Source organism: Anarhichas minor, unplaced genomic scaffold, assembly GCF_050575085.1.
Source record: "Anarhichas minor isolate MPS153535 unplaced genomic scaffold, ASM5057508v1 ptg000004l, whole genome shotgun sequence".
Classification (NCBI taxonomy): domain Eukaryota; kingdom Metazoa; phylum Chordata; class Actinopteri; order Perciformes; family Anarhichadidae; genus Anarhichas; species Anarhichas minor.
The window spans coordinates 15447655-15575930 of record NW_027466450.1 but is presented as its reverse complement, the minus strand read 5'-3'; the positions used below and the strand labels follow the sequence as shown (position 1 = coordinate 15575930).

Genomic DNA, 128276 nt, shown 5'->3' with positions numbered 1-128276 from the left:
AAGTGACGTTTTGGCCGATAGCCATCTCGGCTCCGCCTGTGCCAGGGGTTCAAAAGGAGGCAAGCATAGGGTGTCCAGTACCAAGGGTAGGTCCCATGCAGGGGCCTTCGGTGCGCTCGGGGACGCAATTGCAGAGCCCCTTTATAGGAAGAGGGACACCAGTATGTGGCTCTCTACTGTGTCATTGTCGACCTTAGTATGCTGCCCCGAAATATCGGCCACGTATACTCCAAGGGTAGAGGGAGACCGGCCCTTATCTAGGAGGGACTGTAGAAACTCAAGTACAGCAGGCACGGGGCATTGTACTGGGACCTAGTTCTGAACCGCACACCAGTCAGAAAACAGCTTCCACCTGTTTGCGTACTGTAGACGGGTAGATCGCGCCCTCGCATTCAGAATAGTCAGTCTGACTGGTTCTATGCAGCCACTGAGCATCCGGTCAGGCCCTCACGCGGCCAGACCCATAGTTGAAGGCAGCAGGGATTGGGATGCCAAATCCGACCTTCTAGTTGCAACAGGAGGTCCCTCCTGTCCGGGAAGAACTCTGACAAGCGTTGGCAAGATCAGAGGGAATGGTGGAAAGGTATAAAGAAGATCCTCTGGCCACGTGTGAGCCATGGCATCTTGACCCAGAGGACTGGTCCTCTCCATCAGGGAGAACCAGTCGGGGCAGTGGGTCGACATCCCGTCTGGATGCAGCCGCCACTCTCCCGGTGGAGGCTTGTGACGGGACAGGAAATCCACAACCTGGTTCCGTTCTCCTGGTGGGCACATTGCCCGAAGGCTCGTCAGGCGAGGGGCCGCCCAAGTCAGAAGGGCACGGTGATATCTGTAGCAACGTCTGCAGATCTGGTGCCCCCTTGATGGTTTATGTGAAAACACAGCAGAGGTGTTGTCCAACCGGACAAGCACATGCTTTCCCTTCAAATATGGCAGGAAGTGTTTGAGCGCTAGCTCTAGAACATTGACATGCCCATGCGGTCTTTGAGCAGACAACAGCCCCCAAGCAGTCCTGTTCTGCCACACTACATCTCACCTTGAGAGACAGGCATCTGTTGTGGCAATCTCCTGGCGGAATGGAACTGAGCCCATGGGGACACTGTTTGCCAAATATGCACTCTCCCTCCATGGGGTTAGAGTGAGTAGGCACTGTTTTGATACTATTATTGCCCTGTGTCTGTGCCACTTGGCATCCAAGTGAAGGCTGTTCAGCCATCTGCAAACCCAAGGGAACGACAATTGAGGCAGCTGTCAGTTTACCCAATAGGCGGAGAAAAGGATGTAGGGCAACCGTCCGCCCCCTCGGAAGGGGGAGAGGTTGTGGGGGATGTCGTCCACACGCTGGGGCGACAGACAGGCCCTCATAGAGCCACATTAATGAAGGTTATGCTCTGGAAAGGGCTCAGGTAGCTCCTCTCCATGTTCACCTTGAGGCCCCACCGGTCCACGTGAGAGAAGGCGAGCAATATCCTGTGCCGCCTGAAGCCAGGATGGCGCACAGGTCAGCCAATCGTCTAAGTACGGCAGTATTTTTACGCCCTGTGATTGCAAGGGGAAAGGACAGCAGTAACGCACCTTGTGAACACCTGTGGGGAGAAGGGAGAGTCCGAATGGGAGCACCCTGGACTGAAAGTGACGGCCTTAAAAGGCGAAACGAAGAAACTGCCTGTGTTGATGCACAATGGGAACATGGGAATAGGCGTTGACAGACGTAAACCACTCTCCCTTGGAAACAGCACGAAGGGCGTCTGCAGTGCTCAACATGTGAAATGGCAACATCTTTGGAAATTTGTTGAGTCCCCTCAGATCTAGGACTGGGTGCAGTCCGCTGCCTGTCTTCTTTACAAGAAAGTCAGTTGAGTAGAACCCCCGGGCTCTTGTGACAGGGGGTCCACCATCTCGATTGCGCCCTTGGCCGGGAGCACAGCTAACACCTGGCCGGGATTTTGCCGGATTGATGATGCACAATGGGGTCATTTTTGACCCGGCTGAAGGCTGGGGGGGGGGGGGGGGGGGCATGGCTGAATAGGAGCCATACAGGTCCTACAGCCGGGAGAGTTAAACATGGCCGCGATTCTGGAGGAACCCTTGTCCCGCTAGTTGATGAGGAATTCTAAGTCAGTCTGAGCGGGAGCGCTCTGCTGTATGTTGAGAGAACAGGCAGGGGGCAGTCAGAGGGGAATGATCTCTTAGGACACTTTCTTCACTAGGACAGTCGCTGCAGATATTGATGTCCCACCATTTAGCTTGAGCGAGAGCACTCTGCCACTGTGGAAACAGGCCAAAGAACAGTCCTTACAGTGAGAAGGGAGCGAGGACACTCTCTTTACTAGGATAGTCGCTGCAGATATTGGTGTCCCACCAATTAGCTTGAGCGAGGACACTCTGCTAACTGTGATAGCCGTAATGTTACAAAATCAATGGACACAATCCCATTATTAACTTAGTCTAGTTAGCGTCCCACCAGGTTAGCCTGAGCGAGGACACTCTGCCAACTGTGACAGCCGTAATGCGTAAAAGCATAAATGGACACAACATCAATGTCGATTTAGTCTAACTAGTATCTCACCGAGTTAGCCTGAGCGAGGACACTCTGCTAACTGTGAAATCCGTCAGGTGTAAAAATAGAAATCAGTGGACACAATGTCAATGTCGATCTAGTCGAACTAGTATTTCATCAAGTTAGCCTGAGCGGGAACACTCTGCTAACTGTGATAGCTGTAATGTTACAAAACAAATGGACACAATGTTAATGTCGATCTAGTCTAACTAGCATCTCACCAAGTTAACCTGAGCAGGACACTCTGCTCACTGTGAAGGGCGGCCGACAGCATATATTCTACGCTCTTGTTAGCACGCCACTCGATTAGCTAGAGCGGAAGCGCTCTGCCAACCGTGGAAAACGAACAACGGTTATGGAAAACAATATTAATCGATCTCACCGATTGCTGTCTTCACGACTTAGGTGGCCCTTATCAGACTGGTGAATGACCGATGATAGGAGCGTCCACCAGTCCAGGGCTCTCGTGTCGCCGTTCCCTCCTAAGAGGGACAGCTTGTCGCAGCCTTTGGAGGGCGAGAGATCCGCAACTCCGACCGGTGGTCACAAGGCTACCGCAACAAACTCTAGTATGTCTTGATCGTAGACACATATTTGTTTAAGCTTATGCTACCATGGTAGGTAGCCTGCGTAGCGAGAAGATAAAAAAGGACTGAACTCAGAATGACACTGGAACTTATAGATGACAGGGTTCATCCGAGGTCACAGGTGACTTTGTTGATATAAAGACTCGACCTGTGCATGCGCGAGACAGAAGATATCCAGTGTTAAGCACTGCCTCTGGCGGTCAGTAAGGATGAAATAGAACTATTATTATTATTATAATTCTCGATATTATTATTAATAATTTGTCTTTGTGTCACTTAGATTTTTGCCAAAACTATAACAAAAAAATCCAAAAGGAATCAATAGTTAATCTGGTTCAACTTGCTCTGAATGTATTTCATCATCAAATCACTCTTGGTTTTTTTCGGTCATGGGAATAGTGGGAGGAGTGAGATACTATCGGCTTCATGACTGAGAACTTGGGTCACAAAGCTGCCAGAGCTCAGCAGCCTCTCGCCTACTTTTCTCTCTCTGATGATGGAGACACTGGAAGGAGCTGAACTTTGCTTTCCACAACTACTCAACACCTCCTGCAAGAAGCCAGTGCAGCATCGTGCTGAGAGCATATTCCTTGACGTCCTTCTGTCTTGCATGTCTTTGCTCACTGTGGCTCTCAACCTGCTGGTCATCATCTCTATCTCCCACTTCAGGCATAAAGCAAAACCTACAAACATATCGTAGAATATTGTTCACCTCAATATCAAGCACTTCATTTTACAAGAGTTGGGACAATAGATATATTGTTACATTAACGCAGTTTATGAAAATAACTTTTTGAAATGAGATGTTTAAACAATAGTAGTACCATAATAGTACTTTTACTACTATAATTGTTAACTGTGTGAATACATTAAGGATATTAATGTTGGAATCTAAGCTGCTGCATGCTGTCTAACCTGCTCCTCTTCTACAGACACACAGAGTTTACAAAACTGGTACATTTACTGCATCTGTTGTTCATTAGGTTATCTTGGCTATTTTCATTTATTTTTTTATTTGCATATGAACACATATATAAAAAATCAGTAAGCATTTCAAAAAGTGTTTGAACATTAAGCAGGAGAGGTTAGAAGTCAAAAAGGGTCTCATGAAAACCTCCCATGTTAGATATCATAGTCATACTTAAAAAAAAGTTTCAAAAATAATCAGTGTTGCGGAAATTGATAGAAATGTACAAACTTTATGTTTACAAGTTAAGACACAAGGAGCCATAAGTGCTATCAATCTCTGCTTATTTGAAAAATACTACTACATGTTCTATATAGATTGTATTTGGTCATATTTAATCCATTTGACTATTCATATTTTTACAGATTACAATGTTCTCATGACTTCTACAATTGCTGCAGATAATAATATGTTCAGTGATGTTATTCTTCCTCTCCAGGCAGCTCCACAGCCCCACCAACCTCCTCCTCCTCTCCCTGGCTGTCTCAGACTTCCTCGTCGGCCTCCTGCTGATGCCGTTTCAAATCCTCCTTTTAGGGGGCTGCTGGTTTTTGGGGAACACGATATGTGGACTGTTTTACTACGCCTCTTTCATCCTTACATCTGCCTCAGTAGGAAACATGGTGCTCATATCGGTTGACCGATATGTGGCCATTTGCGACCCTTTGTGTTACCCCACCAAAGTGACTCAGAAAAGAGTTAAAATCTGCATTTGCCTGTGTTGGATTTGTTCTGTTCTCTATAATGGTTTGATGCAGATAGAACTCCTGACACAACCAGATATATATAATTCCTGCTATGGAGAATGTGTGGTTGTAATCGACTTCATAACAGGAGCTGTTGATGTGTCGATGACCTTTGTAGGCCCCATTTCTGTCATCATAGTTCTGTACATGAGAGTGTTTGTGGTGGCTGTGTCTCAGGCTCGAGCCATGAGGTCTCATATTGCAGCTGTTACACTCCGGGGTTCTGTTACAGTTACCGCTAAGAAATCTGAGAGAAAAGCAGCCAGGACTCTTGGCGTTGTTGTGGTTGTGTTTCTAATATGTTTCTGTCCTTACTTTTATCCGTCTTTTGCGAGCCAGGAGACGTCAAGCAGTGTGACGTTTTCAATTTTTGGGGTCTGGCTACTTTATTGTAACTCCTGTCTAAATCCAATGGTATATGCTTTTTTCTACCCCTGGTTTAGGAGATCTATTAAACTCATTGTCACACTTCAGATACTGCAGCGTGACTCCTGTGATGCCAACATAATGTAGATATGGATGTAGAGTGAATAATATGATGGAAAAGTTTGTTGCTGCTACTTCAACAGCCAACTAAGTGCTGATGGAACAAAGGACAAAATATGAAAAAGAGTTTCAAGAGTCGGCTCTTCATGATATGTTTTAGCTCAGAATTTTTGTCGAGGTGTTGTAACTGGTAAATAAAGAGCAGATTTATCCAGCTTTAGAGACTTTTTTTTTTTTTTACAAATGTCATCGGGTGACTGAATTCAACAACCATTCATCATCATTTAATCATTTATTCTGAGTATGTAAACTAACAAACAGTATATGATAGTTTACATTTTTTTTCTCTTTCTGTTGTTGAAGTTGCTTCAACAAGACTGGTACTTTATATTTTACTTATTATTTAAGTGAATCATTTGCATCTTGCAAACAGAGAGAAATCAAGCAAAGTGATATGGGTAAACACATAAATAATGCAAAATTGGAAATGCGATGCACTGCAATGACAATAAAGTATACAACTTTGCAATGATTGTGTTATTTTTTCCTTTATTGAAATAATTATTACCTAATGATTATTGACAGGTTATAAGATAATTTTCTGTGGCGAAAAGTATCAAAAGCTCTGATGCCAATTTGCAGACAAGTTAAGTTATCAGAATTAGAAATATGTGTATTCTTCACAAACAATCATTAAACCAGATGATTCTTTGTTTGTTTGATCTTGAAGTAAATTTAATTACATGCATTCACCCAACTCTGTAACATGTCTATTTTATTGATAATATGATTTGTCATAATGTGCTACGCAACAATAAGCCCATAGGAAACTGGGCAGTATGTAAATGTGTCACAAGCAGCAGATGTTAATAGACACAACGCGACACATTCACGCTTCCAGTGCAGGCACAATGTTGTATTCTATGAACATAGTCGTTTTCCCCATATTTCATTTAAGTGTTGTGACTTTAAGTCGCTTTAATTCAGCGTATTGACAACAACAAGGAAATTGATTTCTCCTTCAGAGAACAATGTTTTGTCTCCCCATCACTGACATTCTCTTCCATATGTCAGATGTTTTTATCTGTTACTTTAACTGATTGCTGGAGTGTGATAGCTACAACATGAGAAAGCCTGGGACATGATGACGATAATATATAGGGCCAAATACGGTTCCAACAAGGGCAACATATCTTTTAACATAATTAATTACAGCTACACACTCTCCATAATAGCAATGATATTTGTCTGTTTGTTATCAAAAGATCCCCAAGTATCCAACTGCAGTGAAAAGCAGAAAATATCCAACACAGACAAATACAGAGATCGGCTCTTTTCAGAGTGGCTTTGATGAACACAGGATCACAAAAAGCAACGGAGTGGTCAACTGATATGATCACCCTGTTTCCTTCTTTAGCCCCAACAGCCTGAACACCTAAAAAGCAAATCACAGCACAGGCCTCCCAATATCAACAGCTAAAGTCGGAGCGGTCAATAGTGCTCACTTTCTCACTTTATCTCCCGCCAATAGTAGATCTAGACAAAAATAATGATTAAAACGACTCTCTCTTTCTCTTTCACATAAGGAAATTAATGGATTGGGAGGCACTTTTCTTCTTGTAAAGTAACACCAGCCACCTGCATATTGACCAAACAATCAACCAACTCACCAGAAGGCGAAGAAACTACAATCGATCACTATAATACAACTGATCTTACATTTCACATCAGTTAAAGTAACTGTGATTGTGTTCATGTTTAAGTATTTTAATCACATATATGTCAGTTGGCATATAAATAGGTCAGGGATGAATATTGATAGCAGACATTTTAATAGACACCAAGATTAATTATGATTATAATACAATTAAAAGACAACAGGTTTTCACTTGATCTTCACCTAGATGTATTTGCACAAGAACACAATCTATCCCCTTTCATAAAGAACGTCTCAGTTTAAAGTCAACGTTTAAACTATACTATAGTATGTTTGCATCACAGGAGCCAGGCTTCAGAATCTGAAGTGTCAGGATGAGTTTAATGGATTTTCTGAACCAGGGGTAGAAAAAGGCATAGATGACAGGGTTCAAACAGGAGTTAAAATGTGCCAGCCAGATCTCAAATGCAGCAGAAGAAGCATCGATTGAAGTGTCTTCGCCTGCCAGAGTGGGGTAATAGTAGGGGCAGAAACAAAACAAAAAGACAACGATAACAAAACCAAGAGTTCTGGCTGCTTTCATCTCTTTTTTTTTCACAGTTACGGCTCCTGATCGTTGGGTTGTTGCAGCTGCAACATGAGACCGCATGGCTCGAGCCTGAGACACAGCCACCACAAATACTTTCAGATACAGAATTATAATGACAAGAATGGGTATAATAAAAGTGAAAACAAGGTCAACCACTCCTGCAGTATAATTAATGACAACCACACACTCCCCAAAACAGGAGTTAGACCTGCCTGGTCTTTCCAGGTGATCATGTAGAAGGAAAATCCTAAAGATAACACACCAAATCCAACACAACCAAACGCAGTTCTGTGCTCTTGTCTTGGTGACTTTGGTGGTGTAATGCAGTGGGTCGCAAATAGCTATATAGCGGTCAACTGATATGAGCACCATATTGGCTACTGATGCAGATGTAATAATGTAGTCTACAAGATAATACAGCGTGCACAGAATGTCACCGAGAAACCAGCAGGCCTCTATGTAGATTATTTCAACCGGCATCAGCAGGAGGCCCACAAGGAGGTCTGAGACAGCCAGAGAGAGGATGAGGAGGTTGGTGGGGCTGTGGAGCTGCCTGGAGAGGAAGAATGTCATCACTACACATACTGTATTCATATAGCCATTACAAAAAACGTCATACAGTTCTTTAGATGTATTGTAGTAATGTGTCCGAATGGAAAAAAACGTTATTTTTATCACACATTTTTTTTGTAAATCATTGTTAAACAACCACAACATAGCTCTCGTGTGTTGACTTTCATATTCCAGATCAAAACAATTTCCTCTTGTTGGTCAAGGTGTTTGTATAAATTATAGCATTTTAGATTATTAGATGAACCTGAAGTGGGAGATGGAGATGATGACCAGCAGGTTAAGAGCGACAGTGATCAGAGAGATGGATGAAAGCAGAGCATAAATCAGCATGGTCTCAGTGTGTGGATGTGTGGGCGTCTTGCAGGAGGAGTTTAGCTGTGGGAAGCAGAGATCAGCTCCTCGCAGGGTCTCCATCGTCAGAAAAGAGAAGCCGCTGAAGCGGGGCAGCTTTCTGACCAGAACTCTCTGGATGCACTGCTCTTTTATCACTTCCCCTCTTCTGCACGCTGGTGTTTTCATATAGCTGGGGACTGATGTCCCTCGTCCCTCAATGTTGACATCATACCATTATTTTCTCCTTATATCTATGTCTCTACAGTTAATTCATCAAAAAATATGTATCAGTTTCTTGGCCCTGGAGGCAGAAATCGATAACAACCTGAACATTGCACACATATTACAGATATTTACCAACCAAAACAATGAGGTGAGAGACACTAAAATGCTCTGTAGAGTGGAGGGGATGCAGAGTCCGGTGAGCATTCTCTGTGGGTCTACAATCTACACATTCCGCATAGTAATTTGATCAATTGTTCAAATCAAAAAAATATTTAATGATGTGGTTATGATTGGTTCCCAAAATGATGTTTGTAGTTGTGAGAACAGGAACCGGTTGGACAAAGAATAGGAACTGATGGTCCAACTTCCCCCCTTTAAAGTCCACTTGTTTTTCTTGCCCCCATGTGAGGATGTGGGGGCTAGAAAGTCTTCCTGTGTTGCTGCCGGGCTGAATAACTTTCTCAACCATGGGGCCATGTTAGACTGCTGCCTGGGTGTAGCTCGCAGACTGAAATCATTTAAGAGTTAATCTCCCTGGATCAACTCATATCTTATCAGCCTTTTCAAACAAAGGGATAAAGCCTGGGCCAAATTTCGCTTGAAGCCCACAGATATTTGAGGAACTTAAGCGAGACCAAAACAAAGAATGCAAAATCAGACTACCATTACTACTATCTCAGGATTTTTCATAACCCTGGACAGATTTGGATTCAAATAAACCGTATTCTCAATAAAACTAAAAAAAGCGTTATAAACCAGATACCAGTTAATCATTTATTTATTTCTGATCCTTTGCTTATTTCCCATACCTTTAATGAATATCTATCCTCTATTTGTGGTTTCCAATACTTTAATTCCTATGGAACGGCTGCCTCCTCAAACTTGACCTCTAATTGTGCATTTTCCTTTATAAAAATCTTGCCTACTGATATTCACCATGATATGTCGAAGTTAAAAGTTAGAAGTTGTTCAACTTGCTGCTCATGTATTATTCTATCCTCTTGCAGATGTATTGAATTTGTCTCCATCTGCTGTTCAATTGGAAAAGTGTCAGAGTTACCCTCTTTTCAAAGGTGGAGATTTATCTGATGTGAATAATTATCGACCGAGCTCTATTATTTGTACTATTGCTAAAATCTTTGAGAAACTCTGGTTTAACTTTTCCACCCCCGTGGCTCTTCTAAAATTCACTAATGATGTAAGATAAGATAATAATCCTTTATCATCCTTTATTAGTCCCGCAGTGGGGACATTCACAGGATTACAGCAGCATAGTGGATCGTGCAGACAAGAGATATGGTAAAAAAAACATGTATCAAAAAGTATCATAAATAAGTAATAAGCAGTAAAGGATATTAACTAACAAAAAATCCACAGTAACCACATCTAGAGAGAGTCTAATTGGGTGAAAGTGAACAAACTTCTGAACATTGACAAAACTAAAAGTAGTGTGTTTGGCTCTAGGATGCTTAGTGGGGAGCCACAGCGTTGGATGATCAATTGTCGTGGACTGAGCAAATTGACGGCATTGTGACTAAAATGGGAAGGGGCATAGCAACGGCTAGAAAGGGCTCCACTTATTTAACATCCTCTATTATCTGTCAGGTATTACAAACCGTGGCCTTTTATCACCTGCAATACTGTCCAGCCGTATGGTCAGCGGAAGCAAAGAAAGACGTAAATAAACGAGTTCAAAACTGAGCTGCCAGATATATGCACTCTCGCCCGTCATGGTTCTCAGTTGAAATTGAACTCCCCTATAGCCTTCTCCTGTTTTTCAGAATTGTAGTATTTAATTAGACACCTGAATATTTCTTCAACCAAGTAAAAAAACACATGCAACAGACATAACCATCACACAAGGAATGCTAGCTCAGGTCACTTGATACCTTCAACCTCCAAGAACAAACCTCCTTAAACGCACAGTTATCTATCAAGAATACCTTGGAACTCACTACCTCCTCATATAACTTATAGGTAACAAACTGTCATTTAAAAAACCATTAAGGCTCACCTAAGGCACCTCTACACTACATTGGCTTTGTAGACTGATCCTTCTTTGAAGAAGTTATGGATGCATAATGTATATGGTTAGTTCTGATTCTATGAATCTTGGTGTCTGTCTGTACTTCGTATCTGACTGTACTGTTTAAACTGTATGTTTTACCTCATGTTTTATATGTATTATGTTTTGTCCTTTCTGTGGAACCCAAGAAGATTTGCGGCCGCCAAGGCGTCAGCCAATGGGGATCCAGTTAATAAAATGTAGCTGGAGTGTAAAATTCCTTGTAACTCCAACTTGGAAATACAACTCAGAGGCTAAACATTTGTTTCCCACTAAGTTTGTCATAATAAAAGTGTGAGCGAGCATGTGAGCACTAGTTTACATTAATGGGTACTTTTACCAATAAGGACAAGTCATCTTGGAACCAAACTGACCTGAATTATAATAATATTGCATTTTCTGTGATGTGCGTGATGAAATCCTGTAGATGAAGATCATATGATGTGTTCATGTGTCGAGGTTGCATCACAAAAGTTTAGTCATGAGAGAAGAAATGATCAACAACAACCTGTTAACTTTGAATTGTCTATTTAGCAATGATTGCATCATGTGCTGATGTTAGAGCTTGCTGTAGAGTTTGTTTCGTCTCACAGTAACACCTCTGATTGCACTGATGTCAGCGTGTGACACTAATGAAAGTAGGTGTGAAAATTGTCTTCACCAGAGAGGTACACAGCGACAGTTAATGGGCTACAGGCTGAGAGCTGTTCAGCCCAGTGGGTCTTCATAACAATATGTGTGTGTGTGTGTGTTACGTCCATAACAACGAGACCAAACTCTGAAGTTGTGTACAGTGGACAGATATTTACCAAACTTGAACAAACACGCATAAGCATATGGACATGACATTGCAGCCATCACAAATACTCTCATATGCAGAACTATGATGACAGTAAACGATATATTAAAGTTGATAACTAGATCAACAGGCCCTGTAAGGTTGACTAAACATTCACCATAGAAGGAATTATGCTCACTGTACTGCAGGAATAATCACACTGCTGCAAGGATACTCACTGTACTGTACTACACACAGTACTGCAGGGATACTCACTGTATTGTACTACACACAGTACTGCAGGGATACTCACTGTACGTACTACACACAGTACTGCAGGGATACTCACTGTACTGTACTACACACAGTACTGCAGGGATATCTGCAGTGAAACATGCTCCCTCAAAGCTAATACCATCACACAAAAAGGTCACACAAAATACTTAATAAATGCTTTATAAGGCATAAATAGTCGTCAGTTTAGATGAGGTCACATAAAACACTTTACTAACGAGTAGTAACTACCTTAATAAATCATGAATTAATCATGAATTGCAGTATTAATATGCGTTTGTAAAGCATATATTAACATAGTCCCTAACCATTATATATATAAATGCATGAATAATGTACATCTAAATAAGTTATTAATCATTTACTAACACTTTATAAATTATCTTATTAATCATCTACAACTCCTTAATAATTGGTTTGTAAAATATATAATACTTCATTTACAAATGGGGAATCCATCATTTATAAAGGATGAAAACACAATAATGAAACACATAACAGACGGGCTTATTTATCAAGAATAAAACATTTACAACTGTTGTTATGAACTGCATACTAATGAATTATTAATGTAGGAACAATGCTTTATAAATGATGAATTAAGTGTTTACTCATACTTAACTAATGCTTCATAGTGTGTAGTTATTATAAAATGCTACCGTTTTGTTTTGTTAAGGTTATTCTTTAAATAAATGTGTCTGGTCTGCTGTTTATCTTGCAGCCTTTGAGCTGGGTTGTAACACACACGTAAGCATGCATGTGGACATGACATTGCCTCATTTCCTATTCCTTGATTAAGAGCTTAAAACTATTTTTATCATGTGAGCATTGATTACATTCAGCTCCGGTGTGGCATCGTAAACCCTTTACGATGCCACACGTAATGCCAATTGAACGTACCAATGGAATAGTTATCAACTTTAATTCAAAGTTCCATACTGTTCGGGTCAAGTTTGACCCGTTTTGACATTTGACAGCAGTAAAAATACCCTAAACGTCATTCTTTTAGCCTGAAAATGTATGACTTTTCCGAAAGTGACCCGAAATACACACAAATTAAAATATTTTAAAATGTTATACTTTTGTACAGGTGCTACAAGTTTTTGTACACTGAGGCTGTTTCGGGTCAAATTTGACCCCTATCTATTGAGATGGATGTTAGATCTATCAGTGTGGGTCAAATCAAGGAAGATGGTGGTTTTAGGGAATCTTGAAACTGTGAAACTGTACAGGCCATGTCTGTGTGTATTTGTTATGGGACAGTGGTGACAGAGTTCAAGGGGGACCTCGACACTGTCACGAGAACTGTCTGTGGTCCAACAAGTTTGGTATACTTTGGACTAGTTCGTTCTGGTCCCTTCTAAAAAGATCGTCGTCGGAAGGGGAAAGCAAGATGGGATCCATGGTGGGAACGAGGTGAGTAAATGTGATTGTGGAAGGAGATCGTAAGTGATTGAATGGTGTTGCAGGCTCTCGGTTGTGGTCTGGAAAGCGAGAGCGGAACGGGAGGAGTGGGTTAGGTGGGTATTGATAGGAATGCCGGAAGGGGCATGGTAGAGATGCGGTCCTGCTCCCAAAATGTTCCGAAGTAGCTTCAATTGTGACGGCTCAATAACAAGTGAAAGTATATAAAAAACAGTGTGAAGCTCTTTTTCAACTGTAATAATTATTGTTAAAGATTATTTACACGTAATCGTCAGCTATGGAGCCTTTGCAGCCAGGTTTCAGCTGACACTTCTGTCATGGGAGGAAATGGAGCTGTCTGAACTTCCTGGTAACTCCAACATGGAACTACGACTCAGAGACTAAACATTTGTTTCCCACTAAGTTTGTCACAATAAAAGTGTGAGCGATATGATGTAAAAGCAGGATTAGGTTTGCACTAGTTTACATTAATGGGTACTTTTACCAATACGGGCAAGTCAACTTGGAACCAAACTGACCTTAGTGACCTAACAGCTGCAACAACCTGTAAACCCATTTCCTACAGTTGTGCTGTGAGCAAATGATCATATTACAAAAGTGATAAGTCCCAGTCACATTATCATGGTTATGAGATTACGAGTGCTGCTCAAACATAAAGGATGTCTTAACAACAAGGATGTTTTTTTGGCCTCTATGGCTTCGTCAGAATCCACATTAAATGTGTTTACCGTCATCAAATGAATAAAGTAATTGCTTTGCTGTTTTTATGTGATGTTATCACATATTTCAGCTGTTTATTGGATTTCTTCATATGAAGCACAGTACATTCTCCTTTTTGTTTCTCAGAATCATAATAATATTGTATTTTCTGTGATGTGCGTGATGAAATCCTTTAGATGAAGATCATATGATGTGTTCATGTGTCGAGGTTGCATCACAAAAGTTTAGTCATGAGAGAAGAAATGATCAACAACAACCTGTTAACTTTGAGTTGTTGGTCTATTTAGCAATGATTGCATCATGTGCTGATGCTAGAGCTTGCTTTAGAGTTTGTTTCATCTCACAGTAACACCTCTGATTGCACTGATGTCAGCGTGTGACACTAATGAAAGCAGGTGTGAAAATTGTCTTTACCAGAGAGGTACACAACGACAGTTAATGGGCTACACGCTGAGAGCTGTTCAGCCCAGTGGGGCTTCATAACAATATGTGTGTGTGTGTGTGTTACGTCCATAACAACGAGACCAAACTTTGAAGTTGTGTACAGTGGACAGATATTTACCAAACTTGAACAAACATGATGATATTGTCTTATTTCCTATTCCTTGATTAAAAGCTTAAAATGATTATTATCATGTGAGCATTGACTATATTCAGCTACGTTGTGGGATCGCGGCCATCACAAATACTCTCATATACACACAGTACTGCAGGGATACTCACTGTACTGTACTACACACAGTACTGCAGGGATACCTGCGGTGAAACATGCTCCCTCAAAGCTAATGCCAGCAAAACATTTTTGTCCAAATTTTGTCCAAACCTGGTCAGAAGAATGAACAAGCCCAGTTAAGTCCTTTTTGGGTTCTAACAATCACAACAAAACTCCACAGAAACATGGTGGGACTTCACCCTCCCTCTCCAAATTGATTAAGTTAATGGTTTTGCTGCTAATAGCCTCTCCAATGCTGTAGCAATTACTTTCACCATCTCAGGGGAATCAACCCTAGAAGCCGAAACAAGACCAAACTAATTTAAGGCTAAAAAAGATTGGTTTGTAAATCTGTTTTTTACAATTACATTGTGCTGGTATGGATTCACAGCAATGATAAGTGATCCTAGACTCTTCATCATCAGCGTCTTGAGCTCGTTGGTCAGCCTGAATCTCCATGGAAGCCTAGGAAGATAACCAAATCCAAGTTGTGGCTAGTTGTTAATTCCTTTATAATACAGACGTGTCTTCTCCAAAACAACAGCCACATGAAAAAATGTAATGAAGGGCCGTTTGTTTGTGGGATTTCTAAGTTCTATGGGTTGTTGGTTCATTTCTATCATCTAGCCATCTGTCAGGACTCAAGCCAAACTTGTCTTCCCTCGTCTTCGATATACTCTTATAACCAATTGAACATAGTGCTGTGTTAGACTTCTTTTTTTTTTTTACATTCGCAGAGCACATAGGCTCTTTTGTCAATGGCTTAATGGTGCTGGCTTCAGCACATTTTGTCTTGGGATACCTGCCCAAATTTGAACCCAAATGACATCAACTCAATCTAGAAGTGTTCCGTTTAGTTTTTGGAGTTTGCCCTTTGCGTGTATGGCATTTCTTTGGAGATAAGTAAACCTCTACTGTAAAAAGAAGAGAATGAGGATGTCAAGCCGTCATGACTGCAAAACTAGGTATATATATATTAGTGCTGGGCAACGATTAAAATATTTAATCGCGATTAATCGCATGGATTTTTTGCGATTAATCGCGATTAATCGCATTGTTATGGCAAAGTTCAATAATGAATTCAAAAGTAGTGTATTGCGCACTTTTATTTTAAAAGTACTGCTATATGAACAAAAGTGCAATAACATTTGGTTTGCAAACACTTTAAACAAATGTTATTTTTAACAGCAGTATTCTGTTTACACAGTAGCAGTTATAATACAGCTATAATGATTCTGATAATAGATATTCAGCCGGTGTTCATAACTTTATCTTCATGTGTGTAAGAGATGCAATTTAAATATACACCTTGAAAACTTTTTTGTTTGTTAAATTCTCAGTAGCGATAACTAAATGATGCTTAATATACATATTACAAACACTTTAAAAACTCGACAATATGTATGTTAATATTGTCACTGTTGTAAATTGTTTGATTGCATGATTTACTTTTATTGTGAAGAGCATGAAAACGGAAGTGCTTTTACTTTGAAGAGACAGGAAGTAGAATGGTACGTGTTCTTGACGCTAACAATATTGATGATACGCCGAAAACCACATGTCAGGTGCAAGAGCGCGTTCTGTTCACTGTAACACTGTAATACTGCAGTTCAGACAGTAAAGTGTTCCGTTCAAACAAGACGTGTCTTGGTCCTCACTAGAAGCTCCACTTCACAACAGTCACGTTTGATCTGTAACGAGACGATCGCGCTCGCGTATGTGTGTGTGTGTTTGTGAGACAAGAGTGAAGGACGGTGACAGAGTGTAGGAGGGGTTCTGGACCCAGGGGGAAGAAGGAAGTGACGCAACACGAACACAGCTGTTCACTGCTTGCTGCCTGGTTCTTGTGTTAAAAATGTCGCTTAATAATAAATAAATAAAAAACTGCGTTAACGCACGATAATATAATTGTCGGCGTTAATTAATTAATGCGTTAACGCGTTAACTTATTATCCACCCTACGAAAGAAAGTTCATTCCAGCAGTATCTGCAATGTCATTTTTCGGCCACTACCCAAAGCTCATGACCGTAGGTGAGGGTCAGAACGTAGATGGACTGATGAATCGAGAGCTTTGCCTTCCGGCTTCATTTGCAATCCCTTGGTTGGCGCCAGGGGCTCAGTTCCAAACCGGAGGGCAGAGAACCATGTCCTCAGACCTGGAGACTCTCATCCCGGCCACCTCACACTGGGTTGCAAACCGTTGACACAATATGCTAATTAAATGTAAAATAATTCATATAATCAGTTTTTCTTCCCCAAGTACTCCAGTCAGTAGTTCTTGTATGCTAGACATGTTGGTAGCGTGAGGGTTCAACACTAAAAGGGACAATGAATGATGTTCTGCATGTCCATTGCATGTGTTCACACTTGCTTGGCTGATCTTGAAGTGTTTCATACTGCTGCTTGTCGTCTTGCAAAGCAGGACTTAATAAATCTGCATTGTTCATGCTATTGCCGTGGGCTTTGCAAAATAACTAGCAAAAAAAGGACCCGATATATGATATGTGATTCATGAGGCTTGTGGTTTTGTTCAATGTATTCAACAGATATTAGGGCCATCATTTACATATAGAATGTAAATAGAAATTGCTTAAAAATTACAGTATACAAAACGGATACAATTAGTTCATAGAAGAAACTCATGTAGTGTGTTGTGAGCAACAGATTAAATAACCACAGTATAGCCTGGGAAAGGAGGAGAGGAACTGGAGACGTTTAAGGCGTTCTTATGTAATGTTTCTAAAGCAGTTGTTAACCTTTTGTTCCCTTTGACAGCACAGGTCATGGATGACTTTCCCCATCCAACCCAGCACTGAGCAAGTCTCTCTTTTTGACAAGTCAGGTGTGATGAGGTTTCATCAGTGTTGTGTAAAAGGAAAAAGGGAGGCTGCAAGTTTGTACACCTCATATGTATTTTAAAAAATGTTTGCAACTGAATAATTTCAAATAAAATCACTGGGCTACGTGTCTGAAAAAATCTAAAATTGTCACCACTGATGACGTCTCGCGCGCTGTTTTTAATGTTTCAGACTACAAGGGAACCATGGTGCTCATATCAGTTCATATAATTTGTATTCCTCTCTATTACTCCACCAAAGTCCCTCAAACAAGAGTTCAATTCTGTGTTTATCTGTGTGCGATATGTTCTGCTCTTTTTAACACTGTACAGTTTAGGAATAACCTGAACCAACCACGCAGGTATAGCAACTGCTTCGGAGAGTGTGCTGTTGATTATGCTGCGGGACTTTACAATGTTATCATCGTTCTGTATATGAGAGTATTTGTGGTGGATGTGTCTCAGGTACGAGCCATGCGGTCTAACCTTGTAGGTGTCACACTCCAGTGTTCAGTGAGTGTAACTGCTAAGAAATCTGAACTGAAGGCAGCCAGGACTTTAGGTTTCTTATTGTCGGGTTTCTGATGTGTTTGTGCCCATATTATTGAGGCAGGTCACTTTAAGTTAAAGACAGTGCTTCAGTGTATTTAAACATAACAATAGAACAACATAGTAACAAAACAGCATTTAATTGACTTCATTTTAATGTGTTACATGTCAACTACAGAATCAAAAAATCTAAAAAACTGTAGTAACTATATTTTGCCCGGCCGTTAAGCCTTTCGAGTTTGCTTCAGTGACTCAGTAACGATAGCAAATCCCTTTCCTCTTCAAATACAGTTACTCATCAGTCTGTCTCTACAGTATTTTAGCATCACAAGAGCCCGGCTGCAGTATCTTGAGGGTGACTATGAGTTTAATAGATTTTCTAAACCAGGGGTAAAAGAAGGCATAGATCACTGGGTTAAGACAGGAGTTGAAAAACAGCAGCCACACTACAAACGTTGAGGATGAACTACTGTCTTCAATAACCTCACCTGTAAGGGATGGAGCGTAATATGGACAGAAACATATCAGAAACACAACCACAACAACACCAAGAGTCCTGGCTGCTTTCATCTCAGATTTCTTAGCAGTTACACCCACTGAACTTTGTTTTGTGACCGCTGCAATGTGGGACCGCATGACTTGAGCCTGAGACACAGCCACCACAAATATTCTCAGATATAGAACTATGATGACAGTAATGGGGCCGATAAAGGTGAAGAAAAAGTCAACAGAGCCTGTGATATGGTTAAGAACAACTACACACTCTCCGTAACAGGAATTATGTGAATCAGGATGTCTCAGAAAGTCCATCAAAATGAGACTATTATAGAGAACAGAGTAAATCCAACACAGACAAACACAGATTTTTGTTTTGTCCAGAGTAACTCTATTGTTATAACGTAGAGGGTCACAAATAGCCAAATAACGATCAATTGATATGAGCACCATATTTCCAACCGAAGAAGAAGTAATGATAAAATTAACAACATAATACAGAGCACACATGAGGTCACCCAGGAACCAGCAAGCCTCTGTTAAAAGGATTTCAACCGGCATCAGCAGGAGGCCCACAAGCAAATCTGAGAGAGCCAGGGAGAGGATGAGGAGGTTGGTGGGGCTGTGGAGCTGCCTGGAGAGGAAGAATATCATTATTCATGAGATCATTATCAAAGTTCGCTTGTCAATGAATGTATTTTGGAGTCCAACATTGCGTATTTGAACACATAATATTTTCAAGTTAGGATTGTTAAAACAAAGATATATATTATCAACTAGAACATTTGAAGGAAGACATGTAATTCATGTAAATTGTCAGAACATATATTGATTCATGCTGAGGGTTAATCTCTGCCTGAAGTGGGAGATGGAGATGATGACCAGCAGATTGAGAGTTGTGGTGAGCAGAGAGATGAAAGACAGCAGAACGAGCATGCCGTCAGACTGAGGCGGCACTGGTTTCCTGCAGGAGTTGTTGAGGAGGAGTGGAAAACAGAAGTCAGCTCCTTCTGGTGCCTTCATTTCCTGAGAGTAGTTATGAGATGCTGCTGAGTTCTCTCTGATAAACAGCTTATTCTTCCCTCCTACTACTGCTATCTCTTCTCTCCAGCAGAGACTAAAACCCCTCACCTCTACGTTGCTATATGCAGTAATCTTCATCGCAGTCTTCATCACTTCCCTCCATCTCTCACTTGGCATATTCTGTCTCCCATTGTTCTTTTTGTCATTAACTGAATAACAACTTTAGCAATCTTGATTATGGTTACCACTACATCCTTGACGGTAAAGTAGATTTGTTGCACATTTTAGACTACTGATTCTAACTTCACCTCTCTGATGGGGAAGGAAACCAGAGCTAGTGCAGGAGGGGGAGTGGTACCAGCTATAGTTTGGTGGGCTCAGCTCTAAGCACAGCCGTGGCTATACGGAGGGTTTTACTGTAGAAATACAGAGGTCCAAAAACTGAGTTTACGAGGGGGCTTCGGGGGCATAACACCCTGAAAACAATTTGATTTCCCGGATCTGAATTTGTGCATGTTAAGATGTTTGAAGAGGTATAAGCTAATTCACACTGTTCCATCTCATCCTTTGTTTTCACCGATTGTCCCTTTCGGTCTCTTGTCTTTCTGCCAACGTGTATTCACTAACAAGGACCACGCCAACAACAATATGAGTTTTTATTTAATAATAATAATAATAATATGAGATTTATTGCGTGATGAGTGATTGTTAGAATTAGGAAGCGGAACGGGTCAAGGTAGAGGGATGAAGGGTAGGGATAGGGGTAGAGGGATGAAGGGGTCGAGGTAGAGGTATGAAAGGGTAGGGGAGAGTAGGGTAGGGATAGGGGTAGGGGAATGCAGGGATGTAAGAGTGTAGGGGAGAAGAAACGAGGAGGGTAGAGAAGGTCGTAGAACGAAGGTTGGGCGAGCGATGGGGGACTGTTGGTGTCTGATTGCTGGCGGGAACTGGAGGAATGGAGACTGTAGAGTGGGGGCCGTCTCTTTGGAAGCTCTGGTTGTGCAGAGTCCCCAAAAATATCCCCAAAAATGACGAACTCGGATGCCGGTGGGCATTTCTGATGTAGGAGAGGTACGCGGGAGAAGACCAGCGACCAAGAATCATAATGATGTGGGCGGGAATTCCTTAACTCGAAGCGGTTGAGGCAACGCCGATGCGGAACAGATTGGTCTGGGTAGACTTGGGGGGTATTCCGGATCTGGCTAAGATATGGTGAAAGTGGTGGTGAATCCGGGACCGTGTGGCCCCTTTTCCTGTGACGAACGGGGGATCCTGCGGGGAAGTTCGACTGGCCGGACTTGAGCTTGGGCTTGGATAGTCGCGGATGGGTTCTTACAGACTTGGGTATGAGTCTTTTCGGAGAGGTAGATGGGCTGGAGTGGACCATATGTGTTGGTCTTGGGGCATTTGGGACGATAGACGACTGTGTCGGGAGGATGGATGTGATATCTGATGTGGTGGCGTCTCGCGACGGATGGTGGTTGGAGTTCGAGGCGGAGAACTCGGAGCAGCGAAGGAAGCCCGCAAGAACGTGGACTGTAATACTTTGTCCATAAAGGGAGACGGATAGCCTGAGCGGAGCGTATGGATGCCAAGGGTGAGGAGGTCCGAAGTGAGAGGCAGACGTTGGGCATAGGGCGTGGTTCGGCATTACGGAGAACTTCGAGTAGCATAGCGACATGTGAGTGGGTAGAGGCAGGGCAAGGAGTTGCGAAGTGAATGGTTGAATGACTGAAGTTTGTGAGGGTGAGGATGTCGAGTGACGGGAATGGAAGGCTGAAGGAGACGTGAAAAGCTTTGAAGCGGTTCCGTCCAGTGAGGTGCGATGAAGTGTTTGAGGGGCGGCGCTGTTGGGGATGCCATCTTGAGAAGCTGAGATTAGGTGTTCCGGTTGCGGGGTCTTAGTCTCCGTATGAACGGCATTGTATTTTAAACGATGTGACCGTCCTTTATTAATGTTGTCTCCGACGGTGCTATTGTCGGAGTAGATGGTAATGGTCTTTTGACCGTTCATACCCTGAAAAATGGCTGCTATGACTAAGGGATACGTTGCGTAGATCGGGAGAAGGAGTGAGGGTTGAGAATTGAGGCGGCCATGCGGCTGAGAACCGCTTGTCACCATGGAGACCGCCAAAACTGAATGGAGGGTGCTGCGTCCGTGAAAAGCTGCATGTCTTCCGGCTTGGTGATGTGTTCGTCGTAGAGGGAGATATCGTTCCGAGAGGAGAGAAACTGGTGTCATAGTTTAGCTTGATTTTGCGTGCTTCGTCAGGTGTGACATGGTCATGGATGACTTTCCCCATCCAACCCAACACTGAGCAAGTCTCTCTTTTTGACAAGTCAGGTGTGATGAGGTTTCATCAGTGTTGTGTAAAAGGAAAAAGGGAGGCTTCAAGTTTGTACACCTCATATGTATTTTCAAAAATGTTTTGTTTTATGCAACTGACTAATTTCAAATAAAATGATTGGGCTACGTGTCTGAAAAAACCTACTATTTATGGAGTCTCATAATGAAGTTATTCATTCAAAATTGTCACTATTTTAATGACGTCCCGTGCGTTGGGTTTTAAGTTTCGGACTACAAGGGAACCATGGTGCTCATGTCAGTTGACCACTATGTGGCTATTTGTATTCCTCTCTATAGGAATAACCTGAACCAACCAGGCAGGTATAGCAACTGCTTCGGAGAGTGTGCTGTTGTTATTAATTATGCTGCGGGACTTTACAATGTCATCATCGTTCTGTATATGAGAGTATTTGTGGTGGATGTGTCTCAGCTGCGAGCCATGCGGTCTAACCTTGTAGATGTCACACTCCAGTGTTCAGTGAGTGTAACTGCTAAGAAATCTGAGCTGAAGACAGTTGAAGGCAGCTTTAGATTTTCTTATTGTCGGGTTTCTGATGTGTTTGTGCCCATATTATTGGGCCAGGTCTCCGTGATCAATGGTTCATCTGCTTCATTTGATATACGTCTGTTCAACTTTAACTCAAGTCTAAACCCTGCAGATCTGTGCCTTTTCTTTTTTTACCCCTGGTTTAGAAAATCTATCAAACTCATACTGCAGACTGACTCCTGTAAGGCCAACAGACTGCATAGCAATGTTGTTAGGGAACAGAAAATGTTCTATGCATATAAATTGTTTGATTCAGTGAACAATATGTCCTAAATATGTGAGGAAACTGCCAAAGTGATATGTTTTGTGTCATGAAATAGTGCTTAACTGAATGAGTCAATCTCCATGATCATCTGCTGTTTAGTTAAATAACAGACAGATATGAAATATTAGTTTAAATGACAAGCAAACATGACATTATGTTTATATATGTCATATTAATATGATTATTATACTTTGAATGAAAGAGTTTAAATATTTATTTTAAAGCATCTTACAGAAATTGACCACATTTTATTGAGTTGATTTAACAGCCTTTATGGGGTTAGCAGCTCAGTCTGACTGTGAAAAGTTATTATTTAAATGATGAAACAATTAACACTGAATATGTGTAAGCAAGACGAACCACATCACTCAAGAACGTATTCTGTCAGACAAATTAGTTGGAGGATGTAAATGAGGAGTTTTATATACAACATTAAAACATTAATGTGTGTTGTTTATTATTGATACCTAATGACTTCACAATCTTATTAAATACTGAATGAATACGTCTTTTTCTAGTTTAGTTTCTGAATAGCATTCTGAGGAAATGGACACAAATCTAAAGAACAGAGATTTCTGCTGTGTTTATTGACATTGTTTTTTACAATTAATTTTTTTTGCAAATATAATAAAACAACATCTTAAAACATTTTGAAAGCTTAATTATTAACAGTTTTGCAACTCTCACATTTATCTTAATACTTTTCTTCACAGTAGAAACGTCTGTATATGATGAGATCAAGCTGGTCCCATCAGCAAAAACATAGAAATAGATCTGTCATACCAAGGGAAAGCTGTAGATACAGGTAAGGAATAACTAAAGGCATGCATAATGTAAAGGTAATCTGAGTGCTCTCACTTTAAGTTAAAGACAGTGCTTCAGTGTATTTAAACATAACAATAGAACAACATAGTAACAAAACGGCATTTAATTGACTTACTTACAGAATCAAAATATCTAAAAAACAGTACTTTCCCTTTTTAACTATATTTTGCCCGGCCGTTAAGCCTTTCGAGTTTGCTTCAGTGACTCAGTAACGACAGCAAATCCCTTTCCTCTTCAAATACAGTTACTCATCAGTCTGTCTCTACAGTATTTTAGCATCACAAGAGCCCGGCTGCAGTATCTTGAGGGTGACTATGAGTTTAATAGATTTTCTAAACCAGGGGTAAAAGAAGGCATAGATCACAGGGTTAAGACAGGAGTTGAAATACAGCAGCCAGACTACAAACGTTGAGGATGAACTACTGTCTTCAATAACCTCACCTGTAAGGGATGGAGAGTAATATGGGCAGAAACATATCAGAAACACAACCACAACAACACCAAGAGTCCTGGCTGCTTTCATCTCAGATTTCTTAGCAGTTACACCCACTGAACTTTTTTGTGTGACCGCTGCAATGTGGGACCGCATGACTTGAGCCTGAGACACAGCCACCACAAATATTCTCAGATATAGAACTATGATGACAGTAATGGGGCCGATAAAGGTGAAGACAAAGTCAACAGATCCTGTGATATGGTTAAGAACAACTACACACTCTCCGTAACAGGAATTATGTGAATCAGGATGTCTCAGAAAGTCCATCAAAATGAGACTATTATAGAGAACAGAGTAAATCCAACACAGACAAACACAGATTTTCGTTTTGTCCAGAGTAACTCTGGCGTTATAACGTAGAGGGTCACAAATAGCCAAATAACGATCAATTGATATGAGCACCATATTTCCAACCGAAGAAGAAGTAATGATAAAATCAACAACATAATACAGAGCACACATGAGGTCACCCAGGAACCAGCAAGTCTCTGTTAAAAGAATTTCAACCGGCATCAGCAGGAGGCCCACGAGCAAATCTGAGAGAGCCAGGGAGAGGATGAGGAGGTTGGTGGGGCTATGGAGCTGCCTGGAGAGGAAGAATATCATTATTCATGATTATCAATGTTAGCTTGTTAGTAACATCAAAGAATGTATTTTGGAGTCCAACATTGTATTTGAACACATACTATTTTCAAGTTAGGATTGTTAAAACAAAGATATATATTATTAACTAGAACATTTGAAGGAAGATATGTAATTCATGTAAATTGTCAGAACATGTATTGATTCATGCTGAGGGTTGATCTCTGCCTGAAGTGGGAGATGGAGATGATGACCAGCAGGTTGAGAGCTGCGGTGAGCAGAGAGATGAAAGACAGCAGAACGAGCATGCCGTCGGACTGAGGCGGCACTGGTTTCCTGCAGGAGTTGTTGAGGAGTAGTGGAAAACAGAAGTCAGCTCCTTCTGGTGCCTCCATTTCCTGAGAGTTATGAGAAGCTGCTGAGTTCTCTCTGATAAACAGCTGATTCATCCCTCCTACTACTGCTATCTCTTCTCTCCAGCAGAGACTAAAACCCCTCGCCTCTACTTTCCTACATGCAGTAATCTTCATCTCAGTCTTCATCACTTCCTGCCATCTCTCACTTGGCATATTCCGTCAATCATTGTTCTTTTTGTCATCAACTGAATAACAACTTTAGCAATCTTGATTATGGTTACCACTACATCCTTGACGGTAAAGTAGATTTGTTGCACATTTTAGACTACTGATTCTAACGTCACCTCTCTGATGGGGAAGGAAACCAGAGCTAGTGCAGGAGGTGGAGTGGTACCAGCTATAGTTTGGTGGGCTTAGCTCTTTTAATGGGTTTTAATGTAGAAATACAGAGGTCCAAAAACTGAGTTGACGAGGGGGCTTCGGGGGCATAACACCCTGAAAACAATTTGATTTCCCTGATCTGAATTTGTGCATGTTAAGATGTTTGAAGAAAATTGGATAACAATAGGTTCAAACCATGTCCGTGGGTATTAGTAGCAATTATCTGTCAAGCAGTAACACATAAGAATCTAGTTAAATGTTGCAATGAATGATCCACAATACAATCTCAAAATACAGAAAAGGCTCAACATGATCACATAACATCTGAAAATGAATATTGACAATGTTTAATTAGAGTGTTCAGGTATAAGCTAATTCACACTGTTCCATCTCACCCTCTGATGTCACCGATTGTCCCTTTCTGTCTCTTGTCTTTCTGCCAACGTGTATTCACTAACAAGGACCACGCCAACAACAATATGAGTTTTTATTTAATAATAATGATAATATGAGATTTATTGCGTGATGAGTGATTGTTAGAATTAGGAAGTGGAAGGGGTCAAGGTAGAGGGATGAAGGGTAGGGATAGGGGTAGAGGGATGAAGGGTCGAGGTAGAGGTATGAAGGGGTAGGGGGGAGTAGGGTAGGGATAGGGGTAGAGGGATGAAGGGGTCGATGTAGAGGTATGAAGGGGTAGGGGGAGGTAGGGATAGGGGTAGAGGGATGAAGGGATGTAAGAGTGTAGGGGAGAAGAAACGAGTAGGGTAGAGAAGGTCGTAGAACGAAGGTTGGGGGAGCGATGGGGGACCGTTGGTGTCCGATTGCTGGCGGGAACTGGGGGAATGGAGACTGTAGAGTGGGGGCCGTCTCTTTGGAAGCTCTGGTTGTGCAGAGTCCCCAAAAATGACGAACTCGGATGCCGGTGGGCATTTCTGATGTAGGAGAAACCGGTTGAGGCGACGCCGATGCGGAAAAGATTGGTCTGAGTAGACTTGGGGGGTATTCCGGATCTGGCTAAGATATGGCGAAAGTGACCGTATGGCCCCTTTTCCTGTGACGAATGGGGGATCCTGCGGGGAAGTTCGGCTGGCCGGAGTTGAGCTTGGGATTGGGTAGTCGCAAATGTGTTCGTACGGACTTGGGTATGAATCTTTTTGGAGAGGTAGATGGGCTGGAGTGGACCATATGTATTGGTCTTGCGGTATTTGGGGCGATAGACGACTGTGTCGGGAGGATGGATGTGATGTCTGATGCGGTGGCGTGTCGCGACGGATGGTGGTTGGAGTTCGAGGCGGTGAACTCGGAGCGGCGAAGGAAGCCCGCAAGAAGGTGGAATTTAATACTTTGTCCATAAAGGGAGATGGATAGCCTGAGCGGAGTGTATGGATGCCACGGGTGAGGCATCCAAGCAGTAATACATGAGAATCAGGTTAAATGTTGCAATGAATGATCCACACTACAATCTCAAAATACAGAAAAGGCAAAAAATGATCACATAACATCTGAAAATGAATATCGAAAATGTTTGATTAGAGTGTTCAGGTATAAGCTAATTCACACTGTTCCATCTTACCCTCTGATGTCCCTTTCTCTGTCTCTTGTCTTTCTGCCAACATGTATTAAAAGGATTTACTAAAACTATGTACACCGTCTTATTTCATCTTTGTGTTTGAGTTTACCTGAATTATAGAAGTATGTCTCAAACAGCCCATGAACGTAAGCAAAATGTGTGTTTTCAAGAACATATCCGAACAATAATACTAATCACACTATAATTATGTGAGGAGTTTGTGTTGTTAAATTGTGCCTATAGATTCCACTGTATAATCCAAATAATATATATTTATGTGGTAATAACACTTTGAATTTGATCAGATTGGTTTGTATTTGTGTTGAACAGCATCATTCTAATCCCATCCTGGGCACGGTGAGCAGTACCTGCTCTTCCCATTTCATCTCCATCACCTTCTTTCTTTCTTTTTCTCTCAGTCTCCTCATCTTGTTCCCCATCTCTTCCTTCCCCAAAGTAAGCACGAAACGAAAGGTGACCGGGATTTTGCATTCACTTCCCCTCAGGAAGTTCCAGCTTGAAGACCTGAGAATTGTAGAATCAGTGACATTTATTGTAATTATTGTATAATATTATTATAACCAGAGTGAAATCTGTGTCCACATTCTTGGAACAAAGTCTAACACATTTTCCATGGATGCAGGGCAATCAGGGTTGTCCCATGTTATCAATTCTGTTTGGGATTTTCATGGATAGGATCTCAAGGTGCAGCCGGAGGGAGAAGAGTGTCCACTTGGTGAACCCAAGAATTGCTTTTCTTCTCTTTGCAGATGACATGGTTCTGTTGGCTCGGATAAGAGGAACAGCTCAGGACATAGAACAGGTCAGAGGCACTGAAGACACCACACAGGAAGACTGCCAGCAGGCTGTCAGTTCAGACAGAACTTCCAGACTCGGCTTGTAGGCTCATTGAGTTACAGGTGAGTCACAGAAACACACGAGGGAGCAAACCTGCTCTCACTCCCTATTTCTCAAATACAGACGCTTGGTCAGTGTTCCTTAGCATCTGATTCCAATGCACACTTTAGCGTCAACCACTGCCTAGGTCACACCACACGACTTAAGCTCTGATTTTCAACTTGCGAACAGTTTTTGGAGCTCCCCAAGAAAAACCCAAGGTAAGAGGTAAATCTCTGTTGGCTCAGCACTTGTACACGGTGCTTGAGGCAGTCAGTTGGCTACAACCAATGCAAGTGCAATACACGGGTTAAAGAGAAACATGACAAAGGGGTCTCTTGTAAACAAAAGGAACTTTGTATTTGTTGCTTTTGCAACACGGACAAAAGTTGTTATGAACCTCGGGTGTTGGATGTCTACACGAATAAACATAACACATAACACATTGACTGATCCACATTGTCAAGATCTGTTTCAAACAGGCTAATAATTGAACACATTGACTACGGCCATGTCACGTTGTTCGGTTAATTCGTTTAGAGTGAAAACCACAACGACTTCTTTATCTTATGCAGGTTCATGGCATAATGGTAACCAAGCTGTACTCTCCCTTCTTCTTGTCCTGGTCACAACTGTTCTAAAAAGGCAACTTTTGCTGTGTTGTGATGTGCCTTGCTGTCCCCCGTTGCAGTGCATGATGGAAATTGTAATTGTTTAGAAAACAAAAGGTAAAAAGAGAAGGTGAAGGTGAAATACAGGGAATAGACCAATGAAGATAGATGAAACAGTAAGTCACTCCCACTAAGAGAAAGTTGTCCCAAGAGTAAAAGAGCAAGGAGGGATATGGAGGAAGAAAAGAGATGAATCAGTTGTATGACGAGCACAGCAGCATCTTGTCTCCTCTTTCTGACAATGAACAGCTTTGAAGAAGTCGAACTTTGCTTTCCAGAACTCCTCAACTCCTCTTGCAGGAAGGCCATGCGTCCTCACTCTGTATCTATGCTCACTTACATTTTACTGTCCTCCATCTCTCTGCTCACTGTCACTCTCAACCTGCTCGTCATCATCTCCATCTCACACTTCAAGTATTCATATGTTTTATTAATTTATAAAACTGGTAACTGTACAGAAAGAAATGATTAATGATATAGAACAAAACAAAACATCAGATCTCAGACTGTAAAGGAAATAGGTTATTGTGTATCAGTCAATGCTTTTATCTCTAAATATAATATCGATATTATATATATATATATATATATAATATAAATTGACGACCAATAATGATAAGCATGTTGTTCTCTTATTTCTTCAGGCAGCTCCACACACCTACAAACCTCCTCCTCCTCTCTCTGGCTGTCTCAGATTTCTTCGTGGGCTTCCTCATCTACTTTCAAATTGTGCTCATAGATGGCTGCTGGTCCTTCGGTGACCTCATGTGTTTTCTGTATCAGTATATAGGATACATCATTACCTCTACCTCAGTAGGAACCATGGTGCTCATATCAGTTGACCGATATGTGGCTATTTGTGAGCCTCTACATTATCCCAACAAAGTCACACAAAAAAGAGTTAAGATCTGTGTTTGTCTGTGTTGGATATGTTCTGCTTTGTTTGACAGTGTGTTGATGAAGGATAACCTGGAACAACCAGGTAGGTATAATTCCTGTTTTGGAGAGTGTGTCATTGTCATTAACTACATTGCTGGACGTGCAGATCTTTTTTTGACTTTTATTGGTCCTGTCACTGTCATCATAGTTCTGTATATGAGAGTATTTGTGGTGGCTGTGTCTCATGCTCATGCCATGCGGTCTCAAACTGCAGCTTTCTCTCTCAAGTGTTCAGTCAGTGTAACTGCTAAAAAATCTGAATTGAAAGCAGCCAGGACTCTTGGTGTTGTTATTGTCGTCTTTCTAGTGTGCCTCTGCCCATATTATTGTGTTTCACTCACAGGCCAGGACACCTTAATCAATGCCTCAACTGCTGCCTTTGTAATATGTCTGTTCCATTTCAACTCCTGTCTTAACCCTGTGATCTATGCCTTTTTCTACCCCTGGTTTAGAAAATGCATCAGGCTCATTGTTACTCTTAAGATACTGCAGCCTGGCTCATGTGAGACCAACATACTGTAGAGAAACACTTCATGGTGGCTGTAATAAGACAGAAAAATGTACTTGGTCATGGTGGTGAGAATTTAGTAACAGATGTAAAAGTCTTGGTACAGTGACCTCTGTATGAACACTATTACATGCAGATCATAAATGTGTCTTTACATTGTGTACTGTTTCAATGCAACACTGAAATCTACTACTACTATACTCCAGAAAATGTGTTGCCTGACTCCTGTAAGGCCAACATATAACAAATAAGTTGAAGGATCTTTGCACTAATATAGAAATACTGATTTCTTTTCTTGGATCCAACAGGTCTTTAGTTATACTGCGTGACTTTAATGCATCTCTCTCTTTCCTGTTTAGAAAAAGGAGCCTGCCAGCATCATGTCAAGGGGCCTTTCACAGATTTTACAAATGGTCTGCAAAAATGTTTTAATTGGTCGACCTTTATATTGATTATCTCTTTCAGGTAGTTGTGAAACTGTGTTCAGCACCTATATAGCACTAAATATTTATAATTTTTGATCTGCCGCTGTTAAAGGACAACCAAAATGTAAACATTTAGCCATAACCACTCTGTATTCTTTTGGGGATCCCAAACACAGAAATGAACTAAATTTAGAACCCAGCCCTCCGAATGGACAGAGATAGTATGCAGCGGACACTTCACTTGTTCAATATTAACAAGATGACTTAGCCAAACTTAGAACAATGTAAATATTGAAGTGGCTGATTTGCAGGTATGTAATGTAAAGAAACAAGTGTAATTTTGTTTGCTTGGTTTCACTGTTAAGTATGACAGGTCGTAATGTGAGTATATAATCAGCAGGTAAAAAGAAAACTGCTTTACAGGCTAGAAAGACAAATTTTTCAATGAGGGACACCTCAACAGTTAATCCTGAAGAAAATAAGCTGTAGAACTTTTGGCCACCGGATGATGGCACATGCATACAAATGGTGGCCTGTAGTGTTTTCCTGTGAACAAACAATAGTAATGTTTACTTACAATGTAAGTTTTTAAATCCTGACAACTTCTGAAATCAGGAGAGAACAAAATACTACTGATTGTCTTAAAGTCTTATGCATTATGAATAAAGACAATGTGATAATGTGATTTAAATGTCAATTGGAGATAATGTTATACAACACTTTCTCACACACAGCCTCCCTCTCCCCCTCCCTCTCTCACAGAAACACACAGATACATCAACTCTGTCTCTCTTTCCCTGTCATACTCTAATCTGCACATCTCTTTATTATAAGTGCAGTTTTGGTCACCTTTGCTCTCCTTTGTCCTGCAGATCAGAAGGCTACCAACTATGCCTTAACTGACCGAACACATTTTAACAGTCCTCGCTCTACAGGAATATCAATCAGATTTCATATTATGTTTGTGTGGTTCTCAAAAGAAGCTATTTCTGTATTTTATTTCATTGGTTACACAATAAACCCGAGCTCAAAGCTCTTTAACGCTGTGTTTACACAGAAATACAGAGGTCCAAAAACTGAGCTTACAGGCGGGTTTGGGGGCATACCCCCAGAAAAAAATGATTTCCCTGATCTAAATATGTACATTTAAGATGTTTGAAAATCATGAAGAAATCTGAAAATAAATGTTGACAATGTTTTTAAAAAGTGTTCAAGTAAAAGCAAATGCACACTACTGTTTTCTCTCCATCTCTGTTTTCACTGCTGGTCCGTTTCTCTGTCACTTTGCCAACGTGTATACAAAGAATTTATTAAAATTATATACGCCTTCTCTATTTCATCTTTGTGCTTGAGTGTGCCTGAATTATAAAAATATGATAATAATAATATATTTTAATTGTATAATGCTTTAAAAGGTATTCAAAGGCACTCTACATGGTAAAGACAGAAACAATAAAAGCAATAACAATATAAAAAGTCAGAGATTACATTATAACAGTAATAAACTGAACAAAAACATACATAACTAGCATCACAGGTTAGAAGCAGATTTAAATAGATGAGTTTTAAGTGCAGTTTTGAAAGTGACGAGGGATGGATCATTTCTGAGGTGCTGGTGAAAAGAGTTCCAGAGGGAGGTGTATCAACGGAGGAGGCCCTGTCCCCCAAGGTCTGATACGTTGACAGAGTAGGGGGGGGGGTAAGGAGGTTGGCGTCAGTGGATCTGATGTTGCGGGTGGGAGTGCATTGGTACAGGAGGTCCGAAAGGTATGAAGGGGCTAGGTTGTGAAGGGCTGAGTCCTCTTTCTCCCTGTACCATGACATCATCTGCTCTGCCTTCCCAGACCACAGGCCCAAGTTGGACGACGACTTTTTGCTGATCCTTGACCTGGCCTTGTTGTTCTTTATATACACATCATGTTATATTTGCATTTGAAGCTGTTGGTCACTTGCAGCAATTCAATCAGGGAACATACTGGGGAACACTAGACCCTAAGTTAAATTGTTGGGTTTTCTCTTCCCCGAATTGTGAGCTTCGGGGCGCACCACCCCATCTGGCCACCACATGCAACCTCACAGCCCCCTTGCCTTTTACCTCAGCTGCTAGTAAACAAAGCCCACCATTGACTGCAGCCTGCCTCTAGTCCCCCACCATGCATCAATCCTAAACCAGCCACCACCCAGCCAACCGAAGGCTGTTCCTCTACCAGGGCGGTAGGATGGTTTGCATAACTCAGACAACCTAGGATGCAACACCTCTAGCTGCTGATTCCTCCATATCCGCCACGGCAGACCAACCTGTCTCCACAATCCAACCAAGCACAGCCCGTGAAAGTATCACAATACCCCAATTAATGTTAATGCTCCTCATACAAGATTTCCCCTTTGGCTTCCACCCAGGTGTGCAGGTTAAGACAGAATCCTCCTAGACATTTAAAAATTTGCAATCAGCCATCTCAGAGCCCAACACAGTCGATAAACCACCGGCCCAGGAAGTCCACGACGCATTAATGATCGGTCAACTCACTACCCCACCTTTCCCAATCAGTCCATTCGGCATAGCTACTAGGAAATATTCAAGGAAGAGAGACTCATCATAGACCTCTCATCACCCCAGGGCTCCACCGTCCCAATCATCAAAAGCCTAATTCCCAGCCCGGACCACTCCATGCAGTACACAGCAATCGATCACGCTCCATCACTCATCTGCCTCACAAGTCAAGGAGCCTGGTAGCCTAAGGTAGACGTCACCAGCGCCTCCAAAGTCCTTCCCACCCACCCTGACTACCGGTACCTCCCCGTTGTCCATAAGAAGGCTCTTTATTACTCTGCCGTGCATCTCCCCTTCGGGTGCAACAGCAGTCAGAAAATGTCCAGTTACTTATCCGAAGTACTCTGCTGGATCCTGACTAACGTCGATGAACTCCCATACGTCATTTATCTCTTAGACGACTTCCTCACTGTCACACTACCTTCCTCAACCCCAGCACACGGTCTACACACTCTGACTTCTGCAATACAGGAACTCAGCATTCCCATTTTATCAGAAAATAATAATAAAGTAAAATAAATGAATAAAATAGAATAAAAATATTTAAATAAAAAACATAAGTCCTAGCGTGTCCTTGGAAATCTTTGGCATCACCCTCGACTCCATCGCACTCCAAGCATCCCTACCTTCCGAGAAAATCAATCGGATCTCATTACTCATCTCAAATTTCCTCCTGGCCCTAAAATGCAACAAATACCAACCCCTTTTGCTACTATATCAACTAAACTAATCTATTCTGCACCATCCGGGAAGGTCGATCTTCCTCGTCACACCTCCTTTCAGTTGCCGCCTCTGTTCCAAGTATCCACGACCACATCACACTCGACGAAGCACACAAACGGAGCTAAAACTGTGGTGCCAGTTCCTCTCCTCTTGGAATGGCATCTCATTCTTTTATGACGACCATATCTGCCCCCTCCATCAGCTTTGGTGGAGGCAAGTGGTTCTCAGCTGAAAGGCCGCCCAAATTCTAATCCCCCACCCCTTCTTCCACCATCTCTGAAAGTATCCTGCAGTCATAGCAGCCATTCTTTGGGAGCATGAATGGTCCAAAAAGACCATCGCAATCTATCCAGACAACAGTGATGTCGTAGCCATCCTTAACAAAGGACGGTCTCATTGTCTCGATATAATGCAGTTCATGCGGAGGCTCACTTTGGTTTCGGCTCAGCACCAGTTCGACATCCGAGCCTCCCGCATCCCAGTTCACAAAACTTGGTTGCCGAAATACTTTCCCGTTTCTTTCAGAAGAAATTCAGACCATTGCCACCAGCCTCCAACCCTCTGTCGTCTCCGGTCCCACCGTTTTCAGCGACCATCTTCAATTGACCCCAACCATATCGTTAAGCTTCTCAGCCACTGGTCTTCCCCCGCATACCTCACATACATCCGTTTTGACAAGAACGATATTGGAAAACGTCCAATCGCACCTGTCTTCATGAAGCTAACTTTTGGGGACTCTGCATAATCAGAGCCTCCAAAGAGTTGGCCCCCACTCCAGAGTCTCAACTCCCTCAGTTCCCACCAGTCATCGGACGTCAGCGGTCCATCATTGCTCTCATCCATCCATCATTCCATGACCCTCATTCCCCTCCTCATTCCATTACCCTACACCTTTTCATTCCATTACCCTACATCCCTTCATCCCACGACCCTCGTGCAACACTTTATATGTCTATGACTTATTGCACATATCTAGCATGCTAAATATCTGGACCTGTTGGGGAGAAAGTTAGCTAAAACCAATGTGAGAGTGAGACACGGGTTCATGAGAAACCTGACGGAGGGTCGAGTGTAACAAAAATAACTTTGTATTTGTTTGATTTGCAACACAGACCAAAGTTGTTGTTGAACCTCAGGTGTTGGATGTCTACATGAATAAACATAACACATAACACTGTGACTGACCACAAAGTAAAGATGTGTTTAAAACAGACTAATATTTGAACATGTGTTCAAGCATGACTACGGCCATGTCATGTTGTTCTGGTCAGTCATTTCGTGTGAAAACCACAACGACTTCTTTATCTCATCCAGGTTCATGGCATAAACTGTACACTCCCTTCTTCTTGTCCTGGTCACAACTGTCCTAAAAAGGCAACGTTGGCTGCGTTGTGATGTGCCTTGCTGTTCCCCATTGCAGAGCATGATGGAACTTGTAATTGTTTAGAAAAAAAAGTAAAAATGAGGAGGGGGAGGTGAAATACAGGGAAAAGCCCAATGAAGGTAGATGAAACAGTAAGGGAGAAGTTTAGTCACTCCCACTAATAGAAAGTTGTCACCAGAGTAAAAGAGCAAGGAGGGATGTGGAGGAAGACAAGAGATGAATCAGTTGTATAACGAGCACAGCAGCATCTTGTCTCCTCTTTCTGACAATGAACAGCCTTGATGAAGCCGAACTTTGCTTTCCAGAACTCCTCAACTCCTCCTGCAGGAAGGCCATGCGTCCTCACTCTGTATCTATGCTCACTTACATTTTACTGTCCTCCATCTCTCTGCTCACTGTGACTCTCAACCTGCTCGTCATCATCTCCATCTCCCACTTCAAGTATTCATTTTTTATTAATTAATAAAACTGGTAACTGTACAGAAAGAAATGATTAATGATATAGAACAAAACAAAATATCAGATCTCAGACTCTAAAGGAAATGTTTTTCAATGCTTTTATCTCTTAATATAATATATATCTATATATAGTATAAATTGACTACCAATAATGATAAGCATGTTGTTCTCTGATTTCTTCAGGCAGCTCCACACACCCACCAACCTCCTCCTCCTCTCTCTAGCTGTCTCCGATTTCTTCGTGGGCTTCCTCATGTTCTTTCAAATTGTGCTCATAGACGGCTGCTGGTCCTTCGGTGACCTCATGTGTATTTTGTATTATGTTCTGGACTTTATTATTATCTCTGCCTCCGAGGGAACCATGGTGCTCATATCAGTTGACCGATATGTGGCTATTTGTGATCCTCTACATTATCCCAACAAAGTCACACAAAAAAGAGTTAAGATCTGTGCTTGTCTGTGTTGGATATGTTCTGCTTTCCTTCACAGTCTGCTGCTGAAGGATAATCTGGAACAACCAGGCAGGTATAATTCCTGCTTTGGAGAGTGTGTCATTGTCATTAACTACATTGCTGGACTTGCAGATCTTTTTTTGTCCTTTATTGGTCCTGTCACTGTCATCATAGTTCTGTATATGAGAGTATTTGTGGTGGCTGTGTCTCATGCTCGTGCCATGCGGTCTCATACTGCAGCTTTCTCTCTCAAGTGTTCAGTGAGTGTAACTGCTAAAAAATCTGAATTGAAAGCAGCCAGGACTCTTGGTGTTGTTATTGTCGTCTTTCTAGTGTGCCTCTGTCCATATTTTTGTGTTGCACTCACAGGCCAGGACACCTTGCTCAATGCCTCAACTGCTGCCTTTGTAATATGTCTGTTCTATTTCAACTCCTGTCTTAACCCTGTGATCTATGCCTTTTTCTACCCCTGGTTTAGAAAATCCATCAGGCTCATTGTTACTCTTAAGATACTGCAGCCTGGCTCATGTGAGACCAACATGCTGTAGAGAAACACTTCATGGTGGCTGTAATAAGACAGAAAAATGTACTTGGTCATGGTGGTGAGAATTTAGTAACAGATGTAAAAGTCTTGGTACAGTGACCTCTGTATGAACACTATTACATGCAGATCATATATGTGTCTTTACATTGTGTACTGTTTCAATGCAACACTGAAATCTACTACTACTCTACTCTAGAAAATGTGTTTTCTGACTCCTGTAAGGCCAACATCAAACAAATAAGTTGAAGAATCTTTGCACTAATATAGAAATACTGATTTCTTTTCTTGGATCCAACAGGTCTTTAGTTATACTGCGTGACTTTAATGCATCTCTCTCTTTTCTCTTTAGAAAAAGGAGCCTGCCAGCATCATGTCAAGGGGCCTTTCAGAGATTTTACAAATGGTCTCCAAAAATGTTTTAATTGGTCGACCTTTATATTGATTATCTCTTTCAGGTAGTTGTGAAACTGTGTTCATCACCTGTACTTACTTTCCTTCAGTTTGGTTAGCCCATACAATGTGGTGGAATGAAATAGTTTCTCGCTTACGCAACTTCACTCCAGTGTACCTTGACTTTGAATATAACACACTAAATATGTATAATGTTTGATCTGTTAAAGGACAACCAAAATGTAAAAAATTTGCCGTAACCACTCTGTATTCTTTTGGGGATCCCAAACAGAAATTAACAGAATTTAGAACCCTGCCATCCGAATGGACAGAGATATGCAGCGGACACATCACTAGTTCAATATTAAAGTTAACAAGATGACTCAGCCAAACTAAGAACAATGTAAAGATTGACGTGGCTGACTTGCAGGTATGTAATGTAAAGGAACAAGTGTAATTGTGTTTGTTTGGTTTCACTGTTAAGTATGACAGGTCGTAATGTGAGTATATAATTGGCAGGTAAAAAGAAAACTGCTTTACAGGCTAGAAAGACACATTTTTCAATGAGGGACACCTCAACAGTTAATCCTGAAGAAAATAAGCTGTAGAACTTTTGGCCACCGGATGATGGCACATGCATTCAAATGGTGGCCTGCAGTGTTTTCTTGAGAACAAACAATAGTAATGTTTACTTAAAATGCAACTTTTTATATCCTCACAACTTCTGAAATCAGGAGAGAACAAAAAAATACTGATTGCTTTGAAGTCTTATTCAATCTATGAATAAAGACTAATATCCTGGTAATGTGATTTAAATGTCCATTGGAGATAATGTTATACAACTCTTTCTCACAAACCTGCCTCCCTCTCCCTCTGTCACAGAAACACACAGATACATTAACTCTGTCTCTCTTTCCCTGTCATACTCTAATCTACACATCTCTTTATTTTAAGTGCAGTTTTGTCACCTTTGCTCTCCTTTGTCCTGCAGACCAGAAGGCTACCAACTTTGCCTTAGCTGACCTAACACACTTTAACACTTTGTTGTTACAACCGAAAATCTACTATGTATTTTTAATTAATTAGTTACACAATAAACCCTAGCTCAAAGCTCTTTAACGCTGTGTTCACACACATAAATATACACAGGTTCAAAAACTCAGTTTACAAGGGCGCTTTGGGGGCAAACCTCTAAAACAAAAGATTTCCCTGTTCTAAATATGTGTATTTAAAATGTTTGAAGAGCAAAACATTGGATGACAAGAGGATCTAAAACCCTGTTAGTAGGTATTACTATAAATGATTTGTCAGTCTGTAATACATGAGAATCAAGTTAAAAGTTTCAATGAATGACACAAACTTTAATATTAAAATATTCACTGGTATAATAAACACTGCTTGTCCCTTTCTGTCACTTGTCTCTCCTGCCAACATGAATACAAATATTTGACTAAAATTACATACACCTTCTCTATTTCATCTTTGTACTCAAGTTTGCCTGAATAAAAAAATATGTCACAAACAGCATATACACATAAGCAAAATGTGTGTTTATAATAACATATATTTATACAATAATACTATATTATTACACTGTAATTATGCTCGGTGTATGTTTTGTTAAATTGAGCTTAACATATATATTTCTGTGGTAACATGATTCTAATCCTATCCTGGTACAGTGAGCAGTACCTGGTGTACCCACTTTCATCTCCATCACCTTCTCTCTTTCTTTTTCTCTTAATCTTCTCATCTTGTCACTCATCTCTTCTCTTTCCAAAGTTGAGATTAGATTGATGGTCATTTTACTTGTGTCTCAGTGAAGAAAGTAAACACATGTGGGCTATAGAGAGGGTGAATTGAAACAAACTAGTGTGCATCACTGGACACTGTTTAATACAGCACAACCACACAGCAGCTATTGGTCAGTTGATGTCTGTCTAGGGATGAATGGCTTTGAACTACAGGCTGTTATCTAACTCATGCTTTTGCATGGATTCAACTGCATGTCCATTATCCTCAAATTGATCGTATAATTAAATAACCACCGAGTTGTGTAAAGATAAGCACAAGATCATCAACTTCAGTACGTCAACACTCACATACACACACATTACGTCACCGAAATCCAAATATGTCTACAGATGATTATCTAAATAACTTCAACTATACAATCGGGTTTGTACTTGATTCCATAGCACCTGCAAAAACCAAAATCGCAGCACGACTTGGCTAAATAATAATACCAGAGGATTAAGTCTGACCTCCAAGACGGACGACATGGTTCTCTTCAGGAAAACTGTGTATTGTGGCCTTGGGGTTAGGAGTATGTCATTGCCCCAAGCAGTGGCTCATTGCCCCAAGCGAGGGAGTTCAAGTATTTCGGGGTCTTGTTCACGATTGAGGGTAAAATGGAGCATGAGATGGACAGACGGTTTGATGTTGTGTACTGAATCGTTGTAGCTAAGAGGGAGCTGAGCCAGAAGGCAGATCTCTCGATTTACAAGTCTGTCTCTGTTCCGAGCCTCAAGTCATGTCATGAGCTTTGGGAAGTGACCGAAAGAATGAGATTGTGGATAAATGGCGCCAAATTGAGCTTCCTTTGTAAGGTGGCAAGGGTCCGTTTTGGAGATAAGATGAGGAGCTCAGACATCCAGAGTGAGCTCGGAGTAGAGCTGCTGCTCCTCAGTTATTATCAGTATTGTCAAGTGTTGCATGTCCAAAAAAAGTCCACTGCTATTATAAAAAAAGAAAGAAAAGAATCTTGGTTCCCTATCTACAAATGTTTAACCTGCAGCTTGAAACCTGAATGTCAAATTTGATCTTTCTGTTGAAAAACAAATTACAAAATTCATTCAATCATGTTTAAGTCCATTGAGGAGCATTTCAAAAATCTGGTCTTTCCACTGTTGACCTGATCTCGAGAAGACTTGTATTTCATCCAGGTTAGATTATTAACAGGCACTGTATTCAGGGTTAATCCTATAAACTATCTCACACCTTTAGCTGCTCGACTTATAACTAATAATAGGTACAAATATCACCTAAGCCCCGTTTTAGCCTCCCTGCACAGGTTACTAGCAGGTTTTAAAATACATTTTAAGATTTCACTTTTTAAAGCAATTCCCGGTTCAGCTCCCAGTTAAATTGCTGAATTGCTGCCACCCTATGAGCAGAGCACAGCCTAAGATCCACAGGCAAGGCTCTGCTGGCTGTACCTAAGTCCCTAAGTAAGCTTTTGCAATCATTGCCCCTCAACTATGGAAGTCCCTGCCTGAAGATCTGAGACTTTCAGAATCAGTGAGATGTCTTAAAAGAATTCCCAAAACGTATTCTTGAAACAATGTCAAACGCGATTTTAGTGGGTGTTGGGCTTCACCCGGGTTGTCTCTTGTTAACCATTCTGTTCGTGATCTTCATGGATAGGATCTCAAGGTGCAGCCGGGGTTAAGAGAGTGTCCACTTTGTTGACCTTGCTTTTCTTCTCTTTGCAGATTATGTGGTTCTGTTGGCTCACATAGGTGGAGCATCTCGGGACATAGAACAAGAGGCCAGAATCACAGAAGGCACTACACAAGAAGACTGCCGGCAGGCTTTAAGGTTCAACAAAACCTCCAGACTCGGCTTGGAGAGGAGAGTCATTGGCAAAACCAAGTTACACGAGAATCACACAAACGGGCAATGAGGGAGCAAACCCGTTCTCACTCCCAATTTCTCAAATACAGACGCTTGGTCAGTGTTCCTCCGCATCTGATACCAATGCACACTTTAGCATCATGTGACACCTGTTTTCAACTACTACACACCACATCACTTCAGCCCTGATTTTCAACTTGTGCACAGTTTTTGGAGCTCCTCAACAAAAACCCAAGGTAAGAGGTAAATCTGTGTTGGCTCAGCACTTGCACACAGTGCTTCATTGCAAAGCGTGAACTGTTTAAAGATGTGAGCCGGGAGGCTCGCCAGGGCATTGCAGACTAATTTCACATATCTAGCATGCTAAGTGTTTAAAACAGGCTAATAGTTCAATATGCGTTAAGCATGATTACGGCCATGTCACGTGGTTCTGGTCAGTCATTTCGTGTGAAAACCACAACGACTTCTTTATCTCATCCAGGTTCATGGCATAAACTGTACACTCCCTTCTTCTTGTCCTGGTCACAACTGTCCTAAAAAGGCAACTTTGGCTGCGTTGTGATGTGCCTTGCTGTTCCCTGTTGCAGAGCATGATGGAACTTGTAATTGTTTAGTAAAAAAAGTAAAAAAGAGAAGGTGGAGGTGAAATACAGGGAATAGACCAATGAAGATAGATTAATTAGTAAGGGAGAAGTTTAGTCACTCCCACTAAGAGAAAGTTGTCACCAGAGGAAAAGAGCAAGGAGGGATGTGGAGGAAGAACAGAGATTATTCAGTTGTATAACGAGCACAGCAGCATCTTGTCTCCTCTTTCTGACAATGAAAAGCTTTGAAGAAGCCAAACTTTGCTTTCCAGAACTCCTCAACTCCTCCTGCAGGAAGACCATGCGTCCTCACTCTGTATCTATGCTCACTTACATTTTACTGTCCTCCATCTCTCTGCTCACTGTGACTCTCAACCTGCTCGTCATCATCTCCATCTCCCACTTCAAGTATTCATATGTTTTATCAATTTATAAAACTGGTAACTGTACAAGAAATGGTTAATGGTATAGAACAAAACAAAACATCAGATCTCAGACTGTAAAGGAAATAGGTTATTGTGTATCAGTCAATGCTTTTATCTCTAAATATAATATCGATATTATATATATATATATATATATATATATAATATAAATTGACGACCAATAATGATAAGCATGTTGTTCTCTTATTTCTTCAGGCAGCTCCACACACCTACAAACCTCCTCCTCCTCTCTCTGGCTGTCTCAGATTTCTTCGTGGGCTTCCTCATCTACTTTCAAATTGTGCTCATAGACGGCTGCTGGTCCTTCGGTGACCTCATGTGTTTTCTGTATCAGTATATAGGATACATCATTACCTCTACCTCAGTAGGAACCATGGTGCTCATATCAGTTGACCGATATGTGGCTATTTGTGAGCCTCTACATTATCCCAACAAAGTCACACAAAAAAGAGTTAAGATCTGTGTTTGTCTGTGTTGGATATGTTCTGCTTTGTTTGACAGTCTGCTGATGAAGGATTACCTGAAACAACCAGGCAGGTATAATTCCTGCTTTGGAGAGTGCGTCTTTGTCATTGACTACATCGCTGGACTGGCAGATATTTTCTTTACTTTTATTGGTCCTGTCACTGTCATCATAGTTCTGTATATGAGAGTATTTGTGGTGGCTGTGTCTCATGCTCGTGCCATGCGGTCTCATACTGCAGCTTTCTCTCTCAAGTGTTCAGTGAGTGTAACTGCTAAAAAATCTGAATTGAAAGCAGCCAGGACTCTTGGTGTTGTCATTGTCGTCTTTCTAATGTGCCTCTGCCCATATTATTGTGTTGCACTCACAGGCCAGGACACCTTGCTCAATACCTCATCTGCTACCTTTGTAATATGTCTGTTCTATTTTAACTCCTGTCTTAACCCTGTGATCTATGCCTTTTTCTACTCCTGGTTTAGAAAATCCATCAGGCTCATTGTTACTCTTAAGATACTGCAGCCTGGCTCATGTGAGACCAACATGCTGTAGAGAAACACTTCATGGTGGCTGTAATAAGACAGAAAAATGTACTTGGTCATGGTGGTGAGAATGTAGTAACAGATGTAAAAGTCTTGGTACAGTGACCTCTGTATGAACACTATTACATGCGGAGCATAAATGTGTCTTTACATTGTGTACTGTTTCAATGCAACACTGAAGCAACTTCAAAATCTAATAATACTATACTTCAGAAAATGTGTTGCCTGACTCCTGTAAGGCCAACGTATAACAAATAAGTTGAAGGATCTTTGGACTTTCTTGGATCCAACAGGTCTTTAGTTATACTGTGTGACTTTAATGCATCTCTCTCTTTTCTCTTTAGAAAAAGGAGCCTGCCAGCATCATGTCAAGGGGCCTTTTACAGATTTTACAAATGGTCTGCAAAAATGTTTTAATTGGTCGACCTTTATATTGATTATCTCTTTCAGATAGTTACTGTGTTCAGCGCATGTACTTACTTTTCCTCAGTTTGGTTAGCCCATACAGTGTGTGAGACGCAATAAAATCAGTTCTCTCTTACACAAGTTTACAAAATCACTCCAATGTACCTTGACTCTGAAAATAACACTAAATATTTATCATTTTTGATCTGCCGCTGTTGGAGGACAACCAAAATGTGAGCCTGCCTCCCTTCCCCCTCCCTCTCTCACAGAAACACACAGATACATTAACTCTGTCTCTCTTTCCCTGTCACACTCTAATCTGCACATCTCTTTATTTTAAGTGCAGTTTTGTCACCTTTGCTCTCCTTTGTCCTGCAGACCAGAAGTCTACCAACTTTGCCTTAGCTGACCGAACACATTTTAACAGTCCTCGCTCTACAGGAATATCAATCAGATTTCATATTATGTTTGTGTGGTTCTCAATATAAGCTATTTCTGTATTTTATTTCATTGGTTACACAATAAACCCGAGCTCAAAGCTCTTTAACGCTGTGTTTACACAGAAATACAGAGGTCCAAAAACTGATTTGGTTTGGGGGCATGCCCCGAGGAAAAAAATTATTTCCCTGATCTAAATATGTGCATTTAAGATGTTTGAAAAGCATGAAGAAATCTGAAAATAAATGTTGACAATGTTTTTAAAAAGTGTTCAAGTAAAAGCAAATGCACACTACTGTTTTCTCTCAATCCCTGTTTTCACTGCTGGTCCGTTTCTCTGTCACTTTGCCAACATGTATACAAAGAATTTATTAAAATTATATACGCCTTCTCTATTTCATCTTTGTGCTTGAGTTTGCCTGAATTATAGAAATATGATAATTATAATATATTTTAATTGTATAGCGCTTTAAAAGGTACTCAAAGGCACTGTACATGGAAAAGACAGAAACAATAAAAGCAATAACAATATAAAAAGTCAGAGAGATTACATTATAACAGTAATAAACTGAACAAAAACATACATAACTAGCATCACAGGTTAGAAGCAGATTTAAATAGATGAGTTTTAAGTGCAGTTTTGAAAGTGACGAGGGATGGATCATTTCTGAGGTGCTGGTGAAAAGAGTTCCAGAGGGAGGTGTATCAACGGAGGAGGCCCTGTCCCCCAAGGTCCGATACGTTAACAGAGTAGGGGGGGTAAGGAGATTGGCGTCAGTGGATCTGATGTTGCGGGTGGGAGTGCGTTGGTGCAGGAGGTCCGAAAGGTATGAAGGGGCTAGGTTATGAAGGGCTGAGTCCTCTTTCTCCCTGTACCATGACATCATCTGCTCTGCCTTCCCAGACCACAGGCCCAAGTTGGACGACTACTTTTTGCTGATCCTTGACCTGGCCTTGTTGTTCTTTATATACACATCATGTTATATTTGCATTCGAAGCTGCTGGTCAGTTGCAGCAGTTCAATCAGGGAACATACTGGGGAACGCTAGACCCTAAGTTAAATCGTTGGGTTTTCTCTTCCCCGAATTGTGAGCTTCGGGGCGCACCACCCCATCTGGCCACCACATGCAACCTCACAGCCCCCTTGCCTTTTACCTCAGCTCCTAGTAAACAAAGCCCACCATTGACTCCAGCCTGCCTCTAGTCCCCCCACCATGCATCAATCCTAAACGAGCCACCACCCAGCCAACCGAAGGCTGTTCCTCTACCAGGGCGGTAGGATGGTTTGCATAACTCAGACGACCTAGGATGCAACACCTCTAGCTGCTGATTCCTCCAAAGCGCCTCCAAAGTCCTTCCCACCCACCCTGACTACCGGTACCTCTCCGTTGTCCTTAGGAAGGCTCTATATTACTCTGCCGTGCATCTCTCTTTCGGGTCCAAGATTAGCCTGAAAATTTCCAGTTACTTATCCGAAGCACTCTGCTGGATCCTGACTAACGTCCATATAATCCCATATGTCATTTATCTCTTTGACGACTTCCTCACTGTCACACTACCTTCCTCAACCAAAGCACACGGTCTACACACTCTGACTTCTGCAATACAGGAACTCAGCATTCCCCATTCATCAGAAAAAAATGTATTAATAAATAAAATAAAATAAATGAATAAAATAGAATTAAAAAATTCAAATAAAAAACATAAGTCCTAGCACGTCCTTGGAAATCCTTGGCATCACCCTCGACTCCGTCGCACTCCAAGCATCCCTGGCTACCGAGAAAATCAATCGGATCTCATTACTCATCGCAAATTTCCTCCTGGCCCTAAAATGCAACAAATACCAACCCCTTTTGCTACTATATCAACAAAACTAATCCATTCCGCACCATCCGGGAAGGTCGATCTTCCTCGTCACACCTCCTTTCAGTCGCCGCCTCCGTTCCAAATATCCACGACCACATCACACTCGACGAAGCACACAAACGGAGCTAAAACTCTGGCGCCAGTTCCTCTCCTCTTGGAATGGCATCTCATTATTTTATTACGACCATATCTGCCCCCTCCATCAGCTTCGGCGGAGACAAGTGGTTCTCAGCTGAAAGGCCGCCCAAATTCTCATCCCCCACCTCTTCTTCCACGATCTATCATTGTTCTTTTTGTCATCAACTGAATAACTACTTTAGGAATCTTGATTATGGTTACCACTACATCCTTGAAAGTAGATTTGTTGCACATTTTAGACTACTGATTCTAACGTCACCTCTCTGATGGGGAAGGAAACCAGAGCTAGTGCAGGAGGGGGAGTGGTACCAGCTATAGTTTGGTGGGCTCAGCTCTAAGCACAGCCGTGGCTATACGGAGGGTTTTAATGTAGAAATACAGAGGTCCAAAAACTGAGTTGACGAGGGGGCTTCGGGGGCATAACACCCTGAAAACAATTTGATTTCCCTGATCTGAATTTGTGCATGTTAAGATGTTTGAAGAAAATTGGATAACAATAGGTTCAAACCATGTCCGTGGGTATTAGTAGCAATTATATGTTAAGCAGTAATACATGAGAATCTAGTTAAATGTTGCAATGAATGAAGATAGATGAAACAGTAAGAGAGAAGTTTAGTCACTCCCACTAAGAGAAAGTTGTCCCAAGAGTAAAAGAGCAAGGAGGGATGTGGAGGAAGAAAAGAGATGAATCAGTTGTATGACGAGCACAGCAGCATCTTGTCTCCAGTTTCTGACAATGACAAGACTTGAAGAAGTCGAACTTTGCTTTCCAGAACTCCTCAACTCCTCCTGCAGGAAGGCCATGCGTCCTCACTCTGTATCTATGCTCACTTACATTTTAATGTCCTCCATCTCTCTGCTCACTGTGACTCTCAACCTGCTCGTCATCATCTCCATCTCCCACTTCAAGTATTCATATGTTTTATCAATTTATAAAACTGGTAACTGTACAAGAAATGGTTAATGGTATAGAACAAAACAAAACATCAGATCTCAGACTGTAAAGGAAATAGGTTATTGTGTATCAGTCAATGCTTTTATCTCTAAATATAATATCTATATTATATATATATATATATATATATATCATATAAATTGACTACCAATAATGATAAGCATGTTGTTCTCTTATTTCTTCAGGCAGCTCCACACACCCACCAACCTCCTCCTCCTCTCTCTGGCCGCCTCAGATTTCTTCGTGGGCTTCCTCATGTGCTTTCAAATTGTGCTCATAGACGGCTGCTGGTTGCTCGGTGACTTCATGTGTATTCTGTATTATGTTCTGGACTATATTATTACCTCTACCTCAGTAGGAACGATGGTGCTCATATCAGTTGACCGATATGTGGCTATTTGTGAGCCTCTACATTATCCCAACAAAGTCACACAAAAAAGAGTTAAGATCTGTGTTTGTCTGTGTTGGATATGTTCTGCTTTGTTTGACAGTCTGCTGATGAAGGATAATCTGGAACAACCAGGCAGGTATAATTCCTGCTTTGGAGAGTGTGTCATTGTCATTAACTACATTGCTGGACGTGCAGATCTTTTTTTAACTTTTATTGGTCCTGTCACTGTCATCATAGTTCTGTATATGAGAGTATTTGTGGTGGTTGTGTCTCATGCTCGTGCCATGCGGTCTCATACTGCAGCTTTCTCTCTCAAGTGTTCAGTGAGTGTAACTGCTAAAAAATCTGAATTGAAAGCAGCCAGGACTCTTGGTGTTGTTATTGTCGTATTTCTAGTCTGCCTCTGCCCATATTATTGTGTTGCACTCACAGGCCAGGACACCTTAATCAATCCCTCATCTGCTGCCTTTGTAATATGTCTGTTCTATTTTAACTCCTGTCTTAACCCTGTGATCTATGCCTTTTTCTACTCCTGGTTTAGAAAATCCATCAGGCTCATTGTTACTCTTAAGATACTGCAGCCTGGCTCATGTGAGACCAACATGCTGTAGAGAAACACTTCATGGTGGCTGTAATAAGACAGAAAAATGTACTTGGTCATGGTGGTGAGAATTTAGTAACAGATGTAAAAGTCTTGGTACAGTGACCTCTGTATGAACACGATTACATGCAGATCATATATGTCTTTATATTGTGTACTGTTTCAATGCAACACTGAAATCTACTACTACTATACTCCAGAAAATGTGTTGCCTGACTCCTGTAAGGTCAACATAAAACAAATAAGTTGAAGGATCTTTGGACTAATATAGAAATACTGATTTCTTTTCTTGGATCCAACAGGTCTTTAGTTATACTGCGTGACTTTAATGCATCTCTCTCTTTCCTGTTTAGAAAAAGGAGCCTGCCAGCATCATGTCAAGGGGCCTTTCACAGATTTTACAAATGGTCTGCAAAAATGTTTTAATTGGTCGACCTTTATATTGATTATCTCTTTCAGGTAGTTGTGAAACTGTGTTCAGCACCTATATAGCACTAAATATTTATAATTTTTGATCTGCCGCTGTTAAAGGACAACCAAAATGTAAACATTTAGCCATAACCACTCTGTATTCTTTTGGGGATCCCAAACACAGAAATTAACTAAATTTAGAACCCAGCCCTCCGAATGGACAGAGATAGTATGCAGCGGACACTTCACTTGTTCAATCTTAACAAGATGACTTAGCCAAACTTAGAACAATGTAAATATTGAAGTGGCTGATTTGCAGGTATGTAATGTAAAGAAACAAGTGTAATTGTGTTTGTTTGGTTTCACTGTTAAGTATGACAGGTCGTAATGTGAGTATATAATCAGCAGGTAAAAAGAAAACTGCTTTACAGGATTGAAAGACAAATTTTTCAATGAGGGACACCTCAACAGTTAATCCTGAAGAAAATAAGCTGTAGAACTTTTGGCCACCGGATGATGGCACATGCATACAAATGGTGGCCTGTAGTGTTTTCCTGTGAACAAACAATAGTAATGTTTACTTAAAATGTAAGTTTTTAAATCCTGACAACTTCTGAAATCAGGAGAGAACAAAATACTACTGATTGCCTTAAAGTCTTATGCATTATGAATAAAGACAATGTGATAATGTGATTTAAATGTCAATTGGAGATAATGTTATACAACACTTTCTCACACACAGCCTCCCTCTCCCCCTCCCTCTCTCACAGAAACACACAGATACATCAACTCTGTCTCTCTTTCCCTGTCATACTCTAATCTGCACATCTCTTTATTATAAGTGCAGTTTTGGTCACCTTTGCTCTCCTTTGTCCTGCAGATCAGAAGGCTACCAACTATGCCTTAGCTGACCGAACACATTTTAACAGTCCTCGCTCTACAGGAATATCAATCAGATTTCATATTATGTTTGTGTGGTTCTCAATAGAAGCTATTTCTGTATTTTATTTCATTGGTTACACAATAAACCCGAGCTCAAAGCTCTTTAACGCTGTGTTTACACAGAAATACAGAGGTCCAAAAACTGAGCTTACAGGCGGGTTTGGGGGCATACCCCCAGAAAAAAATGATTTCCCTGATCTAAATATGTACATTTAAGATGTTTGAAAATCATGAAGAAATCTGAAAATAAATGTTGACAATGTTTTTAAAAAGTGTTCAAGTAAAAGCAAATGCACACTACTGTTTTCTCTCCATCTCTGTTTTCACTGCTGGTCCGTTTCTCTGTCACTTTGCCAACGTGTATACAAAGAATTTACTAAAATTATATACGCCTTCTCTATTTCATCTTTGTGCTTGAGTGTGCCTGAATTATAAAAATATGATAATAATAATATATTTTAATTGTATAATGCTTTGAAAGGTATTCAAAGGCACTCTACATGGTAAAGACAGAAACAATAAAAGCAATAACAATATAAAAAGTCAGAGAGATTACATTATAACAGTAATAAACTGAACAAAAACATACATAACTAGCATCACAGGTTAGAAGCAGATTTAAATAGATGAGTTTTAAGTGCAGTTTTGAAAGTGACGAGGGATGGATCATTTCTGAGGTGCTGGTGAAAAGAGTTCCAGAGGGAGGTGTATCAACGGAGGAGGCCCTGTCCCCCAAGGTCTGATACGTTGACAGAGTAGGGGGGGGTAAGGAGGTTGGCGTCAGTGGATCTGATGTTGCGGGTGGGAGTGCATTGGTACAGGAGGTCCGAAAGGTATGAAGGGGCTAGGTTGTGAAGGGCTGAGTCCTCTTTCTCCCTGTACCATGACATCATCTGCTCTGCCTTCCCAGACCACAGGCCCAAGTTGGACGACTACTTTTTGCTGATCCTTGACCTGGCCTTGTTGTTCTTTATATACACATCATGTTATATTTGCATTTGAAGCTGCTGGTCACTTGCAGCAGTTCAATCAGGGAACATACTGGGGAACACTAGACCCTAAGTTAAATTGTTGGGTTTTCTCTTCCCCGAATTGTGAGCTTCGGGGCGCACCACCCCATCTGGCCACCACATGCAACCTCACAGCCCCCTTGCCTTTTACCTCAGCTGCTAGTAAACAAAGCCCACCATTGACTGCAGCCTGCCTCTAGTCCCCCACCATGCATCAATCCTAAACCAGCCACCACCCAGCCAACCGAAGGCTGTTCCTCTACCAGGGCGGTAGGATGGTTTGCATAACTCAGACAACCTAGGATGCAACACCTCTAGCTGCTGATTCCTCCATATCCGCCACGGCAGACCAACCTGTCTCCACAATCCAACCAAGCACAGCCCGTGAAAGTATCACAATACCCCAATTAACGTTAATGCTCCTCATACAAGATTTCCCCTTTGGCTTCCACCCAGGTGTGCAGGTTAAGACAGAATCCTCCTAGACATTTAAAAATTTGCAATCAGCCATCTCAGAGCCCAACACAGTCGATAAACCACCGGCCCAGGAAGTCCACGACGCATTAATGATCGGTCAACTCACTACCCCACCTTTCCCAATCAGTCCATTCGGCATAGCTACTAGGAAATATTCAAGGAAGAGAGACTCATCATAGACCTCTCATCACCCCAGGGCTCCACCGTCCCAATCATCAAAAGCCTAATTCCCAGCCCGGACCACTCCATGCAGTACACAGCAATCGATCACGCTCCATCACTCATCTGCCTCACAAGTCAAGGAGCCTGGTAGCCTAAGGTAGACGTCACCAGCGCCTCCAAAGTCCTTCCCACCCACCCTGACTAGCGGTACCTCCCCGTTGTCCATAAGAAGGCTTTTTATTACTCTGCCGTGCATCTCCCCTTCGGGTGCAAGAGCAGTCAGAAAATGTCCAGTTACTTATCCGAAGTACTCTGCTGGATCCTGACTAACGTCGATGAACTCCCATACGTCATTTATCTCTTAGACGACTTCCTCACTGTCACACTACCTTCCTCAACCCCAGCACACGGTCTACACACTCTGACTCCTGCAATACAGGAACTCAGCATTCCCATTTTATCAGAAAATAATAATAAAGTAAAATAAATGAATAAAATAGAATAAAAATAATAAAATAAAATAAATGAATAAAATAGAATAAAAATATTTAAATAAAAAACATAAGTCCTAGCGTGTCCTTGGAAATCTTTGGCATCACCCTCGACTCCATCGCACTCCAAGCATCCCTACCTTCCGAGAAAATCAATCGGATCTCATTACTCATCTCAAATTTCCTCCTGGCCCTAAAATGCAACAAATACCAACCCCTTTTGCTACTATATCAACTAAACTAATCTATTCTGCACCATCCAGGAAGGTCGATCTTCCTCGTCACACCTCCTTTCAGTTGCCGCCTCTGTTCCAAGTATCCACGACCACATCACACTCGACGAAGCACACAAACGGAGCTAAAACTGTGGTGCCAGTTCTTCTCCTCTTGGAATGGCATCTCATTCTTTTATGACGACCATATCTGCCCCCTCCATCAACTTTGGTGGAGGCAAGTGGTTCTCAGCTGAAAGGCCGCCCAAATTCTAATCCCCCACCCCTTCTTCCACCATCTCTGAAAGTATCCTGCAGTCATAGCAGCCATTCTTTGGGAGCATGAATGGTCCAAAAAGACCATCGCAATCTATCCAGACAACAGTGATGTCGTAGCCATCCTTAACAAAGGACGGTCTCATTGTCTCGATATAATGCAGTTCATGCGGAGGCTCACTTTGGTTTCGGCTCAGCACCAGTTCGACATCCGAGCCTCCCGCATCCCAGTTCACAAAACTTGGTTGCCGAAATACTTTCCCGTTTCTTTCAGAAGAAATTCAGACCATTGCCACCAGCCTCCAACCCTCTGTCGTCTCCGGTCCCACCGTTTTCAGCGACCATCTTCAATTGACCCCAACCATATCGTTAAGCTTCTCAGCCACTGGTCTTCCCCCGCATACCTCACATACATCCGTTTTGACAAGAACGATATTGGAAAACGTCCAATCGCACCTGTCTTCATGAAGCTAACTTTTGGGGACTCTGCATAATCAGAGCCTCCAAAGAGTTGGCCCCCACTCCAGAGTCTCAACTCCCTCAGTTCCCACCAGTCATCGGACGTCAGCGGTCCATCATTGCTCTCATCCATCCATCATTCCATGACCCTCATTCCCCTCCTCATTCCATTACCCTACACCTTTTCATTCCATTACCCTACATCCCTTCATCCCACGACCCTCGTGCAACACTTTATATGTCTATGACTTATTGCACATATCTAGCATGCTAAATATCTGGACCTGTTGGGGAGAAAGTTAGCTAAAACCAGTGTGAGAGTGAGACACGGGTTCATGAGAAACCTGACGGAGGGTCGAGTGTAACAAAAATAACTTTGTATTTGTTTGATTTGCAACACAGACCAAAGTTGTTGTTGAACCTCAGGTGTTGGATGTCTACATGAATAAACATAACACATAACACCGTGACTGACCACATAGTAAAGATGTGTTTAAAACAGACTAATATTTGAACATGTGTTCAAGCATGACTACGGCCATGTCATGTTGTTCTGGTCAGTCATTTCGTGTGAAAACCACAACGACTTCTTTATCTCATCCAGGTTCATGGCATAAACTGTACACTCCCTTCTTCTTGTCCTGGTCACAACTGTCCTAAAAAGGCAACGTTGGCTGCGTTGTGATGTGCCGTGTTGTTCCCCATTGCAGAGCATGATGGAACTTGTAATTGTTTAGAAAAAAAAGTAAAAATGAGGAGGGGGAGGTGAAATACAGGGAAAAGCCCAATGAAGGTAGATGAAACAGTAAGGGAGAAGTTTAGTCACTCCCACTAATAGAAAGTTGTCACCAGAGTAAAAGAGCAAGGAGGGATGTGGAGGAAGAACAGAGATTATTCAGTTGTATGACGAGCACAGCAGCATCTTGTCTCCTCTTTCTGACAATGAACAGCCTTGATGAAGCCGAACTTTGCTTTCCAGAACTCCTCAACTCCTCCTGCAGGAAGACCATGCGTCCTCACTCTGTATCTATGCTCACTTACATTTTACTGTCCTCCATCTCTCTGCTCACTGTGACTCTCAACCTGCTCGTCATCATCTCCATCTACCACTTCAAGTATTCATTTTTTATTAATTAATAAAACTGGTAACTGTACAGAAAGAAATGATTAATGATATAGAACAAAACAAAATATCAGATCTCAGACTCTAAAGGAAATGTTTTTCAATGCTTTTATCTCTTAATATAATATATATCTATATTTAATATAAATTGACTACCAATAATGATAAGCATGTTGTTCTCTGATTTCTTCAGGCAGCTCCACACACCCACCAACCTCCTCCTCCTCTCTCTAGCTGTCTCCGATTTCTTCGTGGGCTTCCTCATGTTCTTTCAAATTGTGCTCATAGACGGCTGCTGGTCCTTCGGTGACCTCATGTGTATTTTGTATTATGTTCTGGACTTTATTATTATCTCTGCCTCCGAGGGAACCATGGTGCTCATATCAGTTGACCGATATGTGGCTATTTGTGAGCCTCTACATTATCCCAACAAAGTCACACAAAAAAGAGTTAAGATCTGTGTTTGTCTGTGTTGGATATGTTCTGCTTTCCTTCACAGTCTGCTGCTGAAGGATAATCTGGAACAACCAGGCAGGTATAATTCCTGCTTTGGAGAGTGTGTCATTGTCATTAACTACATTGCTGGACTTGCAGATCTTTTTTTGTCCTTTATTGGTCCTGTCACTGTCATCATAGTTCTGTATATGAGAGTATTTGTGGTGGCTGTGTCTCATGCTCGTGCCATGCGGTCTCATACTGCAGCTTTCTCTCTCAAGTGTTCAGTGAGTGTAACTGCTAAAAAATCTGAATTGAAAGCAGCCAGGACTCTTGGTGTTGTTATTGTCGTCTTTCTAGTGTGCCTCTGTCCATATTTTTGTGTTGCACTCACAGGCCAGGACACCTTGCTCAATGCCTCAACTGCTGCCTTTGTAATATGTCTGTTCTATTTCAACTCCTGTCTTAACCCTGTGATCTATGCCTTTTTCTACCCCTGGTTTAGAAAATCCATCAGGCTCATTGTTACTCTTAAGATACTGCAGCCTGGCTCATGTGAGACCAACATGCTGTAGAGAAACACTTCATGGTGGCTGTAATAAGACAGAAAAATGTACTTGGTCATGGTGGTGAGAATTTAGTAACAGATGTAAAAGTCTTGGTACAGTGACCTCTGTATGAACACTATTACATGCAGATCATAAATGTGTCTTTACATTGTGTACTGTTTCAATGCAACACTGAAATCTACTACTACTCTACTCTAGAAAATGTGTTGCCTGACTCCTGTAAGGCCAACATAAAACAAATAAGTTGAAGGATCTTTGGACTAACATAGAAATACTGATTTCTTTTCTTGGATCCAACAGGTCTTTAGTTATACTGCGTGACTTTAATGCATCTCTCTCTTTTCTCTTTAGAAAAAGGAGCCTGCCAGCATCATGTCAAGGGGCCTTTCAGAGATTTTACAAATGGTCTCCAAAAATGTTTTAATTGGTCGACCTTTATATTGATTATCTCTTTCAGGTAGTTGTGAAACTGTGTTCATCACCTGTACTCACTTTCCTTCAGTTTGGTTAGCCCATACAATGTGGTGGAATGAAATAGTTTCTCGCTTACGCAACTTCACTCCAGTGTACCTTGACTTTGAATATAACACACTAAATATGTATAATGTTTGATCTGTTAAAGGACAACCAAAATGTAAAAAATTTGCCGTTACCACTCTGTATTCTTTTGGGGATCCCAAACAGAAATTAACAGAATTTAGAACCCTGCCATCCGAATGGACAGAGATATGCAGCGGACACATCACTAGTTCAATATTAAAGTTAACAAGATGACTCAGCCAAACTAAGAACAATGTAAAGATTGACGTGGCTGACTTGCAGGTATGTAATGTAAAGGAACAAGTGTAATTGTGTTTGTTTGGTTTCACTGTTAAGTATGACAGGTCGTAATGTGAGTATATAATTGGCAGGTAAAAAGAAAACTGCTTTACAGGCTAGAAAGACACATTTTTCAATGAGGGACACCTCAACAGTTAATCCTGAAGAAAATAAGCTGTAGAACTTTTGGCCACCGGATGATGGCACATGCATTCAAATGGTGGCCTGCAGTGTTTTCTTGAGAACAAACAATAGTAATGTTTACTTAAAATGCAACTTTTTATATCCTCACAACTTCTGAAATCAGGAGAGAACAAAAAAATACTGATTGCTTTGAAGTCTTATTCAATCTATGAATAAAGACTAATATCCTGGTAATGTGATTTAAATGTCCATTGGAGATAATGTTATACAACTCTTTCTCACAAACCTGCCTCCCTCTCCCTCTGTCACAGAAACACACAGATACATTAACTCTGTCTCTCTTTCCCTGTCATACTCTAATCTACACATCTCTTTATTTTAAGTGCAGTTTTGTCACCTTTGCTCTCCTTTGTCCTGCAGACCAGAAGGCTACCAACTTTGCCTTAGCTGACCTAACACACTTTAACACTTTGTTGTTACAACCGAAAATCTACTATGTATTTTTAATTAATTAGTTACACAATAAACCCTAGCTCAAAGCTCTTTAACGCTGTGTTCACACACATAAATATACACAGGTTCAAAAACTCAGTTTACAAGGGCGCTTTGGGGGCAAACCTCCAAAACAAAAGATTTCCCTGTTCTAAATATGTGTATTTAAAATGTTTGAAGAGCAAAACATTGGATGACAAGAGGATCTAAAACCCTGTTAGTAGGTATTACTATAAATGATTTGTCAGTCTGTAATACATGAGAATCAAGTTAAAAGTTTCAATGAATGACACAAACTTTAATATTAAAATATTCACTGGTATAATAAACACTGCTTGTCCCTTTCTGTCACTTGTCTCTCCTGCCAACATGAATACAAATATTTTACTAAAATTACATACACCTTCTCTATTTCATCTTTGTACTCAAGTTTGCCTGAATAAAAAAATATGTCACAAACAGCATATACACATAAGCAAAATGTGTGTTTATAATAACATATATTTATACAATAATACTATATTATTACACTGTAATTATGCTCGGTGTATGTTTTGTTAAATTGAGCTTAACATATATATTTCTGTGGTAACATGATTCTAATCCTATCCTGGTACAGTGAGCAGTACCTGGTGTACCCACTTTCATCTCCATCACCTTCTCTCTTTCTTTTTCTCTTAATCTTCTCATCTTGTCACTCATCTCTTCTCTTTCCAAAATTGAGATTAGATTGATGGTCATTTTACTTGTGTCTCAGTGAAGAAAGTAAACACATGTGGGCTATAGAGAGGGTGAATTGAAACTAACTAGTGTGCATCACTGGACACTGTTTAATACAGCACAACCACACAGCAGCTATTGGTCAGTTGATGTCTGTCTAGGGATGAATGGCTTTGAACTACAGGCTGTTATCTAACTCATGCTTTTGCATGGATTCAACTGCATGTCCATTATCCTCAAATTGATCGTATAATTAAATAACCACCGAGTTGTGTAAAGATAAGCACAAGATCATCAACTTCAGTACGTCAACACTCACATACACACACATTACGTCACCGAAATCCAAATATGTCTACAGATGATTATCTAAATAACTTCAACTATACAATCGGGTTTGTACTTGATTCCATAGCACCTGCAAAAACCAAAATCGCAGCACGACTTGGCTAAATAATAATACCAGAGGATTAAGTCTGACCTCCAAGACGGACGACATGGTTCTCTTCAGGAAAACTGTGTATTACGGCCTTGGGGTTAGGAGTATGTCATTGCCCCAAGCAGTGGCTCATTGCCCCAAGCAAGGGAGTTCAAGTATTTCGGGGTCTTGTTCACGATTGAGGGTAAAATGGAGCATGAGATGGACAGACGGTTTGATGTTGTGTACTGAATCGTTGTAGCTAAGAGGGAGCTGAGCCAGAAGGCAGATCTCTCGATTTACAAGTCTGTCTCTGTTCCGAGCCTCAAGTCATGTCATGAGCTTTGGGAAGTGACCGAAAGAATGAGATTGTGGATAAATGGCGCCAAATTGAGCTTCCTTTGTAAGGTGGCAAGGGTCCGTTTTGGAGATAAGATGAGGAGCTCAGACATCCAGAGTGAGCTCGGAGTAGAGCTGCTGCTCCTCAGTTATTATCAGTATTGTCAAGTGTTGCATGTCCAAAAAAAGTCCACTGCTATTATACAAAAAGAAAGAAAAGAATCTTGGTTCCCTATCTACAAATGTTTAACCTGCAGCTTGAAACCTGAATGTCAAATTTGATCTTTCTGTTGAAAAACAAATTACAAAATTCATTCAATCATGTTTAAGTCCATTGAGGAGCATTTCAAAAATCTGGTCTTTCCACTGTTGACCTGATCTCGAGAAGACTTGTATTTCATCCAGGTTAGATTATTAACAGGCACTGTATTCAGGGTTAATCCTATAAACTATCTCACACCTTTAGCTGCTCGACTTATAACTAATAATAGGTAAAAATATCACCCAAGCCCCGTTTTAGCCTCCCTGCGCAGGTTACTAGCAGGTTTTAAAATACATTTTAAGATTTCACTTTTTAAAGCAATTCCCGGTTCAGCTCCCAGTTAAATTGCTGAATTGCTGCCACCCTATGAGCAGAGCACAGCCTAAGATCCACAGGCAAGGCTCTGCTGGCTGTACCTAAGTCCCTAAGTAAGCTTTTGCAATCATTGCCCCTCAACTATGGAAGTCCCTGCCTGAAGATCTGAGACTTTCAGAATCAGTGAGATGTCTTAAAAGAATTCCCAAAACGTATTCTTGAAACAATGTCAAACGCGATTTTAGTGGGTGTTGGGCTTCACCCGGGTTGTCTCTTGTTAACCATTCTGTTCGTGATCTTCATGGATAGGATCTCAAGGTGCAGCCGGGGTTAAGAGAGTGTCCACTTTGTTGACCTTGCTTTTCTTCTCTTTGCAGATTATGTGGTTCTGTTGGCTGACATAGGTGGAGCATCTCGGGACATAGAACAAGAGGCCAGAATCACAGAAGGCACTACACAAGAAGACTGCCGGCAGGCTTTAAGGTTCAACAAAACCTCCAGACTCGGCTTGGAGAGGAGAGTCATTGGCAAAACCAACTTACACGAGAATCACACAAACGGGCAATGAGGGAGCAAACCCGTTCTCACTCCCAATTTCTCAAATACAGACGCTTGGTCAGTGTTCCTCCGCATCTGATACCAATGCACACTTTAGCATCATGTGACACCTGTTTTCAACTACTACACACCACATCACTTCAGCCCTGATTTTCAACTTGTGCACAGTTTTTGGAGCTCCTCAACAAAAACCCAAGGTAAGAGGTAAATCTGTGTTGGCTCAGCACTTGCACACAGTGCTTCATTGCAAAGCGTGAACTGTTTAAAGATGTGAGCCGGGAGGCTCGCCAGGGCATTACAGACTAATTTCACATATCTAGCATGCTAAGTGTTTAAAACAGGCTAATAGTTCAATATGCGTTAAGCATGATTACGGCCATGTCACGTCGTTTTGGTCAGTCATTTCGTGTGAAAACCACAACGACTTCTTTATCTCATCCAGGTTCATGGCATAAACTGTACACTCCCTTCTTCTTGTCCTGGTCACAACTGTCCTAAAAAGGCAACTTTGGCTGCGTTGTGATGTGCCTTGCTGTTCCCTGTTGCAGAGCATGATGGAACTTGTAATTGTTTAGTAAAAAAAGTAAAAAAGAGAAGGTGGAGGTGAAATACAGGGAATAGACCAATGAAGATAGATTAATTAGTAAGGGAGAAGTTTAGTCACTCCCACTAAGAGAAAGTTGTCACCAGAGGAAAAGAGCAAGGAGGGATGTGGAGGAAGAACAGAGATTAATCAGTTGTATGACGAGCACAGCAGCATCTTGTCTCCTCTTTCTGACAATGAACAGCTTTGAAGAAGCCGAACTTTGCTTTCCAGAACTCCTCAACTCCTCCTGCAGGAAGGCCATGCGTCCTCACTCTGTATCTATGCTCACTTACATTTTACTGTCCTCCATCTCTCTGCTCACTGTGACTCTCAACCTGCTCGTCATCATCTCCATCTCCCACTTCAAGTATTCATATGTTTTATCAATTTATAAAACTGGTAACTGTACAAGAAATGGTTAATGGTATAGAACAAAACAAAACATCAGATCTCAGACTGTAAAGGAAATAGGTTATTGTGTATCAGTCAATGCTTTTATCTCTAAATATAATATCGATATTATATATATATATATATATATATATAATATAAATTGACGACCAATAATGATAAGCATGTTGTTCTCTTATTTCTTCAGGCAGCTCCACACACCTACAAACCTCCTCCTCCTCTCTCTGGCTGTCTCAGATTTCTTCGTGGGCTTCCTCATCTACTTTCAAATTGTGCTCATAGATGGCTGCTGGTCCTTCGGTGACCTCATGTGTTTTCTGTATCAGTATATAGGATACATCATTACCTCTACCTCAGTAGGAACCATGGTGCTCATATCAGTTGACCGATATGTGGCTATTTGTGAGCCTCTACATTATCCCAACAAAGTCACACAAAAAAGAGTTAAGATCTGTGTTTGTCTGTGTTGGATATGTTCTGCTTTGTTTGACAGTCTGCTGATGAAGGATTACCTGAAACAACCAGGCAGGTATAATTCCTGCTTTGGAGAGTGCGTCTTTGTCATTAACTACATCGCTGGACTGGCAGATATTTTCTTTACTTTTATTGGTCCTGTCACTCTCATCATAGTTCTGTATATGAGAGTATTTGTGGTGGCTGTGTCTCATGCTCGTGCCATGCGGTCTCATACTGCAGCTTTCTCTGTCAAGCGTTCAGTGAGTGTAACTGCTAAAAAATCTGAATTGAAAGCAGCCAGGACTCTTGGTGTTGTTATTGTTGTGTTTCTAGTGTGCCTCTGCCCATATTATTGTGTTTCACTCACAGGCCAGGACACCTTAATCAATCCCTCATCTGCTGCCTTTGTAATATGTCTGTTCTATTTTAACTCCTGTCTTAACCCTGTGATCTATGCCTTTTTCTACTCCTGGTTTAGAAAATCCATCAGGCTCATTGTTACTCTTAAGATACTGCAGCCTGGCTCATGTGGGACCAACATGCTGTAGAGAAACACTGCATGGTGGCTGTAATAAGACAGAAAAATGTACTTGGTCATGGTGGTGAGAATTTAGTAACAGATGTAAAAGTCTTGGTACAGTGACCTCTGTATGAACACGATTACATGCAGATCATATATGTCTTTATATTGTGTACTGTTTCAATGCAACACTGAAATCTACTACTACTCTACTCTAGAAAATGTGTTGCCTGACTCCTGTAAGGTCAACATAAAACAAATAAGTTGAAGGATCTTTGCACTAATATAGAAATACTGATTTCTTTTCTTGGATCCAACAGGTCTTTAGTTATACTGCGTGACTTTAATGCATCTCTCTCTTTCCTGTTTAGAAAAAGGAGCCTGCCAGCATCATGTCAAGGGGCCTTTCACAGATTTTACAAATGGTCTGCAAAAATGTTTTAATTGGTCGACCTTTATATTGATTATCTCTTTCAGGTAGTTGTGAAACTGTGTTCAGCACCTATATAGCACTAAATATTTATAATTTTTGATCTGCCGCTGTTAAAGGACAACCAAAATGTAAACATTTAGCCATAACCACTCTGTATTCTTTTGGGGATCCCAAACACAGAAATGAACTAAATTTAGAACCCAGCCCTCCGAATGGACAGAGATAGTATGCAGCGGACACTTCACTTGTTCAATCTTAACAAGATGACTTAGCCAAACTTATAACAATGTAAATATTGAAGTGGCTGATTTGCAGGTATGTAATGTAAAGAAACAAGTGTAATTTTGTTTGCTTGGTTTCACTGTTAAGTATGACAGGTCGTAATGTGAGTATATAATCAGCAGGTAAAAAGAAAACTGCTTTACAGGATTGAAAGACAAATTTTTCAATGAGGGACACCTCAACAGTTAATCCTGAAGAAAATAAGCTGTAGAACTTTTGGCCACCGGATGATGGCACATGCATACAAATGGTGGCCTGTAGTGTTTTCCTGTGAACAAACAATAGTAATGTTTACTTAAAATGTAAGTTTTTAAATCCTGACAACTTCTGAAATCAGGAGAGAACAAAATACTACTGATTGCCTTAAAGTCTTATGCATTATGAATAAAGACAATGTGATAATGTGATTTAAATGTCAATTGGAGATAATGTTATACAACACTTTCTCACACACAGCCTCCCTCTCCCCCTCCCTCTCTCACAGAAACACACAGATACATCAACTCTGTCTCTCTTTCCCTGTCACACTCTAATCTGCACATCTCTTTATTATAAGTGCAGTTTTGTCACCTTTGCTCTCCTTTGTCCTGCAGATCAGAAGGCTACCAACTATGCCTTAGCTGACCGAACACATTTTAACAGTCCTCGCTCTACAGGAATATCAATCAGATTTCATATTATGTTTGTGTGGTTCTCAATAGAAGCTATTTCTGTATTTTATTTAATTGGTTACACAATAAACCCGAGCTCAAAGCTCTTTAACGCTGTGTTTACACAGAAATACAGAGGTCCAAAAACTGAGCTTACAGGCGGGTTTGGGGGCATACCCCCAGAAAAAAATGATTTCCCTGATCTAAATATGTACATTTAAGATGTTTGAAAATCATGAAGAAATCTGAAAATAAATATTGACAATGTTTTTAAAAAGTGTTCAAGTAAAAGCAAATGCACACTACTGTTTTCTCTCCATCTCTGTTTTCACTGCTGGTCCGTTTCTCTGTCACTTTGCCAACGTGTATACAAAGAATTTACTAAAATTATATACGCCTTCTCTATTTCATCTTTGTGCTTGAGTGTGCCTGAATTATAAAAATATGATAATAATAATATATTTTAATTGTATAATGCTTTGAAAGGTATTCAAAGGCACTGTACATGGTAAAGACAGAAACAATAAAAGCAATAACAATATAAAAAGTCAGAGAGATTACATTATAACAGTAATAAACTGAACAAAAACATACATAACTAGCATCACAGGTTAGAAGCAGATTTAAATAGATGAGTTTTAAGTGCAGTTTTGAAAGTGACGAGGGATGGATCATTTCTGAGGTGCTGGTGAAAAGAGTTCCAGAGGGAGGTGTATCAACGGAGGAGGCCCTGTCCCCCAAGGTCTGATACGTTGACAGAGTAGGGGGGGGTAAAGGAGGTTGCCGTTGTGGAGGGTTGAATCTCCCCCACCGAGAGAAGGCCGGAGAGCACGCTCCACTGTTATTTTACAGTAGAGTTGCTTCTTAATAAATCTACCATAAACTGGTTTACAATTAAAAGTATTTAATCCTACTGAAGCTAATACAATTACAGAATGAAGTACACTACTAACAAAATATATAATAATATGATCCGCGCGGAAAAGCTATTCACTCGCGACTCAGCCTGAAAACACAGATGCTTCCACGCTGAGAGCCGAGTAGGAAGAGAGTGAATACCTTTCCAGCACGTCCTCTTACAGTTTGAAATCCCCTCCCTTTTGGCCATCTTAATTCCTATTGGCTAATTTCGGTTGCCTCCTCCTGGCGTCAGGCTTCTGAAAACCCTCGCGCGGGCACAACCTGCAAATGTCTGTCTAGAAGTCTGACTTTCCCTTGGCTATTCTTCACAGTTTAATACATTCAATGACTGTCTTTTATGGCTTAACACTTCTTTGGTTAACATTCTATATAAAGATTAGGATTTGCAACTTTTGGCAAAAACCTTCAAAAGTTTCACAAGCAAATATTAAGGTGCTACAATTCTACTAAGATACACTTCTAACTACAAATTCTAAAACACTTCTAATTATGATTTCTTAATTATGAATCATTAAACACTTCTATTATAATTTCTTAAAACACACTTCTAAACCCCAAATTTCCTACAGAGTCAGTGGATCTGATGTTGCGGGTGGGAGTGCATTGGTACAGGAGGTCCGAAAGGTATGAAGGGGCTAGGTTGTGAAGGGCTGAGTCCTCTTTCTCCCTGTACCATGACATCATCTGCTCTGCCTTCCCAGACCACAGGCCCAAGTCGGACGACTACTTTTTGCTGATCCTTGACCTGGCCTTGTTGTTCTTTATATACACATCATGTTATATTTGCATTTGAAGCTGCTGGTCACTTGCAGCAGTTCAATCAGGGAACATACTGGGGAACACTAGACCCTAAGTTAAATTGTTGGGTTTTCTCTTCCCCGAATTGTGAGCTTCGGGGCGCACCACACCATCTGGCCACCACATGCAACCTCACAGCCCCCTTGCCTTTTACCTCAGCTGCTAGTAAACAAAGCCCACCATTGACTGCAGCCTGCCTCTAGTCCCCCACCATGCATCAATCCTAAACCAGCCACCACCCAGCCAACCGAAGGCTGTTCCTCTAGCAGGGCGGTAGGATGGTTTGCATAACTCAGACAACCTAGGATGCAACACCTCTAGCTGCTGATTCCTCCATATCCGCCACGGCAGACCAACCTGTCTCCACAATCCAACCAAGCACAGCCCGTGAAAGTATCACAATACCCCAATTAACGTTAATGCTCCTCATACAAGATTTCCCCTTTGGCTTCCACCCAGGTGTGCAGGTTAAGACAGAATCCTCCTAGACATTTAAAAATTTGCAATCAGCCATCTCAGAGCCCAACACAGTCGATAAACCACCGGCCCAGGAAGTCCACGACGCATTAATGATCGGTCAACTCACTAGCCCACCTTTCCCAATCAGTCCATTCGGCATAGCTACTAGGAAATATTCAAGGAAGAGAGACTCATCATAGACCTCTCATCACCCCAGGGCTCCACCGTCCCAATCATCAAAAGCCTAATTCCCAGCCCGGACCACTCCATGCAGTACACAGCAATCGATCACGCTCCATCACTCATCTGCCTCACAAGTCAAGGAGCCTGGTAGCCTAAGGTAGACGTCACCAGCGCCTCCAAAGTCCTTCCCACCCACCCTGACTACCGGTACCTCCCCGTTGTCCATAAGAAGGCTCTTTATTACTCTGCCGTGCATCTCCCCTTCGGGTGCAAGAGCAGTCAGAAAATGTCCAGTTACTTATCCGAAGTACTCTGCTGGATCCTGACTAACGTCGATGAACTCCCATACGTCATTTATCTCTTAGACGACTTCCTCACTGTCACACTACCTTCCTCAACCCCAGCACACGGTCTACACACTCTGACTTCTGCAATACAGGAACTCAGCATTCCCATTTTATCAGAAAATAATAATAAAGTAAAATAAATGAATAAAATAGAATAAAAATAATAAAATAAAATAAATGAATGAAATAGAATAAAAATATTTAAATAAAAAAACATAAGTCCTAGCGTGTCCTTGGAAATCTTTGGCATCACCCTCGACTCCATCGCACTCCAAGCATCCCTACCTTCCGAGAAAATCAATCGGATCTCATTACTCATCTCAAATTTCCTCCTGGCCCTAAAATGCAACAAATACCAACCCCTTTTGCTACTATATCAACTAAACTAATCTATTCTGCACCATCCGGGAAGGTCGATCTTCCTCGTCACACCTCCTTTCAGTTGCCGCCTCTGTTCCAAGTATCCACGGCCACATCACACTCGACGAAGCACACAAACGGAGCTAAAACTGTGGTGCCAGTTCCTCTCCTCTTGCAATGGCATCTCATTCTTTTATGACGACCATATCTGCCCCCTCCATCAACTTTGGTGGAGGCAAGTGGTTCTCAGCTGAAAGGCCGCCCAAATTCTAATCCCCCACCCCTTCTTCCACCATCTCTGAAAGTATCCTGCAGTCATAGCAGCCATTCTTTGGGAGCATGAATGGTCCAAAAAGACCATCGCAATCTATCCAGACAACAGTGATGTCGTAGCCATCCTTAACAAAGGACGGTCTCATTGTCTCGATATAATGCAGTTCATGCGGAGGCTCACTTTGGTTTCGGCTCAGCACCAGTTCGACATCCGAGCCTCCCGCATCCCAGTTCACAAAACTTGGTTGCCGAAATACTTTCCCGTTTCTTTCAGAAGAAATTCAGACCATTGCCACCAGCCTCCAACCCTCTGTCGTCTCCGGTCCCACCGTTTTCAGCGACCATCTTCAATTGACCCCAACCATATCGTTAAGCTTCTCAGCCACTGGTCTTCCCCCGCATACCTCACATACATCCGTTTTGACAAGAACGATATTGGAAAACGTCCAATCGCACCTGTCTTCATGAAGCTAACTTTTGGGGACTCTGCATAATCAGAGCCTCCAAAGAGTTGGCCCCCACTCCAGAGTCTCAACTCCCTCAGTTCCCACCAGTCATCGGACGTCAGTGGTCCATCATTGCTCTCATCCATCCATCATTCCATGACCCTCATTCCCCTCCTCATTCCATTACCCTACACCTTTTCATTCCATTACCCTACATCCCTTCATCCCACGACCCTCGTGCAACACTTTATATGTCTATGACTTATTGCACATATCTAGCATGCTAAATATCTGGACCTGTTGGGGAGAAAGTTAGCTAAAACCAGTGTGAGAGTGAGACACGGGTTCATGAGAAACCTGACGGAGGGTCGAGTGTAACAAAAATAACTTTGTATTTGTTTGATTTGCAACACAGACCAAAGTTGTTGTTGAACCTCAGGTGTTGGATGTCTACATGAATAAACATAACACATAACACCGTGACTGACCACATAGTAAAGATGTGTTTAAAACAGACTAATATTTGAACATGTGTTCAAGCATGACTACGGCCATGTCATGTCATTCTGGTCAGTCATTTAGTGTGAAAACCACAACAACTTCTTTATCTCATCCAGGTTCATGGCATAAACTGTACACTCCCTTCTTCTTGTCCTGGTCACAACTGTCCTAAAAAGGCAACGTTGGCTGCGTTGTGATGTGCCGTGTTGTTCCCCATTGCAGAGCATGATGGAACTTGTAATTGTTTAGAAATAAAAGTAAAAATGAGGAGGGGGAGGTGAAATACAGGGAAAAGCCAAATGAAGGTAGATGAAACAGTAAGGGAGAAGTTTAGTCACTCCCACTAATAGAAAGTTGTCACCAGAGTAAAAGAGCAAGGAGGGATGTGGAGGAAGACAAGAGATGAATCAGTTGTATAACGAGCACAGCAGCATCTTGTCTCCTCTTTCTGACAATGAACAGCCTTGATGAAGCCGAACTTTGCTTTCCAGAACACCTCAACTCCTCCTGCAGGAAGGCCATGCGTCCTCACTCTGTATCTATGCTCACTTACATTTTACTGTCCTCCATCTCTCTGCTCACTGTGACTCTCAACCTGCTCGTCATCATCTCCATCTCCCACTTCAAGTATTCATTTTTTATTAATTAATAAAACTGGTAACTGTACAGAAAGAAATGATTAATGATATAGAACAAAACAAAATATCAGATCTCAGACTCTAAAGGAAATGTTTTTCAATGCTTTTATCTCTTAATATAATATATATCTATATTTAATATAAATTGACTACCAATAATGATAAGCATGTTGTTCTCTTATTTCTTCAGGCAGCTCCACACACCCACCAACCTCCTCCTCCTCTCTCTGGCTGTCTCCGATTTCTTCGTGGGCTTCCTCATGTTCTTTCAAATTGTGCTCATAAACGGCTGCTGGTTGCTCGGTGACCTCATGTGTATTTTGTATTATGTTCTGGACTTTATTATTACCTCTGCCTCCGAGGGAACCATGGTGCTCATATCAGTTGACCGATATGTGGCTATTTGTGAGCCTCTACATTATCCCAACAAAGTCACACAAAAAAGAGTTAAGATCTGTGTTTGTCTGTGTTGGATATGTTCTGCTTTCCTTCACAGTCTGCTGCTGAAGGATAACCTGGAACAACCAGGCAGGTATAATTCCTGCTTTGGAGAGTGTGTCATTGTCATTAACTACATTGCTGGACTTGCAGATCTTTTTTTGTCCTTTATTGGTCCTGTCACTGTCATCATAGTTCTGTATATGAGAGTATTTGTGGTGGCTGTGTCTCAGGCTCGTGCCATGCGGTCTCATACTGCAGCTTTCTCTCTCAAGTGTTCAGTGAGTGTAACTGCTAAAAAATCTGAATTGAAAGCAGCCAGGACTCTTGGTGTTGTTATTGTCGTCTTTCTAGTGTGCCTCTGTCCATATTTTTGTGTTGCACTCACAGGCCAGGACACCTTGCTCAATGCCTCAACTGCTGCCTTTGTAATATGTCTGTTCTATTTCAACTCCTGTCTCAACCCTGTGATCTATGCCTTTTTCTACCCCTGGTTTAGAAAATCCATCAGGCTCATTGTTACTCTTAAGATACTGCAGCCTGGCTCATGTGAGACCAACATACTGTAGAGAAACACTTCATGGTGGCTGTAATAAGACAGAAAAATGTACTTGGTCATGGTGGTGAGAATTTAGTAACAGATGTAAAAGTCTTGGTACAGTGACCTCTGTATGAACACTATTACATGCAGATCATAAATGTGTCTTTACATTGTGTACTGTTTCAATGCAACACTGAAATCTACTACTACTCTACTCTAGAAAATGTGTTGCCTGACTCCTGTAAGGCCAACATAAAACAAATAAGTTGAAGGATCTTTGGACTAATATAGAAATACTGATTTCATTTCTTGGATCCAACAGGTCTTTAGTTATACTGCGTGACTTTAATGCATCTCTCTCTTTCCTGTTTAGAAAAAGGAGCCTTTCAGAGATTTTACAAATGGTCTCCAAAAATGTTTTAATTGGTCGACCTTTATATTGATTATCTCTTTCAGGTAGTTGTGAAACTGTGTTCATCACCTGTACTTACTTTCCTTCAGTTTGGTTAGCCCATACAATGTGGTGGAATAAAATAGTTTCTCGCTTACGCAACTTCACTCCAGTGTACCTTGACTTTGAATATAACACACTAAATATGTATAATGTTTGATCTGTTAAAGGACAACCAAAATGTAAAAAATTTGCCGTTACCACTCTGTATTCTTTTGGGGATCCCAAACAGAAATTAACAAAATTTAGAACCCTGCCATCCGAATGGACAGAGATATGCAGCGGACACATCACTAGTTCAATATTAAAGTTAACAAGATGACTCAGCCAAACTAAGAACAATGTAAAGATTGACGTGGCTGACTTGCAGGTATGTAATGTAAAGGAACAAGTGTAATTGTGTTTGTTTGGTTTCACTGTTAAGTATGACAGGTCGTAATGTGAGTATATAATTGGCAGGTAAAAAGAAAACTGCTTTACAGGCTAGAAAGACACATTTTTCAATGAGGGACACCTCAACAGTTAATCCTGAAGAAAATAAGCTGTAGAACTTTTGGCCACCGGATGATGGCACATGCATTCAAATGGTGGCCTGTAGTGTTTTCTTGAGAACAAACAATAGTAATGTTTACTTAAAATGCAACTTTTTATATCCTCACAACTTCTGAAATCAGGAGAGAACAAAAAAATACTGATTGCTTTGAAGTCTTATTCAATCTATGAATAAAGACTAATATCCTGATAATGTGATTTAAATGTCCATTGGAGATAATGTTATACAACTCTTTCTCACAAACCTGCCTCCCTCTCCCTCTCTCACAGAAACACACAGATACATTAACTCTGTCTCTCTTTCCCTGTCATACTCTAATCTACACATCTCTTTATTTTAAGTGCAGTTTTGTCACCTTTGCTCTCCTTTGTCCTGCAGACCAGAAGGCTACCAACTTTGCCTTAGCTGACCTAACACACTTTAACACTTTGTTGTTACAACCGAAAATCTACTATGTATTTTTAATTAATTAGTTACACAATAAACCCTAGCTCAAAGCTCTTTAACGCTGTGTTCACACACATAAATATACACAGGTTCAAAAACTCAGTTTACAAGGGCGCTTTGGGGGCAAACCTCCAAAACAAAAGATTTCCCTGTTCTAAATATGTGTATTTAAAATGTTTGAAGAGCAAAACATTGGATGACAAGAGGATCTAAAACCCTGTTAGTAGGTATTACTATAAATGATTTGTCAGTCTGTAATACATGAGAATCAAGTTAAAAGTTTCAATGAATGACACAAACTTTAATATTAAAATATTCACTGGTATAATAAACACTGCTTGTCCCTTTCTGTCACTTGTCTCTCCTGCCAACATGAATACAAATATTTTACTAAAATTACATACACCTTCTCTATTTCATCTTTGTACTCAAGTTTGCCTGAATAAAAAAATATGTCACAAACAGCATATACACATAAGCAAAATGTGTGTTTATAATAACATATATTTATACAATAATACTATATTATTACACTGTAATTATGCTCGGTGTATGTTTTGTTAAATTGAGCTTAACATATATATTTCTGTGGTAACATGATTCTAATCCTATCCTGGTACAGTGAGCAGTACCTGGTGTACCCACTTTCATCTCCATCACCTTCTCTCTTTCTTTTTCTCTTAATCTTCTCATCTTGTCACTCATCTCTTCTCTTTCCAAAGTTGAGATTAGATTGATGGTCATTTTACTTGTGTCTCAGTGAAGAAAGTAAACACATGTGGGCTATAGAGAGGGTGAATTGAAACAAACTAGTGTGCATCACTGGACACTGTTTAATACAGCACAACCACACAGCAGCTATTGGTCAGTTGATGTCTGTCTAGGGATGAATGGCTTTGAACTACAGGCTGTTATCTAACTCATGCTTTTGCATGGATTCAACTGCATGTCCATTATCCTCAAATTGATCGTATAATTAAATAACCACCGAGTTGTGTAAAGATAAGCACAAGATCATCAACTTCAGTACGTCAACACTCACATACACACACATTACGTCACCGAAATCCAAATATGTCTACAGATGATTATCTAAATAACTTCAACTATACAATCGGGTTTGTACTTGATTCCATAGCACCTGCAAAAACCAAAATCGCAGCACGACTTGGCTAAATAATAATACCAGAGGATTAAGTCTGACCTCCAAGACGGACGACATGGTTCTCTTCAGGAAAACTGTGTATTACGGCCTTGGGGTTAGGAGTATGTCATTGCCCCAAGCAGTGGCTCATTGCCCCAAGCAAGGGAGTTCAAGTATTTCGGGGTCTTGTTCACGATTGAGGGTAAAATGGAGCATGAGATGGACAGACGGTTTGATGTTGTGTACTGAATCGTTGTAGCTAAGAGGGAGCTGAGCCAGAAGGCAGATCTCTCGATTTACAAGTCTGTCTCTGTTCCGAGCCTCAAGTCATGTCATGAGCTTTGGGAAGTGACCGAAAGAATGAGATTGTGGATAAATGGCGCCAAATTGAGCTTCCTTTGTAAGGTGGCAAGGGTCCGTTTTGGAGATAAGATGAGGAGCTCAGACATCCAGAGTGAGCTCGGAGTAGAGCTGCTGCTCCTCAGTTATTATCAGTATTGTCAAGTGTTGCATGTCCAAAAAAAGTCCACTGCTATTATAAAAAAAGAAAGAAAAGAATCTTGGTTCCCTATCTACAAATGTTTAACCTGCAGCTTGAAACCTGAATGTCAAATTTGATCTTTCTGTTGAAAAAAAAATTACAAAATTCATTCAATCATGTTTAAGTCCATTGAGGAGCATTTCAAAAATCTGGTCTTTCCACTGTTGACCTGATCTCGAGAAGACTTGTATTTCATCCAGGTTAGATTATTAACAGGCACTGTATTCAGGGTTAATCCTATAAACTATCTCACACCTTTAGCTACTCGACTTATAACTAATAATAGGTAAAAATATCACCTAAGCCCCGTTTTAGCCTCCCTGCGCAGGTTACTAGCAGGTTTTAAAATACATTTTAAGATTTCACTTTTTAAAGCAATTCCCGGTTCAGCTCCCAGTTAAATTGCTGAATTGCTGCCACCCTATGAGCAGAGCACAGCCTAAGATCCACAGGCAAGGCTCTGCTGGCTGTACCTAAGTCCCTAAGTAAGCTTTTGCAATCATTGCCCCTCAACTATGGAAGTCCCTGCCTGAAGATCTGAGACTTTCAGAATCAGTGAGATGTCTTAAAAGAATTCCCAAAACGTATTCTTGAAACAATGTCAAACGCGATTTTAGTGGGTGTTGGGCTTCACCCGGGTTGTCTCTTGTTAACCATTCTGTTCGTGATCTTCATGGATAGGATCTCAAGGTGCAGCCGGGGTTAAGAGAGTGTCCACTTTGTTGACCTTGCTTTTCTTCTCTTTGCAGATTATGTGGTTCTGTTGGCTGACATAGGTGGAGCATCTCGGGACATAGAACAAGAGGCCAGAATCACAGAAGGCACTACACAAGAAGACTGCCGGCAGGCTTTAAGGTTCAACAAAACCTCCAGACTCGGCTTGGAGAGGAGAGTCATTGGCAAAACCAACTTACACGAGAATCACACAAACGGGCAATGAGGGAGCAAACCCGTTCTCACTCCCAATTTCTCAAATACAGACGCTTGGTCAGTGTTCCTCCGCATCTGATACCAATGCACACTTTAGCATCATGTGACACCTGTTTTCAACTACTACACACCACATCACTTCAGCCCTGATTTTCAACTTGTGCACAGTTTTTGGAGCTCCTCAACAAAAACCCAAGGTAAGAGGTAAATCTGTGTTGGCTCAGCACTTGCACACAGTGCTTCATTGCAAAGCGTGAACTGTTTAAAGATGTGAGCCGGGAGGCTCGCCAGGGCATTGCAGACTAATTTCACATATCTAGCATGCTAAGTGTTTAAAACAGGCTAATAGTTCAATATGCGTTAAGCATGATTACGGCCATGTCACGTCGTTTTGGTCAGTCATTTCGTGTGAAAACCACAACGACTTCTTTATCTCATCCAGGTTCATGGCATAAACTGTACACTCCCTTCTTCTTGTCCTGGTCACAACTGTCCTAAAAAGGCAACTTTGGCTGCGTTGTGATGTGCCTTGCTGTTCCCTGTTGCAGAGCATGATGGAACTTGTAATTGTTTAGTAAAAAAAGTAAAAAAGAGAAGGTGGAGGTGAAATACAGGGAATAGACCAATGAAGATAGATTAATTAGTAAGGGAGAAGTTTAGTCACTCCCACTAAGAGAAAGTTGTCACCAGAGGAAAAGAGCAAGGAGGGATGTGGAGGAAGAACAGAGATTATTCAGTTGTATGACGAGCACAGCAGCATCTTGTCTCCTCTTTCTGACAATGAAAAGCTTTGAAGAAGCCAAACTTTGCTTTCCAGAACTCCTCAACTCCTCCTGCAGGAAGACCATGCGTCCTCACTCTGTATCTATGCTCACTTACATTTTACTGTCCTCCATCTCTCTGCTCACTGTGACTCTCAACCTGCTCGTCATCATCTCCATCTCCCACTTCAAGTATTCATATGTTTTATCAATTTACAAAACTGGTAACTGTACAAGAAATGGTTAATGATATAGAACAAAACAAAACATCAGATCTCAGACTGTAAAGGAAATAGGTTATTGTGTATCAGTCAATGCTTTTATCTCTAAATATAATATCGATATTATATATATATATATATATATAATATAAATTGACGACCAATAATGATAAGCATGTTGTTCTCTTATTTCTTCAGGCAGCTCCACACACCTACAAACCTCCTCCTCCTCTCTCTGGCTGTCTCAGATTTCTTCGTGGGCTTCCTCATCTACTTTCAAATTGTGCTCATAGATGGCTGCTGGTCCTTCGGTGACCTCATGTGTTTTCTGTATCAGTATATAGGATACATCATTACCTCTACCTCAGTAGGAACCATGGTGCTCATATCAGTTGACCGATATGTGGCTATTTGTGAGCCTCTACATTATCCCAACAAAGTCACACAAAAAAGAGTTAAGATCTGTGTTTGTCTGTGTTGGATATGTTCTGCTTTGTTTGACAGTCTGCTGATGAAGGATAATCTGGAACAACCAGGCAGGTATAATTCCTGCTTTGGAGAGTGCGTCTTTGTCATTAACTACATCGCTGGACGTGCAGATATTTTCTTTACTTTTATTGGTCCTGTCACTGTCATCATAGTTCTGTATATGAGAGTATTTGTGGTGGCTGTGTCTCATGCTCGTGCCATGCGGTCTCATACTGCAGCTTTCTCTCTCAAGTGTTCAGTGAGTGTAACTGCTAAAAAATCTGAATTGAAAGCAGCCAGGACTCTTGGTGTTGTTATTGTCGTATTTCTAGTGTGCCTCTGTCCATATTATTGTGTTGCACTCACAGGCCAGGACACCTTAATCAATGCCTCAACTGCTACCTTTGTAATATGTCTGTTCTATTTTAACTCCTGTCTTAACCCTGTGATCTATGCCTTTTTCTACTCCTGGTTTAGAAAATCCATCAGGCTCATTGTTACTCTTAAGATACTGCAGCCTGGCTCATGTGAGACCAACATGCTGTAGAGAAACACTTCATGGTGGCTGTAATAAGACAGAAAAATGTACTTGGTCATGGTGGTGAGAATGTAGTAACAGATGTAAAAGTCTTGGTACAGTGACCTCTGTATGAACACTATTACATGCGGAGCATAAATGTGTCTTTACATTGTGTACTGTTTCAATGCAACACTGAAGCAACTTCAAAATCTAATAATACTATACTTCAGAAAATGTGTTGCCTGACTCCTGTAAGGCCAACGTATAACAAATAAGTTGAAGGATCTTTGGACTTTCTTGGATCCAACAGGTCTTTAGTTATACTGTGTGACTTTAATGCATCTCTCTCTTTTCTCTTTAGAAAAAGGAGCCTGCCAGCATCATGTCAAGGGGCCTTTTACAGATTTTACAAATGGTCTGCAAAAATGTTTTAATTGGTCGACCTTTATATTGATTATCTCTTTCAGATAGTTACTGTGTTCAGCGCATGTACTTACTTTTCCTCAGTTTGGTTCGCCCATACAGTGTGTGAGATGCAATAAAATCAGTTCTCTCTTACACAAGTTTACAAAATCACTCCAATGTACCTTGAGTCTGAAAATAACACTAAATATTTATCATTTTTGATCTGCCGCTGTTGGAGGACAACCAAAATGTGAGCCTGCCTCCCTTCCCCCTCCCTCTCTCACAGAAACACACAGATACATTAACTCTGTCTCTCTTTCCCTGTCACACTCTAATCTGCACATCTCTTTATTTTAAGTGCAGTTTTGTCACCTTTGCTCTCCTTTGTCCTGCAGACCAGAAGTCTACCAACTTTGCCTTAGCTGACCGAACACATTTTAACAGTCCTCGCTCTACAGGAATATCAATCAGATTTCATACATGTTTGTGTGGTTCTCAATATAAGCTATTTCTGTATTTTATTTCATTGGTTACACAATAAACCCGAGCTCAAAGCTCTTTAACGCTGTGTTTACACAGAAATACAGAGGTCCAAAAACTGATTTGGTTTGGGGGCATGCCCCGAGGAAAAAAATGATTTCCCTGATCTAAATATGTGCATTTAAGATGTTTGAAAAGCATGAAGAAATCTGAAAATAAATGTTGACAATGTTTTTAAAAAGTGTTCAAGTAAAAGCAAATGCACACTACTGTTTTCTCTCAATCCCTGTTTTCACTGCTGGTCCGTTTCTCTGTCACTTTGCCAACATGTATACAAAGAATTTATTAAAATTATATACGCCTTCTCTATTTCATCTTTGTGCTTGAGTTTGCCTGAATTATAGAAATATGATAATTATAATATATTTTAATTGTATAGCGCTTTAAAAGGTACTCAAAGGCACTGTACATGGAAAAGACAGAAACAATAAAAGCAATAACAATATAAAAAGTCAGAGAGATTACATTATAACAGTAATAAACTGAACAAAAACATACATAACTAGCATCACAGGTTAGAAGCAGATTTAAATAGATGAGTTTTAAGTGCAGTTTTGAAAGTGACGAGGGATGGATCATTTCTGAGGTGCTGGTGAAAAGAGTTCCAGAGGGAGGTGTATCAACGGAGGAGGCCCTGTCCCCCAAGGTCCGATACGTTAACAGAGTAGGGGGGGTAAGGAGATTGGCGTCAGTGGATCTGATGTTGCGGGTGGGAGTGCGTTGGTGCAGGAGGTCCGAAAGGTATGAAGGGGCTAGGTTATGAAGGGCTGAGTCCTCTTTCTCCCTGTACCATGACATCATCTGCTCTGCCTTCCCAGACCACAGGCCCAAGTTGGACGACTACTTTTTGCTGATCCTTGACCTGGCCTTGTTGTTCTTTATATACACATCATGTTATATTTGCATTCGAAGCTGCTGGTCAGTTGCAGCAGTTCAATCAGGGAACATACTGGGGAACGCTAGACCCTAAGTTAAATCGTTGGGTTTTCTCTTCCCCGAATTGTGAGCTTCGGGGCGCACCACCCCATCTGGCCACCACATGCAACCTCACAGCCCCCTTGCCTTTTACCTCAGCTCCTAGTAAACAAAGCCCACCATTGACTGCAGCCTGCCTCTAGTCCCCCCACCATGCATCAATCCTAAACGAGCCACCACCCAGCCAACCGAAGGCTGTTCCTCTACCAGGGCGGTAGGATGGTTTGCATAACTCAGACGACCTAGGATGCAACACCTCTAGCTGCTGATTCCTCCAAAGCGCCTCCAAAGTCCTTCCCACCCACCCTGACTACCGGTACCTCTCCGTTGTCCTTAGGAAGGCTCTATATTACTCTGCCGTGCATCTCTCTTTCGGGTCCAAGATTAGCCTGAAAATTTCCAGTTACTTATCCGAAGCACTCTGCTGGATCCTGACTAACGTCCATATAATCCCATATGTCATTTATCTCTTTGACGACTTCCTCACTGTCACACTACCTTCCTCAACCAAAGCACACGGTCTACACACTCTGACTTCTGCAATACAGGAACTCAGCATTCCCCATTCATCAGAAAAAAATGTATTAATAAATAAAATAAAATAAATGAATAAAATAGAATTAAAATATTTAAATAAAAAACATAAGTCCTAGCGTGTCCTTGGAAATCTTTGGCATCACCCTCGACTCCATCGCACTCCAAGCATCCCTACCTTCCGAGAAAATCAATCGGATCTCATTACTCATCGCAAATTTCCTCCTGGCCCTAAAATGCAACAAATACCAACCCCTTTTGCTACTATATCAACAAAACTAATCCATTCCGCACCATCCGGGAAGGTCGATCTTCCTCGTCACACCTCCTTTCAGTTGCCGCCTCCGTTCCAAATATCCACGACCACATCACACTCGACGAAGCACACAAACGGAGCTAAAACTCTGGCGCCAGTTCCTCTCCTCTTGGAATGGCATCTCATTATTTTATTACGACCATATCTGCCCCCTCCATCAGCTTCGGCGGAGACAAGTGGTTCTCAGCTGAAAGGCCGCCCAAATTCTCATCCCCCACCCCTTCTTCCACGATCTATCATTGTTCTTTTTGTCATCAACTGAATAACTACTTTAGGAATCTTGATTATGGTTACCACTACATCCTTGAAAGTAGATTTGTTGCACATTTTAGACTACTGATTCTAACGTCACCTCTCTGATGGGGAAGGAAACCAGAGCTAGTGCAGGAGGGGGAGTGGTACCAGCTATAGTTTGGTGGGCTCAGCTCTAAGCACAGCCGTGGCTATACGGAGGGTTTTAATGTAGAAATACAGAGGTCCAAAAACTGAGTTGACGAGGGGGCTTTGGGGGCATAACACCCTGAAAACAATTTGATTTCCCTGATCTGAATTTGTGCATGTTAAGATGTTTGAAGAAAATTGGATAACAATAGGTTCAAACCATGTCCGTGGGTATTAGTAGCAATTATATGTTAAGCAGTAATACATGAGAATCTAGTTAAATGTTGCAATGAATGAAGATAGATGAAACAGTAAGAGAGAAGTTTAGTCACTCCCACTTAGAGAAAGTTGTCCCAAGAGTAAAAGAGCAAGGAGGGATGTGGAGGAAGAAAAGAGATGAATCAGTTGTATGACGAGCACAGCAGCATCTTGTCTCCAGTTTCTGACAATGACAAGACTTGAAGAAGTCGAACTTTGCTTTCCAGAACTCCTCAACTCCTCCTGCAGGAAGGCCATGCGTCCTCACTCTGTATCTATGCTCACTTACATTTTACTGTCCTCCATCTCTCTGCTCACTGTTACTCTCAACCTGCTCGTCATCATCTCCATCTCCCACTTCAAGTATTCCTATGTTTTATCAATTTACAAAACTGGTAACTGTACAAGAAATGATTAATGATATCGAACAAAACTAAATATCAGATTTCAGACTGTTAAGGGAATTATGTTTTTGTGTTTCATACATTGCTTTTGTCACTTGACCTGACAATTGCTGCTACCATTAATGATAAACATGTTGTTCTCTGATTTCTTCAGGCAGCTCCACACACCCACCAACCTCCTCCTCCTCTCTCTAGCTGTCTCAGATTTCTTCGTGGGCTTCCTCATGTGCTTTCAAATTGTTCTCATAGACGGCTGCTGGTCCTTCGGTGACCTCATGTGTATTCTGTATCAGTATCTAGGATACATCATTACCGCTGCCTCAGTAGGAACCATGGTGCTCATATCAGTTGACCGATATGTGGCTATTTGTGAGCCTCTACATTATCCCAACAAAGTCACACAAAAAAGAGTTAAGATCTGTGTTGGTCTGTGTTGGATATGTTCTGCTTTGTTTGACAGTCTGCTGATGAAGGATAATCTGGAACAACCAGGCAGGTATAATTCCTGCTTTGGAGAGTGTGTCGTTGTCATAAACTACTTTGCTGGACTTGCAGATCTTTTTTTGACTTTTATTGGTCCTGTCACTGTCATCATAGTTCTGTATATGAGAGTATTTGTGGTGGCTGTGTCTCAGGCTCGTGCCATGCGGTCTCATACTGCAGCTTTCTCTCTCAAGTGTTCAGTCAGTGTAACTGCTAAAAAATCTGAATTGAAAGCAGCCAGGACTCTTGGTGTTGTTATTGTTGTGTTTCTAGTGTGTCTCTGCCCATATTATTGTGTTGCACTCACAGGCCAGGACACCTTAATCAATGCCTCAACTGCTACCTTTGTAATATGTCTGGTCTATTTCAACTCCTGTCTCAACCCTGTGATCTATGCCTTTTTCTACCCCTGGTTTAGAAAATCCATCAGGCTCATTGTTACTCTTAAGATACTGCAGCCTGGCTCATGTGGGACCAACATGCTGTAGAGAAACACTGCATGGTGGCTGAAATAAGAAAAAAAAAAGTACTTTGTCATGGTGGTGAGAAATTGAATAACAGATGTCAAAGTCTTGGTACAGTGACTTTATGTAAACACCGTTACATGGAGATCATGTGTCTTTACATTGTGTACTGTTTCAATGCAACACTGAAGCAGCTTAGAAAACTACAACTACTTTAGCTACTCCTGGAAATCTGTTGCCTGACTCCTCTGAGGCCAACATATAACAAATCAATTGAAGGATCATTGACAGATATAAAAATGCTTTTGACGTATAGGCTGCACGGTGGTGTGGTGGCTAAAATATCTTCTCACAGCAAGAGGAGACCAGGTCTGAGTCTCGGGCTGGCCAGAATTTCTGTTTGGAAAATGAATTGTCTTTGTGGAGTGGTCCAGATAATGCATGGATTTTGAAATTTTGGATCCTAACAGGTCTTTAGTTACACTGTGTGACTCTGTGGCTAAACACCTAAAGACAAATCTAAAGTGTATATTAAATTATCTCAAGTGCTACCACCACCAGAGATTACTTGTCAACGCTGTGCAGAAGGATGATATTATCACATGAAATGACCTAAAAAAAACATATTATATGGTTTGCAGATAGGTTTTAATTAGTCAACCTCATTATTGATTACCTTTATCAGGATGACTTGCAGGTATGTTATGTAAAAGGATGAGTATAATACTATGTTTGGTTAATCTTTTAATTGGTATGACAGGTATGACAGGTCTTAATGTTAGTGTACAATTGGCAGGTAAAGGAATCTGCTTTAGTTCTTGAAAGACAAATTCTTCCAAAGAGGGACATCAATTAATCCAGATGATAATAATTTATCAAGTTTTAGCCACCAGAAGATGCAGTCAAATGGTGGCCTGCAATGTTTTCTTGTGAGCAAACAACAGTTACATTTACTTTCAATGCAAGTTTGTAAATCCTGACAACTCTTGAAATACTGATTGCTTTGAAGTCTTATGCAATCTATGAATAAAGACTAGCACCCAAATAATATGATTCAAATGTCCATTGGAGATAATGTTATGCAACACTCTTTCTCACAGACAGCCTGCCTCCCTCTCCCTCTGTCACAGAAACACACAGATACATTAACTCTGTCTCTCTTTCCCTGTCATACTCTAATCTGCACATCTCTTTATTTTAAGTGCAGTTTTGTCACCTTTGCTCTCCTTTGTCCTGCAGACCAGAAGGCTACCAACTTTGCCTTAGCTGACCTAACACACTTTAACAGTCCTCGCTCTACACAAATATCAGTCAGATTTGCTATTAGGTTTACGTTGTTTTAACCGAAAATCTACGTATGTATTTTTAATTAATTAGTTACACAATAAACCCTAGCTCAAAGCTCTTTAACGCTGTGTTTACACACCTAAATATACACAGGTTCAAAAACTCAGTTTACAAGGGCGCTTTGGGGGCAAACCTCCAAAACAAATGATTTCCCTGTTCTAAATATGTGTATTTATAATATTTGAAGAGCAAAACATTGGATGACAAGAGGATTTAAAACCCTGTTAGTAGGTATTACTATAAATGATTTGTCAATCTGTAATACATGAGAATCAAGTTAAAACTTTCAATGAATGATACAAACTTTAATATTAGAATATTCACTGTTATAATAAACACTGCTTGTCCCTTTTTCTGTCTCTTGTCTCTCCTGCCAACATGAATAAAAATGATTTACTAAAATTACATACACCTTCTCTATTTCATCTTTGTACTCGAGTCTGCCTGAATTATACAAATGTCTCACAAACAGCATATATACATAAGCAAAATGTATGTTTATAATAACATATATTTATACAATAATACTCTATTATTACACTATAATTATGCTCGGTGTATATTTTGTTAAATTGAGCTTACAGTTTCCACTGTACAACCTAAATAACATATATATTTCTGTGGTAACATGATTCTAATCCTATCCTGGTGTACCCACTTTCATCTCCATCACCTTCTCTCTTTCTTTTTCTCTCAATCTTCTCATCTTGTCACTCATCTCTTCTCAAAGATGAGATTAGATTGATGGTCATTTTACTTGTGTCTCAGTGAAGAAAGTAAACACATGTGGGCTATAGAGAGGGTGAATTGAAACTAACTAGTGTGCATCACTGGACACTGTTTAATACAGCACAACCACACAGCAGCTATTGGTCAGTTGATGTCTGTCTAGGGATGAATGTATTTGAACTACAGGCTGCTATCTGACTCATGCTTTGCATGGATTCAACTGCATGTCCATTATCCTCAAATTGACGGCATAATCAAATAACCACTGAGTTGAGTAAAGATAAGCACAAGATCATCAACTTCACTACGTCAACACCTACAGACACACAATCAAGCAATAACAACAAACAGATAAGCACTGTAATCTTGGCATTGTACAATATGTTAGACGCACCAAATTCAAGTTATTTTTTGTGAAAAATGCAGAGGTCTGGACCCCGGTGACCTAAATGGTTGGAACCAAACTCCTGGAGAGGGGACTTATCTGGAAGGACTCTTTACTTCTGCTGGGGGTCTTCAACACATGGGCAATGATAGAGGAACCTGAAGGGTGTGACTGCGATGAATCGCTTGCCCAGTCTGAACATCACTGCTGCTTTGTTGCTGGACTTCTATGCCAGTTATAGATTGGCCATAAGATACACCAGGTTAGAGCATAGGGTGATTCATGAGGTCACTTGGTACTGGAACACCTGTGGAATCCGAGTGGGCCATGTTAAACGGCTTTATTGTGGATGCGGCTGCCACATGGACTTGTCAGTGCCAGTTGTGGCAGCAAACTAAGAACCAAGGAAGCCAATAGATTGATGCCATTGATGCCTGTGCTTTATCTTGTTTTATCTTGTATATATTTATTTAATGTCTTGTTTTTTTAAATCGTTTTGTCTTAATGTTTTTATACACTTTTTAACTGTTGCTGCTGTACTGATGAGTCGCCAACTCAATTTCGTTGTATGTTCGTACGATGACAATAAACATCCTTATCCTTATCCAATAGGGCTTAAAGGTATGGGTTGAATAAAAATAAAACGTTTCAGTACACGGGAATTCAGCACAAATTGAGGCAAAGTTATCCAAAATCACAAAGCTAAGGCAGAGTCAAGAAATACAGAAGTAAAGTCTAATGCCAATGTGAAATACACAAGAAAAACCTCTGGAACACTTGACTAGGAAATACCAAGACAAATCTGCAACAGAGAAGATGAGCACGTAGACTAAATTCGCACAGGCAGTAGGGTAATAAAGGAAAGGTGCGACTAATCAGGGCAGTGCAGGCAATCAAACAGTTGGGAAACACAAGAACAGGAAATTAACCTATCCTGGAGTACGAAAGATCATGACAATTATGTTTCTTCTTGTGTCCTCATTACCAACTCTGCTAATACCTTTCAGAAAGAAATCCAAATATGTCTACAGATGATTATCTAAATAACGTCAACTATAGAATGTTGTACTTGATTCCATAGCACCTGCAAAAAACAAAATTGCAGCAGGCCTTGGCTAAATAATAATACCAGAGGATTAAGTCTGACCTCCAAGTCTGACGACATGGTTATCTGCAGGAAAACTGTGTATTGTGGCCTTGGGGTTAGGAGTAAGTCATTGCCCCAAGCAGTGGTTCATTGCCCCAAGCGAGGGAGTTCAAGTATTTCGGGGTCTTGTTCACGATTGAGGGTAAAATGGAACATGAGATGGACAGACGGTTTGATGTTGTGTACCGAATCGTGGTAGCTAAGAGGGAGCTGAGCCAGAAGGCAGATCTATTGATTTACCAGTTTGTCTCTGTTCCGAGCCTCACGTAATGTCATGAGCTTTTGGAAGTGACCGAAAGAATGAGATCGCGGATACATGGCGCCAAATTGAGCTTCCTTTGTAAGGTGGCAAGGCTCAGTTTTGGAGATAAGATGAGGAGGTCAGACATCCAGAGTGAGCTCGGAGTAGAGCTGCTGCTCTTTCACGTCGAAAGGAGCCATCTGAGATGGTTTGGGCATCTGGTCAAGGGGGTTTTCAAAAGTGATGGTCACACTATTATATTAAGTTTTATAACTTATTTCGGTAACAAGGACCACACCCCGAACATATCTCTTTTAATCTGCACAAAGTATTTAAGCACATCTGACCCACTGACTTTCTCTTTGACTCACCTTCAACATGACGTGTGACCAACGAGAAAAACCTAAACCGCTTACATTGTACAAAGGCTCTTTCTCTACCCTTCCAATAACAAACTGTTTGGAGATGACCAGCTATATCCTGAAGTCCCGGACATCCATCCACCGAAATAGTCAGCCCTCGCCTTCAAACAGTCCCGGGGGAGATTCCGGCTTCGGCGCCCTGGCGCCGCTCTCCCAGATCCAGGTGCTTGAACTACGGGCGCATATCCCACATTTCCAAGTGGACCGTCTCTCGTCCGAAGAAAGCAATCATTCAGCGCAACATTCCTTTCCAATGAAAAAGCAAAACTTTCCAAACTGTTCACAGATGCACAGCAGAACACACTCTCGCTCTCTGAGCCTCCAGAGCACTTCTGGGCTCCCCGCGCCACGCCGCAACGCCGTTGACGTCATGATGCAGCCATCCACATCAGCCCTTTCAGAGGGCCAGGTCGTATCCCACCCTCTTCAAGCTTCTTCTGTAGCAGAGACATCTCACCTTGAAATGTATTTCCCCCATAAACCCATGCACATGCATCCCTCCATCCCAGCATCCTTTCCTGTTCTCTTGCTTCTACCTTTCCTGTCCCACCCACCTCTGCCAACGTTCTCCACTCACCTCGACACCGGCTACCTCAGCTGCACAGACCACTCTAACAATAGGCATCCACAGTGGATCATTGGCCAAAATCCATTGTCTCCTCCTCTTTCTGCTTCCCCCTCCCCTCCCTTCCTCCACCCCTACCCCCATTAGCCTTAACCATTCCACCTTTAATACTCCACAATTTTCCACAGCTCCCCCAGCAGCCAGTTCCAGCGTCGTTCTGACTTAATTTTCTCCACCTACAAGTTTCACTTTAGCCACAGCACTACCTCCAGCAAGCCCAGTCGCACCCGCCCAACCTTCACCCGTGTCACACGCTCAGGCAACAGATCCTCACCGGTAACTACATCGACCTTGCTCAATTAGCAAATCCATCCACATGCAGTCCCCGCATCTCCAGAAAATTGCCCCGCTCTCGGCCGCCCTGCACCCAAACACCACTCCCTACCTGCTCCAAGGAACTCACAACAGTCAAATTCGTCAACTCTTTATTCCTGTACTATGACATCATCTGCTCTGCCTCCCCAGACCGCAGGCCCAAGTTGGACGGACACTTTTTGCTGATCCTTGACCTGGCCTTGTTGTTCGGCAGCAACTTTTTATACACATCTTGTTATATTTGCATCCGAAGCTGCTGGTTGCTTGCAGCAGTTCAATCAGGAAACATACTGGGAAACATAAGACCCTAAGTTAAATCGTTGGGTTTTCGCAGCTCGCTCTTACCCGAATTGTGAGCTTCGGGGCACACCATCCCATCTGGCCACCACATGCAACCTCACAGCTCCCTTGCCTGCAGCCTGCCTCTAGTCCCCTCACCATCCATTAATCTTAAACCAGCCACCATCCAGCCAACCACCTTCGGCCCTCTCCCTAAAGGCGTAGATAGGCGAGATAGACCGTTCCTCTACCAGGGCAGTAGGATGGTTTGCATAACTCAGACGACCCAGGATGCAACACCTCTAGCTGCCGATTCCTCCATATCCACCCACGGCAGACCAACCTGTCCCCACAGTTCAACCAAGCACAGCCCGTGTAAGTATCGCAATACCCCAATTAACATTAATGCTCCTCATACAAGGTTTCACCTTTGGCTTCCACCCAAGTTGGTAGGTTGAGACATTATTCTCTTAGACATGTACAAATTTGCAATCAGCCATCTCAGAGCCTGACACAGTCGATAAACCACTGCCCCAGGAAGTCCACGACGCATTAATGATCGGTCAATTCACTTGCCCACCTTTCTCATTTTTGTTAATCAGTCCATTTGAAGTACCTAGTATGAAATATTCAAGGAAGAGAGACACATCATAGACCTCTCATCACCCCAGAGCTCCACCGTCCCAATCATCAACAGCCAAATTCCCAGCCCGGACCTCTCCATGCAGTACAAAACAATCGATCACGCTCCATCACTCATCTGCCTCACAGGTCAAGGAGCCTGGTAGCCTAAGGCAGACGTCACCAGTGCGTCCAAAGTCCTTCCCACCCACCCTGACTACCGGTACCTTTTCGGTGTTGTTAGGAAGACTGCATATTACTCTGCCGTACATCGCTCTTTCGGGTGTAAGAGCAGTTAGAAAATTCTCAATTACTTATCCCAAGCACTCTGCTCCATGAACTCCCATACGTCATTTATCTCTTAGATGACTTCCTCACTGTCACGTTACCTTCCTCAACCCCAGCACACGGTCTACACACTGACTTCTGCAATACAGGAACTCAGCATTCCCCTTTTATCAGAATTATTTTTATCAATAAATAAAATAAAATAAATAAATAAATTGAATAAAAATAAAAATAAAAAACATAAGTCCTAGCACGTCCTTGGAAATCCTTGGTATCACCCTCGACTCCGTCACACTCCAAGCATCCCTACCTGCTGAGAAAATCCATCGGATCTCATGACTCATCTCAAATTTCCTCCAGGGCCTAAAATGCAACAAATATCAACCCCTTTCGCTGCTATATCAAATAAACTAATCCATTCCGCACCATCCAGGGAGGTCACCTCCGTTCCAAATATCTACGACCATATCACACTCGACGAAGCACGCAAATGGAGCTTCAACTATGGCACCAGTTCCTCTCCTCTTGGAATGGCATCTCATTCTTTTATGACGACCATATCAGCCCCCTCTATCAGCTTCGGCGGAGGCAAGTGGTTCTCAGCTGAAAGGCCACCAAAATTCTCATCCCCCACCCCTTCTTCCACGATCTCTGAAATGTATTCTGTAGTCATAGCAGCCATTCTTTGGGAGTATGCAATCCCCACATCTCGCTCTCGGCTGCCCTGCACTCAAATCTCTGCTCTCATCCCTCACCCGTTATTTTGCAATCTCACCAAGGTATCCTGTAGTCATAGCAGCCATTCTTTGGGAGTATGAAAGGTCCAAAAAGACCATCGCAATCTATCCAGACAACAGCGGCTTCGTAGACATCCTTAACGGACGGTCTCATTGTCTTGATATAATGCAGTTCATGCGGAGGCTCACTATGGTTTCGGCTCAGCACCAGTTCGACATCCGAGCCTCCCGCATCCCAGTTCACAAAACTTGGTTGCCGACTTACTTTCCCGTTTCTTTTAGAAGAAATTCAGACCATTGCCACCAGCCTCCAACCCTCTGTCGACTCCGGTCCCACCGTTTTCAGCCACTATCTTCAATTGACGGCGATCGCACCTGTATTCATGAAGCTAACTTTTGGGGACTCTGCATAATCAGAGCCTCCGAAGAGATGGTCCCCAGTCCAAAGTCTCCACTCCTGCAGTTCCCTCCAGTCATCGGACGTCAGCAGTCCATCATTGCTCTCCTCCATCCATCATTCCACGACCCTCTTTCCCCTCCTCATTCCATTACCCTACACCTTTTTATTCCTTACCCTACATCCCTTCATCCCACGACCCTCGTGCAACACTTTATATGTATTTGATTTATTGCACATATCTAGCTTGCTTGATATCTGGACCTGTCGGAGAGGCAGTTAGCTAAAACCAATGTGAGAGTGAGTCACGGGTTCATGAGAAACCTGACGAAGGGTCGCCTGTAACAAAAATAACTTTGTATTTGTTTGATTTGCAACACAGACCAAAGTTGTTGTTGAACCTCAGGTGTTGGATGTCTACATGAATAAACATAACACATAACACCGTGACTGACCACATAGTAAAGATGTGTTTAAAACAGACTAATATTTGAACATGTGTTGAAGCATGACTTCGGCCATGTCATGTCATTCTGGTCAGTCATTTAGTGTGAAAACCACAACAACTTCTTTATCTCATCCAGGTTCATGACATTAACTGTACACTCCCTTCTTCTTGTCCTGGTCACAACTGTCCTAAAAAGGCAACTTTGGCTGCGTTGTGATGTGCCTTGCTGTTCCCCATTGCAGAGCATGATGGAACTTGTAATTGTTTAGAAAGAAAAAGTAAAATAGAGGAGGGGGGGGTGAAATACAGGGAAAAGCCCAATGAAGATAGATGAAACAGTAAGGGAGAAGTTTAGTCACTCCCACTAAGAGAAAGTTGTCACCAGAGTAAAAGAGCAAGGAGGGATGTGGAGGAAGAACAGAGATTAATCAGTTGTATGACGAGCACAGCAGCATCTTGTCTCCTCTTTCTGACAATGAACAGCTTTGAAGAAGCCGAACTTTGCTTTCCAGAACTCCTCAACTCCTCCTGCAGGAAGGCCATGCGTCCTCACTCTGTATCTATGCTCACTTACATTTTACTGTCCTCCATCTCTCTGCTCACTGTGACTCTCAACCTGCTCGTCATCATCTCCATCTCCCACTTCAAGTATTCATATGTTTTATTAATTTATAAAACTGGTAGCTGTGCAGAAAGAAATGGTTAATGGAACAAAACTAAATATCAGATCTCAGACTGTAAAGGAAATATGTTTTTGTGTTTCAGTCAATGCTTTTATCTCTAAATATAATATATATATATATAGTATAAATTGACTACCATTAATGATAAGCATGTTGTTCTCTTATCTCTTCAGGCAGCTCCACACACCCACCAACCTCCTCCTCCTCTCTCTGGCTGTCTCAGATTTATTTGTGGGCTTCTTCATGCTCTTTCAAATTGTGCTCATAGACGGCTGCTGGTTGCTCGGTGACCTCATGTGTTTTCTGTATTATGTTCTGGACTTTATTATTATCTCTACCTCAGTAGGAACCATGGTGCTCATATCAGTTGACCGATATGTGGCTATTTGTGAGCCTCTACATTATCCCAACAAAGTCACACAAAAAAGAGTTAAGATCTGTGTTTGTCTGTGTTGGATATGTTCTGCTTCCCTTGACAGTCTGATCATGAAGGATAATCTGGAACAACCAGGCAGGTATAATTCCTGCTTTGGAGAGTGTGTCATTGTCATTAACTACATTGCTGGACGTGCAGATCTTTTTTTGACTTTTATTGGTTCTGTCACTGTCATCATAGTTCTGTATATGAGAGTATTTGTGGTGGCTGTGTCTCATGCTCGTGCCATGCGGTCTCATACTGCAGCTTTCTCTGTCAAGCATTCAGTCAGTGTAACTGCTAAAAAATCTGAATTGAAAGCAGCCAGGACTCTTGGTGTTGTTATTGTTGTGTTTCTAGTGTGCCTCTGCCCATATTATTGTGTTTCACTCACAGGCCAGGACACCTTGCTCAATGCCTCAACTGCTGCCATTGTAATATGTCTGTTCCATTTCAACTCCTGTCTTAACCCTGTGATCTATGCCTTTTTCTACCCCTGGTTTAGAAAATGCATCAGGCTCATTGTTACTCTTAAGATACTGCAGCCTGGCTCATGTGAGACCAACATACTGTAGAGAAACACTGCATGGTGGCTGAAATAAGACAGAAAAATGTACTTGGTCATGGTGGTGAGAATTTAGTAACAGATGTAAAAGTCTTGGTACAGTGACCTCTGTATGAACACTATTACATGCAGATCATATATGTCTTTATATTGTGTACTGTTTCAATGCAACACTGAAATCTACTACTACTATACTCCAGAAAATGTGTTTTCTGACTCCTGTAAGGCCAACATAAAACAAATAAGTTGAAGGATCTTTGGATTAATATAGAAATACTGTTCTCTTTTTTTGGATCCAACAGGTCTTTAGTTATACTCCGTGACTTTAATGCATCTCTTCCTGTTTAGAAAAAGGAGCCTGCCAGCATCATGTCAAGGGGCCTTTCACAGATTTTACAAATGGTCTGCAAAAATGTTTTAATTGGTCAACCTTTATATTGATTATCTCTTTCAGGTAGTTGTGAAACTGTGTTCAGCACATGTACTTGCCGTAGTCTGCTGGGGGAGCAGCATTGGAGCCAGAGACGCCAACAGACTTAACAAACTGGTTAAGACGGTCGGCTCCATCATTGGCTGCAGACAAGACATTTTGGAAAAGGTGGTGGAGAAGAGGACACTGAAGAAATTATTATCCATATTGGATATTTTTTAAAGTTCTTTTGAAGGTCACAAAATCACTCCGATGTAACTTGACTCTGAAAATAACAGACTAAATATTCATAATTTTTGATCTGCCGCTGTTAAATGACAACCAAAATGTAAAAATTGAGCCATAACCAAATTGAGCCATAACCGTATTCTTTTGGGGATCCCAAACACAAAGATTAACTAAATATAGAACCCTGCCCTCCAAAGGGACAGAGAGAGTATGTAGCGGACACATCACTAGTTCAATATTAAAGTTAAAAAGATGACTCAGCCAAACTTATAACAATGTAAAGATTGAAGTGGCTGACTTGCAGGTATGTAATGTAAAGGAACAAGTGTAATTGTGTTTGTTTGGTTTCACTGTTAAGTATGACAGGTCGTAATGTGAGTCTATAATTGGCAGGTAAAAAGAAAACTGCTTTACAGGCTTGAAAGACACATTTTTTAATGAGGGACACCTCAACAGTTAATCCTGAAGAAAATAAACTGTAGAAGTTTTGGCCACCGGATGATGGCACATGCATTCAAATGGTGGCCTGTAGTGTTTTCTTGAGAACAAACAATAGTAATGTTTACTTAAAATGCGAGGTTTTAAATCCTCACAGGTTCTGAAATCAGGAGAGAACAAAAAAATACTGATTGCTTTGAAGTCCTATGCAATCTATGACTAAAGACTAACATCCTGAAAATGTGATTTAAATGTCCATTGGAGATAATGTTATTCAACTCTTTCTCACAAACCTGCCTCCCTTGACTTATGTATATTTAATGAATTAGTTACGCAATGAACCCTAGCTCAAAGCTCTTTAACGCTGTGTTCACACACATAAATATACACAGGTCCAAAAACTCAGTTTACAAGGGCGCTTTGGGGGCATGCCTCCAAAACAAACGATTTCCCTGTTCTAAATATGTGTATTTAAAATGTTTGAAGAGCAAAACATTGGATGACAAGAGGATTTAAAACCATGTTAGTAGGTATTACTATGAATGATTTGCTGTAATACATGAGAATCAAGTTAAAACTTTCAATGAATGATACAAACTTTAATATTAGAATATTCACTGTTATAATAAACACTGCTTGTCCCTTTTTCTGTCACTTGTCTCTCCTGCCAACATGAATAAAAATGATTTACTAAAATGACATACACCTTCTCTATTTCATCTTTGTACTCGAGTCTGCCTGAATTATACAAATTTGTCACAAACAGCATATATACATAATAATAACAATAATAATAATGCATTTTATTTATAACGCACTTTTCATTAAAAAAATCTCAGAGTGCTACAGAGCCAGTACATAGTAAAAAACATAGTAAAAAACATAGTTAAAACAAAGTTAAAACAAACTATAATAAAATAACTAGTAGGCATAAAAACGAAAAAAACAGTGAATGAACAGAAACACAAAAGAAATAACTGACAGTGACTTAGGTCAGAAACGCCTTCCTGAATAAAAAGGTATTTAGGCCAGTTTTAAAAGAGACCAGTGTCTGTGGTGCCCTTAGGTGGTCAGGGAGAGTGTTCCAAAGGCGTGGAGCTGCCGAGCCAAAGGCCCGGTCGCCCATGGTGCGGAGCTTGGTGTTGGGGACCCGGAGGAGCGAGCTGTTTGATGATCTGAGGGTGCGGGTGGAGATTTGGGGAGTGATGAGTTCTTGTAGGTAGGGAGGTGCGTGTCCATTTATGCATTTATGTGTGAGTAGTAGGACTTTGTAGTCAATCCGGAATGAGACAGGGAGCCAGTGTAGTGAGTGCAGAATGGGTGTTATGTGCTCATACTTCCGGACTCTCATCAGGATCCTGGCAGCGCTGTTTTGAATGTATTGCAGCTTCTGGATGTTCTTGGCAGTGATCCCAGTGAAGAGTGAGTTACAGTAGTCCAGTCTTGAGGAGATAAAGGCATGGACGAGCTTCTCTGCATCTGACAGGGTTAAAGTGGGGCGGAGTTTGGAGATATTTTTGAGATGATAAAAACAAGGTTTTGCACAGGTGTTTTATATGGTCATTAAAGGTCAGGTGTGGGTCAAACCTAACTCCCAGATTAGTGACTGTGGAGGAGAGGGGGATGACCTGACCGTCGAAGGTGAGATGAGTTATGGAGGATGACTGAACCTGGTGTGGAGTGCCAACAAGGAGGGCTTCGGTTTTGCTACTGTTTAACTGGAGAAAGTTGTTGCTCATCCACGCCTTTATCTCCCCAAGACAGGCGGTGAGACACAAGATCATCAACTTCACTACATTAGATTACAGTCATTTAGCAGACGCTTTTATCCAAAGCGACTTACAATTCAGAGTCTACCACATAGGCACAACTACGGGAGCAATTTTGGGGTAAAGTGTCTTGCTCAAGGACACATCGACATGCGACTAGCAGAGCCGGAGATTGAACCGCCGACCCTCTGATTGAAAGGCAGCCCTGCTATCCCCTTAGCCACAGTCGCCCACTATGTCAACACCCACATACACACAAACACACAATCAAGCAATAACAACAAACAGATAAGCACGGTAATCTTGGCATTGTACAATATGTTTGCCGCACCAAATTCAAGTTATTTTTAGTGAAAAATACAGAGGTCTGGACCCCAGTGACCTAAATGGTGGGAACCAAACTCCTGGAGAGGGGACTTATCTGGAAGGACTTCTGCTGGGGGTCTTCAACACATGGGCAATGATAGAGGAACCTGAAGGGGGGTGACTGGGATGAATCGCTTGCCCAGTCTGAACATCAGTGCTGCTTTGTTACTGGACTTCTGTGCCAGTTATAGATTGGCCATGTTAGGGTTAGATGTTTTCAGGGGAGACCCAGACCGCTGGACTTTCCAGTCGCACCAAAAATGAACTGGATCCGGTTAACAATCAAAAAGTATTTAATAAACAAGAGAAGCTAGAACAGTTGCAAACTGAATTACTCTATCGATATCAATATGTCCCCAGGGCAGAGTTCTCACAAGGCCCACTAAATAGCCCAGCCCAGCTGGTAAACTACCCAGAGTGGTAACGGCGCGAACTCTGGCAAAAACCCTCTGGAACTAAGCCTATATTTAAAAGTCTCTGTCCGAAAGTTTAAATGTCCAGTATCAGCCTCTGTGATTGGCCGAAATTCAATAGCCCCTCCTGGCTTGGGGCAGTTATCATCTCAGTGTTTGGTTGAAGTCGTCCGGACTCCTCCTCAGGTCCTGGTGGTCAGTTGTCCATCCCTCTGTTCTCTGCTGCACCTCTGTAAAGTCTCACTCAAAATGATCTCTTTCTGACCCTCAAAACTATTCATACAGTGTTTTAATACCTTTAGTGACTATACTTCTATGGTTTAATACATTCAATGAGTAAAATACTGTAACATAATATCCTCTACAAGTAAGAATATTGTAAACATAATACATTCCATAAGTAAATATTTTGTGACTTTTTAACCTATTTTGACATTATTATTATTGTGACACTTCTACTCACCACTAGGGGTGTTATTTAATCCTACTTATAATATTTCTAATACTGAAATCCTTAACAGCCATAATATACACCAGGTTAGAGCAGAGGGTGATTAATGAGGGCACTTGGTACTGGAACACCTGAGGCTAAAGATCAATGATTGACTTTGTGATCATATCATCAGATCTGCGGCCGTATGTCTTGGACGCTCGGGTGAAGAGCAGAGCTGTAAGCTGATCCCCACCTGGTGGTAAGTTAAATGAGATGGGGGAGGGGACTGCCTTACAGAACTCAAATGTATACTAATGTGTACACACGAAAAACATGTATACACCTGTTCTGCCCTCAGGACTGGGGAATTGGCGCCCCCTCCTGGGCCCTTTAGGTTGTGTTGTTAATTTGCATTCATTTTGACATGCACTCTGACATGGAACAGGAAGTTCGCCACATGTGGTAGTTTTAGGTAGATGGTCTCAGAAAATCATTCGCTGCCATCATGTGTTTACGCCTTCGAAAGCATAGGCTGTACGTATTTGTTTAGAATAGTATTTTAGTAATACTTTCTTCTTAAGTATATTTGTAAAGGTTAATTTTGTATCCGTAGCCAGTTGTTGTTACACTATACGTTTGACTGCTACAGAAGCGTAGGAGATACATTAAGTTAAATTTGTAGTGTGTAATTCATATGCATCTTGCTCATTGTGTCCTTCTGTTTGTTTTAGTTTCACTCTTATTTGATTCGTGTACGTCGATGCTGCACAATAAAGCATCTGGAGCTTGGAAGCTACATCCTGACTCCCGTATTCATTTGAATGGAGTTTGGCTGACTGCTGAATTGTGTACCAAGTTACACACAAGGAGAGCAGTACAACACCCTTTCCCACTTATAAACTGGTATGTCCAAAGGAAGAATGTGCACTGAGAAAAATTTGGGTGGAATACGAGTGGACCATGTTAAAAGACTTTATTGTGGATGCGGCTGTCAGCGGACTTGTCAGTGCCAGTTGTGGCAGCAAACTAAGAACCAAGGAAGCCAATAGGGCTTAAAGGTATGGGTTGCATCAAAACGTTTTTTTACTGAAGCAAAGCTTCAGTACACGGTAATTCAGTACAAATTGAGGCAAAGTTATCCAAAATCACAAGGCTAAGGCCTTGTGAAGAGTCAAGAAATACAAAAGTAAAGTCGAATACCAATGTGAAATACACAAGAAAAAACACTGGAACACTTGACTTGAAAATACTAAGACAAATGGTCAACAGAGAAAATGAGCACGTAGACTAAATACACACAGGCAGAAGGGTAATGAGGGAAAGGTGTGACTAATCAGGGCAGGCAATCAAACAGTTGGGAAACACACAAGAACAGGGAATTAACCTATCCTTGACTAAGAAAGATCATGACACTTATGTTTCTTCTTGTGTCCTCATTACCAACTCTGCTAATACCTTTCAGAAAGACTTCACAGAAATCCAAAAATGTCTACAGATGATTATCTAAATAACGTCAACTATACAATGTTGTACTTGATTCCATAGCACCTGCAAAAACCAAAATTGCAGCAGGCCTTGTCTAAATAATAATACCACAGAATTAAGTGAGTACCTCCAAGTCTGACGACATCGTTCTCTGCAGGCTAAATGTGGATTGTGCCGTTGGGGTTGGGAGTGGGTCATTGCAAAAAGCAGTGGTTCATTGCCCCAAGCGAGGGAGCTCAATAATCTCGGGGTTTTGTTCACGAGTGAGGGTAAAATGGAGCATGAGATGGACAGGCGGTGAGGTGCTGTGTCAGCAGTGATGAAGGCGTTGTGGTGAAAAGGGAGCTGAGCCAGAAGTCAGAGCCCTAAATGTACCAGTCCGTCTCTGTTCCGAGCCTCGGGTAAGGTCATGAGCTTTGGGCAGTGACCGAAATAATGACATCGCGGATACATGCTGCCAAATTGAGCTTCCTTTGTAGGGTGGCTAGGCTCCATTTTGGATTACGGTAAGGACACTGGCATTACCCATCCCACCTTAAATACTACCCTTTTTTCCACAGCTCTGCCAGCAGCCAGTTCCAGCGCTGTTCCAATTTAATTTTCTCCACCTACAAATTCAACTTTAGCCACAGCACTACGTTGAGCACGCCCAGTCACACCCGCCCGACCATCACTCATGTCAAACGCTCAGGCAACAGATCCTCACTGGTTACTACATCGATCTTGCTCAATAAACAAATCGATCCAAATGCAATCCCCACATCTCGCTCTCGGCTGCCCTGCACTCAAATCTCTGCTCTCATCCCTCACCCGTTATTTTGCAATCTCACCAAGGTATCCTGTAGTCATAGCAGCCATTCTTTGGGAGTATGAAAGGTCCAAAAAGACCATCGCAATCTATCCAGAAAACAGCGGCGTCGTAGACATCCTTAACAAAGGACGGTCTCCTTGTCTCGATATAATGCAGTTCATGTGGAGGTTCACTTTGGTTTCGGCTCAGCACCAGTTCGACATCCGAGCCTCCCGCATCCCAGTTCACAAAACTTGGTTGCCGACTTACTTTCCCGTTTCTTTTAGAAGAAATTCAGACCATTGCCACCAGCCTCCAACCCTCTGTCGACTCCGGTCCCACCGCTTTCAGCCACCAACCATATCGTTAAGGTTCTCTGCCACTGGTCTTCCCCGCATACCTCACATACATCCGTTTTAACCCGAACAATATCAGAAAACATCCACTCGCACCTGTCTTTATGAAGCTAACTTTTGGGACTCTGCATAATCACAGCCTCCGAAGAGATGGCCCCGACTCCGGAGTCTCCACTCCACCAGTTCCCACCAGCCATTGGACGTCAGCGGTCCATCATTGCTCTCCTCCATCCATCATTCCATGACCGTCTTTCCCCTCCTCATTCCATTCCTTACCCTACATCCCGTCATCCCACGTCCCTTGTGCAACACTTTATTTGTATTTGACTTATTGCACATATCTAGCATGCTTAATATATAGACCTGTCGGAGAGGCAGTTAGCTAAAACCAGTGTGAGAGTGAGACACGGGTTCATGAGAAACCTGACGAAGGGTCGCCTGTAGCAAAAATAACTTTGTATTTGTTTGATTTGCAACAAAGACCAAAGTTGTTGTTGAACCTCAGGTGTTGGATGTCTACATGAATAAACATAACACATAACACCGTGACTGACCACATAGTAAAGATGTGTTTAAAACAGGCTAATATTTGAACATGTTTTCAAGCATGACTACGGCCATGTCACGTGGTTCTGGTCAGTCATTTCGTGTGAAAACCACAACGACTGTATCTTATCCAGGTTCATGGCATAAACTGTACACTCCCTTCTTCTTGTCCTGGTCACAACTGTCCTAAAAAGGCAACTTTGGCTGCGTTGTGATGTGCCTTACTGTTCCCCATTGCAGAGCATGATGGAACTTGTAATTGTTTAGGAAAAAAAACTAAAAAAGAGGAGGGGGAGGTGAAATACAGGTAAAGGCCCAATGAAGATAGATGAAACAGTAAGGGAGAAGTTTAGTCACTCCCACTAAGAGAAAGTTGTCACCAGAGTAAAAGAGCAAGGAGGGATGTGGAGGAAGAACAGAGATTATTCAGTTGCATGACGAGCACAGCAGCATCTTGTCTCCTCTTTCTGACAATGAACAGCCTTGATGAAGCTGAACTTTGCTTTCCAGAACTCCTCAACTCCTCCTGCAGGAAGGCCGTGCGTCCTCACTCTGTATCTATGCTCACTTACATTTTACTGTCCTCCATCTCTCTGCTCAATGTGACTCTCAACCTGCTCGTCATCATCTCCATCTCCCACTTCAAGTATTCATATGTTTTATTAATTTATAAAACTGGTAGCTGTGCAGAAAGAAATTATTAATGATATAGAACAAAACTAAATATCAGATCTCAGACTGTAAAGGAAATATGTTTTTGTGTTTCAGTCAATACTTTAATCTCTAAATATAATATATATATATATAGTATAAATTGACTACCATTAATGATAAGCATGTTGTTCTCTTATCTCTTCAGGCAGCTCCACACACCCACCAACCTCCTCCTCCTCTCTCTGGCTGTCTCAGATTTCTTCGTGGGCTTCTTCATGTTCTTTCAAATTGTGCTCATAGACGGCTGCTGGTTGCTCGGTGACTTCATGTGTATTCTGTATTATGTTCTGGACTTTATTATTATCTCTACCTCAGTAGGAACCATGGTGCTCATATCAGTTGACCGATATGTGGCTATTTGTGATCCTCTACATTATCCCAACAAAGTCACACAAAAAAGAGTTAAGATCTGTGTTTGTCTGTGTTGGATATGTTCTGCTTCCCTTCAGACTCTGCTGCTGAAGGATAATCTGGAACAACCAGGCAGGTATAATTCCTGCTTTGGAGAGTGTGTCATTGTCATTAACTACATTGCTGGACGTGCAGATCTTTTTTTGACTTTTATTGGTCCTGTCACTGTCATCATAGTTCTGTATATGAGAGTATTTGTGGTGGCTGTGTCTCATGCTCGTGCCATGCGGTCTCATACTGCAGCTTTCTCTCTCAAGTGTTCAGTGAGTGTAACTGCTAAAAAATCTGAATTGAAAGCAGCCAGGACTCTTGGTGTTGTTATTGTCGTCTTTCTAGTGTGCCTCTGCCCATATTATTGTGTTGCACTCACAGGCCAGGACACCTTAATCAATGCCTCAACTGCTGCCTTTGTAATATGTCTGTTCTATTTCAACTCCTGTCTTAACCCTGTGATCTATGCCTTTTTCTACCCCTGGTTTAGAAAATCCATCAGGCTCATTGTTACTCTTAAGATACTGCAGCCTGGCTCATGTGGGACCAACATACTGTAGAGAAACACTTCATGGTGGCTGTAATAAGACAGAAAAATGTACTTGGTCATGGTGGTGAGAATTTAGTAACAGATGTAAAAGTCTTGGTACAGTGACCTCTGTATGAACACTATTACATGCAGATCATAAATGTGTTTTTACATTGTGTACTGTTTCAATGCAACACTGAAATCTACTACTACTCTACTCCAGAAAATGTGTTGCCTGACTCCTGTAAGGCCAACATAAAACAAATAAGTTGAAGAATCTTTGCACTAATATAGAAATACTTTTTCTTTTTTTGGATCCAACAGGTCTTTAGTTATACTGCGTGACTTTATTGCATCTCTCTCTTTCCTGTTTAGAAAAAGCAGCCTGCCAGCATCATGTCAAGGGGCCTTTCACAGATTTTACAAATGGTCTACAAAAATGTTTTAATTGGTCGACCTTTATAGTGATTATCTCTTTCAGATAGTTGTGAAACTGTGTTCAGCACCTGCTGTCACGATCAGGCTTTGCCCTGTGTGTTCTGTGACTTTGTTTCTTTCTGTAGCTCCTCACTCACCTAATCAGTTCATTCAGTGCACCTGCCAGTCACACTCACCTCATCAGCTCATTACTCTCACCTGTTCACTCTGCCTAGTCACTATTTAAACCCCTGTCTTTCACTCACTCACTGCCAGATCATTGTGTTTGTTTTCCGTCCAACCCGCCCGTTTTGCTCGTCCTGTTCCCGGTTTTCCAGTCTGCCTTTTCCTGCTGGATTTTCCCCCTCGTCTTTTGTCTTGTCCCTGGATTCCCTGTTTTGTTTTTGGTTCATTAAAAACCTTTTTTTCACTACACCTGATTGTCTGCGTTTGAGTCCTCATCATGCCCCGTGACACCTGCACTTACTTTCCCTCAGTTTGGTTAGCCTATACTTTGAGAGGTGAAATTAAATCAGTTCTCTCTTACGCAAGTTTACAAAATCACTCCAATGTACCTCGACTCTGAAAATAACAAACAAAATATTTATAATTTAGGATCTGCCGCTGTTAAAGAACAACCAAAATGTAAACATTTAGCCATAACCACTTGGTATTCTTTTGGGGATCCCAAACACAGAAATTAACTAAATTTAGAACCAGGACATCCGAATGGACAGAGAGAGTATGCAGCGGACACTAGTTCAATATTAAAGTTATTAAGATGACTCAGCCAAACTTAGAACAATGTAAAGATTGAAGTGGCTGACTTGCAGGTATGTAATGTAAAGGAACAAGTGTAATTGTGTTTGTTTGGTTTCACTGTTAAGTATGACAGGTCGTAATGTGAGTACATAATTGGCAGGTAAAAAAAGGACACATTTTTCAATGAGGGACACTTCAACAGTTAATCCTGAAGAAAATAAGCTGTAGAAGTTTCGGCCAACGGATGGTGGCCTGTAGTGTTTTCCTGTGAACAAAATAGTAATGTTTACTTAAAATGTAAGTTTATAAATCCTGACAACTTCTGAAATCAGGAGAGAACAAAATACTACTGATTGCCGTAAAGCCTTATGCATTATGAATAAAGACAATGTTATAATGTGATTTAAATGTTCATTGGAGATAATATTATGCAACACTCTTTCTCACAGACAGCCTGCCTCCCTCTCCCTCTGTCACAGAAACACACAGATACATTAACTCTGTCTCTCTTTCCCTGTCATACTCTAATCTGCACATCTTTTTATTTTAAGTGCAATTTTGTCACCTTTGCTCTCCTTTGTCCTGCAGACCAGAAGGCTACCAACTTTGCCTTAGCTGACCTAACACACTTTAACAGTCCTCGCTCTACACAAATATCAGTCAAATTTGCAATTAGGTTTGCGTTGTTTTAACCGAAAATCTACGTATGTATTTTTTATTAATTAGTTACACAATGAACCCTAGCTCAAAGCTCTTTAACTCTGTGTTTACACACATAAATATACACACGTCCAAAAACTCAGTTTACAAGGGCGCTTTGGGGGCAAACCTCCAAAACAAATGATTTCCCTGTTCTAAATATGTGTATTTATAATATTTGAAGAGCAAAACATTGGATGACAAGAGGATTTAAAACCATGTTAGTAGGTATTACTATAAATGATTTGTCAAGCTGTAATACATGAGAATCAAGTTTAAATTTTCAATGAATGATACAAACTTTAATATTAGAATATTCACTGTTATAATAAACACTGCTTGTCCCTTTCTCTGTTACTTGTCTCTCCGGCCGACATGAATAAAAATAATTTACTAAAATGACATACACCTTCTCTATTTCATTTTTATACTCGAGTCTGCCTGAATTATACAAATTTGTCACAAACAGCATATATACATAAACAAAATGTGTGTTTATCATAACATATATTTTTACAATAATACTATATTATTACACTGCAATTATGCTCGGTGTATGTTTTCTTAAATTGAGCAGTTTCCACTGTATAACCCGAATAACATATATATTTCTGTGGTAACATGATTCTAATCCTATCCTGGTACTGCGGCCGTATGTCTTGTATACTCAGGTGAATAGCAGAGCTGTAAGCTGATCCCCACCTGGTGGTAAGTTAAATGAGATGGGGGAGGGAGCCTTACAGAACTCAAATGTGTACTAATGTGTACACACGAAAAACATGTATACACCCTTTCCCACTTATAAACTGGTATTGTCCAAAGGAAGAATGTAAACTGAGAAGAATTTGGGTGGAATCTGAGTGGGCCATGTTAAAAGACTTTATTGTGGATGCGGCTGTCAGCGGACTTGTCAGTGCCAGTTGTGGCAGCAAACTAAGAACCAAGGAAGCCAATAGGGCTTAAAGGTATGGGTTGCATCAAAACGTTTTTTTACTGAAGCAAAGCTTCAGTACACGGTAATTCAGTACAAATTGAGGCAAAGTTATCCAAAATCACAAGACTAAGGCAGAGTCAAGAGATACATTAGTAAGGTCTAATACCAATGTGAAATACACAAGAAAAAACACTGGAACACTTGACTTGGAAATACTAAGACAAATGGTCAACAGAAAAAAATGAGCACGTAGACTAAATACACACAGGCAGTAGGGTAATGAGGGAAAGGTGTGACTAATCAGGGCAGGCAATCAAACAGTTGGGAAACACACAAGAACAGGGAATTAACCTATCCTTGACTAAGAAAGATCATGACACTTATGTTTCTTCTTGTGTCCTCATTACCAACTCTGCTAATACCTTTCAGAAAGACTTCACCGAAATCCAAAAATGTCTACAGATGATTATCTAAATAACGTCAACTATACAATGTTGTACTTGATTCCATAGCACCTGCAAAAAACAAAATTGCAGCAGGCCTTGGCTAAATAATAATACCAGAGAATTAAGTCAGTACCTCCAAGTCTGACGACATCGTTCTCTGCAGGCTAAATGTGGATTGTGCCTTTGGGGTTGGGAGTGGGTCATTGCAAAAAGCAGTGGTTCATTGCCCCAAGCGCGGGAGCTCAATAATCTTGGGGTTTTGTTCACGAGTGAGGGTAAAATGGAGCATGAGATGGACAGGCGGTGAGGTGCTGTGTCAGCAGTGATGAAGGCATTGTGGTGAAAAGGGAGCTGAGCCAGAAGTCAGAGCCCTAAATGTACCAGTCCGTCTCTATTCCGAGCCTCAGGTAAGGTCATGAGCTTTGGGCAGTGACTGAAATAATGACATCGCGGATACATGCTGCCAAATTGAGCTTCCTTTGTAGGGTGGCTAGGCTCCATTTTGGATTACGGTAATGAGCTCAGTCATCCAGGACCAGACTGAGCTTGGAGTAGAGCCGCCGCTCCTTCACTTCGAAAGGGGCCAGCTGAGATGGTTTGGGCATCTGGCCAGGATTCCTCCTGCCTTTTCCTGGTAAGAGGCCCCGGGGTAGACCCAGAACACACTAGAGGGATTAAATACTTTGTCTGGCTTGGGAACGCTCCTAAACTACAAACTGAGACACCCCTATGATTTGTGAGAAGTTTCTGTCTTTCTTTACAAACAAAACAAATTAAAATTAAGCTTCAGGTGTCTCAAGGGGGTTTTCAAAAGTGTTGGTCACACTATTATATTAAGTTTTATAAGTTATTTCGGCAACAAGAACCATACCCCGGACATATCTCATTTACTCTGCACAAAGTATTTAAGCACATCTGACCCATTGACTTCCTCTTTGACTCAGCTTCAACATGACGTGTGACAGACGAGCAAAACCTAAACCGCTTACTTTGTACAAAGGCTCTTTCTCTACCCTTCCAATAACAAACTGTTTGAAGATGACCAGCTATATCTTGAAGTCCCGGAGCTCCCTCTTTCACCCACCATGCTTCGTAGCCAGCAACCTCGGCAGGATTCAACCATCCACGTTCCCCACGGCTCTCGACATCCATCCACCAAAGTCGTCACCCCTCGCCTTCAAACAGCTCCGGGGGGAGATTCCGTCTTCAGCATCCTGACGCCGCTCTCCCAGATCCAGGTGCTCGAACTACGGGTGAAACCACCGCAAACCTTTTTCACCATGCCAACGCTCCGACAGTCTCTACATACACTCCATTTCCAAGTGGACCGTCTCTCCTCCGAAGAATGCAATCATTCAGCGCAACATCCTTTTCCAATAAAACGGCAAACCTTTCCAAACTGTTCACGGACGCACCGCACAACACACTCTTGCTCTCCGAGCCTCCAGAGCACTTGCGGGTTCCACGCGCCACGTCAGCCGCAACGCCGATGACATCATGACACAGCCATCAGTCAGCCCTTTCAGAGGGCCAGGTCGTATCCCACCCTCTTCAAGCTTCTTCTGTAGCAGAGACATCTCACCTTGAAAATTATTTTCCCAAGATTTCACTATAAACCCATGCACATGCATCCCTCCTCCATCCCAGCATCCTTTCCTGTTCTCTTGCTTCTACCTTTCCTGTCCCACCCACCTCTGCCAACTTTGCTCCTCTCACTTAGACACCGGCTACCTCAGCTGCACAGACCGCTCTAACAATAGGCATCCACAGTGGATCATTGGCCAAAAAACATTGTTTGCTTTCCCCCTACCTTCCTCCAGCCCTATCCCCACTGGCATTACCCATCCCACCTTAAATACTCCCCTTTTTCCACTGCTCTGCCAGCAGCCAGTTCCAGCGTTGTTCCGACTTAATTTTCTCCACCTACAAGTTCAACTTCAGCCAGAGCACTACCTCGAGCATGCCCAGTCGCACCCGCCCGACTATCACCCGTGTCAAACGCTCAGGCAACAGATCCTCACCGGTAACTACATTGACCTTGCTCAATAAACAAATCCATCCACATGCAATCCCAACATCTCCAGCGAATTGCCCTGCTCTCGGCCACCCAATATTTAAATATCTGCTCTCATCCCTCACCCCTTCTTCCACGATCTCTGAAAAGTATCCTGCAGTTATAGCAGCCATTCTTTGGGAGCACAAATGGTCCAAAAAGACCATCGCAATCTATCCAGACAACAGTAGACATCCTTAACAAAGGACGGTCTCATTGTCTCGATATAATGCAGTTCATGCGGAGGCTGTTGTGGAATATTTCTTATGACTAGTCGGGAGAAGAAAGTGAATGTTTTCTATCAATATAAAGAAAACAGAGTTTTGATGAACGATCAAAGTTTGTAAAGTCAATTTATTTGCTTGCAAGCAAAGAGAACAGTCTCACAGACACATTGCAGTGATCTGGAAGAGTGCTCTACCTAACAGTCACAATGCATGGACATTTATGCTCAGACAGCTTCCTGTTATCTGCTTAGCTAACAAGAATACACAAAGAACACAATAAAAGGCAGGTCATCCTTCGAGCCTTAGTATACTTCATTTAAGACAGTCAGGAAGATGCTTTATCTCGTGTTTGCAAATCCCTTTGTTCACAGTCTGCCTTACAATAAACAGTTTAAACTCACAACAGATGCTTCCTTTGAAGCCACTGTGACACTGTTAAAAATGACCATTGAAGAGACAGGATAGACATTCTTTACCCTCACACATCATATCTGCATGCAAAGGTTTACGCCTTTACAACTTCAGATAATGCGTCAGCAAAGGAAGTCAAAAGTATTTCAAACAGAGGATCTCTGTTAGTCTCTCTGTGCCTCTGTCTTACGAAGAAGAAAGAAACAGTGCACAATGATAACAGATAACAAGACACCTGGATACTAAACTAATTAAAGTCATCTACTGAAACTACAGTTTGGTGTCTGCACTTTTAGGACTTACATTCTTTAAACCTTCACATGAGACTATGACATATTTTCCCATTACAAGGCTCACTTTGGTTTCGGCTCAGCACCAGTTCGGCATCCGAGCCTCCCGCATCCCAGTTCACAAAACTTGGATGGCGACTTACTTTCCCATTTCTATGACAAGAAATTCAGACCATTGCCACCAGCCTCCAACCCTCTGTCGACTCCGTTGCCACCGTTTTCAGCGACCATCTTCAACTGACTCCGACCATATCGTTAAGCTTCTCAGCCACTGATCTTCCCACGCATACCTCACATACATCCGTTTTAACCCGAACGATAACAGAAAACATCCACTCGCACCTGTCTTCATGAAGATAACTTTTGGGGACTTTGCATGATCACAATCTCAGAAGAGTTGGCCCCCACTCCAGAGTCTCCACTCCCCCAGTTACCTCCAGTCATCGACGTCAGCGGTCCATCATTGCTATCCTCCATCCATCATTCGACGACCCTCTTTGCCCTCCTCATTCCATTACCCTACACCTTTTCATTCCTTACCCTACATAACGTCATCCCACGACCCTCTTGCAACACTTTATTTGTATTTGACATATTGCACACATCTAGCATTATTAATATCTGGACCTGTCGGGGAGGCAGTTAGCTAAAACCAATGTGACAGTGAGACACGGGTTCATGAGAGACCTGACGAAGGGTCGCCTGTAACAAAAATAACTTTGTATTTGTTTGATTTGCAACACAGACCAAAGTTGTTGTTGAACCTCGAATGTTGGATGTATACATGAACAAACATAACACATAAGACCGTGACTGACCACATAGTAAAGATGTGGTTAAAACAGGCTAATATTTGAACATGTGTGCAAGCATGACTATGGCCATGTCACGTAGTTCTTTTAATTTGTGTAGTGTGAAAACCACAACAATTTCTATATCTCATCCAGGTTCATGGCATAATAGTAACCAAGCTGTACACTCCCTTCTTCTTGTCCTGGTCACAACTGTCCTAAAAAGGCAACTTTGGCTGCATTGTATTGTGCCTTGCAGTTTCCCCGTTGCAAAGCATGATGGAACTTGTAATTGTTTAGAAAGAAAAAGTAAAAAAGAGGAGGGGGAGGTGAAATACAGGGAAAAGCCCAATGAAGATAGATGAAACAGTAAGTCACTCCCAATAAGAGAAAGTTGTCACCAGAGTAAAAGAGCAAGGAGGGATGTGGAGGAAGAACAGAGTTTAATCAGTTGTATGACGAGCACAGCAGCATCTTGTCTCCTCTTTCTGACAATGAACAGCTTTGAAGAAGCCGAACTTTGCTTTCCAGAACTCCTCAACTCCTCCTGCAGGAAGGCCATGCGTCCTCACTCTGTATCTATGCTCACTTACATTTTACTGTCCTCCATCTCTCTGCTCACTGTGACTCTCAACCTGCTCGTCATCATCTCCATCTCCCACTTCAAGTATTCATATGTTTTATCAATTTACAAAACTGGTAGCTGTTAATGGAACAGAACGAAACAAAATTATCAGATCTGGAACGAAAACAAATGTGATAAGCATGTTGTTCTCTGATTTCTTCAGGCAGCTCCACACACCCACCAACCTCCTCCTCCTCTCTCTGGCTGTCTCCGATTTCTTCGTGGGCTTCCTCATGTACTTTCAAATTGTGCTCATAGATGGCTGCTGGTCCTTCGGTGACCTCATGTGTATTCTGACTCAGTATCTAGCATACATCATTACCTCTGCCTCAGTAGGAACCATGGTGCTCATATCAGTTGACCGATATGTGGCTATTTGTGAGCCTCTACATTATCCCAACAAAGTCACACACAAAAGAGTTAAGATCTGTGTTTGTCTGTGTTGGATATGTTCTGCTGTGTTTGACAGTCTGCTGGTGAAGGATAATCTGGAACAACCAGGCAGGTATAATTCCTGCTTTGGAGAGTGTGTCATTGTCATTGACTACTTTGTTGGACTTGCAGATCTTATTTTGACTTTTATTGGTCCTGTCATTGTCATCGTAGTTCTGTATATGAGAGTATTTGTGGTGGCTGTGTCTCATGCTCGTGCCATGCGGTCTCATACTGCAGCTTTCTCTCTCAAGTGTTCAGTGAGTGTAACTGCTAAAAAATCTGAATTGAAAGCAGCCAGGACTCTTGGTGTTGTTATTGTCGTCTTTCTAGTGTGCCTCTGCCCATATTATTGTTTTGCACTCACAGGCCAGGACACCTTGCTCAATGCCTCATCTGCTACCATTGTAATATGTCTGTTCTATTTCAACTCCTGTCTTAACCCTGTGATCTATGCCTTTTTCTACCCCTGGTTTAGAAAATGCATCAGGCTCATTGTTACTCTTAAGATACTGCAACCTGGCTCATGTGAGACCAACATGCTGTAGAGAAACACTGCATGGTGGCTGAAATAAGACAGAAAAATGTACTTGGTCATGGTGGTGAGAATTTAGTAACAGGTGTAAAAGTCTTGGTACAGTGACCTCTGTATGAACACTATTACATGCAGATCATATATGTGTCTTTACATTGTGTACTGTTTCAATGCAACACTGAAATCTACTACTACTCTACTCCAGAAAATGTGTTGCCTGACTCCTGTAAGGCCAACATAAAACAAATAAGTTGAAGAATCTTTGGATTAATATAGAAATACTGTTTTCTTTTCTTGGATCCAACAGGTCTTTAGTTAAACTGCGTGACTTTAATGCATCTCTCTCTTTCCTGTTTAGAAAAAGGAGCCTGCCAGCATCATGTCAAGGGGCCTTTCACAGATTTTACAAATGGTCTGCAAAAATGTTTTAATTGGTCGACCTTTATATTGATTATCTCTTTCAGGTAGTTGTGAAACTGTGTTCAGCACATGTACTTGCCGTAGTCTGCTGGGGGAGCAGCATTGGAGCCAGAGACGCCAACAGACTTAACAAACTGGTTAAGACGGCCGGCGCCATCATTGGCTGCAAACTAGACATATTGGAAAAGGTGGTGGAGAAGAGGACACTGAAGAAATTATTATCCATATTGGATATTTTTTAAAGTTTTTTTGAAGGTTACAAAATCACTCCGATGTAACTTGACTCTGAAAATAACAAACTAAATATTCATAATTTTTCATCTGCCGCTATTAAATGACAACCAAATGTAAAAATTGAGCCACAACCACTTTGTATTCTTTTGCGGATCCCAAACGCAGAAATTAACTAAATATAGAACCCTGCCCTCTGAATGGACAGAGATAGTATGCAGTGGACACATCACTAGTTCAATATTAAAGTTAACAAGATGACTCAGCCAAACTTATAACAATGTAAAGATTGAGGTGGCTGACTTGCAGGTATGTAATGTAAAGGAACAAGTGTAATTGTGTTTGTTTGGTTTCACTGTTGAGTATGGGCACTGTTAATTATATACTCATAATGTGAGTATATAATTGTCAGGCTTGAAAGACACATTTTTCAATGAGGGACACCTCAACAGTTAATCCTGAAGAAAATAAGCTGTAGAGGTTTTGGCCACCGGATGATGGCACATGTATTCAAATGGTGGCCTGTAGTGTTTTCTTGTGAACAAACAATAGTAATGTTTACTTGAAATGCAAGTTTTTAAATCCTCACAAGTTCTGAAATCAGGAGAGAACAAAAAATACTGATCGCTTTGAAGTCTTATGCAATCTATGACATCTAACATCCTGATAATGTGATTTAAATGTCCTTTTGAGATAATGTTATACAACACTCTTTCTCACAGACAGCCTGTCTCCCTCTCCCCCTCCCTCTGTCACAGAAGCACACAGATACATTAACTCTGTCTCTCTTTCCCTGTCATACTCTAATCTGCACATCGCTTTATTTTAAGTGCAGTTTTGTCACCTTTGCTCTCCTTTGTCCTGCAGACCAGAAGGCTACCAACTTTGCCTTAGCTGACCTAACACATTTTAACAGTCCTCGCTCTACTCAAATATCAGTCAGATTTACAATTAGGTTTGCGTTGTTCCAACCGAAAATTGACTTATGTATATTTAATGAATTAGTTACGCAATGAACCCTAGCTCAAAGCTCTTTAACGCTGTGTTCACACACATAAATATACACAGGTCCAAAAACTCAGTTTACAAGGGCGCTTTGGGGGCAAACCTCCAAAACAAATGATTTCCCTGTTCTAAATATGTGCATTTAAAATGTTTGAAGAGCAAAACATTGGATGACAAGAGGATTTAAAACCATGTCCGTAGGCATTAGTATAAATGATTTGTCAATCTGTAATACATAAGAATCAAGTTAAAAGTTTCAATGAATGATACAAACTTTAATATTAGAATATCCACTATTATAATAATCACTGCTTGTCCCGTTCTCTGTCACTTGTCTCTAATGCCAACATGAATAAAAATAATTCTCCAAAATTACACAAATATGTCACAAACAGCATATATACGTAAACAAAATGTGTGTTTATAATAACATATTTATACAATAATACTCTATTATTACACTATAATTATGCTCGGTGTATGTTTTGTTAAATTGAGCTAATAGCTTCCACTGTACAACCCAAATAACATATATATTTCTGTGGTAAGAACACTTTTAATTTGACCAGGTGAGTTTCTATTAGCATGATTCTAATCCTATCCTGGTACAGTGAGCAGTACCTGATGTACCCCCTTTCATCTCCATCACCTTCTCTCTTTCTTTTCTCTCAATCTTCTCATCTTGTGACTAATCTCTTCTCTTTCCAAAACTGAGATTAGATTGATGGTCATTTTACTTGTGTCTCAGTGAAGAAAGTAAACACATGTGGGCTATATAGAGGGTGAATTGAAACTAACTAGTGTGCATCACTGGACACTGTTTAATACAGCACAACCACACAGAAGCTATTGGTCAGTTGATGTCTGTCTAGGGATGAATGGCTTTGAACTACAGGCTGCTATCTAACTCATGATTTGCATGGATTCAACTGCATGTCCATTATCCTCAAATTGATGGCATAATTAAAGAACCACCGAGTTGAGTAAAGATAAGCACAAGATCATCAACTTCACTACATCAACACCCACATACACACAAACACACAATCAAGCAATAACAACAAACGGATAAGCACTGTAATCTTGGCATTGTACAATATGTTTGCCGCACCAAATTCAAGTTATTTTTAGTGAAAAATACAGAGGTCTGGACCCCGGTGACCTAAATGGTGGGAACCAAACTCCTGGAGAGGGGACTTATCTGGAAGGACTCTTTACTTCTATGGAGGTCTTCAACACATGGGCAATGATAGAGGAACCTGAAGGGGGGTGACTGGGATGAATCGCTTGCCCAGTCTGGCCATCAGTGCTGCTTTGTTGCTGGACTTCCATGCCAGTTATAGATTGGCCATAAGATACACCAGGTCAGAGCAGAGGGTGATTCATGAGGGCACTTGGTACTGGAACACCTGAGGCTAAAGATCAATGATCGACTTTGCTATCATATCATCAGATCTGCGGCCGTATGTCTTGGACACTCGGGTGAAGAGCAGAGCTGTAAGCTGATCCCCACCTGGTGGTAAGTTAAATGAGATGGGGGAGGGGACTGACTTACAGAACTTAGATGGATACAAATGTGTACACACAAAAAACATGTATACACCCTTTCCCACTTATAAACCGTTGTGTATAAAGGAAGAATGTGCACTGATATTGAGCACAACTCACACGTACTTTTCTTTTTGTCTGAGAGCTTATTAACTTCAAGGCCTGAAACATATGGGTGGAATCCGAGTGGGCCATATTAAAAGGCTTTTCACTAGCTGCGGACCCCGCCTCAGCCGAGGGCGAACCTACGTCGATTATTTGGATTGTTGAGGAATGGTTGGTGGAGATTAGCCAGTAGCGGTTTGGGGGAGGCTTAGTTGAGGATCCACTGCGGCTCCCGGGCCTTGCAGATCCCCAAAAGAAGTCCCCCTGAGAGGCAGGGTTGCCTGCCCGTGCGCAGGTCATTGAAGCTGTCGAGTGTAAGTTGGTAGGCATGGGAAGTTATCGACGGTGGAGTTCTGCTGATCGATGGTCGGCAAAATCGAGACGGCTGTAGCGGCAATCTTCCCTCTGTCCGATAGTCCACATTACCACTACTGTTACAGTCTGTGTTTGGCAATAAGCTTGACGCGTAATGATTCTTCAGAGGCAGTAGCTTCATTTAAAAAGGTTTACTCAACAAAATAAAGGTACAAGAAACATTCTTTGCTCAACTTGTCACAGCGTTAGCACAACGGTCAAAAAACTATGTTGCTCCGCAGACTGAATAACCTCAACTGAGGGCTGTTGGCTGTGACATAGTCAGTAACGCAACTAAAGGAGCATTTCCACATGTTTGTTACACAAATCACTAAAGACATTTTATCAAGTCTCATATGGCTCTTACAATGGCGTTGGATATGACGGAACCGATGTTGGACGGGTGTCTGCAGGAGGGCGGATCTTCTGAACTTCTGGAATGAGAAACGAGAAAGCCATGGCGTTGCGGTGGCCCAGACGTGAGCTGCGTCGAGAACGTGCCCTTGACGGACGGGTGTCGCAGCGTCCTTTAATGATTGGGTAAATGACTGCTAGGTTGTCAGGAGTTTAAGAGATGGAATTGCTGGGCCGTCCGTGGCCCCATGTAAGGGCTGCGGCTACTATTGGTCAGATTTTGTAGCATGAGGGGAAAACGACTTGGTATTTGCTTGCGAGATCCGAGGACTGATCTACTGCAAAACGTCTTCTGTCATGGAAACCCCCCAAATGAGCGGCATCGTTGTGTTGACGAATTGTGTGGGTCCATCGCTGGAAGTGGACGGTGTGGGGGCACTGGCATCCCGGTGCCAGGTGTCCCGGCTACGGCAACTTGCTGTGGTTGCTGGAAGTAGGAGGCGGTGGGCACTGGCATTCCGGTGCCAGGTGTCCCGGTTACGGCAACTTGCTGTGTTTTCTGGAAGTAGGCGGCGGGGGGCACTGGCATCTCGGTGCCAGGTGCCTCGGCTAAGGCGACTTGCTGTGTTTGCTGGAAGTAGACGAAGTGGGGGCACTGGCGTCCCGGTGCCAGGTGTCCCGGCTACGGCAACTTGCTGTGGCTGATGGAAGTAGGCGGCGTGGGGTGTACTGGCGTCGCTGCTGGGTGTCCCGGCTAAGGCGACTTGCTGTGGTTGTTGGGAGTAGGAGGCGGGGGGGGAGGCGCTGGCGTCCCAGTGACGGCTGCCTGACCCGGGTTCTCCTGCTATGGCTGGTTGATGTGATTGCTGGAAGTGGAGAGCTTGGGGCACTGGTGTTCTGGTGCCAGGTCCTCTGGCTGGAGAGAGCTACTGTAGTAGGTGGCGGACGTTCAGGTTCTCCTGCCAGGTTTGGCTGATGTGGCTGCTTGGAATGGAAAACTGGAGTCGCGGGCATCCCGGTGCCGGGTTTCCGTCCCACTCGCTGCTACTGTGGAGCAGTCGCTAGGAACATGGGAAGCTGTATGACCGACGAATGAGCAGGAACAGTTCTCTTGAATGAGTGTTAAAGGTTTAAAACTTGTAATCTACGACGAGTGTTGTAGACGACTTGGTAGCTATGCTCGTTAAACGTGGCTCAATTTGTCCGGAGATGACCACGAATTGCTGCGGGCGCCATATGTTTCTGTATCGTCGTGTCGGCTTACGTAGCCACGCTGCGTAGGTTATATTTATGCGTGTATGCGTTATAGTGGCAAAGGCACGAATTGGATGAGCGAACGATTGGATTCGAGTCAGGTCGAGACAAACGTCACGGTAGATTAATGGTTCGATTTCGGTTTGGATGTCGTATAACGTTTCATTAGAGTCCTTCAAGGGCGGTTGCTGCGGTACATTGCTGCGTTACGTTGCTGCGTTACGTTGTTGCGTTACGTTGCTGCGTTACGTTGCTGCGTTACGTTGCTGCGTTACGTTGCTGCGTTACGTTGCTGCGTTACGTTGCTGCGTTACGCTGCTGCGTTACGCTGTTGCGTTACGCTGTTGCGTTACACTGTTGCATTACGTTGTTGCGTTACGTTGTTGCGTTACTTTGCTATGTTCCGTTTTTATGTTCTGTCCTTCCGTAATGTCACGCTACGTCGTCACGCTACGTCGTCACGCTACGTCGTCACGCTACGTCGTCACGCTACGTCGTCACGCTACGTCGTCACGCTACGTCGTCACGCTACGTCGTCACGCTACGTCGTCACGCTACGTCGTCACGCTCCTGGATGAATGGCGCCAAATTGAGCTTCCTTTGTAAGGTGGCAAGGGTCCGTTTTGGAGATAAGATGAGGAGCTCAGACATCCAGAGTGAGCTCGGAGTAGAGCTGCTGCTCCTCAGTTATTATCAGTATTGTCAAGTGTTGCATGTCCAAAAAAAGTCCACTGCTATTATAAAAAAAGACAGAAAAGAATCTTGGTTCCCTATCTACAAATGTTTAACCTGCAGCTTGAAACCTGAATGTCAAATTTGATCTTTCTGTTGAAAAACAAATTACAAAATTCATTCAATCATGTTTAAATCCGTTGAGGAGCATTTCAAAAATCCTGTCTTTCCACTGTTGACCTGATCTCGAGAAGACTTTTATTTCATCCCGGTTAGATTATTAACAGGCACTGTATTCAGGGTTAATCCTATAAACTATCTCACACCTTTAGCTGCTCGACTTATAACTAATAATAGGTAAAAAATATCACCCAAGCCCCGTTTTAGCCTCCCTGCACAGGTTACTAGCAGGTTTTAAAATACATTTTAAGATTTCACTTTTTAAAGCAATTCCCGGTTCAGCTCCCAGTTAAATTGCTGAATTGCTGCCACCCTATGAGCAGAGCACAGCCTAAGATCCACAGGCAAGGCTCTGCTGGCTGTACCTAAGTCACTAAGTAAGCTTTTGCAATCATTGCCCCTCAACTATGGAAGTCCCTGCCTGAAGATCTGAGACTTTCAGAATCAGTGAGATGTCTTAAAAGAATTCCCAAAACGTATTCTTGAAACAATGTCAAACGCGATTTTAGTGGGTGTTGGGCTTCACCCGGGTTGTCTCTTGTTAACCATTCTGTTCGTGATCTTCATGGATAGGATCTCAAGGTGCAGCCGGGGTTAAGAGAGTGTCCACTTTGTTGACCTTGCTTTTCTTCTCTTTGCAGATTATGTGGTTCTGTTGGCTCACATAGGTGGAGCATCTCGGGACATAGAACAAGAGGCCAGAATCACAGAAGGCACTACACAAGAAGACTGCCGGCAGGCTTTAAGGTTCAACAAAACCTCCAGACTCGGCTTGGAGAGGAGAGTCATTGGCAAAACCAAGTTACACGAGAATCACACAAACGGGCAATGAGGGAGCAAACCCGTTCTCACTCCCAATTTCTCAAATACAGACGCTTGGTCAGTGTTCCTCCGCATCTGATACCAATGCACACTTTAGCATCATGTGACACCTGTTTTCAACTACTACACACCACATCACTTCAGCCCTGATTTTCAACTTGTGCACAGTTTTTGGAGCTCCTCAACAAAAACCCAAGGTAAGAGGTAAATCTGTGTTGGCTCAGCACTTGCACACAGTGCTTCATTGCAAAGCGTGAACTGTTTAAAGATGTGAGCCGGGAGGCTCGCCAGGGCATTGCAGACTAATTTCACATATCTAGCATGCTAAGTGTTTAAAACAGGCTAATAGTTCAATATGCGTTAAGCATGATTACGGCCATGTCACGTCGTTTTGGTCAGTCATTTCGTGTGAAAACCACAACGACTTCTGTATCTTATCCAGGTTCATAGCATAAACTGTACACTCCCTTCTTCTTGTCCTGGTCACAACTGTCCTAAAAAGGCAACTTTGGCTGCGTTGTGATGTGCCTTGCTGTTCCCTGTTGCAGAGCATGATGGAACTTGTAATTGTTTAGTAAAAAAAGTAAAAAAGAGAAGGTGGAGGTGAAATACAGGGAATAGACCAATGAAGATAGATTAATTAGTAAGGGAGAAGTTTAGTCACTCCCACTAAGAGAAAGTTGTCACCAGAGGAAAAGAGCAAGGAGGGATGTGGAGGAAGAACAGAGATTATTCAGTTGTATAACGAGCACAGCAGCATCTTGTCTCCTCTTTCTGACAATGAAAAGCTTTGAAGAAGCCAAACTTTGCTTTCCAGAACTCCTCAACTCCTCCTGCAGGAAGGCCATGCGTCCTCACTCTGTATCTATGCTCACTTACATTTTAATGTCCTCCATCTCTCTGCTCACTGTGACTCTCAACCTGCTCGTCATCATCTCCATCTCCCACTTCAAGTATTCATATGTTTTATCAATTTACAAAACTGGTAGCTGTACAAGAAATGGTTAATGGTATAGAACAAAACAAAATATCAGAACTCAGACTGTTAAGGGAATTATGCTTTTCTGTTTCAGTCATTGCTTTTGTTTCTTAACCTGACAATTGCTGCTACCAATAATGATAAGCATATTGTCCTCTTATCTCTTCAGGCAGCTCCACACACCCACCAACCTCCTCCTCCTCTCTCTGGCTGTCTCAGATTTCTTCGTGGGCTTCCTCATGTGCTTTCAAATTGTGCTCATAGACGGCTGCTGGTTTCTCGGTGACCTCATGTGTATTCTGTATTCTGTTCTGGACTATATTATTACCTCTGCCTCAGTAGGAACCATGGTGCTCATATCAGTTGACCGATATGTGGCTATTTGTGATCCTCTACATTATCCCAACAAAGTCACACAAAAAAGAGTTAAGATCTGTGTTTGTCTGTGTTGGATATGTTCTGCTTCCCTTCACAGTCTGCTGATGAAGGATAGCCTGGAACAACCAGGCAGGTATAATTCCTGTTTTGGAGAGTGTGTCATTGTCATTAACTACATTGCTGGACTTGCAGATCTTATTTTTACTTTTATTGGTCCTGTCATTGTCATCATAGTTCTGTATATGAGAGTATTTGTGGTGGCTGTGTCTCATGCTCGTGCCATGCGGTCTCATACTGCAGCTTTCTCTCTCAAGTGTTCAGTGAGTGTAACTGCTAAAAAATCTGAATTGAAAGCAGCCAGGACTCTTGGTGTTGTTATTGTTGTGTTTCTAGTGTGCCTCTGCCCATATTATTGTGTTGCACACACAGGCCAGGACACCTTGCTCAATGCCTCAACTGCTGCCTTTGTAATATGTCTGTTCTATTTCAACTCCTGTCTTAACCCTGTGATCTATGCCTTTTTCTACCCCTGGTTTAGAAAATCCATCAGGCTCATTGTTACTCTTAAGATACTGCAGCCTGGCTCATGTGAGACCAACATACTGTAGAGAAACACTGCATGGTGGCTGAAATAAGACAGAAAAATGTACTTGGTCATGGTGGTGAGAATTTAGTAACAGATGTAAAAGTCTTGGTACAGTGACCTCTGTATGAACACTATTACATGCAGATCACATATGTGTCTTTACATTGTGTACTGTTTCAATGCAACACTGAAATCTACTACTACTCTACTCCAGAAAATGTGTTGCCTGACTCCTGTAAGGCCAACATAAAACAAATAAGTTGAAGAATCTCTGGGCTAATATAGAAATACTTTTTTCTTTTCTTGGATCCAACAGGTCTTTAGTTATACTGCGTGTCTTTAATGCATCTCTCTCTTTCCTGTTTAGAAAAAGGAGCCTGCCAGCATCATGTCAAGGGGCCTTTCACAGATTTTACAAATGGTCTGCAAAAATGTTTTAATTTGTCGACCTTTATATTGATTATCTCTTTCAGGTAGTTGTGAAACTGTGTTCAGCACCTGTACTTACTTTCCCTCAGTTTGGTTAGCCTATACTTTGAGAGGTGAAATTAAATCAGTTCTCTCTTACGCAAGTTTACAAAATCACTCCAATGTACCTCGACTCTGAAAATAACACACTAAATATTTATAATTTTAGATCTGCCACTAAATGTAAACATTTAGCCATAACCACTTTGTATTCTTTTGGGGATCCCAAACACAGAAATTAACTAAATTTAGAACCAGGACATCCGAATGGACAGAGAGAGTATGCAGCGGACACTAGTTCAATATTAAAGTTATTAAGATGACTCAGCCAAACTTAGAACAATGTAAAGATTGAAGTGGCTGACTTGCAGGTATGTAATGTAAAGGAACAAGTGTAATTGTGTTTGTTTGGTTTCATTGTTAAGTATGACAGGTCGTAATGTGAGTATATAATTGGCAGGTAAAAAAAGGACACATTTTTCAATGAGGGACACTTCAACAGTTAATCCTGAAGAAAATAAGCTGTAGAAGTTTCGGCCAACGGATGATGGCCTGTAGTGTTTTCCTGTGAACAAAATAGTAATGTTTACTTAAAATGTAAGTTTCTAAATCCTGACAACTTCTGAAATCAGGAGAGAACAAAATACTACTGATTGCCGTAAAGCCTTATGCATTATGAATAAAGACAATGTTATAATGTGATTTAAATGTTCATTGGAGATAATGTTATGCAACACTCTTTCTCACAGACAGCCTGCCTCCCTCTCCCTCTGTCACAGAAACACACAGATACATTAACTCTGTCTCTCTTTCCCTGTCATACTCTAATCTGCACATCTCTTTATTTTAAGTGCAATTTTGTCACCTTTGCTCTCCTTTCTCCTGCAGACCAGAAGGCTAGTACCACTTTGCCTTAGCTGACCTAACACACTTTAACAGTCCTCGCTCTACACAAATATCAGTCAAATTTGCAATTAGGTTTGCGTTGTTTTAACCGAAAATCTACGTATGTATTTTTTATTAATTAGTTACACAATGAACCCTAGCTCAAAGCTCTTTAACTCTGTGTTTACACACATAAATATACACACGTCCAAAAACTCAGTTTACAAGGGCGCTTTGGGGGCAAACCTCCAAAACAAATGATTTCCCTGTTCTAAATATGTGTATTTATAATATTTGAAGAGCAAAACATTGGATGACAAGATGATTTAAAACCATGTTAGTAGGTATTACTATAAATGATTTGTCAAGCTGTAATACATGAGAATCAAGTTGAAATTTTCAATGAATGATACAAACTTTAATATTAGAATATTCACTGTTATAATAAACACTGCTTGTCCCGTTCTCTGTTACTTGTCTCTCCGGCCGACATGAATAAAAATAATTTACTAAAATGACATACACCTTCTCTATTTCATTTTTATACTCGAGTCTGCCTGAATTATACAAATTTGTCACAAACAGCATATATACATAAACAAAATGTGTGTTTATCATAACATATATTTATACAATAATACTATATTATTACACTGCAATTATGCTCGGTGTATGTTTTGTTAAATTGAGCAGTTTCCACTGTATAACCCGAATAACATATATATTTCTGTGGGAACATGATTCTAATCCTATCCTGGTACTGCGGCCGTATGTCTTGTATACTCAGGTGAATAGCAGAGCTGTAAGCTGATCCCCACCTGGTGGTAAGTTAAATGAGATGGGGGAGGGAGCCTTACAGAACTCAAATGTGTACTAATGTGTACACACGAAAAACATGTATACACCCTTTCCCACTTATAAACTGGTATTGTCCAAAGGAAGAATGTAAACTGAGAAGAATTTGGGTGGAATCTGAGTGGGCCATGTTAAAAGACTTTATTGTGGATGCAGCTGTCAGCGGACTTGTCAGTGCCAGTTGTGTTAGCAAACTAAGAACCAAGGAAGCCAATAGGGCTTAAAGGTATGGGTTGAATCAAAACGTTTTTTTACTGAAGCAAAGCTTCAGTACACGGTAATTCAGTACAAATTGAGGCAAAGTTATCCAAAATCACAAGGCTAAGGCAGAGTCAAGAGATACATTAATAAGGTCTAATACCAATGTGAAATACACAAGAAAAAACACTGGAACACTTGACTTGGAAATACTAAGACAAATGGTCAACAGAAAAAAATGAGCACGTAGACTAAATACACACAGGCAGTAGGGTAATGAGGGAAAGGTGTGACTAATCAGGGCAGGCAATCAAACAGTTGGGAAACACACAAGAACAGGGAATTAACCTATCCTTGACTAAGAAAGATCATGACACTTATGTTTCTTCCTGTGTCCTCATTACCAACTCTGCTAATACCTTTCAGAAAGACTTCACCGAAATCCAAAAATGTCTACAGATGATTATCTAAATAACGTCAACTATACAATGTTGTACTTGATTCCATAGCACCTGCAAAAAACAAAATTGCAGCAGGCCTTGGCTAAATAATAATACCAGAGAATTAAGTCAGTACCTCCAAGTCTGACGACATCGTTCTCTGCAGGCTAAATGTGGATTGTGCCGTTGGGGTTGGGAGTGGGTCATTGCAAAAAGCAGTGGTTCATTGCCCCAAGCGCGGGAGCTCAATAATCTTGGGGTTTTGTTCACGAGTGAGGGTAAAATGGAGCATGAGATGGACAGGCGGTGAGGTGCTGTGTCAGCAGTGATGAAGGCATTGTGGTGAAAAGGGAGCTGAGCCAGAAGTCAGAGCCCTAAATGTACCAGTCCGTCTCTATTCCGAGCCTCAGGTAAGGTCATGAGCTTTGGGCAGTGACCGAAATAATGACATCGCGGATACATGCTGCCAAATTGAGCTTCCTTTGTAGGGTGGCTAGGCTCCATTTTGGATTACGGTAATGAGCTCAGTCATCCAGGACCAGACTGAGCTTGGAGTAGAGCCGCCGCTCCTTCACTTCGAAAGGGGCCAGCTGAGATGGTTTGGGCATCTGGCCAGGATTCCTCCTGCCTTTTCCTGGTAAGAGGCCCCGGGGTAGACCCAGAACACACTAGAGGGATTAAATACTTTGTCTGGCTTGGGAACGCTCCTAAACTACAAACTGAGACACCCCTATGATTTGTGAGAAGTTTCTGTCTTTCTTTACAAACAAAACAAATTAAAATTAAGCTTCAGGTGTCTCAAGGGGGTTTTCAAAAGTGTTGGTCACACTATTATATTAAGTTTTATAAGTTATTTCGGCAACAAGAACCATACCCCGGACATATCTCATTTACTCTGCACAAAGTATTTAAGCACATCTGACCCATTGACTTCCTCTTTGACTCAGCTTCAACATGACGTGTGACAGACGAGCAAAACCTAAACCGCTTACTTTGTACAAAGGCTCTTTCTCTACCCTTCCAATAACAAACTGTTTGAAGATGACCAGCTATATCTTGAAGTCCCGGAGCTCCCTCTTTCACCCACCATGCTTCGTAGCCAGCAACCTCGGCAGGATTCAACCATCCACGTTCCCCACGGCTCTCGACATCCATCCACCAAAGTCGTCACCCCTCGCCTTCAAACAGCTCCGGGGGGAGATTCCGTCTTCAGCATCCTGACGCCGCTTTCCCAGATCCAGGTGCTCGAACTACGGGTGAAACCACCGCAAACCTTTTTCACCATGCCAACGCTCCGACAGTCTCTACATACACTCCATTTCCAAGTGGACCGTCTCTCCTCCGAAGAATGCAATCATTCAGCGCAACATCCTTTTCCAATAAAACAGCAAAACTTTCCAAACTGTTCACGGACGCACCGCACAACACACTCTTGCTCTCCGAGCCTCCAGAGCACTTGCGGGTTCCACGCGCCACGTCAGCCGCAACGCCGATGACATCATGACACAGCCATCAGTCAGCCCTTTCAGAGGGCCAGGTCGTATCCCACCCTCTTCAAGCTTCTTCTGTAGCAGAGACATCTCACCTTCAAAATTATTTTCCCAAGATTTCACTATAAACCCATGCACATGCATCCCTCCATCCTTTCCTGTTCTCTTGCTTCTACCTTTCCTGTCCCACCCACCTCTGCCAACTTTGCTCCTCTCACTTAGACACCGGCTACCTCAGCTGCACAGACCGCTCTAACAATAGGCATCCACAGTGGATCATTGGCCAAAAAACATTGTTTGCTTCTGTTTTTGCTTTCCCCCTCCCCTACCTTCCTCCAGCCCTATCCCCACTGGCATTACCCATCCCACCTTAAATACTCCCCTTTTTCCACTGCTCTGCCAGCAGCCAGTTCCAGCGTTGTTCCGACTTAATTTTCTCCACCTACAAGTTCAACTTCAGCCAGAGCACTACCTCGAGCATGCCCAGTCGCACCCGCCCGACTATCACCCGTGTCAAACGCTCAGGCAACAGATCCTCACCGGTAACTACATTGACCTTGCTCAATAAACAAATCCATCCACATGCAATCCCAACATCTCCAGCGAATTGCCCTGCTCTCGGCCACCCAATATTTAAATCTCTGCTCTCATCCCTCACCCCTTCTTCCACGATCTCTGAAAAGTATCCTGCAGTTATAGCAGCCATTCTTTGGGAGCACAAATGGTCCAAAATGACCATCGCAATCTATCCAGACAACAGTAGACATCCTTAACAAAGGACGGTCTCATTGTCTCGATATAATGCAGTTCATGCGGAGGCTGTTGTGGAATATTTCTTATGACTAGTCGGGAGAAGAAAGTGAATGTTTTCTATCAATATAAAGAAAACAGAGTTTTGATGAACGATCAAAGTTTGTAAAGTCAATTTATTTGCTTGCAAGCAAAGAGAACAGTCTCACAGACACATTGCAGACATTTATGCTCAGACAGCTTCCTGTTATCTGCTTAGCTAACAAGAATACACAAAGAACACAATAAAAGGCAGGTCATCCTTCGAGCCTTAGTATACTTCATTTAAGACAGTCAGGAAGATGCTTTATCTCGTGTTTGCAAATCCCTTTGTTCACAGTCTGCCTTACAATAAACAGTTTAAACTCACAACAGATGCTTCCTTTGAAGCCACTGTGACACTGTTAAAAATGACCATTGAAGAGACAGGATAGACATTCTTTACCCTCACACATCATATCTGCATGCAAAGGTTTACGCCTTTACAACTTCAGATAATGCGTCAGCAAAGGAAGTCAAAAGTATTTCAAACAGAGGATCTCTGTTAGTCTCTCTGTGCCTCTGTCTTACGAAGAAGAAAGAAACAGTGCACAATGATAACAGATAACAAGACACCTGGATACTAAACTAATTAAAGTCATCTACTGAAACTACAGTTTGGTGTCTGCACTTTTAGGACTTACATTCTTTAAACCTTCACATGAGACTATGACATATTTTCCCATTACAAGGCTCACTTTGGTTTCGGCTCAGCACCAGTTCGGCATCCGAGCCTCCCGCATCCCAGTTCACAAAACTTGGATGGCGACTTACTTTCCCATTTCTATGACAAGAAATTCAGACCATTGCCACCAGCCTCCAACCCTCTGTCGACTCCGTTGCCACCGTTTTCAGGGACCATCTTCAACTGACTCCGACCATATCGTTAAGCTTCTCAGCCACTGATCTTCCCACGCATACCTCACATACATCCGTTTTAACCCGAACGATAACAGAAAACATCCACTCGCACCTGTCGTCATGAAGATAACTTTTGGGGACTTTGCATAATCACAATCTCAGAAGAGTTGGCCCCCACTCCAGAGTCTCCACTCCCCCAGTTACCTCCAGTCATCGACGTCAGCGGTCCATCATTGCTCTCCTCCATCCATCATTCGACGACCCTCTTTGCCCTCCTCATTCCATTACCCTACACCTTTTCATTCCTTACCCTACATAACGTCATCCCACGACCCTCTTGCAACACTTTATTTGTATTTGACTTATTGCACACATCTAGCATTATTAATATCTGGACCTGTCGGAGAGGCAGTTAGCTAAAACCAATGTGACAGTGAGTCACGGGTTCATGAGAGACCTGACGAAGGGTCGCCTGTAACAAAAATAACTTTGTATTTGTTTGATTTGCAACACAGACCAAAGTTGTTGTTGAACCTCGAATGTTGGATGTATACATGAACAAACATAACACATAAGACCGTGACTGACCACATAGTAAAGATGTGGTTAAAACAGGCTAATATTTGAACATGTGTGCAAGCATGACTATGGCCATGTCACGTAGTTCTTTTAATTTGTGTAGTGTGAAAACCACAACAATTTCTATATCTCATCCAGGTTCATGGCATAATAGTAACCAAGCTGTACACTCCCTTCTTCTTGTCCTGGTCACAACTGTCCTAAAAAGGCAACTTTGGCTGCGTTGTATTGTGCCTTGCAGTTTCCCCGTTGCAAAGCATGATGGAACTTGTAATTGTTTAGAAAGAAAAAGTAAAAAAGAGGAGGGGGAGGTGAAATACAGGGAAAAGCCCAATGAAGATAGATGAAACAGTAAGGGAGAAGTTTAGTCACTCCCACTAAGAGAAAGTTGTCACCAGAGTAAAAGAGCAAGGAGGGATGTGGAGGAAGAACAGAGTTTAATCAGTTGTATGACGAGCACAGCAGCATCTTGTCTCCTCTTTCTGACAATGAACAGCTTTGAAGAAGCCGAACTTTGCTTTCCAGAACTCCTCAACTCCTCCTGCAGGAAGGCCATGCGTCCTCACTCTGTATCTATGCTCACTTACATTTTACTGTCCTCCATCTCTCTGCTCACTGTGACTCTCAACCTGCTCGTCATCATCTCCATCTCCCACTTCAAGTATTCATATGTTTTATCAATTTACAAAACTGGTAGCTGTTAATGGAACAGAACGAAACAAAATGATCAGATCTGGAACGAAAACAAATGTGATAAGCATGTTGTTCTCTGATTTCTTCAGGCAGCTCCACACACCCACCAACCTCCTCCTCCTCTCTCTGGCTGTCTCCGATTTCTTCGTGGGCTTCCTCATGTACTTTCAAATTGTGCTCATAGATGGCTGCTGGTCCTTCGGTGACCTCATGTGTATTCTGACTCAGTATCTAGCATACATCATTACCTCTGCCTCAGTAGGAACCATGGTGCTCATATCAGTTGACCGATATGTGGCTATTTGTGAGCCTCTACATTATCCCAACAAAGTCACACACAAAAGAGTTAAGATCTGTGTTTGTCTGTGTTGGATATGTTCTGCTTTGTTTGACAGTCTGCTGATGAAGGATAATCTGGAACAACCAGGCAGGTATAATTCCTGCTTTGGAGAGTGTGTCATTGTCATTAACTACATTGCTGGACGTGCAGATCTTATTTTGACTTTTATTGGTCCTGTCACTGTCATCGTAGTTCTGTATATGAGAGTATTTGTGGTGGCTGTGTCTCATGCTCGTGCCATGCGATCTCATACTGCAGCTTTCTCTGTCAAGTGTTCAGTGAGTGTAACTGCTAAAAAATCTGAATTGAAAGCAGCCAGGACTCTTGGTGTTGTTATTGTTGTGTTTCTACTGTGCCTCTGCCCATATTATTGTTTTGCACTCACAGGCCAGGACACCTTGCTCAATGCCTCATCTGCTACCATTGTAATATGTCTGTTCTATTTCAACTCCTGTCTTAACCCTGTGATCTATGCCTTTTTCTACCCCTGGTTTAGAAAATCCATCAGGCTCATTGTTACTCTTAAGATACTGCAGCCTGGCTCATGTGAGACCAACATACTGTAGAGAAACACTGCATGGTGGCTGAAATAAGACAGAAAAATGTACTTGGTCATGGTGGTGAGAATTTAGTAACAGGTGTAAAAGTCTTGGTACAGTGACCTCTGTATGAACACTATTACATGCAGATCATGAATGTGTCTTTACATTGTGTACTGTTTCAATGCAACACTGAAATCTACTACTACTCTACTCCAGAAAATGTGTTGCCTGACTCCTGTAAGGCCAACATAAAACAAATAAGTTGAAGAATCTTTGGATTAATATAGAAATACTGATTTATTTTCTTGGATCCAACAGGTCTTTAGTTAAACTGCGTGACTTTAATGCATCTCTCTCTTTCCTGTTTAGAAAAAGGAGCCTGCCAGCATCATGTCAAGGGGCCTTTCACAGATTTTACAAATGGTCTGCAAAAATGTTTTAATTGGTCGACCTTTATATTGATTATCTCTTTCAGGTAGTTGTGAAACTGTGTTCAGCACATGTACTTGCCGTAGTCTGCTGGGGGAGCAGCATTGGAGCCAGAGACGCCAACAGACTTAACAAACTGGTTAAGACGGCCGGCGCCATCATTGGCTGCAAACTAGACATATTGGAAAAGGTGGTGGAGAAGAGGACACTGAAGAAATTATTATCCATATTGGATATTTTTTAAAGTTTTTTTGAAGGTTACAAAATCACTCCGATGTAACTTGACTCTGAAAATAACAGACTAAATATTCATAATTTTTCATCTGCCGCTATTAAATGACAACCAAATGTAAAAATTGAGCCACAACCACTTTGTATTCTTTTGCGGATCCCAAACGCAGAAATTAACTAAATATAGAACCCTGCCCTCTGAATGGACAGAGAGAGTATGTAGCGGACACATCACTAGTTCAATATTAAAGTTAACAAGATGACTCAGCCAAACTTATAACAATGTAAAGATTGAGGTGGCTGACTTGCAGGTATGTAATGTAAAGGAACAAGTGTAATTGTGTTTGTTTGGTTTCACTGTTGAGTATGGGCACTGTTAATTATATACTCATAATGTGAGTATATAATTGTCAGGCTTGAAAGACACATTTTTCAATGAGGGACACCTCAACAGTTAATCCTGAAGAAAATAAGCTGTAGAGGTTTTGGCCACCGGATGATGGCACATGTATTCAAATGGTGGCCTGTAGTGTTTTCTTGTGAACAAACAATAGTAATGTTTACTTGAAATGCAAGTTTTTAAATCCTCACAAGTTCTGAAATCAGGAGAGAACAAAAAATACTGATCGCTTTGAAGTCTTATGCAATCTATGACATCTAACATCCTGATAATGTGATTTAAATGTCCTTTTGAGATAATGTTATACAACACTCTTTCTCACAGACAGCCTGTCTCCCTCTCCCCCTCCCTCTGTCACAGAAGCACACAGATACATTAACTCTGTCTCTCTTTCCCTGTCATACTCTAATCTGCACATCGCTTTATTTTAAGTGCAGTTTTGTCACCTTTGCTCTCCTTTGTCCTGCAGACCAGAAGGCTACCAACTTTGCCTTAGCTGACCTAACACATTTTAACAGTCCTCGCTCTACTCAAATATCAGTCAGATTTACAATTAGGTTTGCGTTGTTCCAACCGAAAATTGACTTATGTATATTTAATGAATTAGTTACACAATAAACCCTAGCTCAAAGCTCTTTAACGCTGTGTTCACACACATAAATATACACAGGTCCAAAAACTCAGTTTACAAGGGCGCTTTGGGGGCAAACCTCCAAAACAAATGATTTCCCTGTTCTAAATATGTGCATTTAAAATGTTTGAAGAGCAAAACATTGGATGACAAGAGGATTTAAAACCATGTCAGTAGGCATTAGTATAAATGATTTGTCAATCTGTAATACATGAGAATCAAGTTAAAAGTTTCAATGAATGATACAAACTTTAATATTAGAATATCCACTATTATAATAATCATTGCTTGTCCCGTTCTCTGTCACTTGTCTCTAATGCCAACATGAATAAAAATAATTCTCCAAAATTACATACACCTTCTCTATTTCATCTTTGTACTCGAGTTTGCCTGAATTATACAAATATGTCACAAACAGCATATATACGTAAACAAAATGTGTGTTTATAATAACATATTTATACAATAATACTCTATTATTACACTATAATTATGCTCGGTGTATGTTTTGTTAAATTGAGCTAATAGCTTCCACTGTACAACCCAAATAACATATATATTTCTGTGGTAAGAACACTTTTAATTTGACCAGGTGAGTTTCTATTAGCATGATTCTAATCCTATCCTGGTACAGTGAGCAGTACCTGATGTACCCCCTTTCATCTCCATCACCTTCTCTCTTTCTTTTCTCTCAATCTTCTCATCTTGTGACTAATCTCTTCTCTTTCCAAAACTGAGATTAGATTGATGGTCATTTTACTTGTGTCTCAGTGAAGAAAGTAAACACATGTGGGCTATAGAGAGGGTGAATTGAAACTAACTAGTGTGCATCACTGGACACTGTTTAATACAGCACAACCACACAGAAGCTATTGGTCAGTTGATGTCTGTCTAGGGATGAATGGCTTTGAACTACAGGCTGTTATCTAACTCATGATTTGCATGGATTCAACTGCATGTCCATTATCCTCAAATTGATGGCATAATTAAAGAACCACCGAGTTGAGTAAAGATAAGCACAAGATCATCAACTTCACTACATCAACACCCACATACACACAAACACACAATCAAGCAATAACAACAAACAGATAAGCACTGTAATCTTGGCATTGTACAATATGTTTGCCGCACCAAATTCAAGTTATTTTTAGTGAAAAATACAGAGGTCTGGACCCCGGTGACCTAAATGGTGGGAACCAAACTCCTGGAGAGGGGACTTATCTGGAAGGACTCTTTACTTCTATGGAGGTCTTCAACACATGGGCAATGATAGAGGAACCTGAAGGGGGGTGACTGGGATGAATCGCTTGCCCAGTCTGGCCATCAGTGCTGCTTTGTTGCTGGACTTCCATGCCAGTTATAGATTGGCCATAAGATACACCAGGTCAGAGCAGAGGGTGATTCATGAGGGCACTTGGTACTGGAACACCTGAGGCTAAAGATCAATGATCGACTTTGCTATCATATCATCAGATCTGCGGCCGTATGTCTTGGACACTCGGGTGAAGAGCAGAGCTGTAAGCTGATCCCCACCTGGTGGTAAGTTAAATGAGATGGGGGAGGGGACTGACTTACAGAACTTAGATGGATACAAATGTGTACACACAAAAAACATGTATACACCCTTTCCCACTTATAAACCGTTGTGTATAAAGGAAGAATGTGCACTGATATTGAGCACAACTCACACGTACTTTTCTTTTTGTCTGAGAGCTTATTAACTTCAAGGCCTGAAACATATGGGTGGAATCCGAGTGGGCCATATTAAAAGGCTTTTCACTAGCTGCGGACCCCGCCTCAGCCGAGGGCGAACCTACGTCGATTATTTGGATTGTTGAGGAATGGTTGGTGGAGATTAGCCAGGCTTAGTTGAGGATCCACTGCGGCTCCCGGGCCTTGCAGATCCCCAAAAGAAGTCCCCCTGAGAGGCAGGGTTGCCTGCCCGTGCGCAGGTCATTGAAGCTGTCGAGTGTAAGTTGGTAGGCATGGGAAGTTATCGACGGTGGAGTTCTGCTGATCGATGGTCGGCAAAATCGAGTAAGGATTTATGGGTTTAAAGACGGCTGTAGCGGCAATCTTCCCTCTGTCCGATAGTCCACATTACCACTACTGTTACAGTCTGTGTTTGGCAATAAGCTTGACGCGTAATGATTCTTCAGAGGCAGTAGCTTCATTTAAAAAGGTTTACTCAACAAAATAAAGGTACAAGAAACATTCTTTGCTCAACTTGTCACAGCGTTAGCACAACGGTCAAAAAACTATGTTGCTCCGCAGACTGAATAACCTCAACTGAGGGCTGTTGGCTGTGACATAGTCAGTAACGCAACTAAAGGAGCATTTCCACATGTTTGTTACACAAATCACTAAAGACATTTTATCAAGTCTCATATGGCTCTTACAATGGCGTTGGATATGGCGGAACCGATGTTGGACGGGTGTCTGCAGGAGGGCGGATCTTCTGAACTTCTGGAATGAGAAACGAGAAAGCCATGGCGTTGCGGTGGCCCAGACGTGAGCTGCGTCGAGAACGTGCCCTTGACGGACGGGTGTCGCAGCGTCCTTTAATGATTGGGTAAATGACTGCTAGGTTGTCAGGAGTTTAAGAGATGGAATTGCTGGGCCGTCCGTGGCCCCATGTAAGGGCTGCGGCTACTATTGGTCAGATTTTGTAGCATGAGGGGAAAACGACTTGGTATTTGCTTGCGAGATCCGAGGACTGATCTACGGCAAAACGTCTTCTGTCATGGAAACCCCCCAAATGAGCGGCATCGTTGTGTTGACGAATTGTGTGGGTCCATCGCTGGAAGTGGACGGTGTGGGGGCACTGGCATCCCGGTGCCAGGTGTCCCGGCTACGGCAACTTGCTGTGGTTGCTGGAAGTAGGAGGCGGTGGGCACTGGCATTCCGGTGCCAGGTGTCCCGGTTACGGCAACTTGCTGTGTTTTCTGGAAGTAGGCGGCGGGGGGCACTGGCATCTCGGTGCCAGGTGCCTCGGCTAAGGCGACTTGCTGTGTTTGCTGGAAGTAGACGAAGTGGGGGCACTGGCGTCCCGGTGCCAGGTGTCCCGGCTACGGCAACTTGCTGTGGCTGATGGAAGTAGGCGGCGGGGGGTGTACTGGCATCGCTGCTGGGTGTCCCGGCTAAGGCGACTTGCTGTGGTTGTTGGGAGTAGGAGGCGGGGGGGAGGCGCTGGCGTCCCAGTGACGGCTGCCTGACCCGGGTTCTCCTGCTATGGCTGGTTGATGTGATTGCTGGAAGTGGAGAGCTTGGGGCACTGGTGTTCTGGTGCCAGGTCCTCTGGCTGGAGAGAGCTACTGTAGTAGGTGGCGGACGTTCAGGTTCTCCTGCCAGGTTTGGCTGATGTGGCTGCTTGGAATGGAAAACTGGAGTCGCGGGCATCCCGGTGCCGGGTTTCCGTCCCACTCGCTGCTACTGTGGAGCAGTCGCTAGGAACATGGGAAGCTGTATGACCGACGAATGAGCAGGAACAGTTCTCTTGAAAGAGTGTTAAAGGTTTAAAACTTGTAATCTACGACGAGTGTTGTAGACGACTTGGTAGCTATGCTCGTTAAACGTGGCTCAATTTGTCCGGAGATGACCACGAATTGCTGCGGGCGCCATATGTTTCTGTATCGTCGTGTCGGCTTACGTAGCCACGCTGCGTAGGTTATATTTATGCGTGTATGCGTTATAGTGGCAAAGGCACGAATTGGATGAGCGAACGATTGGATTCGAGTCAGGTCGAGACAAACGTCACGGTAGATTAATGGTTCCATTTCGGTTTGGATGTCGTATAACGTTTCATTAGAGAGTCCTTCAAGGGTGGTTGTTGCGTTACGTTGCTGCGTTACGTTGCTGCGTTACGTTGCTGCGTTACGCTGTTGCGTTACGTTGTTGCATTACTTTGCTATGTTCCGTTTTTATGTTCTGTCCTTCCGTAATGTCACGCTACGTCGTCACGCTACGTCGTCACGCTACGTCGTCACGCTACGTCGTCACGCTACGTCGTGACGCTACTGGATAAATGGCGCCAAATTGAGCTTCCTTTGTAAGGTGGCAAGGGTCCGTTTTGGAGATAAGATGAGGAGCTCAGACATCCAGAGTGAGCTCGGAGTAGAGCTGCTGCTCCTCAGTTATTATCAGTATTGTCAAGTGTTGCATGTCCAAAAAAAGTCCACTGCTATTATAAAAAAAGACAGAAAAGAATCTTGGTTCCCTATCTACAAATGTTTAACCTGCAGCTTGAAACCTGAATGTCAAATTTGATCTTTCTGTTGAAAAA

General features: G+C 41.8%; 18 protein-coding genes across 18 annotated transcripts; 15 read left to right on the top strand and 3 right to left on the bottom strand.

Annotated features, from left to right (window-relative positions):
* The first annotated feature begins 3643 nt into the window (after window positions 1-3643).
* Window positions 3644-5373, top strand: LOC142964420 (trace amine-associated receptor 13c-like). Its single transcript, XM_076104739.1, has 2 exons — window positions 3644-3816; window positions 4554-5373. The coding sequence occupies exons 1-2, from the start codon at window positions 3644-3646 to the stop codon at window positions 5371-5373; spliced, it is 993 nt and encodes a 330-aa protein (XP_075960854.1).
* Window positions 5374-7325: 1952 nt separating this feature from the next.
* LOC142964429 (trace amine-associated receptor 8a-like) lies at window positions 7326-8579 on the bottom strand. The gene is made up of 2 exons (XM_076104751.1): window positions 8410-8579; window positions 7326-8145 (listed from the first exon to the last, which is right to left on the bottom strand). Exons 1-2 carry the CDS (start codon window positions 8577-8579, stop codon window positions 7326-7328), a joined length of 990 nt encoding a protein of 329 aa, XP_075960866.1.
* A 9833-nt stretch (window positions 8580-18412) lies between these two features.
* On the bottom strand, window positions 18413-19621 carry LOC142964412 (trace amine-associated receptor 13c-like). The gene is made up of 2 exons (XM_076104728.1): window positions 19455-19621; window positions 18413-19232 (listed from the first exon to the last, which is right to left on the bottom strand). Exons 1-2 carry the CDS (start codon window positions 19619-19621, stop codon window positions 18413-18415), a joined length of 987 nt encoding a protein of 328 aa, XP_075960843.1.
* Window positions 19622-23867: 4246 nt separating this feature from the next.
* Window positions 23868-25078, bottom strand: LOC142964408 (trace amine-associated receptor 13c-like). The gene is made up of 2 exons (XM_076104716.1): window positions 24912-25078; window positions 23868-24687 (listed from the first exon to the last, which is right to left on the bottom strand). Exons 1-2 carry the CDS (start codon window positions 25076-25078, stop codon window positions 23868-23870), a joined length of 987 nt encoding a protein of 328 aa, XP_075960831.1.
* Window positions 25079-28760: 3682 nt separating this feature from the next.
* On the top strand, window positions 28761-30019 carry LOC142964398 (trace amine-associated receptor 13c-like). Its single transcript, XM_076104703.1, has 2 exons — window positions 28761-28972; window positions 29203-30019. The coding sequence occupies exons 1-2, from the start codon at window positions 28761-28763 to the stop codon at window positions 30017-30019; spliced, it is 1029 nt and encodes a 342-aa protein (XP_075960818.1).
* Window positions 30020-35356: 5337 nt separating this feature from the next.
* On the top strand, window positions 35357-36547 carry LOC142964389 (trace amine-associated receptor 13c-like). Its single transcript, XM_076104692.1, has 2 exons — window positions 35357-35529; window positions 35731-36547. Exons 1-2 carry the CDS (start codon window positions 35357-35359, stop codon window positions 36545-36547), a joined length of 990 nt encoding a protein of 329 aa, XP_075960807.1.
* A 4841-nt stretch (window positions 36548-41388) lies between these two features.
* On the top strand, window positions 41389-42611 carry LOC142964379 (trace amine-associated receptor 13c-like). Its single transcript, XM_076104679.1, has 2 exons — window positions 41389-41561; window positions 41795-42611. The coding sequence occupies exons 1-2, from the start codon at window positions 41389-41391 to the stop codon at window positions 42609-42611; spliced, it is 990 nt and encodes a 329-aa protein (XP_075960794.1).
* A 3534-nt stretch (window positions 42612-46145) lies between these two features.
* On the top strand, window positions 46146-47405 carry LOC142964371 (trace amine-associated receptor 13c-like). Its single transcript, XM_076104669.1, has 2 exons — window positions 46146-46357; window positions 46589-47405. The coding sequence occupies exons 1-2, from the start codon at window positions 46146-46148 to the stop codon at window positions 47403-47405; spliced, it is 1029 nt and encodes a 342-aa protein (XP_075960784.1).
* Window positions 47406-52738: 5333 nt separating this feature from the next.
* On the top strand, window positions 52739-53968 carry LOC142964365 (trace amine-associated receptor 13c-like). Its single transcript, XM_076104657.1, has 2 exons — window positions 52739-52950; window positions 53152-53968. Exons 1-2 carry the CDS (start codon window positions 52739-52741, stop codon window positions 53966-53968), a joined length of 1029 nt encoding a protein of 342 aa, XP_075960772.1.
* Window positions 53969-58770: 4802 nt separating this feature from the next.
* Window positions 58771-60030, top strand: LOC142964356 (trace amine-associated receptor 13c-like). Its single transcript, XM_076104644.1, has 2 exons — window positions 58771-58982; window positions 59214-60030. Exons 1-2 carry the CDS (start codon window positions 58771-58773, stop codon window positions 60028-60030), a joined length of 1029 nt encoding a protein of 342 aa, XP_075960759.1.
* Window positions 60031-66109: 6079 nt separating this feature from the next.
* LOC142964345 (trace amine-associated receptor 13c-like) lies at window positions 66110-67300 on the top strand. Its single transcript, XM_076104634.1, has 2 exons — window positions 66110-66282; window positions 66484-67300. The coding sequence occupies exons 1-2, from the start codon at window positions 66110-66112 to the stop codon at window positions 67298-67300; spliced, it is 990 nt and encodes a 329-aa protein (XP_075960749.1).
* A 4779-nt stretch (window positions 67301-72079) lies between these two features.
* Window positions 72080-73335, top strand: LOC142964340 (trace amine-associated receptor 13c-like). Its single transcript, XM_076104621.1, has 2 exons — window positions 72080-72291; window positions 72519-73335. The coding sequence occupies exons 1-2, from the start codon at window positions 72080-72082 to the stop codon at window positions 73333-73335; spliced, it is 1029 nt and encodes a 342-aa protein (XP_075960736.1).
* A 3533-nt stretch (window positions 73336-76868) lies between these two features.
* LOC142964332 (trace amine-associated receptor 13c-like) lies at window positions 76869-78092 on the top strand. Its single transcript, XM_076104610.1, has 2 exons — window positions 76869-77080; window positions 77276-78092. The coding sequence occupies exons 1-2, from the start codon at window positions 76869-76871 to the stop codon at window positions 78090-78092; spliced, it is 1029 nt and encodes a 342-aa protein (XP_075960725.1).
* An 8393-nt stretch (window positions 78093-86485) lies between these two features.
* On the top strand, window positions 86486-87722 carry LOC142964325 (trace amine-associated receptor 13c-like). The gene is made up of 2 exons (XM_076104598.1): window positions 86486-86697; window positions 86906-87722. The coding sequence occupies exons 1-2, from the start codon at window positions 86486-86488 to the stop codon at window positions 87720-87722; spliced, it is 1029 nt and encodes a 342-aa protein (XP_075960713.1).
* Window positions 87723-95400: 7678 nt separating this feature from the next.
* LOC142964315 (trace amine-associated receptor 13c-like) lies at window positions 95401-96642 on the top strand. The gene is made up of 2 exons (XM_076104585.1): window positions 95401-95612; window positions 95826-96642. Exons 1-2 carry the CDS (start codon window positions 95401-95403, stop codon window positions 96640-96642), a joined length of 1029 nt encoding a protein of 342 aa, XP_075960700.1.
* A 7454-nt stretch (window positions 96643-104096) lies between these two features.
* LOC142964304 (trace amine-associated receptor 13c-like) lies at window positions 104097-105246 on the top strand. The gene is made up of 2 exons (XM_076104576.1): window positions 104097-104308; window positions 104430-105246. Exons 1-2 carry the CDS (start codon window positions 104097-104099, stop codon window positions 105244-105246), a joined length of 1029 nt encoding a protein of 342 aa, XP_075960691.1.
* Window positions 105247-112958: 7712 nt separating this feature from the next.
* On the top strand, window positions 112959-114143 carry LOC142964298 (trace amine-associated receptor 13c-like). Its single transcript, XM_076104564.1, has 2 exons — window positions 112959-113131; window positions 113327-114143. The coding sequence occupies exons 1-2, from the start codon at window positions 112959-112961 to the stop codon at window positions 114141-114143; spliced, it is 990 nt and encodes a 329-aa protein (XP_075960679.1).
* A 7031-nt stretch (window positions 114144-121174) lies between these two features.
* On the top strand, window positions 121175-122324 carry LOC142964287 (trace amine-associated receptor 13c-like). The gene is made up of 2 exons (XM_076104552.1): window positions 121175-121386; window positions 121508-122324. The coding sequence occupies exons 1-2, from the start codon at window positions 121175-121177 to the stop codon at window positions 122322-122324; spliced, it is 1029 nt and encodes a 342-aa protein (XP_075960667.1).
* Window positions 122325-128276: the final 5952 nt, after the last annotated feature.

What these genes read in the sequence shown, in the direction of transcription:
- LOC142964332 (XM_076104610.1), top strand. Translation starts at nt 76,869, where the DNA reads ATGACGAGCACAGCAGCATCTTGTCTCCAGTTTCTGACAATGACAAGA. An exon ending in ATCTCCATCTCCCACTTCAA is followed by an intron (nt 77,081 to 77,275) that starts GTATTCCTATGT and finishes TGATTTCTTCAG; the next exon opens with GCAGCTCCACACACCCACCA.
- LOC142964412 (XM_076104728.1), bottom strand. Translation starts at nt 19,621, where the DNA reads ATGAAGGCACCAGAAGGAGCTGACTTCTGTTTTCCACTCCTCCTCAAC. An exon ending in ATCTCCATCTCCCACTTCAG is followed by an intron (nt 19,233 to 19,454) that starts GCAGAGATTAAC and finishes CTTCCTCTCCAG; the next exon opens with GCAGCTCCACAGCCCCACCA.
- LOC142964340 (XM_076104621.1), top strand. Translation starts at nt 72,080, where the DNA reads ATGACGAGCACAGCAGCATCTTGTCTCCTCTTTCTGACAATGAAAAGC. An exon ending in ATCTCCATCTCCCACTTCAA is followed by an intron (nt 72,292 to 72,518) that starts GTATTCATATGT and finishes TTATTTCTTCAG; the next exon opens with GCAGCTCCACACACCTACAA.
- LOC142964287 (XM_076104552.1), top strand. Translation starts at nt 121,175, where the DNA reads ATGACGAGCACAGCAGCATCTTGTCTCCTCTTTCTGACAATGAACAGC. An exon ending in ATCTCCATCTCCCACTTCAA is followed by an intron (nt 121,387 to 121,507) that starts GTATTCATATGT and finishes TGATTTCTTCAG; the next exon opens with GCAGCTCCACACACCCACCA.
- LOC142964345 (XM_076104634.1), top strand. Translation starts at nt 66,110, where the DNA reads ATGAACAGCCTTGATGAAGCCGAACTTTGCTTTCCAGAACACCTCAAC. An exon ending in ATCTCCATCTCCCACTTCAA is followed by an intron (nt 66,283 to 66,483) that starts GTATTCATTTTT and finishes TTATTTCTTCAG; the next exon opens with GCAGCTCCACACACCCACCA.
- LOC142964325 (XM_076104598.1), top strand. Translation starts at nt 86,486, where the DNA reads ATGACGAGCACAGCAGCATCTTGTCTCCTCTTTCTGACAATGAACAGC. An exon ending in ATCTCCATCTCCCACTTCAA is followed by an intron (nt 86,698 to 86,905) that starts GTATTCATATGT and finishes TTATCTCTTCAG; the next exon opens with GCAGCTCCACACACCCACCA.
- LOC142964408 (XM_076104716.1), bottom strand. Translation starts at nt 25,078, where the DNA reads ATGGAGGCACCAGAAGGAGCTGACTTCTGTTTTCCACTACTCCTCAAC. An exon ending in ATCTCCATCTCCCACTTCAG is followed by an intron (nt 24,688 to 24,911) that starts GCAGAGATCAAC and finishes CTTCCTCTCCAG; the next exon opens with GCAGCTCCATAGCCCCACCA.
- LOC142964420 (XM_076104739.1), top strand. Translation starts at nt 3,644, where the DNA reads ATGGAGACACTGGAAGGAGCTGAACTTTGCTTTCCACAACTACTCAAC. An exon ending in ATCTCTATCTCCCACTTCAG is followed by an intron (nt 3,817 to 4,553) that starts GCATAAAGCAAA and finishes CTTCCTCTCCAG; the next exon opens with GCAGCTCCACAGCCCCACCA.
- LOC142964389 (XM_076104692.1), top strand. Translation starts at nt 35,357, where the DNA reads ATGAACAGCCTTGATGAAGCCGAACTTTGCTTTCCAGAACTCCTCAAC. An exon ending in ATCTCCATCTCCCACTTCAA is followed by an intron (nt 35,530 to 35,730) that starts GTATTCATTTTT and finishes TGATTTCTTCAG; the next exon opens with GCAGCTCCACACACCCACCA.
- LOC142964356 (XM_076104644.1), top strand. Translation starts at nt 58,771, where the DNA reads ATGACGAGCACAGCAGCATCTTGTCTCCTCTTTCTGACAATGAACAGC. An exon ending in ATCTCCATCTCCCACTTCAA is followed by an intron (nt 58,983 to 59,213) that starts GTATTCATATGT and finishes TTATTTCTTCAG; the next exon opens with GCAGCTCCACACACCTACAA.
- LOC142964379 (XM_076104679.1), top strand. Translation starts at nt 41,389, where the DNA reads ATGAAAAGCTTTGAAGAAGCCAAACTTTGCTTTCCAGAACTCCTCAAC. An exon ending in ATCTCCATCTCCCACTTCAA is followed by an intron (nt 41,562 to 41,794) that starts GTATTCATATGT and finishes TTATTTCTTCAG; the next exon opens with GCAGCTCCACACACCTACAA.
- LOC142964315 (XM_076104585.1), top strand. Translation starts at nt 95,401, where the DNA reads ATGACGAGCACAGCAGCATCTTGTCTCCTCTTTCTGACAATGAACAGC. An exon ending in ATCTCCATCTCCCACTTCAA is followed by an intron (nt 95,613 to 95,825) that starts GTATTCATATGT and finishes TTATCTCTTCAG; the next exon opens with GCAGCTCCACACACCCACCA.
- LOC142964298 (XM_076104564.1), top strand. Translation starts at nt 112,959, where the DNA reads ATGAAAAGCTTTGAAGAAGCCAAACTTTGCTTTCCAGAACTCCTCAAC. An exon ending in ATCTCCATCTCCCACTTCAA is followed by an intron (nt 113,132 to 113,326) that starts GTATTCATATGT and finishes TTATCTCTTCAG; the next exon opens with GCAGCTCCACACACCCACCA.
- LOC142964365 (XM_076104657.1), top strand. Translation starts at nt 52,739, where the DNA reads ATGACGAGCACAGCAGCATCTTGTCTCCTCTTTCTGACAATGAACAGC. An exon ending in ATCTCCATCTACCACTTCAA is followed by an intron (nt 52,951 to 53,151) that starts GTATTCATTTTT and finishes TGATTTCTTCAG; the next exon opens with GCAGCTCCACACACCCACCA.
- LOC142964398 (XM_076104703.1), top strand. Translation starts at nt 28,761, where the DNA reads ATGACGAGCACAGCAGCATCTTGTCTCCTCTTTCTGACAATGAACAGC. An exon ending in ATCTCCATCTCACACTTCAA is followed by an intron (nt 28,973 to 29,202) that starts GTATTCATATGT and finishes TTATTTCTTCAG; the next exon opens with GCAGCTCCACACACCTACAA.
- LOC142964304 (XM_076104576.1), top strand. Translation starts at nt 104,097, where the DNA reads ATGACGAGCACAGCAGCATCTTGTCTCCTCTTTCTGACAATGAACAGC. An exon ending in ATCTCCATCTCCCACTTCAA is followed by an intron (nt 104,309 to 104,429) that starts GTATTCATATGT and finishes TGATTTCTTCAG; the next exon opens with GCAGCTCCACACACCCACCA.
- LOC142964429 (XM_076104751.1), bottom strand. Translation starts at nt 8,579, where the DNA reads ATGGAGACCCTGCGAGGAGCTGATCTCTGCTTCCCACAGCTAAACTCC. An exon ending in ATCTCCATCTCCCACTTCAG is followed by an intron (nt 8,146 to 8,409) that starts GTTCATCTAATA and finishes CTTCCTCTCCAG; the next exon opens with GCAGCTCCACAGCCCCACCA.
- LOC142964371 (XM_076104669.1), top strand. Translation starts at nt 46,146, where the DNA reads ATGACGAGCACAGCAGCATCTTGTCTCCAGTTTCTGACAATGACAAGA. An exon ending in ATCTCCATCTCCCACTTCAA is followed by an intron (nt 46,358 to 46,588) that starts GTATTCATATGT and finishes TTATTTCTTCAG; the next exon opens with GCAGCTCCACACACCCACCA.